This window comes from Pituophis catenifer, unplaced genomic scaffold (assembly GCF_029215685.1).
Source record: "Pituophis catenifer annectens isolate HBS135680 unplaced genomic scaffold, rPitCat1.0.hap2 SCAF_4, whole genome shotgun sequence".
Lineage (NCBI taxonomy): Eukaryota > Metazoa > Chordata > Lepidosauria > Squamata > Colubridae > Pituophis > Pituophis catenifer.
In genome coordinates this window covers 466,442-588,337 of record NW_027256884.1, presented here as the reverse complement: position 1 = coordinate 588,337, position 121,896 = coordinate 466,442, and the positions used below count along the sequence as shown (strand labels likewise).

Genomic DNA, 121,896 nt, shown 5'->3' with positions numbered 1-121,896 from the left:
GGATGAAAAGAATTGAATTAAATCTATTTTGTTATTTTCTTGGTCTTCTTCTTATCACTCTTTTAATCGCTACAATTATATTTAGCTTTTCTTTCCTTACTTTATAACCACTATTGATTGGATTTTGTGTATGTGTGTTGCGTTTTTTTGTATTTCCCTATTAAAAATTCACCCTTGGAAATGTTGCAGCAATAGATTCTTCCCTCTCAATGGACTCCAATTCTTTTGAAAATGTCTTTTGACTTTGAGTGTGAAGAACTGGGTTGCATAAAAAAAACCAAGTTGGTTAGCAGGTAGCTCTGAGGCTGAATGTGGGATGTAACGTTGTGTATATATATATATATAAGCAAAAATATGAACGAAGGCAGCATAGATGTTAACATTATGGATTAATAGCCATATAATCCATGCCCCCCCCCCATACTTCAAATCTTTCTTAATCCGTGTTGCCCTTTTTCCCACCGCTTTTGGCAGCTGAAGGATCCAGCCATGCTTTGGGTCCTTCAGCAATATGGAACCAGGGACCACCTGGTGAAGCCTTCCGTGCTGGAGAAGATCAGCAGAATCTTGACCAACGTGAAGAAGGTATTAAAGAACCTGGACTCTGACCCCTCAAAAGAAGCTGCGGACCTGCATCTTGTATCGAAGGTGTATGAAAGAATCCACCGAAGACAGAAGAAGAAGTAGCACAGAGAGAGAGAGGTTAAGATTGCGGGAAGCCAATCTCATATTTTGGGTAGTATGGAAACTACTAAGTTAGCTTCATATAGAAACCATTAAATCTTCCCTCCATCTATACCGTAGTTTCTCTTTTTAGGTCTCTTTATGTAACACACTTAGATTACACACCACATTTGAACTAAGAGGCTCTGCAGGTAATCCTCGACTTAAGGCCATTCATTTAATGACTGTTCAAAATGAAAAAAGTGACTTTAACCCCCAGTCTTTGCACTTATGACCGTTGCAGGGTCCCCATGATCAAAATGTTGGGTTCTTTGGAACTGCTACGTATTGGCAATCATTGCAGCATCCGGGGCCACACAAACGCCACTTACATGCTTCCCAGGAGCTTCCCTGCCTAGTTTCTGCGGTTGTAAAAGTGTTTTTTTGGGGGGGGTGGGGGAGCGGGGGGAGGAATGTCCTTTCAGGCTTGTAAGATATTTTGTTAATGTAACCTTACAGTAAAGCCAGAGCCGGTTCTTCTGGGAGTGCTGCTTGGCTGGCCTACCTCGCAGGGCTGACACCCAATGGGGCTTTTCCAGCAGCTGCTCCCTGGCCTGGGAAGTGCATGCTGTCCCTACCCCCACCCCTGCCACAAAGTATACAGAGATATCATATGACAAGCATCCCATAAGCTTCTTAAATATAGTTCAAGGTGTGTGTTTTGTAACACTGCTTGAATTTCTTCCTTTCACTCACCCCCCCAAACTTTAGATTCTATTTGTGGAGACTGTCCGGAGAAGCTCCTGCCATTTTCTTAGCATGGTTTCCCAGAAGTGCTTTGCCATTGCCTCCTTCCTAGGGCTGAGAGACAGTGACTGGCTCAGGGTCACTCAGCAGGCTTGGTTGGTGCCCAAAATGGGACTAGAACTCACTTTCTCCCAGTTTCTAGCCTGGTACTTTAATTACTCCCTCTGGGTTAGCCACCCTCGACTGCCATGAACCTCAGGGTAATATCTGGTGGGACGAGTGCTAGACATTCTTACTTCCCATAAAGTCAACATGGCAGAGTTTTGCAAAATTACTCTCAATATTAAGATAACTATTTAGCTTATTTTTATTCACAGATGGTTTGACAAAAACATAAAAGACTCAAGCTGATTTCTTACTGGTTGAGATTATTTTATTTGTGACATTTGTAAGCTATTGTTTTTAGGTGGAGGGCAAGTGTCAGATATTTTCAAAGTGAAAACAAAAAAAGTTGCTTAATATATTACAAAATACTCCCAATGTTGTTCATTAGAAATATACTATGAATAATTTCTGCAAGGATCACACAAAAGAGAACAATTCACAAGGTGTGTAATAAACTATATGGAGGCATGGGGCTCTCCGAGTTTGGTTATTTGCTTGAAGATGTTTCATTACCAAACTAGGTAACACCATCAGTGCTAGAAGATGGTGGGGTTTGCCCAACTAGGTAGCATCATAAGTGAATCACTGATGCTATTCCCTAACTGGGTAACGAAACGTCTGTTAAGAAAACAAACTCAGAGAGTGCCAAAGACTTCACAGTTCAACCCTGAGCTGCATATATTCTCTTCTATTAATATATACATAACAGATAATTTATTTTACATCTTTCGTGATTTCTGCCTTAACACGATGTGATCTTTTGAGGGGTATTTAATTAGAGTGCATTACAGATCCTGTGATGGGAGATGTTCTATCTGTGATGCTTTAGAGGGAAAAGCAGGGCCACTTTTCCAAAACCTCCAGAACTGGATAAAGATGCAAAATCTTCGATCTGGGTCCTTCTTTAATTAAAAGGAAAGAGGTATTTTAAGTTAAAAGGCCAATTTTTGCAAATACGGATGTGCAACATCAGACACTCTAATCCAGCCAACTCCAGTCGAGACTCTGCAAAAGAAAACAAGGCAATAACCTGAAGGGCTCCCTGTGTTGTTATGCAGTAATCGATATAAAATGGTCTGAAATTCAAACTAGTAATTGAGGAGCAATCTCTGTGTTTTCTTTACTGTTGAACAGTCCTCTTGCACAAAAGGGGACACCTAAAATACCTGCAGGCCAAATAAAGAGAATTGTGTTTTCCCCACTGCTGGCCATATTAAAAGGACCGGATAGTGTAAAATTCACTTTTATTATTCCCTTTTACTCACAGGATAGGACTGATCACCCTGTTCACTGCATCCCACCCAGCTGAAAAATTCCCTGGAGGAAACTCATGGAGAATTCTTCACATAAGATCAAGTGGAAGGAAGCATCAAATGTCTTCCTTACCAAAATGCTTATGCAAAGTTTTTGCTTGGATATCTTCATTTTCTTCTAAAGTAGACGAGTTTCTCTTGCTGAATTAGTGAATAACCTACTTTCCAAGCTGTCTTTTCTTCTTAATAAGTGAATTCTTTATTAAAAGTATGAGTGTCGAAGGGAGGCTTCAACTCACCATCATGCTGCTATTTTGGTCGTGTCTCGCTTCGTGTATAACGGCGCTAAAACTGTCAAGATAGCTTAGGTTTTCTTCTAACAAATGTGCAAAATTCAACCTGTCAAGAAAAGAACAAAGATGGCTGCTCTCTATTCCAGCTACTCCCAACAAGAAGGGAAACTATTTAAATACACGAATCAAAATCAGGAGAGTTTCCTTCTCTTCAGCAATCCTAATCCCAGGTGTATCCTTTTGGGAGGATGAAATTTTGCGATATGAATTACAATTATCCTCAGACTTACACCTGCAATTAAGCCCACAGTTATGGTCTTAAATGGTGACCTATTTTCAAGCATTCTTTTCTTTTTTCCTTTAAATTTCAATTTCATGTCATGCGGTAGATGTTCTTTATTCTATTAAGTGTGCATTTGGAGCATATGGCTCTTTGACGCTGTTAAAAATGAAAGCTCTTCTATTTGTATGTTGCTTTCTTCGCTAAATGGTTTGTTTAATGAAGTGCTGCATTTCCTGGCAGGAGTTCAACTGCCAGCTTTGAGGCAGGATTTCTAGCAGGCAGGAAGAGCCCCTCCCCTGTCTCTTACGTGTTTCTAGAGGCTTCCATGAAAGGCAACGCCTGCAGCACATTGGCCGGTGCAGTTTGGGAGAGCCAGGCGGGCACAGAAGATGGGACCGGACCATCCACGCTGGAGCTGGCCGATCGAGCAGAACTCTGAGTCTACAAGGAAAAGGAAAAATAGGTGGTGTTAGAATAGACATGCAGGCCTTTAGCAGAGTTACCTGCGTCCTGCATTTATTCCCAACTGGTCCAAGTGACCAAACTCTGGAGTTGTTTGGCATACATGAAACTCTGGACAGCAGCATCCAGAGCATTAAGTAACTTTCCCCCCATCAGCAGCATCAATGGTGCGCCGTTTCCTTCGGGACACCCGAAGATGAAAAACGTATAAGCTGCACTCGGCTGCTGTACTGCTGGCATTCAAAGGTTGAATGAACTGACTGGGATTAAAGCTTGCTGGGTAGCTCTGTCTTGCGACCACGGCCAAGAGGGTGGCCGATATGGTGAGGCTCTCAAGCCTTAAACAGCTGTGAGAAATGAGGGGGTCAGAACAGCGCAAATCCACTCACGGCTGACATTCAGCAGGTGATGTTGAGGTGACCAATCACAAGGATGGGGCTGGTTGGCATCTGAACATCATCAGAATCAGCCACACCCAAATTTTCAAACGTTTCTGTGCTCAAAACATTTTTGCCCTGCCTAATCTAGGGATATAAAATGGGATCTTAAGAGTGGCCCACCCTGCCATGCCCCGTGTTGTCCAAATCTGTACTCAGCTTTTCCGGGTGATGTACAACGAAACCCCTAAATTCTGGGGAGAAAATTGGCCAAATATTTCTGAGAGACACATTGTGAGACAGTCTCTCTCTCTCTCTCTCCTTAACCATCAGACACCAGTCTAGGCTAGTATTTGAACCAAATTCCTCTTATATGTTAGCAATGTCGCCCAACTGATAGACAAATGCAAGGCTTATTTATAATGTTAAGGTTGATGGGTGGCATTGGATATTCATCAACGTGGCCTGGTTGAGCCACATCCTTACGCAAGCTATTTTCAGCAAATGCCAGATTTCTCTCTGCCTTTTCCCCTGCATTTGCATGACTGAATTGTCGGCCTCCTTGATGCTGTTCAGAGCCACATCGATGCTGGGAAGCAAGTCAATGATCTTCTGTTTGCAGCCCAGCAATTTGCTGTGATTCGAAAAGAAAAGAGATGGTTAGAAGGCAGGCAACGATCCTTTCCCTCAACACTGGTACCAGGTCAGGGTGTCACACTCAAGGCCCGCAGGGTGCTTTGATCTGGCCTCAGGGCCCACCCTGGAAACAGGAAAGGACTGGCCCGCAGTGCCTCTGCCAGTGAAAACGGAGCTCTGGGACGCTGTGTGGGGCCCACCCGGGTTCCATTTTCGGCCATGCTGGCCTCCTGCAGCCCTCTGCCAGTGAAAACGGCCATGGCCAGGGGGGCCTTTTATCAGGTTCGCCTGATACGCCAGTTGCGCCCCTTTCTGAGTCGGGATTCCTTATCCAGTCACTCATGCCCTCGTCACTTTTCGCCTGGACTACTGCAACGCTCTCTACATGGGGCTCCCCTTGAGGAGCACCCGGAGGCTCCAACTGGTCCAGAATGCGGCCGCGCGGGTGATTACGGGAGCGACATGGCGCTCCCATGTAACACCTCTCCTGCGCGAGCTGCACTGGCTCCCGGTGGTCTTCCGGGTGCGCTTCAAGGTGTTGGTTCTCACCTTTAAAGCGCTCCATGGCTTAGGGCCAGGGTATTTACGAGACCGCCTTCTGCTACCAATAACCTCCCACCGGCCAATACACTCTCACAGAGAGGGCCTCCTCAGGGTGCCGTCAGTCAAGCAATGTTGGCTGGCGGCCCTCAGGGGGAGAGCCTTCTCTGTGGGGGCACCCGCCCTCTGGAACGAGCTACCTCCCGGAATACGGATGATCCTGGATCTCCGCACTTTCCGTAAGGCCCTGAATACATTTTTATTTCAGCAAGCCGGCCTGGCCTGAATAGGTTTTATGGGTTAGTTTTTTAATTGTATAGCTTGGGGTTTTAAATTGGGAGGCCGATTAATTTAATTTATTTTTAGTTATCTTAACTTTTATATTGTATGTTATTTTAATTTTCGGCTGTTCACCGCCCTGAGTCCCTTCGGGGAGAAGGGCGGGATATAAATTCAATAAATAAATAAATAAAATAAAATAAAAACAAAAACGGAGCTGGGGGGGGAGGGGGGTGGGCAGGTGCATGTAGCCCTCCTGAGCTCAGTTTTCACTGGCAGAGGGCTGGAGGAGGCTGGCGCAGTTGAAAACGGAGCCTCAATGAGTCATGTCGAGATGGTCATGCTCCCCCCCCCCTGGCCATGGCCACGCCCACCGAGGTGAAACACAACCCTGATGGGGCCCTCAATGAAATTGCGTTTGACACCCCTGTACTAGGTGATCCAGAGGAAATCGAGGGCAAATTCAGGAATATTTTTACGGATTCTGTGGCCTCCATAACAGCCAAGGAGTGGACAGAGTAATTTCTCTAGCTAATCTTCCTTCAATCCCCTTCTTTTTCCACTGTTTTCACACAAATGTTTTGGCTTTTCACCTTTTCAATAATAAAAGACTTTCTCAGACTCTGTTTCCCTCCCAGAAACAGTAACAATTACTGCCACTCTCTTGAAGAGAAATTAAGGTGTTTTGGAGCTTCACGACTAGAGTGGCCCGTTTCACTGCTTGTTGGCTTTCTTCCCTTATTGAACATTTTAAAGAAAATGCATGATGAACAAATACAAGAAAACACATGAAAAAAAGAATAAAAGACAGATATTTAAGGAAGCGTATTTTGAAACTATGAACAAGCTTTGATCTCAACTAGAAATACACTGGAAAGGATTAGTTCCACATTTTTAGTATTTTTTTAATGAAGAACCAAGGCAAAAGGTGAAGCAAACCTAAGTCCAAGTGAAGTTCCTTGGATCCTGGTCATCCCGCTACCTGGGCACTGAAGGGGACTGGAAAAGGAGAGTTGGGGTGGGTTGCAGGTGTGCCTGCCTGATTACCTGAGGTGCCTGAAGAGCTCCTTGAGGACCCAGTCTTGACTCTGGACTGTCTGGACGATGATCCTCACCATCTCTGTGCTGTCACTGTATACGTGGTCTGAAAGAGATATTCTCTCTCCAAATATGAAACTTCCTCCACATAAAAAAAGCATTTGGCCATCAGATTTTACCTCAAAGGAAAAGCCATGCACTTTAAACTAGCATTAATAACGAGAATAATATATTTTTAACTGTTTGGATACATCAGAAATCCTAGTATCCTAGTTTTACAGGACTGTAAAATTTTGTTGTCATCAAACAAGACTTCCAGTATTGTACCTTTTAATATTTCCTCAATCCAAAGTGCTCCAGAGACTGCTAAAGCTCCATTTAAGAGAATAACGAGGTATCTGACTAGATATAAGTCTATAGCATCATCAAAGGAACAGCCTGTATATTCTACATTTTTACCCTCGAAGCAGAAACAGCTAGAAATGACCATACAAGGTTAGAAAAGCATTAAAGAAAGATGTAACATGAAAAAGAGACTGAGGTGTAGCAAATCTTTTGCGTTCCCAAAAGATGCTGAGCCCATCTATTCAGGCTCCTTTGCAAAGTTTCTGCTTACGGCCACTCTCTCTTCCGGGCCTGTTGCATGTTCCCTGTGAGAACGACGTACCTGGAGGCCTTGATTTCAATTGCTTGTAGAGTTCAATGGCTCTCTGTTCCCTGTGGAGAGATGCGGCAGCTGTAAGCACGATTCCCTCTCCTTCCCCTTTGGGGCGAGGGTTCAGTAAAGGCCGGGGCCTCATAAGGTGTAGAAATGCAGACGTAACAAACGAGGACTAACTTCTGTTAGTAAGAGTGGGAGTTTAAAAGTGTTTACTCTCAATAAAATTGTGGGATATTTGATCTGCTAGATCTTAAAAGGAAGATCTTTAAAATCGTTATAGTTCTGTCCAGGAACAATTGTGCAATTAAGGAGAAGCAGCAGCACAACCATAAAAGTGATCCTCTTAAGGCTGGACGATGTTTTGTTTGTAAATGTTTAATACACTCAACTCAGCCAAACTTTCAGCTTTCCCTTCAGACCAAATCAGTGGGCCTCTTAATAGCACCATGGTGGGTTTCAACATTGCAACTCACCAAAAAAGGAACACACAGGCACAGAGTTCCACCTTTCATTCAAGAACTCTTAAAACTATAAATACTGGATCCTTTTTTAAACAGAGGTAGTCCTTGAGTTACAACTGTAACGGAGCCTGCCCATCTCGGTCATAACTCATGACAGTTGTAAATCAGGTCACCCAAGTCCAGGAGACTGACCTGATTTTATGACCTATTTTGCAGTGGTAGTGAAGTGACCACTGCATGGGCCAGTCATATATCATCCGTCCCCCCCACCCGGGAGGTCTGTGGTCACCTCCAACAATTGCCAAGCAACTGGTCATAAGATGATAACAAACATAGCTCTCTCTGCCTTTCCACTTTCCAATTCATGTCTGTTACACTGACGGCCATTCCTTCGTCTCTCGGTCGTCCATCAGATGACCTCAGCCTTTCTGCCACTGGATGTTGGCCTCTTGCTCCCAAGAGTCAAGCAGAGAAGGCTGGCAACATGGAACTGCCCCCGCACGAGAGGCAGGGGATTATGGGGGCAGTGTTTGTGGGTGACCCTAGTCAGAGAAGACTCGGAGTGGCCAAATCAAGAGATAAACATTTTCGGTCTCCAGCTGCCTGTTGGTCGGTACATTTACTTATAACATTTTGGGGCACATGCCAGGTTTATTAGCTAGGGTGCTATTAACGATGCTTAGTAGAGCTTAATTAACAATAGGAAGGCCTCCTCCTAAGTCAGTGGCATAATGAGAAAAGTTTGTTTTCTTACAGATTTTCCATTACATCGTTTTGACGTCGCACGTGGAGGCTTCTCTGCAGCTCCACAATTTCGGTGTGCAGCGCCATGATCTGCTCATCCAGGGAGCCGATATCTGCCACCTGCAAAGGAGAAATAAAATTCCCTGACAGATTGAAGATAACTTTGGGATGTTATTTTTCACGTTGAATAATCACCTAACTGGGTGTCTCTTCCCGTCAGACAGAATAAAAGGATTTGCCGCATGGCGTCTCCTTTGCTCGAGAGTTTCTAATTGAAGTTGGATGGTTATTTGCTGGAGATGCCCTGGAGCTGCCTTTCTCAACCTTGGCAACTTTAAGATGTATGGACTGCAACTCCCAGAATTCCTGCCTGGGGAATTCTGGGAGTTGAAGTCCAAGGTTCTTAATTATTGCTAAGGTAGAGAAACATCCACACCAAGTAGCAGGTAGGGCTAGATGGCCTAAATTTTGAATAATAAACAGTAAAAATGGGGAAAATGTGAATGTTCTCAATTTAAGAAACCTTGGAAAAACAGAACATTTTCCTCACAGACTCAAGGTTACGTCTGAGTTAACGGCAGAGAGACAATGGTGGGAGAATTTTCCTCTCCATCCAGAATGGCAATGGCTGAGCACACTAAATTAGGCGACTTTATTTGAGGATCGTCTCAATATTAGTGGTAATGAAAGGCAGAAGAAGGGGTGCTTAGTTCTTATTAGCTTCCTATTCTTTCCCTACACGTGAGGTGCTGTCTCAGAATTAAAAATATACATTTGGTATCAGTAACAATAAATGTGGGTTAAAAGCAATGCTCTTTGGATAATGGAAAGTTTTTCACCACTTTCCTATCTTCATTTTTAATTATTTATGTCTGATTAATTTCCTATTTTTTCTATACACGGATTAAGATACTATCTCAGAATTAAAAACTCTTAGGAAGGATGATGGGGACAAGAACAATGAAAGTCATAGGTCTAAAACAAGACACTCTGGTTTTGGCTTGTACCTTTTCGCACAGGGAAGCTTTTTCTTCCATGTCTTTCCAAGCTTTTAACATTTTCTCTGAGGCTTAAAGAAATAGACTGGAGTTAATTTACAGACACCATGTTCTCTGAAAATCAGCAACACCTGTTTAGAAACAAACAATGCTCCAAAACAGTAGTAGTTATACTGATGAATTTTGGAAATTTAACATATTTTGTACATTTCAGACAAGAAAGAGGTAGAAAACAGGAATTTGGAGTTCTGTATTTAGGAAACCTATAGGATGTAGATGTTAGGAAGATAAACTGGCTGATAAACAGTTTCAGTTATAAGATTTGGTTTGATCCCAATAACGTGAATGTCAGGCCCCCAGAGAAGCCGGGTGTGTGAGAGAGGAATGATCTTGAGCAGGCAGCCTCCCCAAAAGCTAATCAGCATGTTGGGGCCATCACTGGCCAAAGACTTACAGATTCCATAGGTCATTTGGTCGCTGTATCGTTCCAAGTCGAGGTGGATACTTTGCTGGAAGAAATTCAGCTTGGCTTTCAGTTGCTGTGATGCTGAGATCATGTTGTTTTTCCTGTTGGTTAAATTGGTGTTGTACCTCAGAAGACTCAACCTAGAGATTGGGATAAAGAGAAATTTGCATTAATCTCTGTCGTAACTACACATAAACATACATGGATAGAGAGCCCTGGTGGCGCAGCGGTTAGAATGCAGCATTGCAGGCTAAACTCTGCCCACAGCCAGGCAGTTTGATCCTGACCGGTTCAAGGTTGACTCAGCCGTCCATCCTCCTGAGGTTGGTAACATGAGGACCCAGATTGTTGGGGGCCAGATGCTGACTCTGTAAACCTCTTAAGAGGGGGCTGTAAAGCACTGTGAAGCGGTATATAAGTCTAAGTGCTATTGCTACAATGCTATTTGGGACTCCCCAATGTACACTCCTACCTACCACTGGGGGCCACAGGAAGGTGCGGAAGGGCTGCTAATCAGACCTCGCAGCCCTGCTTCGTCTGAGCCTTTCCCACCGCGGCACTTCTTCCTCAGGGGCACCTGGGACTTACATGGCAGCTCTCTGGCCCTGGAAGAGGCGGCTGTAGTCTTCCTTCAGGCCGATGACGTAGTGCACGGCTTCAGCCCAGATCTTCCGAAGCTGGAAAACAGGCAGCTGAATTTTGCTGTCCTTTACTGAGAGGGGAAAATTTGGCCATCCTTATTAGTATATTAAAAACTGGAAGTCATAAAAAGGGAAAGAGAGGAGGGAGGGAGACACTGAATTTAAGAATATTCATGATGGAACCAAAGCTGACACAACCCCTGCTTATCAGGGAGTTGAACATGACATATTTTTGCAACTTTGATTGCAATATTTACAATTTGCACATAATTGTTTACAAATTCAAAGAAAACGAAGAATGGGGCAGGAGGAAGCTTGTACATTCTTCTGACTGATTTAGTGCTAGTATTTTTTATACTTTGATATTTTAATAAGGACTCAAAGGTCCTTATTACAGAATGTTTTCCCCTGAAAAATCATGCAGCCAAATCTTAGAATAACTAATAATTATTACTAAACTGAGACAAACTTACCAATATAATTTACACAGTCAGAAAGCGTCCTAGAAGCAAAAGGGCCTTCATATGTAGTTTTGCTTTTATCAAATAAATATACCATGTAGCTATCCCAGCCTTTCTGGTAAAGAAGAGAAATTATTAAAACATTTCCTTGCAAACCTTGAGAAAGTACCAATAATCCAGATAAACAGTAATAACATGCAAGAATAAATGAATAAACTCATACATATATGAAATATATACACACTCACAGAGTGAAAAATTCTGTTAATGATTTAATTTATTTTACAAGTCTTAAAAAAGGAGCTGGAAGAAGCTAAGTTCTGATCTAAGCAATTTATTTAAATGATTAACAAACATTTCCAGTTCTTGCACTAAGGGGTGCAAAGATGCCTTCCTCTTTGCAAACACTAACTTATTCTTCCAAAACAAAGAAAGCTTGAGCCAACAAGGAGAGGAAATCTGTGAGATCCAGTCTGTTCTCTCTTACACCAGAAAAATAATACGTATCTGCTTTTTTGAAGAGTTTAGCTTGGATGATAAGTTCAGTCTATCGCTGAATCGCTAACCCTAACCCTAACTCTTAGTCATTTTTTGAGGAAAGAATAAATAAAGGAAACCACAAAGGGTTAGCAAAACAAACAAACAAAAGGATCTTTGGTAAAATGCCACAAGCCAGGACTTTTCTTCTTGGTTACCACCTTTAAAGCGCTCCATGGCATAGGACCCGGGTACCTTCGAGACCGTCTTCTGCCACCAATAGCCTCCCACCGACCAGTCCGCTCCCACAGAGAGGGTCTCCTCAGGGTGCCATCAGCCAAGTTATGTCGGCTGGCGACGCCCAGGGGGAGGGCCTTTTCTGTGGGAGCCCCAGCCCTGTGGAATGAACTGCCCCCGGAAATACGCAAGATCTCCGACCTCCGAGTGTTTCGTTGCGCACTGAAGACCCTGTTATTCCGCCAGGCAGGGCTATCAACTTAATAATTTTAATTGGGGTATTTTAAATGTTTGGGGTTTTAAATTGGCCAAATCTATGTAATTATTTTAATTTTTAATTATTGTTGTGTGTTGTGTTTTTAAATTGGCTGTACACCGCCCTGAGTCCTTCGGGAGAAGGGCGGTATAGAAATAAAATTATTTATTTATTTATTTATTTTATTTATTTCTGAAGCCACTGGGACAGGGCCCACACCAGTGGGGTCCTTGCAGTCCTGTTGCCTTAACAACTCTGGGAAGCTCCTGTTATCTGCCAGGCGGCACAAAGGACGACACAGGAGAGATCAGAGAGAAGGAAGGGGAAGACGAAGGCCAAGATTTAAAAAGGCCTTTTCTACCCATGAAAGAAGGTACAGCGAATAGAAAGATCTCTGACACCTTCTGATGAAATCTCCAGGTGCTTCTGGTTGGTTGTTCTTGGAGAAACATTGGGAGATGGGAGCAGAAGGTGAGAAGAGCCGCGGTGGCGCAGTGGTTAGAGTGCTGTACTGCAGGCTACTTCTGCTGATCACCGGCTGCCAGCAATTTGGCAGATAGAATCTCACCAGGCTCAAGGTTGACTCAGCCTTCCATCCTTCCCAGGTGGGTAAAATGAGGATCCAGATTGTTGGGGGAAATAGGCTGACTTTGTAAACCGCTTAGAGAGGGCTGTAAAAGCACTGTGAAGCGGTATATAAGTGCCATTGCTATGTACTTTCTCTGTGATCTTTCTGACTTCTTTAGGGACAATCTCTTGAGGTTTTTTATTATCCTTCACAGCTCTGGTCTGTGGCCAACTTCATTTTTTCCTTTCATTTTTTCCAACTATCAACTCTCTGGACTTCTACCTGCTGTTGATTCTTCCTTGGATGTTTTGGTTTCCTTCAATAGAAGTTCTGACTGCTTATTATTTCGTAAGAGGATGTGAGTCCTGAACATGTAATTGAGAAATGTCTCAAACCAGTAAGAAAATAAGTCCAGTGCCTTGACTCAACTTTCTGACAGTGTAATGTAAAACTCCTTCGTGTTATGCTGGTGCTTCTAAAGTATTAAACTTTGCAGCCTTTTATAGTCTACCAAAATGGAATTGAAGAGAAGGATGCATCTTACCAGAGCTGTTTATCAAAAGCCTTACAGAACATAAAACAGGTGGCAGCAAACCATTTCCATAAATCAGAATTTATGGAAATTTGTGTGACGTAAATTCTTAAGTTCTGCCTGACTGCTATGAACAATCATTATCAAAGATGTGCAAATAAAGAGGCCTCATTTGTCAGAATTCGAGAGGGAATCTTACTACGCCATCAATGACACACTGAGAGGCTGGTTTCCGGGGGTCTAAACAGCTTCCCATCTCCAGGAGCAGCTCCTGGTTTCCCGAGCTGATTCCGGTGTCGGATTCAATTCGAACTTGCAGGGAATGAAGGCTTTCCTCTGGGTTCAGAGAATACGACAGGATCTTGGCAGACGTCATATTTAAGATGTGGACAATCTGAAAACGCCGCAAAGAAACATCAAAGTACTCAATACTTTGAAAATGTTCATTTTTGAAGATTTTTTCACCAGCCCCCCGTGAATTTAGGAGAGACAGGCTTACGATGCTCAAAATAAAATTGGGGGAAAAAAAACCCCTATGATCAAAGTTATTTTTCTTTTTTCTTTTTGGTAACAACTAGAGTTTGCTGTCCCAATTTCCAATCACGTTACTGTTATTCGAAAAATAAAAATGTACTGGGAAAATGGTTTCAATTAATTTATTTTCTATGAGCAAGGGCAAATATTTTGTCTTAACGTTACAAAGTTTGAGCATTTTAAGACTCAATCAAAGAAGCAAATGGAAGCTTATTTATTGTAACCGTAATTAATCTTTTTAACCGAAATGTATCATCTGCCCACTTACCTTCAGACTCAACAACTGTTCCATTACTTGAAAACATCTGTAGCTGTTTGTGTTTGGGTCTATTCCGCCTCCCCTTTGCTGGGGGTCCCAGGTCAGCATCATCTGAAGCCAGTGCTCCATTGTGTCTACAATTGTACTAAGCCATAAAACAAAAGGAAAATGTAAGCCCACCAGGCGGGCTACCACCATCCTGCCCCACTCTGTGGCCTGGCTACTTGAAGAACCACCCATCTCTCGTAGCTTCTGCCTTGTGAATTTGATCCGGCAGGATCAGTGCACCCCAGGGCGCTTTGATTAAACAATGCCATCTGCTGGGACCCCCAAAGTCATTTTCTCTGCTGCTCGACCTTCTGGAATGAGGTTCCCCCTTTGAAATCGGAACAGCCACCCCCGCAACCTGTTGGAGATGCAAAGGACATGAGGACTTGGCTCTTCCCCCAGGGGAAGGAAGGAGAGAGGGAGGGAGGGATTCTACCAATGAAGGAGAAATGATAGAATGAATGTTACCTGCACAAGCTGTTTGGAGTTGGCAAATAAGAACTAAACCTAACTTCCCCAGTCATCTCTTCCCACGCAAAAATGCACTTGGGCTCTTTTCTCTTGATTTTCTCATGCCTACGGGAAAAGAGCAAGGAGGATGGAGATCAAAAGATTAAAAAACAGTTGGTAACTTGGAACCGATGGTGTCCGTAGCAGGAGCAGGATGGGTGACCTTCAGAAGATCCCTTTGGGACCTATCCAAATCCTTATGAATCCTTCCCCTGCTGCCAACTGCATGAAAATGTGTGTGTCTACAAAGGCCCTTCAGAGCAAGCCTACATTTGAATATGGGCTGCATGATACATCCAGCAGGTGCATCTGCTCCTAAGAGAAAAAAAGCTCATGGAAGCTTCTGGAAGGAGGTGTCCAGTGGACAGAGATGACCAGTGTTCTTTTTCATTTCATTCATGGCATGGATGAGGAACTGGAAGGACGATATATCAGGTTGGCAAATGACACACAATTGAACGGGATAGGAAATATTCCAGAAGCCAGAAATAAAATTTGAAATCATCTTGGGTCCAACTCCCTAATGCCAAATTGCAGGGACTAGTTCATGCAGTTATCAGCAGTCAAGATGAACCCAAAAGGCATCAACAATAACAACCAAAAAGCAGAGATGATGGACCTAAACAAGGCCAGGGCATCCATTGTGCAATTGTGGCTGTCGTATTGGTATTTTCATCCCTCCGTGTAGATATGTGCCTGGCACAGTGGCTCACTTAGGATTGGAGCACTGTGATGAATTCAAAGGAATTCCTCTCCAATAAGCAGAGGTCGTTGTGTGCCTAATACCTTTAATCCCCCTAAAATAGCTCTTCCTGGAGCTACAGCTGATGGAGAAAGAACATTTTGTAAGGGAACTCAATCTCTTTCCTTGCTGCGTCTTCCTGCTGGCTGTCCTATCTCCTGGGGCCTTTAAAGAGAGCGGGGCTGCCTTGATGTCCCTGTCTGCGCAGAGACACAAAACCGGCTCTTTGGCGAAGGTAAAACGCACCCCTTTGTCCCCTGAGTCAGAGAGACCTACCAGGTGAACGGCTGCTGGTTGTGCAGAAAGGGCCTGAACCCCGTAATGCACTCAAAGATGACCGTCCCGAGGCTCCAGAAGTCCACAGTCATGGAGTAAGGGTTATTATCAAAGAGTTCAGGGGCCTTAAATAAAAGAGCAGAAATTGGGATAAAAATCAACCTCCAGAGTTAAGAACACAACACACTGCAATTCGTGTCCAGCTCTTACCAAGTACTGTAAGGTCCCCACAAAAGACGTGCATAAACTTCCTTGATCCAAATCCTTGGCATATCCCAGATCTATGATCTTGTAGATTATCTGGCAAGTAAATCATATTCCAAGTCATGTTTTCACCTAAGCTTCTTCACTCTTTTTGGAACTGAGAAGTGAGGGGGGGAGTTTCCTCCATTTTTTCCTAACCCAGCCACTGAAATGGATGAGAAAGGCAGGGAGAGTCTCTCCTTTGATCAGATGGGAGGGAAGGAAGGAGCAGGACAGCTGAAATATCTTTTGAGATGCTGGAGAACCAGCTCTACAAGCCACCACCTATGGATATTTCTGTATATCCCACCTTTATTGACTGTATAACTAATTAAAGGTAGTGAACATACCTAATATTTATTCCTCCAGCTGTTTCCGCCACAACAACACCCTTGTGAGGTGGGCTTGGCTGAGAGAGAGAGGGGGACTGCCCAGTCACCCAGACCCCTTTTGTGCCTAAGGCGGAACTAGAACTCAGGGCCTCCTGGTGATTGTCCCAAAGCCCAGGGCACCTTGTGTTTCAAGAGAGCAGGTGGACTGGTGTCATGACAACAAAACTCCCTCCAAACCAATCCTTGAAAGTCTGTCCAGCAGATGTGGGGACTGGGCAGGGAGTCCCCTTTCTGTGGCACATTTCTTGGAACAATTGATGGAAAAACCGACCGCAGCCTTCTAAACACTTTGTTGCCGCAACACTTGGGAGCATTCACTGACCTTCCCGGCTTCATCCTGGAGGACAATATTTTCTGGTTTAAGATCTCTATGAATGATTCTGTTTTCATGTAAATACTGGATGCCAGACCCTAGAAATTATGAAAAAAAATGCACACATTTAGAAAAAAAAATTAGAGACATTTTCTGATTCGGCTTTCATCATTTTGACCACAGTGGTAAATCCAGAAGATGCCCCAACCTCTGTCCCAAGGCCCTTCTGTGGTCTAAACCAATACAGGCTAATTATTAATACGCATTCAGAACTGGTTGGCTTTTTGAGTGAGCTTCGAGGCACAATAAGAAGAACAATAAATAAAGAACACCTTTAAATCTCTTTATCATGGAAAAGAACAGCTGACATACCAATGTCACTCAGCACAGAAAGGATTTGGCTCTCCTTAAGACCGCAGCAATTCTCAGGTGCATTCAGCAGCTAAAACGGTAATGGTAGTAATAATACGAAGGTTAATAGGATTGTTCTATTTAACAACCAATACATATATAGCTCAAAAGACAAAAGGTGTTACTAGGAAGCACTGTGTTGGAGAACATATTTGGGCCAACAAAAGGAGTGTTGACTTTCAGTGAAGTGAAATAATGAACCACAATTACAGGCCGAAGCGTAAAAGAGGGGAGACTCCTGGTGCCATAGGAGTTTGGCTCTGTGGCTCAGCTTCTGGGTCCCAAAATTGGTAACCGGCATCAAAGGAGAGGTTGCCTTAAGCCTCAGAATGCCATCGAAGAGGAGAAGCACCACACAGAAGCTTTCTCTGCTTCTAAAGCCGAGAGACCGTTGGAGCTCTCCTCCGCCACGGACAAATCGGTCGGGATTTCATCCCAAGGTCCTCAGGGGGAAAGGGGACTGCAGCCGCCTCTAGAGCAGGACCAGGCGCCCTTCCTGGGGGAGCTCCAGCAGCCCAGCCCAGCCCAGCCCCAGGGTGGCTCCTACCTTCCTCAGGTCCCCCCTGGAGCAATACTCCATGGCCAAAAGGGGCACGTCGTTCACCAGGAAATCCAGGCCTTCTGGCAGGTCCTGGGCCTTCACCACATTCGGGTGGTTCAAGCTGAGGAAAGAGAGGGAAGCTTTTGCGGAGGAGCAGCCGGGGCTGCTGGGGAAAGCGCCAGAAGAGAAAGCGGGAGGTGCAGAGTTCTAGTCCTGCCTCAGTCAGAAGGTCTGGCTGGCTGGCTGGCTTTGGCCAGGTGCCCCCCCACCCCCTCCCCACGGGGGGGGTTGCTGTGGGGTGAGGAGGGAGGGGGGGCGCTGGGGGCGTTGACTGCCTGGGGAGGATCCTAAAGGGGCTGCAAAGCAACCTGAGTGTCAGCCCCCCCCTCCCAGGAGGGAAACGGCCCCCCCTCCCCTGAGTGGGTCCAGAGGGCGCCCCTCCCCCGGAGGGAGGGATCCCTGGGAAGGGAGGGAGGGGGAAGGGAGGGATGGGGCCCCCCAGTGAAGGGCCGGGGGGGAGGGGGAGGGGGGAGGGGGGAGGGGCCCCGGGCCCACCTGCGCAGGATCTGCAGCTCTTGGCGCCAGCGCTCCTGGTGTTTGGCGCTCAGCTCCAGCCGGCAAGCCTTCACCGCCAGCCGGGCGCCCGACTCCTGCGGCGGACAAGAGGGAGGGAGGGAGGGAGGCGTTAAGGCGGACCGGGGGGGGGGGGGAAGAAGGGTCTCCAGAGCGGCCCCAGCCCCCCTCCCCCCCGCAGCCCCTCCCCTCCCCCCCCTCACCCGGTGCTGGTAGAGGGAGACGTTGCCGAAGCCTCCGGCGCCCAGCCGCTCCCGCATCTCCCAGGGCCCGCAGCTGGTGGAGCCCGGACAGCCGCCCCGCAGCGCCACCGCCGCGCCCGCCGGCAGCCGCTCCATGCCCGCCCGAGCCCAGGCCCCGCCGCCGCCGCCTCTTCCGGGGCCGGATCGCCCAGCGCCTCCCCGGCCGCAAAGGCGGAAGAGGCGGAGGAAGGAGACGGAGGCGCCCGCTCCCCCCCCCCACTTCCCCAGCCCCTCTAGATGGCCTCTGGGGGCCCCGGGCCCGCTCCCTCCTGGCCCTCCGGCACCCCAAGGCCGCGACTTCACGGGCGAGGAATAAAGGGGCCCCCTCCCCTCCCCTCCCCCCTTCTGCTGCTCCTCCTCCTGAATGGAGGCAGCCCCTGCCCTCCCCCCCCCGCCCCCCCCCAAGCGCAGGTGTCTGAATCCCTCTCGCAGCCCCCTCGGAAGAGCTCCGGCGGAGCCATCGTGGTGGAAGAGCGCCACCTGGCGGCCTTTTGCATTCGCCGCTTTAGTCAATTTCTCCAGCGCTTCCATTCCACCCTTTTAGTCTGTGCCCAAGTTGCTTCCCCCAGGCATACATCCTCCGAATAAAAACGATCCATCCACCCATCCATCTATCGAGATAGATAGATATAGATTAGAATAGAATAGAATAACAGAGTTGGAAGGGACCAGACAGACAGACAGACAGACAGACAGATGATAGAGATAGATAGATACCAGTAAATGATATAGATCAGTGGTCACCAACTGGTGGTCCATGAGAAAATTTTGGTGGTCCCCAGAAAACTTATTGTATTGTGGTGAGAAAAACTGGATGCAGTTTCCAAGTGTGGCCTTCCCAAGGCCTGATAAAGTGGTGTTAACACTTCACCTCTTTATGCAACCAAGGATGGCATGAGCTTTTTTGGCTGCCGCGACACACTGCTGGCTCACGTTTAAGTGATCACTCTGGGAGACAATCTTGTTACCAACAGCCAAATGGACACGCTGCCCTCCTTACATGCAGCCATTTGTTTTGATTGACTTCTTGCATAATGTGTCCTTCATAAAGATGTTGGGACTGAGTTGAGCAGGTCTGGGGCGAGATGGGCAGGTTTCCACAGGTGAAAAGGGTGGTGGGAGGAACTGTTGGAAGAAACATCCTTCTAGGTTCTGCTCCAAGTGGGGAAAAAGACACTGGAGACATGGAGACTGCTTGGAAAGATGGTTTAATGGTGGACAGGATCACATGGCTTGAGTTCCTGAACAGAAAAGGGGCAGATACAGTGAGTTTTTCAGGTTTTATGCTCTCTCTGGCTTTGAACTTCCTGGGGCCCAGAAAGAGTACTCTGATTGGTTGTCAGACTCCCAGGGGGTGGGTGGGGTCTTAGCTAGCCGATGGTCACGTGTGCTTCCCAGGTCACATGTGGTGAGTTTCTGCTGATATTGTGTAGAGGGCTAATCCTATCTTTGGCAATTCCTGCTATGGCTCTGCCTGAAGGAGGCAGATCTTTGTTATGTAGAATAGACTGGCCCAGGCCTTAATGGCCCATTGACAAAGGGTGGGGGGCAGGAAGGTGGGAGCTGCTTTGTCTGTAAACTATGCTTCTCATATTTCTCATCCAGGGAAATATAATATTCTGCCTTTTTCACATTTCCTAAAATATTTCACTCTTCCAGGAAAGGGGTGGGTGCTAACTTCCTACAGAACCAAGGGAGAAATGACCTATGAATCTTTTCTTGTCATGTGGTGCTTCTTGTGGCGCTGCCCCTGAGCTGTTTTTCCTGCCTTCCTTCCCTGGAGGCTGAGATGATCCCCTTTGAAAGGCCCTGCATGGCTCCCTCTGAGGGACCACCCGCTCCCGGCTTCACAGGATCAGCTCAGGGGTGTCCATAGAAAGATCTGCCTTTGATTGCCCAAGGGTGGGTAGCCTCCATCCTAACCTTGGTTTTCTATCCTCTGCAGGGTCCCCTGAGCTGAATGCCCTCCAGGTGCCCTCCATCTGAGAGTGCCATGTGCAGGGGGGGGGACGGATTCTGGAAGGGGGCAGTCCCTGCTCCCCCCTTTGCAGCTCCCTCCCCCTGGAGAGCCACTGCGCCTCCTCCCGTCCAGCCCAGGATGGAGGCTTGCTGGAAATGTTGGGGTGCACTGCCGACAAAAGGGGTTGCTTTCCTTTGGCCCTTCCGGGTGGGTTTATCGGGCATTTACTTCGGAGGGCTTTTTTTAAAATTTATGCTGGGCGGCTGGCAGGCTTCCGGAGGTGCCAACCCATTACCCGAAGTAAGTGCCCATTTTAACATGCTGACAAATGGCTTCCAGTTGAAAGGACGGAGGCTCTCCCGCCTTCCCCTAAGCCACCCCAGAGGGAGAAGGATCCTGTCCCCCTAATTTTTGAGAGCTGCCCCGATTCCCTCCCACCCGGCAGCCTTTCCAGGGATTCATTTCTCAGGGTCTCCCCCCACCCCGGAGGGTTCCGACGCCTGGAGGGCAGCCCCGACCTCTCCGATGCCCAGGGGAGGGTCGCGGCCAAGACGAGCCTCCGCCTCTCGGGAGACCCCCATCCTTGCAGCGCTGCCTCCCGGGGGTCCGGCCGTGTCCCCCCCCCCCACCGGCGGGGGCGTCGGCGCGAGGGAGGCGCGCAGTGACGAAGAGCCGGAGCCGCGCAGGAGGGCCGAGCGCGGGGCTGTCGGGGCGGCTGCGGCTTCTGGAGCCCCGGGCGGCTGGACGGGCGCGGCGCAGCGGCAGGCAAAGCCCGGAGCGACCGAGAGCGAGTGCGGGACCCGTCGGGTAGACCCCCCCCCCACGGCGCGGCTCAGGGAGGGGGGAGCCTCCTCCTGCGCTAGGGAGGGACGGGGGGGGTCGCCTGCGGGGCGATGGAAGGAAACGCCGGTTCCGGGCGGGGGGGGGGCCACGCTGGGCTCCATCTCCTCCGCCTAGCAGAGCCCGAGGGGGGTGGGGGGGGGGCTGATTTCGGAGCCGCGGGTGCTTCAGGGAAAGCGCCGGGGAGGCGATCCCTAGAATAAATGGGCATCTGCGCCGGGGGAGGATTGTTCTAAAAGCCCAGCGCAGAAGCTGAGCGTCCGTGCCTGCTAAGCTCACTAGGTTAACCCTGCATGGAAGCCACCATATTTAGGCTGCATGACCAAAAAGCCAGCCCATCTCAGAGCTCGGCAGACCGGCAGAGCTCCGGGCAATCCGAGGGCAGCCAGTTGGTTGGCAAGATCCGCGAAGGGAGGGCGAGTGGTCAGGAGCTCCGGGATTCCGCATCCAGTTCTGGTCCCCAGGATAGGGGGAAAAGCTGCAGGGATCCTAGAAGGGCAGAGCAGCACAGGCGATTTAGGGGGCTGGAGGCTGAACACGTTGGGGGTGCCTAAAGTCTAGTGAAGAGAAGGACAGGAGAGCAGCCTTCCCCTATCTGAGGGGCTGCCCCAAAGGAGGGGGGGGGGCCGCCTGTTCTCCAAAGCCCCTGAAGCCAGGACAAGCAGCAACGGAGGGATCCGCTTGGAATCAAGGAGTTTCCTGACAGGGGGGACAATAAAGCAGGGAACAGCTTGCCTAGAGGAGTTGTGGGCGCTCCGTCCCTGGAGGTTTGCCTGGGAGGGACTGAGGACTCCTGCTTGAGCAGGGGGTGGGGCTAGAAGGCCTCAAAGGCCCCTTTCCGTATATCCCTGCCTGGCGAGACACTGGGTAGCTCCAGTCTAGATCATTTCTGGAGGCAAACCGAGGTAGCCTAGTCTCCAAGCAACAGCAGCCCTCGTGGTTTATGCCAGAGGAACTCTGGGCTTTCTAGGGTTAACTCTAAAAGCAGAGCAATCCAGGCAGCCACGGCTGACCCCCCTTTCCCCCCTTGGTTTTGCAGGTTGGGCCCACTTCCTGGAGACCATGAGGGTGAAGTGCAGCCCCGCCGTGTGTTGGACTCTCCTCTTCCTGCTGGCCATTTTCATGGAGGGCATTGTCTGCAAAGGGGGCCGGGGTGGAGCTCGTGGGTCAGCCCGGGGGAGTGCTCGGGGCACCTCCCGGCGGTCCAAGTCTGCCCCTCGGTACCGCTCCTCCGGGACAGCCCTGCGTGTGGCGGCCGCTGCTGCTGCAGGAGGAGCCGCGGCAGCAGCTGCAGCGGCCGGGATGAGGATGGGGGGCCCAGACAGCCCCCAGTACGGAGAGATGCAGCCGAGCAACAACACTGCAGGGAGCACTCACCACCCCGGTCCCTGGCCCCTCCTCTACGTCTCCGCCTCCCTCTGGTGTGTGGCCCTGGTGCCTCGGGCCTTCTGACGCTCAGAGCCTCTCCAGAGCAGCCTCTTCCCCTAAGCCTCCCCACAAGCGATCTGGGGGGGGGGGGGGCAAGTGTCCCTGCGACGACTTACTCAATGGTGCCAAAATACATTACAAGCCACTCCTATCCCCGGCTGGTTTCCCCGGTTTTTAGTTATTTATTGAGACTGCCATCCTAAGGTCAATCCAAAGGGGGAGGGAAATGGTTAACGAACGAACGGTCAGTGTCTGCTGGTGGACAGTCTGAGATGCGGTGTAGCTGCCCACTCCACGTGGGCCATTATTTGTCTGCCAAATTCTTTATGCAGCTCTTTTGTAATGATTAAGACATAAAGACCTTCTGCCAACAATTTATTGCTACTTTTATACGGTGGATCTCTAGGGAAGAATTCCTCCCTCTGGTGCCTTGTCCAACCAAGGAGCTTTTAACTTCGGAGTCATTCCGCACTAGGTCCACCCAGGTGGGAGCTCGGAGGTCAGCGTGGAGAACGTGCTAGACATGGAAGAGACAAGTCGGACTCAACCACGGACAGTTTTTGGCTACTCATTTCTCGAGGCCAAATTATAGATCACAAGCTAGTTGTGAGGTTCAAGTGAGGGGACAATACCTCGTCTGCTATCCTGAGCAACTAAGAAAAGCAAAATATTATCGGCTCTTATCATGTTCAAGGCTACTATGGAAAAAAAATCAGTTATAATTCAACCCCGTTTCCTTGTCCGTCTTGAACTGAGAGAGTTCGGCCCGTAGCAGGTGGCTTTTCTTTTGGGCAAAATGGGGGGAAGCCTTCTCGCTTTGTTCTGAACTGGCTGAAGGGGGCAGCTGCCATGTTGGTGCGAACGGCTGAATCATTCAGAGGCAGCCGTGTTCTCCAAGGAGGCAGAAGGCGGCGAGGGTCGAGGACAGAAAGGGCTGGGCGCTGAGCTGGACAGGCTGCCATTGTTGTTGTTGTTATGGTTATGAATGTGATTTTATTTCCTGTGGAAAAGCTTCTCAAATGCCCTTGCAACAGCTGGGGGATGCTGAAAATGTCTCATTCACCTCTTTTTGGCTTGGAGATTTCTGCCCTCAAAGGCCGCTAAAAATTCATTTTGGGGAAAGAGCTAATTGGGTCAGCCATCTCCTTTCAATCTGACCACCACGGTTTTGAAAATCTGCCAGAGTTTTCAGAAATTCAGTAGGGAGATTCAGGTCCAATAAACAGCTTTGCGCGGTTAATACGACATTTGCTGCCCTCAGTTATTATGACGGCTCTTGAGAAGATTATAAAATGGATTAGACAAATTTGTAGAGCTATTAGATTTGATGGCCATGAATTTTGCATTACATACAAGAGACACATCTTCAGTGCCAGCGATGAGAAGACACAGCAGCTTTCCCTGGCTATGAACTTTTCCCCCATGCAGCTGAATGGATTCCGTGTCACACGCAATGCTGCTCCAAATGGACCTTTGCCCTGATTTATTAATTTATCCACTCCGAGACGTTTTAAGAAAAACATTTTCATACATTCCTACCTATGATGTCTGGGTGCAAACAGAACTAGGAACGGTTCCTGATATTCCTTTACCTGCTGGTGATCAGCTCATTTAATAAAAGTCATTACAATCGCCTGGTGTGCGTGTGGCATTTTGGACTGTAAGGCTCTGGGGGGAAATGAGCAGGTTTTGTTTCCCAATGATGAGCAGGTGAAGGAAGGGACATTACGGCAAATGCACCGGAGGGTGTGTCCTTGTGTGAGGTTTTGACTCCTGGCGGCTGCCTGGATTCATCCCTGCAGTTACAGAAGCTGCTGGCCACTGCGATGGGGCAGCCTTTCTGCACTGTGGACTTGTATTCCGCTTCTGATCAGGGACGATGGCAAAATTCTCTTCACGATCCGTATCTTCAGCCAGGGACGCCTCCTTCCACCACGGCCTTTGATGTCTGTGGAGACTCTCAGACATGCAGGTCATGGTTGTCCCAAAGCGGCTTTTTTCCCCCAAAAGGCAACGGGACTTCCTTGGGTTTTCTCCTTTTTCTTGAAGGCGTTTCACTTCACATCCAAGAAACTTCTTCAGTTTAGAACTCCAGAATAGAATAAGAGAGTTGGAAGGGACCTTGGAGGTCTTCCAGTCCAACCCCCTGCTCAGCAGGAGACCGTGTGCCGTTTCAGACCGGTGGCTGTCCATTCTCTTCTTAAAAACCTCCAGTGTTGGAGCACCCACCACCTCTGAAGGCAACTTCTGTTCCACTGGCTGATTGTTCCCCTTAGTTCTTGGTTGCTTCTCTCCTTCGTAAGTCAGTTCACATCTTCCTTTTAGTCTTGCTTTTATCCTCTGTGTCTTCTGCATCCTTGATGGAGTTAGACTGTTCTTTCTTTCTTCCTTGGCAGGAGGGAAGTTGGTGCAACACCAATGGAAAAGCAATCTTAAAATTATTTATTCATAATATCCAAAAAGGGAAGCTATGGGATACAGCTCTGGTACAAAACATGGGAAAGCAAGTTTAACTTGCAACAATGTTATCGGATTATGTGGTTTGAACAGATCACAAAGTAATGCAATCGGCCTCCAAAGTTCTTTTTAAATAAGAGGTAAACAATAGATCTCTCCAGCTATTGCTTTGTCATCCAAGACAAGCCGGTGTCCATCCCCTGAAGATACAGCACGGAGGACTGGAAAATAGATATGAAATGATCCAGGATTAGTCATTGAAAAAGCCCAAGGGGAGGTTCTTCCAAGGGAGTTTGCATAAACCCAAAAGGACCGGCTGTAATAGCCACGTGGACGTTGCAAGGCCCAACCCAGCTGAGCTTCTGAAGAAAGCAAAGGCCTCCACAAAGCAGTGCAGGGAGTTATCCGTCACTATATATCTACCGTGTTTCCCCCCAAATAAGACCCTGTCTTATATTTTTTTGAACTCTGAAATAAGCGCTTGGCCTTATTGCCATGCACTCAAAAGCCCAATTGGGCTTATTATCAGGGGACGTCTTATTTTGGGGAAAACAGGGTATATGTGTCTATCCCAGAGGTATTGGCAAAGTCACACTGGCCTAGCTTTTCTTCAGCACACGGTGTTGCTCCTACCTCCTGCTCCTGGTAGATCCTGGGAACTTTCCAGAAGAAAACTCCAGGGGAAGGTCAGTCAAGGATCTCACTCCCTTGATCCAGCATTACCTTCCCCAGAAGCCCTTTACGGAAGGTGTAGATGAATTCACAGGCTGCTGCGTTGTAATTGGGGACCGATACATTCACATTCCCTGCCGAAAGGAGGAGAAGCCTCAGTGCTCAGCCCCGGTGGTCTTTCCTCCCCAAAAGGGGAAAAAAACCCTCCAGACTTGTAGAGTCAGAACAACCTGGTCTACTAACGCTTGGCCCTCCGTTAAGCCTCCATCCCTGGGCTCTGCCATTACCCACTCGTGGACTCAGAAGCACCTCCCCCCCCACCCCCCCAGTGACCTGTAGCCAGAGAGCTTCCCAGTGACAAGAGGACAAGGACTCACCTGTGCCAGTCAGGACCTGGACTTTTTGCACTTTGCCCAGGTGCCGTGCTATGCTTCTGAGTACACTCTCCACCTTATCGCAGGGGCCACTCAGCCCGTAACGCTCCACGTAACTGCGGAACAGGAGTGGGGGGGGGGAAAGATGCCTGAGGCTTATGGAGGGTCCCCCTGTGGCCCACACACAAGCTCAGGGCCACCTCACCTGAATTGCTGCTGCTGGTTCAGCACATACAGAAGGTAGTCAGCAATGACCTCCACTCCCACCAGGTGATCAAGAATTGCCCCTGAGTAAAGGAAGAAGAGGAGGAAAATGTAGAGGTAGTCCTGCTGGCGAAGTAGGGCAGGCAGCGACACGATGGCTGCAACCCAAAAAACTCCAGACACGGAGCGACAGAGCTGTAAAATCAGATTTAAGGGTGGATGCCAATTTGGAGAGGGGGCAACACATCTGGACTCTATGGACATTAAACAAACACTGCAGGAATTAGACTCTCAAGGCTGTGGAAACAGCAAATGTCACCCTCCACTAGTAAGTTTCACACAAGGAAATGTTAGGTTACACAAAGGAGCAGACGATGAGTTACAGGGAAAAAGAAGCCCAAGTCAAAACCGCTGGACAAAGTGATTGCTGACTGGCCTCCTTCCTTGGCAAAGCAAACCGATTCCAGGGCCCTCCTGTGCTCATCCAGCAGGACCCAAAGGCTCCCTCGCCCACCAACCCTATCATTCACATTTTCATGTTCGGTTGCCTGGCCTGCCTTTTCTTCAAGGGCTCAGGACAGCTTCCATGGGGATCTTCCTTCATTGGATCTTTGCTACAATCTGGCAAAGGGGGATGGATAGTGGGAAGGAGGGACCCAACATCAGCCAATGAGGGCTCGTGGTTGAGGGTGAACTTGAATCTAGTTCTCTCGATTCTGGTCCAAGTCCTTAATCTCATTTATTTATTAAATGTGTACGCTTCCCAACCCTCTGCCAAACAACTCTGTGTGGCTTACAATACTCTAAATAACGAAGAAAACAATGATAGGATTAAAACCTTAAAACGTCAGGCATTAAAAGCTAAAACCTTAACATTGATGTTAAAATGGTTAAAAAACAATGTGTAGATGGGGTGGAGGTGAGATCTTGTACTAGTCTACTAGCCGCCTCCAAAACGGGGTGCCCCATTGGTGTATAACCACGTGTCCCATATTGTAACACTGCTCAGAGTCCTCTCACCACATAGTGCCAGCTTCAGACCCGTCTCAACGGACTCAATTTGGGGAGACAGCACCCCAGGAGTATCCAGCAAGTACATGAGGGGCTTTTCAGACACCTGGAATAGGAAGGTATCGGATTCAGTTTTACAGTCGCAAAAACTGCCACAGAGAATGATAGGACACGATGATTTCTGACATGCCGAAGAGCTGATTGAAGACATCAACTTGTTTTACATTTTCTTTAGAGTTACCCACCATGACTAACAAAATCAAGGTTGCTCAACCAACTTTTATACCCAAAACAGGATTATACTCCCAGCATCTAGAATCTTTAACCACTATATCAAAGTGGTTCTCGGGACATAAGGCACAATTGTTTGAGACATATTGCTTTAAAAACTGTTATAATGCATACAATTGGTTACTAGATTTGGTTGCAATTCTTTATTTCATGAAGACCTGAAATGTTACATGGACATGCACCTCTAAGTCGACAGGTGTTGGACTATGCCACGTTATTAATCCCCATTATCCCACCCAGATTGTCCTCTCTAATGAGAATGAAACAGGAAGCCGTTCAGTTAAGATCAACCCTACTATCAGTCGGTCACAAGGGAGAAGAGGGGAGGAGAAAGAGGGTGCATCTACCAAGCTTTGCTGACAATGATCGGCTCTCTCGGGCACCCACTGCCTAGGGCTGTATTCAGGTGTTCTCTACTTAAGAATCACCATTTCGAATAAGAACCCAAGTCTGTGCACTTGTCCCCATTTGGCGCAGAAACTCTTGGATTACCTGGATCCTGGTCAGAACCGCTTTGGTTATACCTGGCGCCCCACCAACCGCCGCGGCTTTTCCTTGTCGCAGGGCAAGGAAGAAAAGAAAAACACAATTATGTGCAATTGAAGACGGCAACGCTTAGCTTGTCGTGTTGTCAGTGGCTGAGGACCTAATTGTCCCTTTTGCTTTAGGCCAGTAATCAACCATAACCAAAAGGAGATCTTGGCTCCTCCTTGGCTCACCAGTCCTTTTCTGGCAACCAAGCAGGGATGTCTCATCCCCACGTAACTGTGTCAACCCAGTTCCCACTATTGCTGGACAGATTTCTGAAAAACTCACACTCTCCAACAACTCTTTTCTTGGCCTCCAAGAACTTACTTGGCTGGGTTTTTAAAATTTTAAATTTCAAAAGAATTTATCACTAATCACTAATTCACTAATGTGAAACATTCAGCAAAGTTGAACCAGACCACCATGTTTTCAGGATTATATCATGCTCACGACTTTCCTCCTTGTATATCGATTCTATTGAATGCTCTATTCAAATGTATCGGTTTGCTTGAGCAGAAGCAACAGGAAATACCTTTCTTGAGGTGTAGCTTTCTCAGTGAATTGATGATTGAGGATTTTCCCACATTCGGCACACCGATCACCATGATGTTGTTATCCACATTCTGGAACCAATCAGAAACAGTTGAAAGTAACTTTGACAACACACTTGGCTCAAGCAAGAAAGAAAAGAAAGATTTTGGCAGATTTCTGGAGGGTGACATATATGGAAACATCCATTTCAATATCCAGGTTCCCATTAACTTCAGGCCAATGATGGTTGAAACCTGGGTCTGTGCCAAGCCCTAGGAAACATTTCTTTTCTCTTTTGAGATGCTTATAAGGCTGGAAAGGAGCAACCTACAAAAGCCAACTCCGTGCGTCCTGGAGCCTTTGCTCTGAACATCTGCTGGCATGAACAGATGATGTTCTTAATGAAATCTGCATTTTAAAAAGAAGCATTCCCGGGGGCTGAAAAAGATGGAAGCCACAGGGGCTCATCTTTTAAAGCATAATGCAGGAAAATGCTCAATTATTTGTTAACCTTGTAAAATTTAGAATTTCTCTGAGGAACTTAATAGGAACACACAGAGGATGGGCCGTCTAAAGAAAGTCTGCTCTGATTCATGATTGCCTTTGTCGAGGCAATTATTTGCCATTTTATTTAATTTTAGGGAGGAAAGTAAAAGAGGACCATCCAGACCTTCTGACAAGTGCCATCCTGAATAGAGCTCATGATCTTCAGGTTAGGGTCCCCTAAAGTTATAGGCGGTAAGAGAGAACCAGTTTGGCAGAGTGGTTAAGGCATCAGGCTAGAAACCTGAAGACTGTGAGTTCTAATCCCACTTTAGGCCCAAAGCTAGCTGGGAGAACCTGGCCTAGCCACATTCTCCCAGCCCTAGGAAGGAGGCAAACCTCTTCTGAAAAACCTTGAAGCCAAGAAAGCAGCAGGGACTAGTCCAGGGTGGTCATCAAGACCCACATGAAGGTGTACAAGTATGTGCACGCATGCACGCACGCACACACACTCACTCACGTATGTACCGGGGGCAGATCTAATGGAGTGCTAATCAAGCCCACCAGAAATGAATCCGTTCCACACATCAGGAACATTGCCACAGAAAAGGCCGGGATGGTCCTTTTTGTTCTTAACCAAGTGGTTATTTAAATAAAAGGAAAAGCACAGCAATGTTTTTGTTCTCCAAAATGTCCAGTTTAACTCACCTCCGCCCTCTGATAACGCTGGCTGTTTTTGATCAGTCCTGTGAGAATGGGAACAAGCTACAAGGAAAGAAAAGACAGATCCAGTGGAACTGCAGGCCTTTTTTGTCCTTAGACGGAGGGAACTAAGGTTCCATGCCTCCTTATCCGTCTCTCTTTCCCCCTCCCCCGCAGCTAATTAGAGACAAGGTCAATTATTCATTCATTCAAGAAAGGTAAAAGGCTGCCAACTCCTTTGTACCAACTGCTTTGCTTTATCTTTCAACGAATAGGAAGATTGGTTCTAGAATAAACAGCTCTCGTCATCCAGGCTTATCGTACTAGAATATAATTTTGTACATTGGAATTTTACCTTCTCGATATTTTCGTCTGTTAAGCAATCGGTGAAGACAACGTGCTGCAAACCTTGTTGTTCCAAAAGTTCCAGAATTCTCTAAGAGCGCATCAAAGAGATTCATAGGAAGTATTAATGCTGTTGTTATTATAATTTAGATTCATTATAGCCACCCAGCTTACTAAATATATTAGTAAGGCAAGAGGCTTTATTGATTACTTAATCAATAAAGTAATCAATAAGGCAAGAGTCTGATGAAGAAGCCAGATGTTATCAAACAGGCCAAAGCAGATCTGAAATCAGACACAAAATAACAACAGCGAAAGTTCAAATTCCCTACTGTAAAGTTAGCATGAATTGTTTGACAGGGCCAACATTCTAACAAGCAATCCAAGCTGAAAGAACTATTTCCCATCCTTATTTGGACACTTAAGGGTGTTTCCCAAACTCTGGTTCAGCCTGCAGTCTATGAAAGAGGAAAAACCGACAAGACTCTACTCACCGACTTGTGGGTCAGATCTGCCAAATCCATTTTATTCAACACCAGCAAATGTGGACGGATCCCCAGGACTTCCTTCAAGACAGGATTCCGCCCGGAAAGTGGAATGTGCATGTGCTAAGGAAATAAAGACCCACAATCCAGATGCACAAAGGGGAGCACAGATTTACTACCTGCACCATGAAGACTGGTAGGTGAAGACAGCATGGGAGCCCAACTTCTATCATTCTCAAATTCAAAACTTAGGAAGGACAGAGGAAATTATAGGCTGGCCACCTTAATTAGTCTGTTCTAAATAAAGTGGTGGAACTGAGAGTCAACGGAAGAAAGCAACTACTGCAATACTATTGAAGAACACCATTTCTTCAAAGAAAATCAGCATGGATCCCACAAAGGTAAATCCTGCCTCAACAACATAAAAAGCTGTGGAAACCGTGAAAAAGGGCAACCAGTCTCTCTAAAACAAAATGCTGGAGGTCAGAACTAAACAAAATGCTGGACTTTTGACCCCACATGCACAGTTTCCTTTCCCAGCAAAAAGATGGGCTACTTATTGTTTACCAAGAACATTCTCTCATGACCATGAGCTACCTCACGGTCACCCTCTACTAAGGCAGCCTAGCAGTTCTGGAAGAGGAGAGATGTTTTGGTGTCCAAAATATTCCATGTGGACAATCCAGGGTATCTGGGAGAGGCAGACTGAGATGCTGCAGGTAGGGAATATAATCCAACTTGCCCCTCCTGCCTCCTTGCCGGGTTTTGTGGCTGTTCTTCAGCCGAGAGACAGTACACTCCACCCTGGTGCTGGTCTCTCTTGCAGACAGAGCAATGGGGAGCAGAGAGGAAGCCCCCAGAGGGTCTGTCCCATAGCACAGCCTGGCTGGAGCTGGGGTTCAAGAGCGGGAAAGGTCTGTATTCAGGATCCACCTGTTGGGTGCAAACCAGCCCCAACCCCTCAATCACCGCAGTGATCTCTTAGATGGATGGACCAAGGTTTCCCTTAGAGAAGGAAGAGTCCAAAGCTATGCAGAAACAGCCTTGTGGTCTCCAGCACAGCCAGGCCAGAAGGTGGGGGGGAGGTTGGGGGGGCAGAACCGGCCACTGGATGGAAGGAGGCCGGTCGGTCATTTGCAGATCCCTGATCTCGACTGCATCACCTCAGCCAGACACTTCCATGCACCCCATATTGCCTGCACAGATAGCCTTAGGATCCTAGGGCTGGAAGGGCCCCGGGAGGTCCTCTAGTCCAGCCCCAAAGGCAGGAGTCCTTATACCAGCCCGGACGAACGGCTGCCTTGTGCCGGCTCCACACCAGAACACCTGCTCCGTTCTCTGGGATGCCCGAGGCAGAGGCGAAGGCTCGGGTAGAGGGTGCTGGGCCAAGGAGGCTCCACGGAGGCGGTGCAAGCGGGGCTCTCTCTTTCCCCCCCCCCGCCCCGCCCCGCCCCAGCCTCTCCTGAGCAAAGCGAGCGCCGCGGGGCCCGGCCGAAGGATATGCGGGCGTCGTGCACCTCCAGCAGGCCGTCCACGGAGCGCAGGCTCTTCCTCATGTCCTTCAGCCCTGCGGGGGGAAAGAGGCACCGTTGCAACCTCCGACCCGCCCACCCGCCCGCCCGACGGAGGCCCCTCGCCCGCCCGCCCGCCCGCCCGCTGCCCCGGCCGTGCCTCGAGCCATGTGCCCGGGGAACCAGCGCGCCACGTCGCGGCCGCCGCACTCGAAGCGCTCCCGCCAGCCGCCCCCGCCGCCAGCCGCCCGCAGCAGCGCCCCCGCCAGCCGCATCCTGCGCCGCCCGGGGACCCAGGAGGCTGCTCCGGCCGAGGCGGCGCGCCCGGATGACGACGGCGAGGCCCCGCCGACGCGCCCGGATGACGTCTGAGAAGCCCCTCCCACCGAAGGGGGCGCTTGTGACGCCATGACTGGGAGGGCGTGGCCGGCGTTCAGTCGCCCGTCTGGAGGGCCGAGGAAGAGGAAGGAGGGAGGAGGAGGAGGAGGAAGAGGCGGCGTCCCGGGCGCTCGGCAGCCCTGGAGCCCGAAGGCGCGGAGAAGGAGCCCTCCGGGGGGGAGGAGGAGGCGGAGGCGGAGGAGCAGGTGAGGAGGGGGCGGCTGAGCTCAGCGGACCCCCAACTGCCCTCCAGGGACCCCCAGGAAGCGTCGCCAGGCAGGACCGGCGGGATCAGGAGCGCGGAAGCGTCTCTCGGCCCAGCTCCTCCCCCCTTGAGCTGTCTGTCTATCCCATCTCCCTCTCTCCCCACCCACCCATCCATCCAAGGCCCCTCTCCTTCCTTCCTTCCTTCCTTCCTTCCTTCCTCACCTGGGCCTCACCTGTCAAAGGCGGGGCAAACCCCCCATCAGTGTCAGGGCTGCCTTTGGGGCTGGAAGCCACCCTTGGCGGTCCAGGTGGGGGTTCTGCCCTGAGTCCCATCCTCCTTTCTCTCTCCCTCTCCCTCCTCCCAGCCCCTCGCCATGAGCTCCTCCGACCACGGAGACCCCTTGGCAGCAGCTGAGCTGGACCCCAGCCAGGCCCACCAGGAGGAGGAGCCCATCCAGGAAGATGCCGACCGCAGCCCCGGGCAGCTGCCCCCCGAGGAGGCCGGTCACCCCAAGAGCTACTGCCAGGCCTGGCTCCTGGCCCCGCTGGAGGACGCCAGGTTCCTCATCTGCTGCACCAACTGGTATTAGCTGCTCTTGGACCGGGCGGCGCACCAGACGGCCACTGGAAGGCCCGGCACCCATCTTGAGGCTCCAAGACGCATCTCCCGACAGGCTCTGGATGTGCGGCTGCTATTAAATCACGGGGGGCATGACTGGCTTTACTCACCACGGGCTGAGTTTGTAGTATTTGCTTGGTTAACTTAATCACACTTTCCTAATTCCCAGCCACGTTCTGACAGTGGATGGGGTTGGTACTGTATCCAACCTGTTTTTGTTTTTTTGACATGTAAAAGGGGTTGTGATCCTCCGGTGCTTTCTGAAATCACCAGGTAGAGATTCTTGCTTCTGCTTTAATTCTGACTACATTTCACACTGTGCTCTTAAGCCTGATTAGCTTAGCTGAATAACAGAAAACCCAACTTCCTGGATTCACACATTGTGCTACGTGAGCTATAAACTCCGGGGCTGGGTTTGCACAAAACAAACAAAAATGCGACTTAACGTGTCTTGTGAATACAGCTATGGTTAGGCTGAGAAATGTAAGAAAGCGACAGGGCAAATAGTTAAGGCACATCTCCTCCCACACTGGAGTTGTAGACCTATCCAAAGACTTTTTGCCCTGCAAAAGGACCGATAGAGAATAACAGCCAGAGGATTCTCATTTTTCTCTATATGAGAAGAACGTGCTCTATAAATATGCCCTAAGCTTTATTCAGGACACTTTAAAGAATTTGAGCCTTGCATAAAAAGATTTTTCTCCCTGCATATTTATAAGTCTGAGTGGACAATGACTTTGTTATCACTGTTGTAAGATTAACTCAGCAATGACGGTGTCATAAAACATTAAAAAAGTGATTAATGAACATGCGTCACCATCTTACTCCCTACACCACAAGTGGTTTTTGAAGCACCTGGGTCATTGGAATTATGGCCCCCCACCACTGAGTTTCTGATAAGCAGAATTTCTAACGAAAGGTTTGGTTTATAAAATACAAATCATGTGACAGTTTTGGGAAAAGCAATGAAAGCATATTACAGATATTAACATTTTATAGTATTTTGATCACATTTTCTTTCAATCAACTTTGCTAGAAGAGGTTACATTGAATGAGAAGAATGGAGCTCTGTGGACAATTAATACCCTGGATGTCTTTTGTTGACCAAGGCAGCACATGTGTCTATGCAGAGGGTGTAAGAAACACATCAAGAAGGCCGACTTAATACTTGGATATGAGAGCAGCAGGAAATTTCAATACCAGGAGAAGAAGAGCCCCCAAAAGCATCCTGGAAGACAGCCGTCAGTCACTGGGTTCATGCGGTTGCTAAGAATACAAGGATCCCTCCATGAAGTCATCAGAAGTTGAGAGGGGAATGAGCATAGAGAGGCTCACAGATGAGCCAGCCACACTGCATTCTAGTAAGGTTGCGTAAACTTCACCAGTGTTTACCAGTGTGGTTCATTTAATGTTCAGGAGGCGACATGAAATCAGATAATTGGTTTGAAGAACCACTGTTTGGCAGTGGATAAGTGTGCCATGTAAATGCAAAGAGATTTCCAGGCTTTTTGTTACTGTGCAGCGGGTGTGCACTGGATCCAGCCCACGGGGTGCTTAAATCCGGCCCCTGGGACCAGCCTGGAAATATCAAAGGACCGGCCCACGGTGCTTCTGCCAGCTAAAACGGGCCATGTGTGAGCCCCCTGCTGCCCGTTTTTGGCTTCCCCGACCTCCAGCAGCACTCTGCCGGCCAAAAACGGGCCGTGCAGCCTTGCGGCCCACTTTTGGCTGGCACAGTGTTGCTGGAGGCCGAAAACTGGTTGTGTGGGAGCCTTGGGAGGCCTCTATGGGCCCTGTTTTTGGCTGGCAGAGTGCTGGAGGCATCCGTCCCGGCTCCCCCCCCCCCCCACCAGCCCACAGAGAACTACAATGGTGATCCTTGAAGAAATCCAGTTTGACACCCCTGCTATACAGTAATAAGGACATAGAACACCTGCTGTTAATAACCCACAGTTTGCATTTGTGAATAAGTATGGCTAACGTTGAGTAGAGCTTCTCTCAAACAAATCAACTTTATAATCCATGAAGATGTTTCAAACAGATCATAGTTAAAATGACTGGATTCATACAGCGGATTAAGCAACACAGACACATACATTGCTCAGCACAGTGTGAGAAGACAATTTGCGGAGAAGCCTCGGCAGCATTGAGGGAGTATTATAAAAAGTATGTTTAAGACGGTGGGTTTGTGCAGAATGCAAATTCATAGCTTATCACATCATCACATTGGTATAACAGACCAAGCTATAAACTAGGCTTACAAACAGACTAGGTTTTTTCGTGTAATAAGTCAAAGCCAAATAATTCCCAAAATGGCTTAAAATGCTTGTATCAGTGACTCAGTAAGCCAAAATACGGTTCCTAATTTGTGGCTTAATGCTTTGTATAAATTTAGCCATTGCAATTAAAGGTGTCAGCTCGTTTTCCATGGTAGGTGACTTCAGGAGCATTTTAGGAAGAGATGAGGTAGAAACAGCAACATAAGCAGAAGGTTATTTAAACGGGATAATGCACATGGTTCGGATATTAGTGTTGTCATATCTTTGGACAAAAATACTCCCAGTAATTAACTCTGGGAACAAAGATTCCTGGAACCTTATCAGACTAATTAAAAGAATTCCCCACCGTTTCCTGATCTTTGGTGGGAAAAGTAGCACAGGAAAAGGCGCCGCCGTGTCACTTGCCAGCTTCCAGCCTCGCAGGCGGAGCCTCCAGGAGCGAGTCGTAGAGTTGGATGAGGCGGTTTGCTTCTCTCCAGCCAGACAACAAGGCCCCGTGGGTGGTGGAAAAGAAGGAGCGATGGGTGGCCTCCCCCGCAAAGAGAAGCTGGGGCAGGACCTGTCAGGAGAAGGGGCAAAAGTTATTCCTGGGTCTAACCCAGTGGTTCCCAACCTTTTTTGGCCATGCCCCACCTAAGCACCTCTAAAATCCTTACTATTCAAGAAGCGAACTCCTACTCACGCGGAGGAAGCCTAAAAGGCCATTAATTTGGTTTAAACAAGGTTCCGAACTGCCCCCATTAAAAATCAAATTGCCCGCCTGTGGGGCGCAGGCCCCTCGTTGGGAACCACTGGTCTAACCCAACCCAGCCATGGCGGAAGGTGGAACAGTTCTCGGGATGTGGCAGCTATCAATCAATCCAATTGCTAGGAACCAGGAGACTGGGAGTTCCAATCCCACCTGAAGCATCAAAGTCAGCTGGGTGACTTTGGGGCAGACATTCTTTCTCAGCCCAACCCACCTCACAGGAATGTTGTCGTGGGGAAAAGAGGAGGAGGAAGGAGTATTAGATATGTCCACCATACCGGAGTTATTTAAATAAAGGTGGTGTAAAATCTTAACCAATCCTTTATCCATCAAAACCCTTTTCAGGTAGCAAAGTAACATTTGAAGTCCACAGACCTTCCAAGGCCCAGGGCTGAGAAAGGCTGCTCTAGGCCCACCAGGGTTACCTTGGAGTCAGAGGTGTCCTCAGGGAGGGGCTGAGCAAGCCGATCAATGTCATCCCCAGAACTTCCTACAGCTATATAACTGTAGGATCCCTTGGTGTAAGGTTCACTATGCCATCTAGATCTCAGTATATTCTTCGGAGGAGCCAGTTGTGGATTTCCTGATCAAAACAAACACAGCACAAATTAGCTTTTTAATTTCTACTCCGGAGTTCATTCGAATTACACCCATGCCTTTTTTAGCAATTTGAAAATACAGAGTCCACCAGGAAATCGCCATGTTCAGGGAAGGCAGGATGGGTGGAGCTCCCTTCAATCCTCCCTCCCTCCCTCCCAAACTGGGTAGAAAATTTAGGCCCACCTTTCTAGCAGAATCCTGAGGTAGCTGCTCAGTTGCCTCAAAACGTGAAATGGCTGGCATATAATTTAATAGATGGTTACACATCATCCGGCACTTGCCCAGAAAGACCAAATACCTGTTATTTTACGAAATATTTGAGTCAAAGTTGTAAGAACTTCAGAATCTGACAGGGTCTCTATAAATTCAGATTCTCTTCCAGCGATGAAGCCGCAAAGGATATGGCCGTGCCTGTAAATTCAAAAACAGGAGGAAAAACAAGACAAAGCTAGTCCCAAAGGTGCTTTTTCCAAAAGGAAACTGGATTTTGGGGTTTTTTTTCTTTGAAAACATTTCACTTCTCATCCAAGAAGCTTCTTTAGTTCCACCTGACTGGCAGGCAGCAAATAAACTTCAGAATAAATAATAAATAAATTCTATTTTATTTACTTGTAAGATCTATCGTAAAATAACATAGCATCAGCCAATGGATAGCAATTCTGCAAAGCTTGCAAACATCATTATGGGTTACAGAGTACTGTAACTTGTTTGCTGTTCCTGCTTCAAGCCCAGCCGCTCCCTCTGCTTTGAGATCCTTGACATGATCAAAGCTTTGCTCCCACGAGAGCTTCCCTTCCCGAGAAGCCCATTTCAATCCCCCCTTCTCCCCCTCACCTCTCAGGGGGCTGGAGAACAACATAGCCAGCAATCTTCTGGAACCAGTTATTTCTCAAATCAGCAGGACGCTCCTCCAGTGGGGACTTGTTTTCCCACACCACCTCAATTATTTCAGCATCCGGCTTCCAGAATGGTTCTTCAAATTCCAAAATAATTTTATTGGAAGTCCCAAAACCCAAACGTCGTATTGCTTCCAGCTTCTGGGATGGGAGAGGAGGGCAAAAAAAGGACTCCTGGTGTTCTTTGAGGAAACCTACAAAGAGGGAAATGATAGAGCACAGATTAGAGCCAACCAGAATTTGAGGGAAATTCCTCCAAACCTTTTTGAATAAGTTTATTGAGGAAACATTCAAGAACACCGCGGGAGCTGAAGTCCAGGAAACATGATGATCTCCTGTTTGTCCGATGGTGTTTTATGGTTCATTGGTTATGAAGGCCAGAGAAATACTTCAGATATCAAAAATAAGAGTGGCTTAACACTCTTTGGTGTGGAAAAATAAGTATTTTGATTGGCCTGCCTTCTTTTTCTCAGTCTTCTAATTAAAACAAGAGAGAGGAAGAGAGGGAATGAGGAACTCATTTGATAAAAGGGAGGACAAAGTTCCATTCCCAGGGCTAATGGTGGCTTCTGCTTCAACATTAACTTCTTGGTTGCCTGATTTCACAGAGAAAACATAACTTTAGAGATCAGCAGCTCAGAGCCTGAGACACGCACCCAAACATATGCGTACACGCAGCCATTCTAAAGGAAATCCAACGAATACATTTATAATTATTGTTTCTATAGAAATGTTCCAGTGTTATACACTGAACATGCTTTTATAAGCAACCACTTATAGACATTTTTAAAAAAACTAAAGCAACAAAGTGACATTAAATAAACTGTGAATCCTTTAAAGAAAATTTACATGTCAGGGACTAATTTGGCACCGATTCCACTTTGTGTGGTCCACTGAATCTTTCTCAGTTTTAATACGGATGGCATTGGTCCCTGCCATTTTGAGGCAAGATACACAAAAAACTGTAAAAACATAATCCTACAATTCGACTCTCTCAGATTTGAGAGCTAAAGTAACAAGTGTTTCCTATTCAGGGGGCTTCTCCCTGGCCTTCTCCAGGTGACTGCTTGCTAACCAGGCAGCCACACATTGACCAGGCGGCCAAAGTAAAGCTCTTGTGTCGTACTGGCCACAAGCCCACGTGCAGACAGCCACTGAGATTTACCTAAAGGCACCGTGACGATGACGTGGTCTGCCAAGAACTTTTCTCCGTCTTCACATTCCACCTGCACGCCAAAGAGTCGGCCTGTGGAGCCCTCCTCCAAGTTGGACCTTCCCCAATGGATTGTCTTCACCGGCTTGTCAAACAGCACAAGGCCTTTGGGTAGAGATGCCATGATGTGGTCTGTGAGACCTTGAAAACCGCTAGGAGGAACACACACAAAAGTGGGCAGCCTGAAGTGTACTCCGGGGCCGATCTGCTCTTATTAAACCGGAGGTTCAGAATCCAAAATGCCCTCTATAAAAAAGGAGAAGCACCAGAACAGGGGATGGAAATAAACCTTGACATTCCATCCAGAGGAGAGATGATGGAAGGCGTGAGGAATTGCTGAAGCGCATCTACTTAACAGAAACTCCCACATGCAAAAGCGCACACACACACATGCCTAATCTCTTGGGTGGGACCCATTTTGTCCTTCCAAAGCTAACACCCGACAGCTACCTCTGAGCAAGGGAGTCTCCAGGACAACCAGAGAAAATTTGGGGTTGAAAGAAGAACAGAAGCTCATTCAATTCTTTTTTAAAAGGGGAGTTGGGGGGGGGGACTCACTTGGGAAAGGTGCAGTCCAGGCCAGGAAGCATGGTGTACTCCCCAAAGGGCCCCAGGGCCAACTCCTCCAGGCTGTCCGTCGCATTCACACAACACTCCATGTTGAAGTAGGCGTGCAGGACGGCCAACTTGAGGCGCCTGGTCTCTTCCCCGTCGGGCGATTCCTCCAGCTTCCGGGCTATGGCCCGTTTCAGGTACTCCCCCACGCTGGGCACCGGCGGGTGATCCAGGTGCATGAAGGCGCGGGCTTCTTCCAGGAGCCCCGAAAAGAAGGTGCCCACGGAATCCACCAGCTCGGGGCTCAGCTCCCGGCCCTGGCTGGAGTACCAGGCGAAGGGCCCCGCCGGATGCCCCTGCACTTCCACCTGCTGGTTTTCTTCCCACAGCGCCTCTTCGTCGAGCAGGCCGGCCTCCGAGGCCAGCTGGAAGACGGGGTTTCCCTTGGAAGGGCCGTGGATCCACTGCGCCCCCACCTCCACCACGCCCTTTCCTGGGGGGAAAAGGAGCCCCTCTTTCAGCCACGCGTCCGCCGCTCCGCTCCCCGACAGCCCCGGCTTGCAGGGGCCCTGGGGGCGATGGCAGGATCTGGCCCCTCTCCTCTCCTCCCGCCCGGCCCTGCAAGCGAGGCCCCCGAAGCTCGTGGGAAGCCTGGACGGCAGCCACGGGACCCGGCGCTCCTCCGGCTCTTGGGAGGTGCCAGCCGCCCCGCCGGCCTTCGCCGTCTCTGCCCGGGCCGCCTTCCTCCTGGCTCGCCCTCCGCCCTCCGTCCCCACTCACCGAAGCGGGCGCTGCGGATGCGGCCCCCGACGCGCCCCGAGGCTTCCAGCAGGCGCAGGTGGGCGGAGAAGCGGCGGGAGCCCCGGAGGAGCCGCTGCGCCGCGCCCAGCCCCGCCGCCCCCGCGCCCACCACCACCACCCGCGGCCCGCCCGCAGCTCCGGCTCCCGCCATGCAGCCCCGACGCTTGGCTAGGCGCTCCAGGGCCGCTCGGCCGCCGCGCAAAAGCCGGGGCGGAGCGAGAGGCGGACGGGAGGCGGCCAGAAGAGCCCAGGGGACCAAAGTTTGCACCGCGGGCTTCCCAGCCGGCAGCCGGGAGAGAATCGGACTCGAGGCCCGCAGCCCGGGGTCCCTCCTGCTGCGAGATGGGCGGGTGGCTGTAACGAATGGGAAAAGAAAAGAAAAGCATGTAAGATAATAAAGTGAAATACAAAGAATAAAAAGAGCTTCTCCTGGCCCTGCCTCCGGATGGGTTTTGCAAGGAAGCAAAGCAGCCTTTTCCTGGCTGGCTCTCAGGTGGCTTGAAGGAGTTCAGCCTGCCAGGGATGCCAGGGATGCGGAGTCTCTTTTGGGGAACTTTTATGCTGCTCACCTCTGGCCTGTCTTTGGATCCCTCTGCTTTGATTTTCTTTATTGCCAGCCTCTTTTCCTGACCTTGGCTGGTTAATGATTCTGCCGGCTGGACTTCCAACCCCACTTTTTCTTCCACAGGGACCCTTTGCACCTTGAACCAGCCCAGCCTGTAGGCAAACTGGACCTTGTCTTCTTCTTCTTCTTCTTCAAGCACAGCCTTAGAACTAAGGTCCTTCTGCTTTCCAAGATGCATAAATAAATAAAAACGTGTGGTGGTGGCGGCTTATAAATGGCCTGCTTTTGCTGGCACTTAAACTTTGGTAGTCTAGTAGTTTACCTGAGGTACAAAGGAGCCCCGAGAGAAAAGAGCATTTCACACACATGCAATTATTAGGGTGTTGGAGGGAAGGAAAGGGGGGGTGAATGGGGTGAGGAGAGAGGTCGCAGAGGGAGAATAGAATAGAATAACAGAGGGAGAGACAGGAGTCCTTTAAATGCCGGCCATAAATAATTTCCAAGGGAGTTGCCGTGTTTATCTTTGCAGTAAAAATAATCCTGCCTTATCTCAAAGAATAATAAATCTATTAGTACGTGGCATTATTGTCTGGGGAGAGAAGTTTTTAAAAAGGGAGAGGAAAACGGTGGAAGGGCATAAAACGGGGGTCAGGTGTGAGGCGGGTGGGAATGAGCTAACCATATAAGCTGGCAAAGCCTGACTAGATATTTATGGCTGCAGAAAGAGCGTTTGAGAGCAGAGGTTGTGAATTCTCTATGATGAATTGCTGGCAGGAGAAAAATGGCCGTTCTTGAAAAGCTGCTTGGCTGGAGGTTGGCCAGCCGAATTAGGAGGGCCTGGAACGGAGTCCTGCCAGCCAGGGTGGAGATCAAAAGCCTGAGCGAGGGGGGCAGATAAAGGCTTGGGAGCTTTAGAAGAAAGATGGGCAATTGCTTTCAAGGGGTCTAATAAAAAAAAAAAATCAGGAAGATGCATGTAAAGTCCATGTTCTAGTGCACAGGGTACAGGAAGTAAGCAGGAAGACCTTTGGTGTTTAGCAAAAGTAAAGCTTCCTTCAAGTCAAGCTTGACTTTGAGTGACTTCATGGATATCCAATTATCCTTATTTATGTAGGATTACAGCCCACTTCAATGCAATTGGTTCTAAGTGACCCACGCTCCTGGTTTACAGTAAAAAGGATTAAAGCAGTAAAGCCGGCAAACATAACAATAACATTCTCTCTCATCACAGCATGCCAAAGAACTGCAAATCCCCAAATCGATGCAATCATGTTAGCTCAAGGCAGGAGAGACTCCAACCACACCAGGGGCTCTTCTGGAAGAACCAGGCCTTTAGGAGTTTGCTAAACCTCAAGAGAGGTAGCGCTAGTCTGATTTTGGGGGATGCAGGCTCAGAAGGAGCCGGCCAGCAATGGAGAAATCCTGTTTTTGTGGCTGGGGAAGAGGACACTCCTTTGGAGCTGGGCCAGTGGTGGGATTCAAATTTTTTTACTGCCGGTTCTGTGGGCGTGGCTTGGTGGGTGTGGCATGGTTTGGTGGGTGTGGCTTGGGCGTGGCAGGGGAAGGATACTGCAAAATCCCCATTTCCTCACGATCTGCTGGGACTCCGGAGGCAGAGAATAGATGGGGTGGGGCCAGCCAGAGGTGGCATTTACTGGTTCTCCAAACTACTCAAAGTTTCCGCTACCGGTTCTCCAGAACTGGTCAGAACCTGCTGAAACCCACCTCTGAGCTGGGCCCTGAAGGGAATCCCTTCCAGAACCCACTGGATAGGCAGGTATTACCTATGCAAGTCCTGAGCTCTGTTAAGCCTTTCAAACCACAAACAGCAGCTGGAATTGCATCTAGAACCCAGCTAGGAACCTGTGCAACGGTCGCAATTGGTCACCCAGGCAAAACGACCACCTTCCGGTACAGAACTTGCCATGTCTAGCCAAGGAAGAGAAGGACTGGGCTGGGGTGACATGAAAGCAATGCTCTGATATTTGAGGGGCTGCCGCAAGAAGGCTGGGACAACTTATTTCCCAAAGCATCTGAGGGAGGACAAGAAATAATGGACGGAAGATCATTAGAGACAGATCCAGCCTGGAAATAAGGAGAAATGTCCTCACTGTGAGAACAATTAATCAGCGGAATGGCCTGCTAAAAACACAGTAGCCTTTTCAGCTATTGAGCAACGTATTGGGCCAGAGGGGGAGAAGCCTTCCTTAAGCCTCTGATTTCCTCCCATAGCAATTAATCTGCCTGGTTCTGGGCTCCACAGCCACCGGGCGCTGGCATGCATTTGGCAGATTTGCCCTGCGCTGCAATGCCACCCAAAGAGCCTTAGGCATTAATTGATGTGTTTGTTCTGCTCGGTAATCATTAATTGCCCTCTGAAATAAAGCGGAATAAATGGCAGGCGGAAGAGGTCACCAGGAGCCCCTCAGATGCAGTTCTAGCCGGTCCGAGGAGGTTGGAGGGGGTGTCGCTTGGTTGTGGATCTTTGGAATGAATATGGCTTCAGTTCGCTTTAAAGAGGAAGCTCGGCCCAAGCCCAGCTCTTCCTGAGATCCCCCTAAACAGAGGGATCCCCTCAGAATCTCAGGCAGCCTTCCTAGCATGAAACAAACCGTGGTTTGGAATGTGCTGGAATATCTTTGCCGACTGCTGGGCATCTCGACCGGAGCAGGTGAGAACCGTTGCTGGGGGCGGCTTCCCTTCTTTTCTTTCTCCTGCGGAAGGGCTGCTCCTGGCCACTTCTGCAGCTCGAGAGCTTTCTCTTAGGTTTCATGGGCACGATGAGAGCTTGGCTCTCGGGAAGGAACAAAACAGCAGCAATTCCCTTTGCCCTTTGAAGTTTTTGTGCTTTTTACCAGTTTTTGTTAAGAAATTCGGATCAAATTTGGAAGTGGATAAAAAACTGTAAGAAGGAAAACATTGGAAGAAGGAAAGTAGATTGTGACTCTCACCTCCCTCATCCTGAAAGAGAGAGTTTACAGGCAACCTCTAGTCAACTGAGATAAAAACTCAGTGCCCCAAATACTGCAGATTGTGTTGCTTGGAGAGGGAGTTATGGCACTGTGGGGTTGCCATGTATTAATGATGATGGTTCTCAATGAACACCTTTAAACATGGCTTAAAACATGGCAAACAAAATAACATAGAGAAATAAACCATCATGAACAGTCATCTACATTAGTTGCAACAGGTGTCTTATGAGAGAAGGCCCAAGGCGCGGTCGCTGTCCTGTCTGAGGCCCACATTCATGCACGAGAAACCTTCAGGGTTAGGGCTAGGGTTAGGGGCATGGGCTAGGGCCACTTCAGTAAAGGCTGAGGTGGGCTCCACCAGTTCCCCGGCTAAAGTTGGCCACCATGTCAACAAAGACCCCGGCTGGCTTCTAGGCCACCGAGCACCAAGCCAGGTCTCTGTTGGTTCAGAAGGGAGGCAGGTGGAAGCCATGAGATTGGACCTCTGAGGATAAAAAAAAAGAAAGGATCCCTGGCAAGCATTGGTTTAGTACTGCTTTGTTTTTCCAGTGCAATAACAATTTTTATCCTTCTATGCCATGTCTGTGAAACGTCTGCCAAGCCAAGCAAGTGAAGATAAAGTTATAGTTGTGAGGCGATTTGTAATCTAGTGCTGAACCCACATCTGGAAGGCTAGGATTAAAATCATTTTCTCAGACACATTCCACTATTGCCACTGTTTAATTTCTATTGTTTCTCTTCCATTTCTTCCTTTCCCTCTTCTTCCCTCTTAGGACCCACCATTTCCCCTATTATTAGACTTTCTTCATTAATAAATAGGTCCTATTTTCTAGGTGTTTTTTCATAGACAGCCTTCTCCAGATGTCATGTCCTTCTGGGTAGTCCTCGATTTACAACCACAACTGAGGCCAAAATTGCCATTCAGTTGCTAAGTGAGTGGCACTCCATTTTATGACCTTTTTGCCACAGTTGTTAAGCAGAACACTGCAACTGTTAAGCAAATCTGGCTTCCCCCCATTGACTTTGCTTATCAGAAGCCGGCTGGGAAAGTGACCAATTGGTAATGCCATGGCCCCAGGATAGGGCCACCACTGTAAATATGTGTCAGCACCCGTCCAGCACCTGCTCCTTTCGACAGGGGTGCTGCTGCAGGACACCCCCCCCCCCCCCTTTGGGATATCATTTGAAGCATGCTGGCCCCAAATTTATTTCACCTTAACCAAAGGCAGCTGGAGGAGAATACAATACAGATCACATTTCAAATACTTGAAAGACACCTCCCAAAAGAAAATCAGGAGCCTTTATTGATAACTCAGGGTGCAAACTTCAAAAACAATTTAATGGGAAGGCAGGTTCTCACTGAACGTTTAGGAATAAGCTGCTTAATAAAAAAAGCAGTTTGGTGCTTGCAGCCAAAGAGGCGATGCTCTTCCCTTCACAAAATGGGTTCAAGCAGAGACTGGAAAAAAATCATCTTTCAGATAGGTTTTAATTTGGATTTGACAGACAGATCGCTTCCGGGTTTAGGATTGTATGATTCACTTATGTTATGGCTGCTCTTTGTGAAGGTCTTCATTCCATTTCACAAACCTTTTGTAACTACAAAAATGTGTGGATATTAAAAAAAGATTAAAGAGACCCCAAGAAGACTTAAAAAAAAACCCTTTCTAGCTGTAATTGGAGAACGGTGTCACGTACCTTATTTGGAAGTTGGTTTGTTCTATGTGCTATGGGATTTCCTATTAATTAATTAATAGGAATTAATTAATTAATTCCTTTTGTCCTTTCATACTCAGAAATGAAGAGGGAAAAATACCAATCATGAATAAGAAAGAAAGAAAGAAAGAAAGAAAGAAAGAAAGAAAGAAAGAAAGAAAGAAAGAAAGAAAGGTCACTGAATGTAAAAGTATACAGAACCATATCTTTAGACATGAAGAATTACTATGGCAGGGAGTGACCTCAGCCATTTCTCTTCTGTTAAATTAGTGATTTGTGTACCCTCCGTGGCAGCCTTTTTATGGGAACGTCCATGAACCGTGAGCACCAAGAGTGCAAAAAGGAATGCGAATGGAAGGTCAAGGACTTGACTCTCAGATCTGATGGGTTAATTCATTGCATATTTGCAGGTGTTGAGTGAAGAAGAATGTGGCTGCATAATGAGATTTGTTGTAAAATTTGATCCTTCCTGGACTTGTTCAGTTATTGAAATGTGCTGATTTCACCCTGACCACCAGGATGTGTCTCTGCAAACTGGGGATGATTCTACCAGACGTCCAACCAAGTTCAGGAATTCAGGATTGACAGGGCAGTGGGTGGAGTTGCCCCCTTCTGTTCACTGGTGCTTCACAAAGGAACTTTTGGGGCTGAAGTAAGAAAGAGAGATAAGCATTCAGGAAAGGAAAGGAAAGGAAAGGAAAGGAAAGGAAAGGAAAGGAAAGGAAAGGAAAGGAAAGGGAAACATTTTGGCTGTTCAGCAATCAGCCTGCATTTACAGCTGTTTGCAGCATAATTTATGGCTTTTTTTTTTTTTTTTTTTTTGCTGGAAACCAGTGTTTATTTTTAGTTTCTGGCAAAAAAAAACCCTTCCGGATGATGGGTTTGCTTAATGATTGTGGCATTTGCTGGGTGGCCTTGGGCCAGTCAATTTCTCTCAGCCCTGGGAAAGAGGCAATGGCAAATCACCTCTGAAAAACACTGCAGGGACTTGTCCCGGAAGTCTCTGAATCAGACACAATTAAGTGGGTGACAGTGTGACATCACACAAACGTTCCTTTCTCTGGAAATGCTTCTCCAGGGAGTTTAAAGGCTAATATTGCTGCAGCTGAAATGTGATGTGCAAAGTTTGGTGTGAGGTGCAATAACATTATGTGTGCTGTGACATATCATAAAAGCAATCCAGATTATGCAGTTTGTGTTATTTGCACCATGGTGTCCTGCCACATGTGACTCCCCTCGTTCTCCACGGAAGCGTGGATGACACCTCTCCATGGTTAAGGTGACGCCTTTCACAGGCTGCTCCCACCTGCTGTGTTTCTTTTGCGTTCCAGTGCTCCTTGGTGTGGGCATCGACACGCTTCTGCAGGGGCAGTTCAAGAGCCTGGCTCTTTATCTCCTGTGAGTATGGCTGCCGGATCGGAGGGAAGAACAGCGGATCTGAGCCCCTCTTGAATCCCATCCTGGCCTCAGTGATTATGGAAGGGGAGTCCACAGGGTTGCTAAACAACCTCTAGCTGGACTACGGCTCCCTCCCATCCCTTGGCTTGGATGCATCTCGTGGGAATTGTAGCCCAATTACGCCTGGGGTGCCTTTGCTATTCTAAATTATGATGGTGGGGGGGAGGCATTCTGAATCCCCTATTGCATGAAGAATAAAAGGCTGAATTAGTTCAGTGTTTATCTTCTGGATGTTTATGAACAGCAAAGCTGACCAGAAGGTGACAAGGCCAATCTTCTTCTGGCCTTCTGGAAGGGAATGTGGAGGTTCTGAATGCAGAGGTTCCATCTAGCTATTGGGATGGGCATTGATGGGTTTAACACCATAAATCTACCTGGCTTCCCTTAATAGCATCTGGGCTTTCTTTGGTTTTATGTCAGTGAATAATAATAATTGCCTTCCCAAGGTTCCTTACAACCAAGGGGGCAGAACTTACTTGCAAGGATTTTACATGAGTTCTGCAAAGCATTTGGGGCCTCACCAGTGGCTTCTGGGTACCTTTCTTTCCTTCAAAAACTTCTCTCTGTGTTTCTAACACATGAGGGATTTTCCCCCTCCTTCCTGCCTTTTTTCTCCATCATCTCTTCCTTGTTAGACAGCTCACCAACCACACAACTCTATGAAGCAGAACTACAACTCACTTTGCCTGGTTTTGAGGCCAGCCCTTTAATCACTAGGCCGGACTGGCTCTGTTTCCCCATTCCTCCTTCTGGAAACACCCCCCCCCCCCCAATATCTTTCCAACTACTCTGTGCTTTATTATTTTTTAATCAAATATAAGCCGATTGCTACATAAGAACACAGAGTTTTGCTTTAAAGCTTTCAGCCATGATCGTTCCACATTCTTGGTCTCTTTTTTAAAAAAAAATAAATACTAACAAAAAAGAAAAGTAAAACCAAAACAATATAACTAAACATCAAAATCAAGGGACGCAAAGAAAAAAAATAAGATCACTAACAAATCACCTCCGAATGCCCTCTTCATGTTGTCCAAAGCAAAAGCTCTGATGTAAATATTGACAAGTAAAATATCCGTTGCTGTGAATGTGATACAGATTTATCCTCCCAATGCTAAACGTTATTGATTGTTCCTCCAGGCATGAAAAGTATTTGACATCTTGAAAGTTTGAAAACATTGGGGGTGTAGCCAAGAGGAACATATACATCTCACATGAATTCATATTAAATTAATATTCTTGTGGATTTGAGCCCAAAATGTAGCAATTAAGACAAGCAAAATAAAAATTATGTTGCATTAACCTCATTGTGAGCTCAAATCTCACATTACTTAAAGAAACTCGTATGGATTTACATGAACATGTCATTTTTCATAAGATTATGTAAATAACATCCATTTCAGCCAGCTCCTTTAATCCTGGAGCATCCAGAGATTGGACCAAATATATTTTATTTTCATTTTATTGGTGAAGCTTATGTGCTGCTCCACTCCCAGAGCCCAGGAGGCCCTTTTTGGTTCACACAGTCTCTGATCCGTGGAAAAGGAATGGCTGACTTTGCAATGCGTCTTTTTTCCAAAACTTCTCACAGATGCCGTACCTCAGAAGCAGCCTGGCTGCTAAACTTGTGTAGATCTGTTTATTTATTTAAAAGGTTTGTGTGGCTGCCCATCTTAAACAACTCTAGGTGGCTCACAATAGCAGTAGAACCATAACTACGGTATAATACATAAACATAAAACAATCAAACAAAAGCAAAATTTTTGTAATCTTCCCCTTAGGATGTCCCACAGCAAACTCAAATACCCTCATTCCGTTCATCCTACCCTACCCTACCCTATCCGAGGGCCTTTGTAAAAAGCCAGCTCTTGATGGCTGTGCTGAAAGACTAAAAGGGGGGTGGGGGTTGGGGGCTGGCCAAATCACCGGGGGGTGGGGGAGGGTGATCCAGTGTGACTTCCAAGATTGATTAAATGTGGAAATATACATGTTGGACACAACGCATTAACTCCCCCTCCCCATTAGTCATATTAATGGTGCTACATTAGACCCCCATCTCAAAATGGCTGTGGGAATCCATTTGTGGATTTAATGTGAAAGCATATTTTAAAATTTTGTGTTCTGATGTTATCCAGACCTTAAAAGCAGCCTTAGATTAATGGGAAGAAGTAAAGGCCTCCCTCTCTCTTTCTGTCTACTTTAGATCTGTCCTCAGAAGGAGCAGCAATGGTTCAGGTTGTGTAACACAGGAACAGGAATAAAGCTTAATGATCCTCCTCCCTGTGGATAAAGGCAACGGGTAGTCCTCACTTAGTGACCATAGAACATAGAATAATAAGGTTGGAAGGGACCTCGGAGGTCTTCTAGCCCAACCTGTGCTCAAGGCAGGAGATCCTAGGCCATGGCAGATGAATGGCTGTCCCGTCTCTTCTTAAAAGCCTCCAGTGATGGAGCAGCCACAACTTCTGAAGGGAAGCCGTCCTTCTGGTTGATTTTTCTGTTGGGAAATTCCTCCTTGGTTCTAGGTTGCTTCTCTCTTTAAAGAGGTCATTCAGCAACCATTTGAACTTACAACCACTCAAAGTTATGAAGCAGAAGTAGGGGTACCCACTTTATGACTGTCATGCTTGTGCAGATTCCATTATGGTCATAAGTTGAGGACTACTGTACTTAATTCTGACACTTGATGTTAACTTTTCTCCCTAGGAGGCTAGCAGAGGTGGGCAGCACGAAGCCTCCTGTCCTGACATCCGGCCTTTGCCTTTGCAGAGCCCAAAGCGGCCAGCAGAATGGCTGATGTTCTGCAGAAGCCGAGGCTCTTTTGGGAGGCTGGCTTTCGCTTGCCCACAGGTTGCCTCCCTTAACGGATCTCCATGCTTTAGTATTTCAGGGATGGCTGTTTCTCTCTGGGAAGTGGCGTTCTTTGCCAGCCTCCTTTTGATCTCCTGCTTCGTGTGAGTTTCGTTCCTGTCCTTCCAATTAGGCGCAGGGCCTCAGGTGGGGGAGGGGCACGCAAAGGGTCATTCAGTATCCGAAGTGACCAGACGGATCCATATGAGGCATTGGAGGCAGTTCGGTATAAAGACAGGAGCTGTCTTCCAGAATTGCCATGGGGCATCGGGGATGAGAACAGTGGAGAAAAGGCTAAGGAAAGAATGAGTGGGGCCGGGGAGTGGGCGGGAGAGAGAAGCCCCCCTGATGCACCTTCTCTGAGTGGGCCCCCCACCCTTGAAAATGCCCAATATTGTTTGCTGAGGGAGGCAAACCTGTCCAGCTTCAGCCCCTCTCCCTCTTGGCAGCCCCCGGAGGGGATCCACGGTGGACGCTTGCTGGCTCCGAGCCAAACGCCGGGGAGCTTTCCAGAAGTTCCTGGCTTATGCCCTGCTCTCCATCGCCTGCTTCCTCAGCCCCGTCCACATCTGGCAGGTCATATTCCCAGGTAAGTGGGGAGGAAGGTGCAGAATCCAGGAAGGGCTGCTGCAACTGGGAGAGGATTCAAAGGCCTCCCGTCTAAAAGGAGGGTGCCCCACTTCACCCTTTGCAGGGGGCGGAGGGACAGCAAGGAGGCCTAGAGGGCAGTGGCCAGAGAGGAGGGGCTTGAGCCCAGGCTGAGAAATTAATTCTTGGCAGTTGAAGTTCACACATCTCCAAACTGCCACGGTAGAGAAACCCTGAGTGTAACTTTCTCTCCACGTGTCCTGCAAACAGATGGAAGGAATTAGTTGATTAAACATCAGGAAGTCTTGATTTTTTAAAAAAAAGAATATGTGAAAATTATTGGAGGGAATCCAAGATCAAAATGATTGTCTGGAGAAGCAAGTAGTTTCAACTGCTAGATGGGACAATGGATCTCCCTCTATATTTTGCTATGTATTTTATCCTAATCAGGATAGCTTCACCTTCCTTCCTTCCTTCCTTCCTTCCTTCCTTCCTTCCTTCCTTCCTTCCTTCCTTCCTTCCTTCCTTCCTCCCTCCCTCCCTCCCTCCCTCCCTCCCTCCCTCCCCCTACTTTTCCAGGCACCCTGCTGATCCTCACCAGTCTAGCCTATTTCCTGCTGAGTAAGCAACGGAAAGAAGATACAGGAAATGGAGCACCAGAAGAGAGGGGTGACCGTCGTGATGAAGTTATAGATGAAATGCCTGGAGACAGGAGTAGGCAAACATCCTCTTTCCACCCTCCACTCAGCTCCCTTGCCGGCTCCCTGAGGAGCTTCTTCCAAGCTTGCCAAAGGCCGATCGCCTTCATGCGTTCCTCATCCAGCGTTGTGTCTCTGAGGAAGCCCGTTGACTTTGAGGAACCGGTAGAGGAGATGGCGCTGCCCCTCAGAGGAGAGCCGGAGGGCTTGGCCAAGGAAAGCACCTCTGAAACGGCCTCCATCCTTTCTGCCCAGATGTGATGCCCCAGGTGACTCAAGAATAAGCTCTTCTCTTGCAGCAGCAGTCTAAGGCAGAGACCTCTCTGGCCATGGCCAACAGCCAAGAATCCCGGCTGGTGTTCTCTTCACCACGTGTCCCCATCACTACCAAAAGCCTGTGTATGGGGGGGTGTCTGTTTTTCTTTTGTGGTGTTTCATTATTTGGTCATAGCAATGCAGGTAATAGCTCTGAAAGCCACGGGAAGAGAGAAATTGTGCAGTCCGAGCAATGGATAACATTGCTGAAGAGACTTCTACTTGGATAGAGGAATACACAGAGGGCAGGGGGATATTTCTAGAAACAATTCCTGTTATATATCTTTGCTATATCAAACGCTATCAAACAGTGTGGCTTTCTAGGAGAAAATAAGTGTACAGAATTATCCTTTGTCTAAGTTTGTTTGGGAACTTCCAGACTTTGGAAAGAGGAGGAGAAATAAACAATCATATCCATTGACTGTCCTCCCCCCCCCCAGTTTCCTCCAAAATCAGGAGCTCCGGTGTTTCATGGTCACCTACCCAAGCTTCCTTCTTTTTCAATTTCCTCTGCTGAGCCTTTCCCATTGCTGAGCCTCGTGTCCAGGCCAGCAGTTGCTCTCCCGTCTCCCTTCACCCCTGAAGGAGAAATTTGCTAAGCAAATAAATCTGGAATTTCCTAGAAGGATCAGGCAGGTTAAGCAAATAATTTGGGGATTACCTAGCGGGACCACCTCACCACTGGCATTCAGATGGTCAAAATCTCTCATCACTCTTAGTTCGTAGCTCTTGGAAAGACCCGCAGGTTGCTTTTGGAGGATGGGAGGGGGCTCTGATCCCCCCCCGTTGCTTCTGAGAGTTCCCCCTGGAATCTCATGCTTCCCACAGCATTGCCCGCCTCATTCATTTGTATATCTGAGCAGGAGTTTATATTTGCACTCACAGGGCGACTCTTCCTTGCTTTCCAGTAAAAAGGAGGGGGTTGATTTATTCTCCAAAGCACCCGAGGGCAGGAAAAGAAGAAATGGGTGGAAAAAGAGAGATGCAGCCTGGAACTATGGGGAAATTTCCTCAGAGTGAGGGCAATGACTCAGTGGAACAGCTTGCCTCCTGGAGTTGGGGGTGCTTCATTGCTGGACACTTTCAAGAAAAGCTTGGACTGCCATTTGTCAGAAATGGTATAGGGTCTCCTGCTTGAGCGGGGGGTTGGACTAGATGACCTATAAGGTCCCTTCCAACTCTGTTAATCTGTTAAATCTGTTAGCCCTCAAAAGCTATGCTAACATTGAGAGCTGCCACAGACCCAGAGCAATGACACTGAGAAAAATCAACGGGCTCTGAGATTTGTATCAATCAAGATCAATGTTTGCTTCTTAACCATACAAAGAATAATGAAAGAATGAAGATGTGTATAAAAATGTCGACATTTATAAAGACCTGCATCCCAACTCCTGCCAGGCCAAGTTCATTTGCAAAGCTGCTCCACAAGTCTGGGAACCAATATTACTTGAGCCAATAATTTGGGTCATTAATAAGGTGCTAATTAACAGGTGGCAGAGGCTGTTTTACAATAAAAGAGAACGACACCCATTCTCAGGAAGAGTATTTAAGCTTTCAGTGTCCAAAGAAGGCAAGGGAAAACCACACGGCTAATGTAGCCAAGATAACCAAATGTACTTATCTATTTGGTCTTCAGATATTAAGCTGGACTTGGAAATGGCTTTATTTTTTGTTTGACATCCCTTCAAAATTCTTGCAATATTCAGTAAGGTTGGACTAAAAGAAACAGCACTAGAATTAGGCACTAGGGGGCAGCAATGGCACTTGGTGTGCATAAGAATTGCAAAATTCAGGACTTTTCCTTGGATTTTGGCATTCCTAGAAATCTCAGCGTGGGGTTCATTGTTCTGAGGAAGCTCAGAGACAAACACACCGCCTGGAGTCCTCAGCCATTGGGCTGCTGGCCCATTTCACCCCCATCTCCTTTTCCAGGGACTTTCAGAGTTTCAAGTCAAGGCCATCATCACTTCCCAAAGACAACATGGCAGAACTTTTAACTTGCTCCCAGTCAAAATGACTCAGACAGAAATCTCAAAGGCAGCCCAGTCACTAAAAAGAATAATAATCTGATGTTTATAGAATGTTGGGCTGAAATTAAGAACAGGACATGAGAGCAGTCTTCCAATATCTGAGGGGGTCAACCTATTCTCTCAAACACCTGGAGGCAGGACAAGAAGCCACGGGTGGAAACTCATCAAGTGGGGGAAATACCCTGGAACTAAGGGGGAATTTCCTGATAGTGAGAACAATTAATCAGAGGACCACCTTGCCCCCAGAAGTTGTGGGTGCTCCATCACGGGAGGCTTTGTTAAGGAGAGATTGGACAGCCATTTGTCTAAAAGGATATAGGGCAGTGACAGGCAAGACCGAGTGCCCAAACTTCAACCCAAAACCCACTTATTTATCGCAAAGTGCCAACACAGCAATTTAACCTGAATACTGATGTTTTACTACCTAAAATAATGATAAACAAGGCAGAGTTCAGCTAATTGTTCTAAGAAAAACATGATAAATGCACTTTTTTGCCCCTTCATTTTTTTCCTGCTTTTGAAATATTACATTTAGCAACAATGAAAAAGATAAACTTTTGCATTTTTCTTTCCCTCCCTCTCTCTTCCTCTCTCTCTCTCTCCTCCTCTCTCTCTCCCCCCCCTTTCTCTTTCCCAGGAGAAACCCGATGGAGCTGGGCTGGAGTGATGGTGCATGTGCCCACAGACAGGGCTCTGTGTGCCACCTCTGGCACGCCATCTGGGATCTAGGGTCTTCTGTTTCAGCAGTGGGTTTGACTAGAAGACCTCCAGGGTCCCACCCAACTTTGTTATTCTGTGTTTTCAGGTGTTACTATTCTTAGATTGGTCTCATCACAGTAGGAAGGATTCGCTTTCCATTAATTGGGGAACATCCTCACAGCAATGCCTGTTTTCTGTGGCAGCTGCCCAATCTGCCCACCACAGAAATGAAGCAGGAGAGAAAGGAAGGAGGCACGTGGGTCGAGTTCGCTGCATGACCTCTGTACCTTCAGATTGACTTTCCTCAGCTAGCCGGAGCTGTTTCTATGGTTGTCCTTGAAGATACGTCTGTAGCTGATCTGAAGGGTGCCTGGCTTTCCAGATGTTCCACGGGATTCCACATCTGGCCCTCCGTAGCTCAGCAGGAGGGAATCTGGAAGCCGTACTTCAGAACATCTGAAAACCGACTCCCAGTTACGGATTCTTTTACTTGGTGCCAAAGCAGCCCTTTCTTGGCTGGCTGGCATTACAAACAGGCAGGCTGATCTCTCTGGGTGTCTGAACGGGCCACACGGGTCAAGGGCAGGTAGGCCTTCAATTCGACTGCGGCCATAGTGCACTCACAACGGTAGGCTTGTTCCTGGTGTGATGCAGAGGATCAGGTTGTCAACATGCAAATGCTGCCAGAGAACAAAAGCAGATCAAGGCAGGATGTTATGTTTCCACCGCCTGGATAATAGCAGTCTCAGAAAAGAGAAATCGGATCAGGCACCCGTTCTCCTGTTGCTGCTGCTGAGCATCCAGTCCCAGATGAATAATGGCCTGTCTCTTTTTTCAGGAGAGGAGAACTCTTCCGAGGCAGGGCAATCAGTCCTCAAAGCATTAAAAATGCAAACCTTGCTGCTTTCTTGTGGCTCCTCTTCCTCTCATCTCAGGTTATCCATCCCAAGCAGAGCAGCACAGGTAAATTCCTTGGAGCGAAGCCCCCCTGGCAGGAGCATATCTCGCATCTAGGCAAATCTGCAAGTGAAGACAAAGAGCTCCATCTTTTATTGTGGCTTAAACAAAAGCCATGGCTACCTACCTGGATCTCAGCCGCAGGCCAAACCACCTGGTTCATCTCACCTGAATCAAAGGAGCCCCTTTTTAACTGCCTCTTGTTACGAGGCCTTTGACAACATGCCCAGGACATCCTAGAGATATAAACCAGAAAGATAATATTCCCTTGGGACAATCCGAGCTGTAAATTACCTAAATTAAGATCTTCCTGTGGCATTTATAGCAGGAGAAGCTTCCTTCACGGGTGCGGAATAGGTCAGGGCAAGCACATCCTTGCAGCTGGAGAAAGCTTGATGGTGAGGCCATGTGGTCAAAAATGGCCAGCAGGATCAAAAGATCTTCCGAGGTCTGAGACAGCTGCACCACCTCCCCAATATCTCCTTGTTTAGGAAAAGGTTATGGAGATATCTGGATGCTGCTGCTGAGTATTTGGCTTACAAAAAATAGGTTGCAGAGTTGAGAATAGAATAGAATAGAAGAATAGAATAGAATAGAATAGAATAGAATAGAATAGAATAGAATAGAATAGAATAGAAGAGAAGAGAAGAGAAGAGAAGAGAAGAGAAGAGAAGAGAAGAGAAGAGAAGAGAACTCTTTATTGGCCAAGTATGATTGGACACACAAGGAATTTATCTTGGTGCATACGCTCTCAGTGTACATAAAAGAAAAGATGCAGGTTTTTTTAGAGATATATAGAGTTAAAGGCAGTGGTGGGATTTGTTGGAAGAAATCATTAAGGCAGACAACTGGTTGTTAAATTATTTGAATCCCACCACTGGATAGAGGTAGTAGATAATGATTAATAATGAATCTGTAATGCATTTCAACAATGATCTTTAAGAACATTCTCAAATAATTAAAGAAAATAATTAAGAACATCCACATTTGGGGGATTCTTCAGTTTTTGGGTGCCCAGGTTTCATGATCTTCTGTCAAAGCTACAGGCAGAAGAAATGTGGGTAATAGAACATATTCCGTTGGTTCTCCATCTTCCCCTGGATTTGGATAATGCCGTAAGTTTGGCCAGGGGAAAAAAATTTACTTGTCGTCTCAGTAAAAAAACAAAACCAGGATCCCTTGCGCTAATTTATCATTTCAGTATTCTGGATTTTTAACCTCTGCAGGTGCCTAGAGCCCAAGACCAAACTTACTTTAAGTAGGTAGAGATACAATTATGGCTGTAAATAATTTATCCTGAGAATGCCCATTGTATATTAAATTTCACAACCCTATTTTATCAAAGACATTCTGTGTGTTCGGGTTTCTAATCCCTTTTAATTTGCATTCTAAATTGTATCATACCAATTTCTCATCAATGGAGGATGAGATTGATCTATTTTTTTTTTTTTTACAGATTTTGTGATTCTCATAGCTGCTCCAGGATTTACTTACTATTGTCCTCCCTTTTCAAGGAGTCATAAGTACGCTTCCACCTACGAAATGTATAAAATTGGGGAGACTTTATCTCCAATGAATTTTCACTGAGATAAAATATATGTTAGATTTCTTATCTCCTATCTTACTGGTAGTGTAGACTGATGCTTTAAAAAAAACCTCTTACCTTCTAGTATCAAGAAGGGTTACTTGTATATTACAGTTTTTTTTCCAAGCCATGAGATTATCCGTATTTATGTTCCAGTTGTAGACCTGCTGTCTTGATAAATGCAGATACTAAGATTTTAACAGTAACCATAGACTGCCTTTTAGATCATTCTTTAATCCATTTTGCATCTTATGAAACAAATTTTGAACACGCTACCAGTTCATAGGGATGAAGCAGAGATTCTTGAATTACAGAGAATCAAGACTCAGCCTGAAGTAGGAAACTGATGGGAAACCGGAATAAAACGCAGCGACTGGGTCTCTGTAGGAGCTTGTATTATGCTCTGTTTCAAGGCAGATAATGATCTTATTACAGGTTCCAATTACCTGCCTTTAACCTTAATAATTATAAATGATAATACTTTTCTTGGTATCCGTTCAGCTCAGGCTAGATTTACAGCAATGTCAAGATTCTGATAATATTAATAGGAGACTAAATGTAATTTTTAAAAATATACTTTTATTATTTTAACAAACAATATCAGGTAACTACATTAATCCCAGATACATATATAGAGGAAAAAAAAACCCTAAAGAAATAAAAATACAAAAGGTACATGCTCTAAAGGGAATGGCAGGGAAAATCGTTTCATGGTTCATTTGAACCAGGTTGAAACTTGGGGTCAATTCTTATGTAAAATGTAGAGGTAGATTTTTCCCATTGATATTCAAATCTCTAATTCATTCTTTAACTAATTAATCAAAGTATCCAGCTATTTAAAGCATGGAAGATGTTAAATATTAGGAGCCAGTATTTATCTCCATCCTTTCTGAACTTCCAAGATACAGTAAGTTGTAAATACAAATTTGTGATAACGGAAACTGACTTCTTCATCTCAGGGGTGTGTAGGCCAAACATGCTGCAAAGCCTGATGTTCATACAGTTGTGTCTTTCAGTTTCAGACAATGTTTTAATAGGTTTAAGTAAGATCGAATTAATTGTTTTAGTTAAAAACTATGAAAATATTTTTTCAGCTTTGGTATCTCCATTGGCACCTCTATGTACTTTTAATTATGATACCCTTAATCCTAGACTTTTTATAATTATGTACAAATATAGAAATAAATATTTAATACGTACAGAATCAAATGATGGATAATGAAATTGGCAATTTTAAGGAAGAATAACCACAACTAATTTTCCCACTAATGAGAAAGAACGACCCAAAGAGTTTTGATCGGCCATAGACGAGGGTCACAATTACATTGCCAATTTCTAATTCTAACTTTTATCATTATTATTCCCAAGTGTCTAAATCTACTTGGGCTGTTATTAATCTATCTGATTTCAGGAAAGGTTTTTGCTTTCACCAAGAACTACCCTCTTCTTCCTCTGTCCAGAGACGCTAACAAGCCTACGGAAGACAACAGCCCTGGGGTCAGAAAGTCAAGATGTATGAAAAAATGGCTTTATTTGTGGCTGCCATCTTGACTTTTCTGAAACCCCCACCCCCCGCCTTTCTTGTAATCTTGGGCTGAGCCAAGATTTTGTTTTCTGAACATTTTGGGTGGTGGGGAAGGGGATCAGAAAGGAGTGACTGCCGAAGGCTGAGCTTCAACTCTTTCCTCAGCTAAAGAAGAGGAGGGGAAAAAGGAAAGAAACAGCTCTGACATGTGTCATGCTTGTGGGGAGGCCCCATTTACCTCTAACTAGTGAGATATAAAACCCCCCAATCGACGCTTAGGCGGCTTTTCCCAGCTGCTGGCTTGCCCTGAGTCTGAGCTGGGTTGAGACACCGTCTCTCCATCTCCTCCAGTCAGCAGAAAACAATACTGGCGTAAAACTGGCACTCTGCTCCGTTGCCAGTCCTGCCCGGTTTTCCTTGCGTCTGCTTGAAAACACCGATGAGTTGGGGCAGTGGGGGATAAACAAAAGCCACCCCCGCTTATCCTTCCATTGTTTCACTACTCCAGCCTTGAGCTGACGGTCAGGACGATTAGCCACCGGAAGGGCTTTCCTCCCGGACTGGTGGTGGCTCCATCGCTGGAGGTTTCCAAGAAGAGACTGGCAGCCGCTTGTCTGGCATGGTAGAGGGTCTCCTGCCATGGGCTGGGGGTGGGACTGGGAGACCTCCAAGGACCCTTCCAGCCTTATGATTCTATGCAATTCTGTTCAACCTGTAGGGGACACAGCTCTTCTGGCCACAGAGCTCCTCTTTATTCGGCTCTTTAAGGGCAGAAGAGCAGAACTGAGCCAGCTCATCAAGGATAGGAAGGGCCAAGTCGTCTGAAACGGCCAATAAACCCCAACTCTGATCCTCTCCATAACTGGTCAGTGGCTTCATCTCCAGCATAAGGGATGGCAGAGACTCCCAGATGTTATACACCTTGAGGCAGCTGTTGAATAGTCTTGGCTTAAGGCGGAAGCGCTGGTTGTCACCTGGCGCAGGGAAGGCTCACTTAAAGCTGCCTCGGTCAAAGGCTGGGGCTGGCATGAAGGCGATGCCCACGGGACACGGAGAGGGACGATGGGGCAGGTCTTCTGCTGGCCCAGTAGAAACCTGAACAAATCTGGTGAACTGTTACAGGTGGTCCTTCACTTATAACCATTCGTTTAGTGAAAATTACAGTGACTTATGACTGTTTTTCACGCTTACTACCATTGCAACATCCCCATGGTCAACTTGATCAAAATTTGGATGCTTGGCAAACTGACTCATATTTATGACGGCCGCATAGTCCCAGGGTCATGTGATCCCCTTTTGCGACCTTCTGACAAGCAAAGTCAATGGGGAACCAGATTCACTTAACAACCGTGTTATTAACCGAACAACTGATGTGATTTACCGGTACTTAACAACTGTGGGAAGGAAGGTTGTAACATAGGGCAAAACTCACTTAACAACTGTCTCGCTTAGAAACTTAGAAAGTTTGCGCTCCATTGTGGTCTTTAGTCAAGGAACACCTGGATATGGTCATTGACTAAATCAGACTAGCGGAGTGATTAAATTAATGCCAAGCCATGCCTTTTCTGCTTCCTTCCCTTATCTCCAAGTTCTTTGAAACCATTTTCCTGCTCCCTCCGCTTCAGTCAACCTCAGGCGGGATCTGGACTCTACGCTCTGAGTCCGTTTCCCCTGCTGACCCTCATGGATGACTTTAATTCTCCAGGGTAAGATCCTGGTCTGAACAGGCTGCGCTAACATTTTGCTTTCAGGGTTTCCTATGATTTAGGGCTGCAAATTAGAAGAAACTTCTTCAAGTGACTTAGAAACGCAAGGCTTGGGAATAAATATACAGCAGCTAACAGCTATTCCCTCATTAATCATTAAACTGGAATTCTAATAGCTCCGAGGGCCAGAATATATTTCTCTCCACGAGAAGGATCGGATAAACAGCTTAACCATTTAAAAAGTAAAAATCAAAGCTGGATTCCACACAGCTTAACAAAAGTTAATGAGAACCAACCCAAAGACAAGCTTGGAAAAATCAAACAGCAAAAAAGTTAATCCTCTTGGAATTTAACTTTTATTTCTCTCGCTGTTTGTATACTGCTGAAGATTGTTATTTAATTATTTTTTGTCTGACGGCCAAGTTTTTTTCCTGAAGAGAATTTATATCTGTATTTCCCAGATTAGCAGATATTTTTATATTGCTTACGACGGAGCATTATTCAACCCAGACCATAATGCTATCATGGTTTATTGGACGGCTCCCAATAGAGAATGTTTAGCAGGCATATTTTTGGAACCCATTACTTACTTTTCATGCTTGTTGGATATACAAAGAGCAATTTTCACAATTGTAGAACTGCTGGGGATCAGAAAGGTGAGATAAATTTGGGAATTGCTGGTGTTTTAAAATCCCCTGTTAGAAGTGAGAGGCACCATTAAAACGTGATATACAGTATGTGTATAAACTCATGTAAAAGAAAACACTAAATCTCCTATAAAGTCCATTTACATATTTCCCAAGATGTCTACATGCCATAACATGAGGATAATGATGACCTTGGATGCCTATGTAAATCAAAGGGAAATTCCTACTTACCCGAGGAACCATCTCACCCCAAGGGAATTCTGGGAGTTGAAGTTCACCCACCTGAAAGTGGCTGAGGCTGGGAAACACTGCTGTAGAGCAAGGAGGAATTTCCCCGCTTGCTGTTGGGAAGGGGCCTGCTGAGGACCCCATTGGCCAAGGCAGGTCCAGGAGCTGTGGCTCCCGTCCTCTAGATTAACATCATGTCCCTCAAGGTGAGATCTACCCCCGCTCTCCTGGACTTCCGAAAGGGTCTTAAAACCTGGCCCTGTAAATTGGCCTGGGGTCCCGCTGGGGGCATTCCATGTTGGAGGTAGTTAGTGGATTAAGAAGACCCCACCCCCTCCCAGTTGTATTTTGCTTTTTAACTTATTTAATCTTTGTCTGTCATGTTTTTATGTCTGCCTTTATGATGTTGGGAGCCTCCCAGAGTCATTTGACAATGAGATGGGCGGTAGATAAATTTATTAAATAAACACGAATGAAGGAGAATATACCTGTCCCAGGATAATGTTGCAGAATCCAATCTGGGTCAGTCACCAGTAGAGAGAATCTCCCTGAAGATGGGCTCTGGCATGAGTCCAAAAGCTCAGAAGGCAAAACCTTTGGTCCCGGTGACCGACCCAGATTGGATCCTGATGCCTGCAATGAGTTTGTTTCACTCTGTTTTGCTCCTGGCAGCCATGAGGCATGGCTTCCGAGGCTCCCTATTTTTGTACTTTTGGGAAAAAATGGCTTGTAGCTGATGGACAGCAGCTGATTCAATCCCAGCAATGTCGTGCAGCCCATTTGCAGCACAAGGATCTCTGGGGGACAAGCCTTGTGGAGCTGTGGGGTTGTGGCTGATGGACCAGAGAAGGGGGAAAGTCCTCCCACCTCCTCAATCCTGCTCTGTTTCCAAGAACGAGGAGACTTTCCTGCACAAGGGAGGTCTGGTCCTGAGAAGGGCAAGGAAATACAGTCCCCACACCCCCCAACCCCTACCGCCAGCCAGCCACCCCTCAGGAAATGGGCTGGTGGCAGGGAAACCTAATCTGGCCTCTGCAAGCCAGCATCAGCGGTCTGTTGGGAGGCAGGAGACGGGAGATCTGCAAGCCATCTTGCAATCTGCAAGATCGGATAAGGAAAAGAAGGATGTGCATTTCTTCTGCCTCTTCGCCAGACGCCCCACTCAGGATTGTTGGGTGGCTCCCCCAGTTTCACAAGACCTTCACCAGACCGCCAGGTTTCCACCAAAGGGAAACCAGAGAGCTGTAAACAGCCGCTGGGGGGGGGGGGGAGAGAGAGAGAGGGAGAGGGAGAGGGGGGGGAGGAAGGCATGTTGGGTGCGGAGAGAACTGGATGGGAGAAAGGAGGGCTGCCCATAAATTGAGGAATCTGAGAAACAGCCGGGATGCTGATGGGAGCAGATGGGGGTGAAAGGCTGGGAGGCTCCGTTCTCTAAGCAGAAATCCTTCGCAGGACAAGGTTTCAAAACATGCCTCTCCCAGGGGCTCAGTGGGATCGGTCTAGAAGGTGGAATGGTGACCTCTTCATCGCAAAGGGCTGGGATCCCATTTCCTGCCTTCTCTTGGCAGGGGCCTTCTTGCTGTAAGGTCTCCACCTCCCCATTTTATCCTAACAGCCTTCTTATAGCCCCAGGTTATCCTTGCAACAGAAATACCTATGGCTCAAAAGCAGTTCCTCCTTGCTCTGCGGCAGTGAGTGGACTTCAACTCCCAGAGTTCCCCAGCCAGCATGAATAGCTGGGGAATTCTGGGAGTTGAGGTGGACTCATCTTAAAGTGGCTGACGTTGAGAAATACAGTTTTAGAAGACAAAATCACAAACCCCTTGGGAAGGTTGAGCAGATTGCTGTGCCGAGCAGAGAGTTGGATCAAATAACATCTGAGGTTCCTTCCAACTTGTATATACTTTCTATGACTTTACGATTCCTGTTACCTCCAGGTTTTTAAACAATGCACAGTTTCAATTTAAACTCTGCTCTTTCAGGGTTTTTTTTTTTTTGGGGGGGGGAAGAATTACATTTTCATTAAAAACAGATTCTAAAGATGAAGCTCTTTAAGTGTCTCCTGACTTTTGAGATTCCTTCAGAATGACTTTTCTGCTTTCAATTGCCTTTCTCCAGAAAGTTACTTTAAAATTAATATGGCAGATGCTGGTATTAGTTGTGGGATAAGTGTTTGTATACAAAAGTGGTTTTGTGAGCTAATAAGTAAGAATCTGGGGAGATGTAGAGAATATGTATGAATGCAAGTGTCTAGGAAAAATGTGTGGTATGTACAGTACTTATGCGTTAGGGTGACTATGGGTGACATGAATGGAGCGTGAGGGTTTATCCTTATGTGGTATTGGATTTTTGACATATGACTATATTGTATATGTGGATTTATTCATGTAAGAGAATAACAGAGTTGGAAGGACCTTGGACGTCTTCTAGCCCAACTCCATGCTCAAGCAGGAGACCTTATACAATTTGAGACAGGTGGCTGTCCAGTCTCTCCTTGGAAACCTCCAGTGATGGGGCACCCACAACTTCTGAAAGGCGAACCATTCCACTGGTTAATTGTCCTCACTGTTAGGAGGCTTCTCCTTAATTCCAGGTTGGCTCTCTCCTTGATTAGTTTCCATCCATTGTTTCTTGCCTCTGGTGCTTTGGAAAATAAGTTGACCCACTCTTCCTTGTGGCAGCCCTTCAAGCATTGGAAGTCTGCTTTCAAGTCACCCCGGTCCTTCTTTTCACTAGACGAGGTATATCCAGTTCCTGCAATCGTTCTTCATATGCTTTAGTTTCTAGGCCCCTAACCAGCTTTGTTGCTCTTCTCTGCAATCTTTCTAGACTCTCAACCTCTTTTTTACATTGTGGCGACCAAAACTAGATGTAGTTATTCCGAATGTGGCCTTACCAAGGCATTATAACACTTCACGTGACCTTGATTCTATCCCTCTGTTAATGCAACCTAGGATTGTGTTGGATTTGATACATTTGTTATGTGCTGTAATGTGCCCTTAATGACTACATTAGACTTGGGCATTTTACAGCCCCGGGGTCACATCTGGCCCTTTGGCTGTCTGTCTGGCCTGCATGAGGTCAATCAGAAATTAGAAATCAAATGTAAATAGGTGTATGCATGGACACAATAAAACTGCATTGCTTTTATTTTCAAGGCGACTGCTATTTCCACACACCCCCCTCGAGTTTTCATGTGTGTGTGAAGGCATGCTGCACATCTTCTCAACCCTCTTGGTTCGGCTCTCCAGTTACTCATGTAGCCTCTTGGGAAAATTAATTGTCCACCCCTGGACTCCATGGATAGGTTTTCTCCATGATGATCTGTTCTTAACTGGCTCCTTCAAGTCTTCCAAGGCTGCATTTATATCCCCTCTAACTGAGTCCATCTTTCTTGCTGCTAAGTCTGCTTTCCTTTCCTTTCTCTTTCCTATTAATAGCATAATTTGTTCTTAAACTCTGTGCACGATGCATTGCCACAGCTCTTCAGGTACCATAACCTCCATATTTCCTTTCCTTTCTCGTTACAATATTCTCTAGTCTATCTGCAACCAACACGTGTCAAGTTTTATAAACAGAGGAACAGAAATTAGACCGTCACTTCCAGCTGATGGTGGCTTGCTCAAAATTGAACATGTTTTTCCCAATTAAAAATGATCCCTATTATATACCACTGCTGGGATTATTCCTGACTGCAATTGATAAATCAACTCAGTTCCACTTCCATCCGTATTTCCAGGCCTAATTCTGGAAGCGGCACAGCTGTAGTTAAGTACAATGGTAGCAGCAGGAAATTTTTATTGTCTTTATTTTACTTATCAAATGTATAGAGCCACCCATCTCACGAGCAAGTGGCTCTGGTGGCGTACAAGAAAATTAAAATAATAAATATCTAAAGTTATGATCATTTACAAATACTAAAGAGAATTTTTCCCCTTCTTGCCCACACATTCTTTAACAGAAAACAGTCAAGGCGAATCTATCTGTCTGCCTAATATTTGGAGGAATCAGCGTATTAGGATCCTGCAGTATGTTCGGTCTAAACAATATTTTTAAAAATCAGTCTTTTTCTTCCAGCTCAATTAAAATTAATAATGCTGACTACTGAACAAAACCAGTTAGCATCATTCTCCATATTTCAACATATGCATTATTTTTATACTCAGCCGTACTTATCCGCTGCCTAGAAGAAAAGCGAGACATTCAAAAGCAGGAAGCATTAAAAAAATATTGTCTATTGTTACATCTTAGTGTTGAAAGCAATGATTTCACCGTTTTTATCTGGATTTTATTCATAAGACCCATTGTGAAAACAATGAGTAGCTCATACAAAAATGCAAGTACAATTTTAATAACCATAAACTGCAACCCCATTTATAGCTGGTATAGTCTATAGCCTTTTTTGTACAAATAAAATCAATTAATCGTAAATCTACAGGTGGTGTTTTACTAACCTAAATTTACATTAAGCCTCAGGGGCTCTATTAGCTAAAGAAATCATTTTAATAATTTTACAACCTATTGTTGTGGACATACCTTATTATTTTATTAAATATATTTTAAAACCCTGTGGACAGAATACAAGATTTTGAAATAAATAGAACTGACTACATCTATGACGTAGAAGTACCCAATCAAACCATGTTCGGTCTTGGTTAAAAAAAGTCAAGATGGCAGCTGAGATGGCCTGGTTGAAATTCCACAGGCTGGCATCTTGCCTTGTGTGACCATACCTTGTGGGCAGCCCTGGCCTTGACGCTGCTGTCAATCAAAAGAAACGTCCCTGCTTTTCAAAATAGCTAGGATTCTACAAATGGACCAAAGCAGACATATATCACTATAATCAACATTTCAGCCATTCTTGAAGAGTGAATTAAATCCTATTTACTGGCCATGTCCGTTATCTCTGCTGTGCCACTACTTAAATGTTTGGCGATCACCATGAAATAACCCACAATGGCTTCTATTACAAAAATTAAGTTAGTGACAACAACAACAAAACCCTTAGATGTAATATCAGATGAAAATACCACCAAAATCACTGAATAAGTAAACAGAAATTAAACACAAAATGGTGCCATCAGATCCAGACAACCTTCACATGCCTTCCTTATATAAATACCACATTGCAAAAAAAACCAAAACAAAACCCCACAACCCCAACCCTGCACCACAGTCCAATAAAGTATAATCCAAAAGTCGAATCCTCCCCAAAGTTGGGGAAAAGCCAAGAAAAGATAACAAGCAAAACCATCAAGATCCCTCCCAGATTAAAAAGAAGAAGAAGAAGAAAGAAAATGAAAGAAGCGTTTGATTTTTGTGGGAGAAACACTGCATGTGTGTCCGTCCGTCTGTCTGTGTGTGTGTGTGTGAGTGAGTATGTGTGGGTGTAGAAGAAGAAAATGAGTGGTGTGTGAGAAAACATGAATCTGTGTGTGTGTGTGAGGGTGTGTGTATGTGTCTGAAAGAGAGAAAGATCTGAATGTTTGAGTCTGGAGTGTGAGTTTGTCTCTGAATGACGTGTGTCGAATTGTCTGTGTGCAAAAGAGAGAAAGTGTGAGGAGGAGAGGGGGAGCAGGGGTGCTTTGGGGGAGAAAAATCCAGAGGGAAAGGGGGAAGAGGGGAAGATCAAAGTTTGTTGGCTAACGTCTCCTTTTAGGCTCACCGGGTGTCTGAACAGGGAAAGAAGAGCATGGACAAGGCAGGGAAAGGTGGGAGTTGTTCACCTTTTTTGGCACCTATCACAAAAATTACAGGGGAAAAAAACCTGGGAAAAAAGGTACCCAGGTTTACTTGTATATGAAATTACTTTTTCCACCCTGAGAAAGATGTATTTTTCAGTCGGGAGATTTTTTTTCCAGTGAATCTCTGTTTTGAGGAACACATGCTAGTGATCATATGGACTGGATGGCTGCTTCATGAGAAGAAGAAGGGCCTTTCTGAAACTTCATCAAAGTGGAGCGACCCTTTGAAACTTCCCACAGTCTCACAATGTATGGAAATGTTCAAGTCGACCAAGTAAATACCCATGGACATGATTAACGGAATCAGGGAAACAATACCAGGAATCCTTAAATTGCTTTTATAATATGGCGTTCCCTCCATTCCAATGATTGCATTAGAAGAACCTATCAACCCCACAGCCCGGCTGCATATGCCCTGGCTTTGACCAAATTAAGATTCCACAATCATTATAATGATCATCATTTACTGATGTGAAAGAATGCATATACAAATTCATAATAGTTTAATGGATTTTATTTTACATTCAATTCATGTTGACGCTTCATATTGTAATGGAAATCCAACCGTTAAATCTGGAAAATTAGAAGAAACTGAAAGATCTGCAGAAATTGATTACAATAAATTTGAGATATTTATTTATTGTTAAATTTCTACACTGCCCGTTTCACCTATGGAAGGTTTGCACCAACGTCATAAAACCATATAAATACATGAATAAAAACATACCTTAAAAACCACGTTAAAAGCAAGTTAAAACTTACGTTCATTTGAAGTACTTTGGTTCATAAATGGACCAGTTCACCTAACTGAAGGTTACAAACAGACAAACAGAAACAAGAGTTTTAGTAATATATTATTAATAGATTGAGCTTTGTATGTTGTATGCTCACAGCTGCTGTGTCTTTAACTCACCTGGTTAAGCAAGCTGTGGGAATACAAACATTGTATAATAAGTTGGCCAGACACCAGGAAATGTCTTCAGTGTCCCAAGATAAATAGCATTTTTCTGACCCTCAAGATGAACTCTTCTCCCGTTATCCTGGTCTTCAGAATCACCTTCCTTTTATTTTTGAGCAACTCTAAAGACTTTGTTGTTGTTGTTGTTGTTGTTGTTGCTGACGATTGCGACATCCTTGCCAAATCCTAGCTCATTCCAAACACAAGTCTTCCTTGACATCCCCTTTCCAGACTTTCCTCTGTTTACCTCCTACATCGGGGGTGGGGAACTATGGCTCCTGGATGACATGTGGACTTCAACTCCCAGAATTCCCGAGCCAGCAATTGAAGTCCACAGGTCATCAAGGGGCCATAGTTCCCCACCCCTATCCTACATGGATAGGATCAGAATGTTCTTTGGCTTTTTCTCACTCATACTGGCTCTTCTGGTGTCTTTCATTTTATCCTTATGAGAAATATTTCCCATTAGTTTCTCTGCCATTTCCTATTAGTTCTTCTGCCATGGACTCTCAACTCTCACCAGCCTGAAATTTGCTTTTTGGACTTCCAAAGTCTGACCACAAATTCTCAGTCCCAGGAAATTCCTGCATTGGATGGTTGCTTTCCCTCAACCTTCCTTCCTGCACTTCTCAGTGGTCTCTATGTCCATCCTTTGGTCCCTTCCTCCATCTTCTTCAGCCAGCATCAGAAAAGAGAGAGGGGATTTTTGGAGAGCCTGTGTGTGTTGGCAGAATTTATCTCCCAGCAATTTGCATGGTAATTTAAGACCCCCGTCATGATTATTTCATGCTTCCTGGAAAGGCCTGCAATTTATAAATTTGTGGTCAAGCGCTCCAGTGTTTTTATCCCTTCCCTTGCAAGAGTTGGAGCCGGGGAGGTGAGAATCAAGGAGCCTCGGATCAGAATGAATCACTCAGGAAACACAGACCAGCTGGAAGGTCCAAGGAATGGCCTGCAAAAGGAGAGAAAGGAAACTCAGAGTCTGAATCTAAATACTCCTATCAGGTTCCTGGCTTGTTAAAACATTTCTTCATATTTTGCAGTTACTTGATTCTGTAATAAAGCATCTTATAGGAAACGGGTGAAACTGTCGACTTCCAGAAAGAGAGGTTATTGCGAGGGGCAATTAGTGATACCTCCGCATTTTAATTCCACCTATTCAGCAGTGCCATATGGGTTGCAATCCTGAGTAGGTTTTTCAAAATTTATGGTGTCCTAGGAGGATTTTACGCAGCTGTCATAGCAGTCAACTCCAAGCTAAATCTGTCTCGGAGTCAAGCCCCAGCTGCAGGCCTTGGACTAATATATCCAATATGTCTGCCTCCATCCAAAGTTTAACAAGCTTTGTTTCAACAAAAATTATAGTCTGACTATCAAAATATACATTACATAGAGAGGAAAGCAAACATTTCTAAATGCACAAACCAAAAGCAGAAATTGCACACCATTGGTTCAATAGTAGAAGCAAATCACTTTCAGTAGATCAAACCAAACTCTGCACAACAGCCGGCTGCTAGTATACACAAATTATTCTACTGTGTCAATAATCATTTAATCTCTCGTGATCTCCTTCTTTGGATTACTGCATGGGACATTCTGACATGATTTTTCCCCTCTCGCTTCTACCTCTGCTAAGGTCCAGCTTGGTCAGTTCTGTGGGTTCTTGGCTGGAGAGTTAGTCTGCTCTGATGGTGAACGGGGAACCTTTGAATCAGAATCCGCTAACAAGGATGTTCAGAGAAGCCGAGTTTATGCAACCCAAGAGAATTGAATACAATAATACTGCATTTATTTCAGAAAAAGGTACCTCAATATGTTGTCTTTCTTGATTTTTTTTCCCCTAACAGACTAAACCTTCAGATTCGGTATGATGCAATTACTTTCTCTTATTCCTAAATTACTCAAGTCTTCCCAGCCATTTTTTCTTCCAGAATGAGCGTTCTTATAATGCTAAGGGGGATAAACTCCTTTTTATGTCTTGATGCTGCTATCTGGAAGGAGGGATAATTTAAAGCCCTCTTGGTGGGCCCCTTCTGTGTAAGAAACGGTTAGGACAGGCAGCCACCGAGGCAGCCTGAACCTCCCTTCACCCCAGCCCTGGCAAAACAGGAAGAGGCTTTGAAAGAGAGAAATAGGCAGCTTCGTGGACCTCCCTTGCCTCAATCCGGATAGCTGTGCAGCAGGCAGACTTCGTCTGGAGGCATTCAGGGGAGGGATTCCAAGGGAAGGCCAAATTCCTAAGGATGTTTTCCAGAAAAAAAGAAAGTCGTATGTGTTAAAATATAAGAAAGCAACAATTGTACACACAGAATTCTAAATAAATTGTCAGTCTAGCTCAGTGTTTCTGAATCTTGGCTGCTTTAAGGTGTGTGGACGTCTACCCCACAATTCCCCAGGCAGCAGTGCTGGCTGGGCAACTCTGGGGGTTGATATCCACATGACTTAAAATGGCCAAGGCTGAGAAATAGGGACTAGCTAAGCAAACTCCTTTTTGAATCAGCTTTTGGGTTTCTGCATGAGTTCATACAGCTTGGAAGAATGCCCTGACCTGAGCCAGAAAATTAAAAAATATTCCAGTGGCTACTTTCCTCGTGACTTTTAGTGAAAAGATAAAGGTGCAGACTACTTTTTCTCATTTGTAGTTTGCTAGACTTGGGATGGTTTGAGCACATTTCCCCCTTTTCCCTTTGGAGAAACTCAATTCCATGTATTCAGGCCTTTCAGTTAGATGCTGTAGGGGGCGCTGTTGTGCCATTCCAGGAATTGGCTCTGAATCTTTCCGAAGTTGTTCAAGTGCCCAGACTTGGGCAAGATCTCTCCTTAGGCTGCCCGCTCTCCCCGAGGAAGGAGACTTGGTTTCCCCTCTCTACTCAGAGGCCCTTCCGGCTCCCTTTCCCCCCCAAACGATTTCCTTCAAATGAAGTCTTCAGCTGGCTGTCAATCAACAGGCCTCCAGTGTCACCAACTACTTCCACCCCTGTGATAGTCCAATCCCCGGCTATTATTCCGATTCTCTCTTCATTTTGCCCCCCCACCCCCACCTTCCCTTTGTGCTTATCCTGGCCATTCATTTATTTCTGCATGTGGCTCCTGAGCAAATATGTATCTTTTATTATTTGAATGTTTTATTGAGTTGGGCTCGACTTTTAATCAATTCTATATATAATAAAGGAGAATATTTGTAGCCCAGGGTTGAAATGAGGAGTCCTTGGTGCTCTCTGAGCTTGGTGATTTTCTTGCAGACATTGCATTACTCTTAACTAAGTAACATCATCAGTGGCTAGTGTCATCAACAAGACTAGCACTGATGATATTACCTAGTTTGGTAATGAAACGTCTGCAAGAAAAGCTCAGAGAGCACCAAGGACCCTCAATTCTTGACAAGGCATCTCATCAACCTTGGGATTGTCTACCTGAAAAGGGAAAGCCTGAAGGGTCACCTTTGCAGCTAGATATTGGTACTCTGCATATTCTGAGAATCAGGGTCCACTCCAAAGCCCTTATATGAACCAAGGGGAAGCATTATTTAGCAGACCCCAACATCTCAAGTGGGATGGGAGATGCATCTGCTTGGAGTATGGAAGCTAGAGAACATCTGAAGGTGAATCTGGTGAGATTCAGGCAGAAGACATCAGGCATAAGGTAAAGGGCTCAGGAGAGGACTTTAAACCTTTGAATTCAGCCCAAAGCTGCTTTTTCAAGAGGCAACTTGGACTTTCTGTTTTTTCTTTGAAGATGTTTCGCTTCGCATCCAAGATGCTTCTTCAGGTTTAAATTCAACATTTTAAAAAATCCTATCTTCAGATGCATGTCAGCCAAACCCCATTTCCTTTCTCTGAGCTCAGTCTAAAAGGGAGGATTATTTTTGTTACTGAAGAAGCATTTAAACTTATGAATTGCAGGTAAAATCCTCTCTTTCTTTTCTTTGGTAAGATTCTTCAGGCACGATATCTGCTCCAGCCACATTTCTTACACATTTATTTATTTTAAATGTTGGCATGCTGCCCATTTCCTTAACAGGTCAGGACGGCTTGCAGAAATGCAATTAAAGCCACAGAAATATCATTACAGTAAAAACAACCTTAAAACTTTATTAAAGCAATAAAACAATGCACTTTAAATAATTAAATTTTAAACAGTTTAAATGGTTAAAAGGCCTGAGTAAGCAAAGTAATATATTCTAAGCCCACTGGAGCTGGGCGGCCAACACATTTAATTAATTAAATAAATAAATAACGAAGAGAGGGCTTCCTTCAGTTCCAGTGGCATCTTTCCTAACACGTGGCCATAGAAAAATCAGAATTAACCACCAGTACTAAAAGTACCCCTAGCAGATGCCATACCAAGTGTCCACTGATGACCAAAGGGTGTCAGGAAGGCAGTGAACCAGCTGCTCCTCCTGCAACTGGGTGTAAAGCATTTTGCAAACCTCCTGAGTGCCTGGAGTTGGGTTCAGAAGAGAACCATCGATTGTTTTCATGTGGGATTATGGTGGCATCTTGAGAAGGAACCATCTACCTCCTGTGGCTGCCCTCTAGGCCGGAAAAATGTCCAGGCGTGGCAGTTGAAGTCCTCAGATCTTAAAGTTGCCACGGTTGAGAAATATGGCGTTAGACCTTGATCAGGTCTCTGCTCCAGCTACGAGGCAGCTGGTTGGTGCTGGTTGAGTGGTGCTAGTCAAATGTCCTCCTTGCTATAGTCCCATAGCTGACCAGCCTGGAGACTGGACCCAGGAGTGCCCCCAAACCCAATTCTTAAGGGGGAGAATGACCTGGAGGTCCCGTCTGTGGAAGCACAAACGTCTCGTCTGTCTTTGGTTTCTTCTACCACATCCAGTTCTTTGCAATCTGGAGTTATTCAGAGATGTCCTTCCCGAACCTTACAGGAAAGGGAAGCTATAGCTGACATTTATATGGATGGGTGTCCTATTATGTCGATATACTCCTGCTCATGAAGGCCAGGCCCACAGGAGCCTAGGGCCTTTGTGGCAGCTTACAGGATCATTCCAAGGGGGATCAGCAAAAGTTCTCCTCACCTGGCAGAGAAAATTAGGAGCAGAACCTCTGCAAAGGGGCACCTCCAACCTCACTCCCTCAACCACTCCAGGGTGCAACAGCTGTGACGAGAGCTCCAGGAGGGTCACAAAAGTCACACATCCCCATCTCCCCCTCCCTATTTTTCCTAGTGCATCCTACTATTGAGAGCAGGACTAAAGCGCATTTACATAGGTATGCTCCTCCAATTTATTCTGCCCAATGTAAGCTCCTTCCCGTGAGGCATTTAATTTGTCTGACTTTAATGAAGACCATAGCTCAGTCTCCCGGTTCAAATTCTATCAGCCCTTCTGACATTCCACATTTTGAGGCAGGCATTTAAAGCAGAGCCATTTACCATTTGGGCTCCTAAGTCATTTGTTTTCCATTCAATTTTGCATCCTCCAGCTCTTCCTAAATGGCAGCAAATCAGTCCAAGGTTTGAGGTTCTACCAGCTTTGCTTCTTTTCCAGCAGGAACCCAGGTGGGTCTTCTTTGGCCCCTCCTGAACGTTCACGCAAAAGGAAGCAAAGTCTGTAAATGTTTGTGGAATAGCCCAGTGTGCAAACAGACAATGGGATGATGTTTCCATCTGATCTCTCTGAATTCCTCTTGCCTAAATTTTAATCCCCGTTTTCAGAACCCAATTCACTCCTCCTGCAAGGCCGTCCAGCGGAGAGCGCATGGGGCACTTGGAAGTCCATCTCCTGTCCAGCGTTTTCCCAGCCTCCACCAGGAAGATAATGGTCTCTCTTGGCAAAGGCCCCTCCCTGCCACCTCTAATCAGTTGTGGGATGATCTGCAACAGAGAAATGTGTCTCCTTCTGTGCTACAAAGAAGGAAAGCTCGGCTCCTGTTAGGTGCGCTTTGACTCTGTGGCCATGTTTTCCCAAAATTCTTCACCAGTGAGAGGTGCTCATGTTTCAAGCCTTGTTAAACCAGTAATGACTCAACCTTTTTCTGGCACTTTGGATACTATGGTGAACAAAGGTGCTTCATGTGTGATCTCCATCATTGTGATTCTGGGGGTTGGGGGGGGCTACCAAATAGGTGGACCATTTCCCAGACCAATTCTGTTTCTAAGACCCCCAAATCCTATATAAACAAGATCTCTCTCTCTCTCTCTCCCCCCCTTTAATTGGTTCCCTTTTGTTTACTGCCACCTCCGTCTCCGCCTGCCAAATCCTTCAGATTGCTTAAAGTTGGATCATTGAAGGCCTATTGTTCGGACTCCCTGGACTCTCTGGTTTCAGTTCCTGGCTTCGAGGCCTGGACTCTGATTAGATTCATCTGTATTTAAGCCACTTCCATGGACTTCCTTCCCATGGCTGGGAGACCCGGCCTCTCTCTCTGCACTGGGAGAAGTGGAAGGTTCGCTCCTTCTGCTCTCTTCCAAAGGACGCGTTTGGCTTGCTGCGCAGATGCTCTTCTGGCTCCTGGCAGGTGTGCCACACCTGGCTCCCTCCTAGGCAAAGTCATGGCCGAGAGCCCATCCAGAGGGCCTCTTCTCCTTCTTCTCCTTTGCCTGGAATCAGGCCCCTCGACCCCCTGCTTAGAACACTTTCCTGGTCCATCTTAGCAAGGGGGCTTAATAGGAAAACCATCCCTCTTTTAGATCAATGGGTCTACCCAATTTCTGCCGTGCTCGGTGAAGTTCCAGGTACTCTAACAAGACAGAAGGTTCCCATTTGTGGATAAAATTAGTCCAAACCAATTAATTCTGCTATTTTTTTCCCCTAAGAGATCAATTTTTGCATCTCCTCCCTAGAGACCAGTAGCTAGCCAAGCTTGGCTCTCTCAGAAAGGCTAAGCAGGAGTGAGGCTCCCTCTTTTTCTGCTGATGCTCTTGGGCTTCTTCCTGAAGCTTTAGCCTTTCTAGTTTCTCTCCCCCTCCCCATTGTTTTGTCCTTGGATTCTATTCAGAGGTCATTGTAGGACATCTCAGAGGTGGCCAGCCTTGGCAAACCACTTCCGTTCTGCTGCCCAGAGGTCTCCAGGTAGATACCAGCTTCAACTTCAAGGAGACCTCACAGATTCCCACAGAATAACATTCCTCTTTACCTGCAAACTTACTCTGGTTGCTGGGTTTGCAGACTTCTAATGGGTCCATTCAGATCCCTGGGACTTTGGTTGTGTCAAAGGTCTCTAAACTCTTGTACAGGGAGCAGGAATCCTCTCCTGGCCACAGGGATGCAGGTACCCTCACAAAAGCCCCCCAAATTAAAGCCGCCAGAGCGCAGCACGCATGACCTTTCCCCCCTGAAGGCTGCAATTCTGGGCTGGTTTTCCAAAAGTGTTCAGGATTTCCTCACCGAACAATTACAGTGAAATTCTTAGGAATCCCTGATCTGCTAGGATGATTCAGGATCTGGGTCATTTCCTTTTGCCCTTTCTCTTTCTCTTCTGCAGCCTGGCTGTGCTTGGGGAGGGGGGTGTTGGCTGCAGCTCCCTTCTGAAGGGCCCGTCCTTCACTCAGCAAGGCTTCTCTTCCCAAGATCTTTCACTCTCTTCCAAAGAGTGTTTCACCTGGAGGGGCCTTTGGGTCAGATTTCCTCCTCTGCCCAAAGAAGCCATCATCCTTTCAACCTTGGCGGCTTTAAGATGGGTGGGCTCCCAGAATTCCCCAACCACAGAGCTGCTGGGGCATGCTGGGAGTTGAAGTCCCCCCACAAAGTGGCCGGAGGTGGGAAACGCTGCCAATCCAATCCCTCCCTAGGGATGGAGCCAGGCAGGGCCAGAAACTCGGGGGTGGGGAAGGGAGCTCTGGAGAGAATTTCCTTCCTGGCTCTAAATAGAAAGGCGTCCCCCCCCCCAGCAGCGCCGGGCACAGCCAGCGGCTCTTCCAGCAGCCGGGGGCTGGGGGGGCCCTTTGCGGGGCCCAGGGCAGAGCGGGGCTTCCGAGGCTCCCTCCAGCCGCCCCGTCGCTCGCTCGCCCTCCCAGGCCGGGCACCCCAAGCGAGCCCCGCGCCCCGTTACGCGGCTGAGGGTCCGGACTGCAACCCCCCGGCCGCGACCCAAATTTGCCAGCCGCCCCGGCTTCCCTTCCCAAGAGGAGCTGTGCCGGGAGCCCGGGCGGCAGGGAGGGAGGGAGGGAGGGGGCGGCTGCGGCAAAGGCAGGCAAGAAGCCCCCGAAGTTAAGCGCCGTCCGGGACCGCCGCGGCAGCAGCAGCCGAGGGGGGCTGGGGGGGGGAGCGAGGGGCTGGGCTGCCCCGCCCCCCGAGCCCCCGCCCCCGGCTCCCCCGCAGCCTCTATAGAGGCCGGCCGGGCGGAGGCCGGGCAGAGTGGTCGCCCAGCTCAGCCATGGACCGCCGCCCGCTCGCCCTCCTCCTGCTGCTCCTGCTCGCCGCCCTGCCCGGCACCCGCGGTGAGTGCCACCCGCCGGCCGGCTGCTTCGGGGACCCCGGGCGGGCGCCGAGCTCTCGGGCACCGGGCTCCCCCGGGCAGGTGCTGGGCTGGCGCCTGGGGCTCCGGGCTCCCCGCCTGGAAAGGGGCGGCGGCGGCGGCGGCGCGGGTGGACGGGAGACGGGAGGGGGCGGCAGGCAGGGAGCCGCGCGAAGGGGCCCGAGAAGCGGCCGGGCGCCTTTCCGCTGCGGCGACCCCCGAAGGGGCAGCGAGCGAGGGGAGAGACTCGGACTGGTTGGCCCGAAGCGAAAGGGGGGCGTTGAGTCTCTTGGCAAGTGGCGGGGAGTCCCTCTGGAAATCCGGCGCTCCCCCCAGAGGGAGAGCTGGGGCGGGGGGCGGGGGTGGGCTCTCTCTGGAGGGAAGACCCTCTCCCAGCCTTCGGGGGCTTTGAAGAGGCTCCCCTCGCCTCTAGGTGGGCCCTGGTGGAGAGAGCCGGTTGGCAGTCCGGTGCTTTGGCTTCCCGACTGCCCCCTTGTTCTGCCCAGAAAGCTCCGCCGCAGCCCCTCGTCCTCTCCGCTCACTTCTGAAGGGCAGGCTGGCATCAGGCAGAGATCCCGAGTGCCCTGGGAAGAGGTGGCATCTTTGCTCCTGAAGCCTCCAGCGCTTCTGCTGTGCAGAGGGTCCCTGCTGCGTGTGCGTGTGTGTGTGTGTGTGTGTGTGTGTGTGTGTGTGGATGGGTGGGTGGGCTCCTCTGTTTCAGAAAGTGTGGGAGCTTTCTGCCTGCCTGCCCCCTCCCCTCCAGGGAATTTTCTTCTGGGTCTCTGCTAGGATGGGAGGCAGGGAAGCCAAGTGCAAACGACACACCTCTTTTGGGTGGGGATGGGGGATCTTCTGGGAGGACCAGCCTTCTGGTCAGGACTGTTAGGGACCAGATCTGGCCCTTGAGAGTCACCTTCTTCCTTCAAGGAGGCCCCTTGGATGCTTCTAAGGGAGGTTTCTATTCAGGGAATGTTTTCTCCCTTTTTACTCTTTCCCTCTCACTCTAGAGGGTACCTGCTTCCAGGGGAGGGTCTTCCAGGGTTCCCAGTCAAAGGTGGTTTAGCTTTCCAGCTGAGATTCATGTTCATTTCTGAAACACTGAGACCTTTTTCACTCAGGAGGCTCTCCGGAGGAATTGCAATTCACATCTGCACGCAAGTTACACAACTTTTCTTTGCATTTCTTGTTCTAAACGGCAGTCTGGGTTAAAATCAGGATTAAGTTCTTTCAAAGCTGCCCGTGTTCCTTCCCAAATCCTCCTCCTCCTCTATTATTTCCCAGGGATTTTGCAGCGGTGCCCTCAGGAAAGGGGCACAGCTTGAGAGCCACAGCTACAAAAAGTGGAGGGACGTTTTTAGGGGTTTAAGAGAAAATATTTTTAGCAGGACAAATCAAATTTGGTTGATGTTAATGTGGAATATCAATCAGTTCTGGATTTTAGATCTACCCTTTGTAGAAGGTAGCTAAGAAATCTCCTTTGGGAGCTTGCTGTGCCCAACACTCTCTCCTCTGGACCTTCCTTCAGAGAGGCTCCCTTGTGCCAGAGGTCGCTTGTGCCTCACCTAACAAAGTTGGGGGGGAAAGCCGCAAAATTGAAAAACGGAGGCATAATATTCTCAGGGGCAGCATAAACCACTTCAGTCTGCAGATGGTTTACATCATAAAACAACCTTTCAAAATGATCCCACTTTCAATGTTATGTTATATGTGACATATATGTGTGTGTGTGTGTGTGTGTGTTTGTGTGTGTGTAAATATCCTTTTTTGCTGAGCGCAACTGCAGAACCACAACTTGTTACACCAGAGAGGAATCTAATAACTTTTCATCCTGTTCCCTGAATTATTCTGCACCTCCAGCTTCTACTAGCTACGGAGAGAGAAAGCTACACACCAGCGTTGTGCGGTGCTTCAGATAAGATTCACAAGAAGGTGTTTCTGAATGTGCAGAAGAGCATATACCACAATTGTGTGTAATCCTGCAAATAAACAGACCTGCTTTAATAGGTTGCACACAGATGCAGCATTTTACACACTCTTTCTCTCTCCTGCCTTTTTCCCTTCCCTCTTTCCCTTTCCTCTTGTGAAGATCTGATTAACCCTAATCTGCAAAATTAGGAATCCTGATTGCACAGGATTTCCAACCCAGCGGAGGCTATAATTAGGATTAAGTTGCATGTGCTTACATCCTTAAGTTTAGACTTTCCCTGACAATGGACGAGCCTTTTTTCCAAAGGAGATTTTCCTTTTCATTAGGCATTAGGAAAAATAGCCGAATAATAATCTATCAGTAAGAAAAAAGGACTAAATATGGCCACTTTTTATTACAAATTAATTAATTAATCCAATTTTTTTTCTGAAGAACTCAGCTTGTCCTTGAACATGGTGCTTGTGGAAAACGTGACATGAATTTTTGAATCCCTTGGAGCGCTTTTGAGGAAAGGTGCAAGTAAGATTTGCATAAATTTTGGCACTCCAGAGTTGTGCTTCTCTCAACCTTGGCAACTTTTAAGATCTTTGGACTTCTGCTCCCAGAATTCTGAGGTCCACAGATTTTGATGTTGCGAAGGTTGAGAGAAGCAGGCTCTAGGATGTCCCATTATTTTCTATCTGCAGTCCACTTCATGTATGAAAGATTAAATTCTTCCAATTTTTGAAAATTGTTTGCATGTCTCAAAGTTGCATTAGAGAACAAACTGAGAGAATACATTTTTTTCAACCGGGACGGACAATCAATGCTTCTCTATGGTTTTAAGAATAATTCAGTTTGGAGATCATTGTGCTGAGTCCAGTGCACCCCGTTCCTTTTGCTTCTTGGTGCTGCTCCTCTCAAGCCCAGGGGCGCAGATGGCTCAGAGAGGTATGCATGCCTTGGGGGGGGGAGGGCAGCGGAGGGGGAAAGAGCATCAGGTAAAACCAGCCCTCCGTGCCTGCTCCGTGACTTTTCGCACCCAGGCCACCGGTCCCTTGCATTAGCCAATTCATGTCTTTATAAGACGGAACGTTTAATGTAAAATGTTAGGTCGGATACTTTCAGTTTTTGACTTTTAAATTTTTCAACTCCTTGTGCTATTAACATATTCAAATAGATTAATCGTAAAGGGGAAATAGAGGCAAGGACTAATGACTGGAAGGGGTTGAACCCATAGCAGGCTGGCGAGGTTGGGGTCCAAAAAAGCTAAAGCTCAGAACGAGGTAAGGATTTTTATTTTTTTATGTTTTTTGCTGTAAGAAGGATTTGGAGTGGAGTCTGAAATAAAAGACAAGAGGGTGGTGGGTGTAGAAGGGGAGGGGAAATAAAAATGGGGAAAGGCAGAATTGCTTTAACACTTTGTTGGCATTGCCTGACATTTTTTCCCTTGGAAGAGGAACCATTCCTGGCATGGTTGAACGAGGGCAAAACGCAGCTCCAGATCCCTCAAGGCACTGCAAGAATCCACATTTAGCAAATCCAACTCTCCAAACCAAGGAAGATTATTTATTTGCAGCCCAAGGCAGCATATTTATCACCAGAGTGGCTTTTGCAAACCCACTTCACGGCCTGTGTTTCCCTTTTAAAGAGCCAGGCACGATATTCCCAGGGCCATTTACCATGGAATGGCTCTCTTCTCTTCCCCTGATTTAGGCTAGCACTTCTGCTCATATAGTCCAACGTTGCATTGGCCTTTTCAACTCCCATCATGCCACTTGTTCACGGGAGAGTTTAGAGGAAAGTTATGAGGATGTTAAAAAAGTTTTTTGAAGCCAAGGCCAAGGCAGCTTGTTTTGGTCTCTGGTTTGGTCTCCTCCTCCCCCCCCCTTGGAAAACCGATTAGGTCAGAAAATGTCCTTTGTGACAAAATGTATTGTGCATTTTATAAGGTATCTCTCTAATAAACGTACTGGGCCCTTCTTAATAACTATTCCAGGGCACCCCTGCACATTCCTTCATAGGTGTCCAGTGCAGCCCATAATGAAGTGACCTGTTTTAAGACAACCTGATCTGAACAATCCAATTTGTGTTATTTGTGCAATGCCATTATGTCGCACGCTTCTCCATCCAACGCCTGTGGCTTTTGTGGTGGGTCGCAGCCAGCTACTTCTCACATTGTAGCAACTTCTTTTACGTAGCAACAGGCTGCCTGCGCCGTAGATAACGCTTGCAAACTCAGTAATCTCTCTCGCTTGCTGGGTTGCCATATACTATCTATTGCTTCTGTGTTTCTCTTTTATTATATATTGCATTATTGCCAAGACATTCTGTTCACTTGGGCTCTTTTGTGCTGCTGCTGGTAGCTTTGGGCTATCATAAAGAATTCCTTCCTTCTTTGACCTTAAAATGAGCAAGCTTTTCTGGCTGATAAGGGTGGAGTGGGAGTGTGTGTCTGTGTGTGTGTGTGGGGGGGAACCAGTTATCTCCTGGTGCTGCCACGAGGCAGCTGGGAGGAAAACACTTCCAATGCTTGTAGGAGTGAAGGAGCAGCTCATGGGGATTCCTTGTTCAAAGAAGCCGTCTTGTCAGAGGATCCATCCTATCTTGGATGGTGAGGATTTCTGAAGCAGGAGCTGGGGAGGGGGCGGGGGGGGGGGAAGGAAGGGGGTGAGAACTTCAAACATTCACAGCTGCTGCCCCTAAGACTTAATTGGCAGCCAGACTGACCCGCTCTGTACCTGCAGCCGATGCCGCCCTCCCTTGGCCCTTCCTCCCTGCCCAGGATGGCTCTGCCTGCATAGGTGGGGAGGGGTGTGTGTGTGTGTGTGTGTGTGTGTGTGTGTGTGTTGCATTGAGATTTCTTTCTTCTCTTGCCTGCCTTCTCATGTGGCCCCGGGGTCAAATTATTTAGCAGGAATAACACTGGGGAGGCCAAGTGCCTTTCAGCTGCCCCCTTTATCTTGGGTAATTGCCGCCAGTCACTCGGGACAATTAGCTGGCTCCTTTTAAAAAACCCGCTAATGCCTGTTCCAGTTTCTCACCCCACTTTTGTCTCCTAAAAACCACAACCAAGAAGGAAGGGCTGGGATGGTTTGTGCAGGGTATCTGAGGCCTCTCCTTTGTTCTGCCCTGCAGGGAAACCCATCAGCCTGACTTACCGCTGCCCTTGCAGGTATTTTGAGAGCCACGTGGCCAAGTCCCAGCTCAAGCACCTGAAGATCTTGACCGTCCCCGGATGCCCCCTTCAGGTCATGTAAGTGTCTTCTTCGCACCTTGGATGCCGGTGGGAAGCTCTGGAGCCCCATCCGTCAGAACTGCAGCTCTCTCTCCCTCCCTCCCTCCCTATATTTTGAGATAAAGATTCAACGGTGGCGTTTAATTAGTCTGCAATAAAAGATATAAACTAGAATCTGAGTGGAAAAGTAGGTCAGTTTTCATTCTAGATCTGATTCTCCTCTTCCCCAGCTATTGTGAAATTTGAGGTCATTCTGTTTATTTTCAGTGGTGTTTATGTTTTAAAAATGTTACTATTGCTATGATTTTTATTTTGCGTTGCAGTGTTTTTAGGAAACGTGATTGTAATCTAGCTGGAAAAGAGAATGGTGTTAAGTTTAGAAAAATTGTCTTTGTATTTGAAATGGCGGAAGCAGAGACGGAGATTTGGAGTGAGTTCAGCCATCCTCTTTTTTAAAAACACCCTAATCCTCCTGCTTTTTATGAAACTCAGATGAGATGTTCCTGACTGTAAACAGACAAAATGATCAGAAAAGGGACAGGAGAAGTTTTTCTGCCCTCTTGTGGCTCCTTAGCATAAATGGTTTATGTCGTCTGGAAATTTAGGTTTAATTCATCAAGATGATTAAATTAACTGCATGGGAAATGGTCTTGATAATGGCCAATAATTGCTCAATTGCTGTCACTGTACCAGTGAAAATTTTGTATTTTATTGTGCATGCGTTTTTCCCTCACGATGAACAACGATGAGGGTTTGTGGTTAACATCTGTAATATTTCCTCTCTTTTGCTCTTTTTTTGCTTTTGCCAATGTAAAAACAGAGTAAACGATGCTTCTCTGATCTAGCTAGTTTACATGTTAAAGGTAAAGGTTCCCCTAGCACAAATGTGCTAGTCGTTCCCGACTCTAGGGGGCGGTGCTCATCTCCGTTTCAAAGCCGAAGAGCCAGCAAAGACTGTCCAAAGACGTCTCCGTGGTCATGTGGCCAGCATGACTCAAAGCCAAAGGCGCATGGAACACTGTTACCTTCCCACCAAAGGTGGTCCCTATTTTACTACTTGCATTTTTTTCGTGCTTTTGAACTGCTAGGTTGGCAGAAGCTGGGAAAAGTAACAGGAGCTCACCCTGTTACGCGGCACTAGGGATTCGAACAGCTGAACTGCCGACCTTCTGATCGACAGCACCTTAACATTGAGCCACAGGGTCCCTACTTACATGTTAATCCTTGGTAATATCAGTTGAATGCTTCATTTATGCTTCAACGTGTATTTTATATGAAACTGATTCTTTTTAAGGGAAAAAAAGGAACAAGAAATAAACTTGATTAAGGCATATTGGAATGCAGCCTTCAGAATCTGATTTCATGAAGTTGATCGTGACTGGCAGCCCCATTTTTCTCACAACCACTGCCTCCCTCCCATGTTTCCCCGGTGGGCAAATCTTTCTATTTTTAGAGGCCTCCAGGAAGACTCTTAAGACTTGTTTTCTATTAGCTTTTATCTTGTGGGTTCTTGATTCAGTTGTATTTGCTGCTATTTTCTATCTTATTGTATTTTGCTGTTTATATTTTGATTTTGTTTTATTTTTCATTTATAATTCTCCGTTTGTAAACCATCCTGGGTCTTCTGGGAAATAAAAATGATGTAGCTATAAAAACAAATCCATAAATACTTGCATCTGTTGGGTGAAGAGTTTTATGCCTCAGCAGCAAGTTATAATTTATGGATGGTTTAGGCTGGGGGTTTCTCAACCTTGGTGACCTTTAGATGGGTGGACTTCAACTCCCAAAATTCCCCAGCCAGCACACTACAGCTGGCTGGGGAATTCTGGGAGTTGAAGTCCACCCATGTTAAAGGTGCCGTGGTTGAGAAATCCTGGTTTAGGCCATGAGATACAGCAGCCTTTCTCAACTTTGGCAACTTTGAGATGTGTGGACTCCCAGAATTCCCCAGCCGGCACCTTAAAGTTACCAAAGACTGAGTTACAAACTCAGAAAATGACTTTTTCTACCTCAGATTAGTCTCTCGATTCAATTTAGTCTCTAATTGTGATTTTGAAATCCGAGTCCCTGCCTCCCATTGACTCTTAATTGGAAATAAGGCATTACTTACGTTTTGTTTACTGGTCTGACAGAACTGAATCACGTTGTCAGGAGTAGCAATTTTTTTCCGAGCAGATTAATTCTTCCAAGATGCTAAGTTCTGGTTTTGTTCTTCTTTTACGAAGGAAATTGTAAATTTTGTTTGGCAGATTTAATGGCAGAGTGGATCAAAATTTGCAAACATGTTTGAGTGAGCTTTCTGAAAGAATAAGGTCTTCTAAGTTTCACCTGAGGAGTTTCAGAAGGTTTCCTGTTTTCAGGATTTAAAAAAAGCGATGCTTGTGTGGAAGAGGCAGGAGCCTAAAAAATGGCACCATTTGTGGTGTCTAGAGGGATGTTAGAAGTCGCAGAGGTTGGAACAGGATACGGCTTGTTGAGTGATACAGTGCAAAGGGTAGCAAGCAAAGAAGGGCAGAGATTCTGGCACTGAGGGATTGCAAATACTGATCTAAGATGGTCTTAAAGCAGGGGTGAAATTGCCTGATCCGGTAGCAATGGAGGCGGGTGGTTCGGAGAACCGGTAGCAAAAATCCCTGCCCCCCCCCCCCCCCCCCATGCCCAGCTGAGCTACACAATCATCAGAGGCTTTTTTTTACTTTTAAAAGCATTTTTTCTACAACCTCTTCGGCCGAAAAAATGCTTTTAAATTTTTTTAAAAAAAGCCTCTGATGATCGTGCGGCTCAGCTGGGATCGTCAGAGCCTTTTGAAAGCATTTTTTTCTGCAACCTGAGGTTGTAGAAAAAATGGTTTTAAAAGTAAAAAAAAAAAAATTGGCCATGCCCACCCAGTCACATTACCCCCACCCCCACCAAGCCACGCCCACAGAACCGGTAGTAACACATTTTAGACTTCACCCCTGTCTTAAAGATTATTTGTTCCCATGGATCAAAAGAGGCAAAGTGTTTAGTTCACCAGTGCAACAAAAAAGGGCTGCTTTTAATCTATTGGGTTCCTAGCTTGGTACCTGCAGGGCCACCAACTTCAGGTACCAGTCGCCCGTCCAGTTTGCTTGGCTGATAAGGGCACCTTGAAGGCGTTTCTCTCCATGAGATCTTTTATCTCCTGGCTGCTTTATCCATCCAGAGACCCAGATGGTGCCCCCTCCCCCTTGACAATCTGCCAGAGGCATTCAAGGCTGAGCTCTGGCAGATCAGTTTTGATTGTTGAAAAGTGAAAAAGTTGTTCTCAGTGCTGGATTTGTCTCTGAGGCAGGACTGGTTTTGTGGTCTTATGCCCTTTGTACTATAGACCTTGCTTACCAACCGCTCATTTAGCGATTGTTCATCCTCCGCCGTCCGTATGCTCATGATTTGGCCACGGGGCACTTTGATGCTGGTCTCCTTTCTTTCCACCCTTCCCAGCACTGGGGAGCTTCCCCAGAGACCTCCATCTTCACGTGAGGTGACCAAAGTAGGACCACTTGAGCCCGGTCATCCGTGTCTCAAGTGAGAACTCTTTGAGCTGATTTGTTCAATAACCCATTTGTTTACTTTGGTGGCTGCCTGTGGCATTACCAGGAATTTTCTCCAGGACCAAAGTTGAAAAGTGTTAGCTTTCTTTTTATCCTGCTTCTATCCCGGGTCTTCAAAATCCAGAAGAACTCATCCTGCAATTATCCTTTCCCCTTAAAACATCCCTCTAATATAAACAAGATAAACGTTAAAGCCACACAGGAAGAGGGGGCAAAACCTTACATGCCTCCCTCATGCTAAACAGAGCCACAGTTTATTTATAAGTATAGTTGTGTATTTGAAGAAAAATTAAAATTAGTCATAAGTACTTCAACTTCCGTGATTTTATAGAGAAGCTTTATAATTAACTTCTTTCTATTTTACTATTAAATGTGGTTGAAATGAAGCAAAAGTACATTTTCTTGAAAAAGAGTAAAATATGTGAACATGAAATGTTTCATCTTTTCATTTTCAACTGATGAGTTTTAGAAATTGATTTATATTCTGCTTCTATTGTTTATAAATAGAATTCTGTCTGAGAATGTGGATTGCTAAGTAGAAAAGATTAAGGAAGACAGATTAATAACGTGTCCCATGGAAACATTTTCCTGCAGCATAATGAAGCGCTCATTGTAGAGTGTAGGACTAACACAAAAAGAAGTTTCAAACTTTCCTTATCAGTTTACTGGTGAGACACAGTCTGTAGCTTGAACAACCTACTTTCAGAATTTGGGGGTATTTCATGTAATGAGGAAACCCGCAGATTCTGGGTGAAATGTTCATAAAAAATAGCCTTTTCCAGGGAAGGGGTTCAGCAAATATCAGAAAAGCTCTTTCGTTCTACAATTGAGGTTTATTTATCTAGACATGCTTATATGTTAAAGATGGTTTGGCACAGATGAAGTAGTTCAGACAAGCAGTAATAAGAATTCCATTGCTCTATCGATTGCTGACTCTCAGACTGTTCTCCCATCGCAGAGTTGCTGAATATTGTTGCTGTCAGAGAGTACAAAATGGTGTTGAGTTTGTTCTTTCAGTTCACCTCCAAAAAGTATGATAATTTGAGATCCCTCCTCTGGCCTTTTCTGCTTAGCAACTAGAAGCTAGAAAACTATGCCCTATTGTTCTTCACTCTGTGTAGAGGTTCTTTTTTCATAGAGAGGTTGGAAGAGGTTCAGAATTTCCCAAATTGGCCAAATGAAAATAAAAACCTTCAGAAGCACACCTTCTGAAGGTAACTCAAAAGCGTTGGATGCATTTAACTTCAGACCACCGGTGACCTCGGTTTGAAGGTGGCCCAGCTATCGCTCAAGTAGACTGCTTTGTGTCAATTTGTGGTAATAGCCACAAATGTTTTTAATGGTTTTAATTTCACCATAATAATAAAAAACTTTCTTTCATTGTGTAATGTTATAAGGAGCAGATGTCTTTATTGTCCCTTGTCACAAAAGTTGAACTAGCATATTCGGGTTTGGTTTATGTACGTGAGTTTATTTTCTATTCTATCTTTTTTTTTCTCTCCTTTCTTTTTCTCGGCAGTGCAAGACTGAAAAACAGCAGTAAACAGATCTGCATCGACTCCAAGTTAAAGTGGATTCAAGAGTACCTGGAGAAATACTTTCAAAAGTAAGCCGCAACCCCAAAGAGGCCTCAGTTTCAGCTGAGTTTTTGGAGGCTGCTTCACATCTGTCGCCAAGAGTGATTCTCAGTTTTGGGGCCTAAAGAGATAAGACTCATGTGGACCAGGTGACAAAGTGGCCGTCAGTTACCCCACAGTAGTTCTCACAAGTAACACAAGCGGAGGACTTGTGAGTTTCACGCACTAGATTTCTGGAACCTTTTGCACATTCTTCTGAAGTTGCCCCAGAGCCAATTTTGGAAGCTCTTGGGTCTGTTCAGATGGTCTCTGCTTAAATATATTTTCTTCCAGGCTTTTTATTTTGAGCAGTTCAAGGAAGAGGTTGACCCCAAGCATGTCAGACACAGTGAGGAGGGTAGTCTCTTGGCAGCAATCTTATATATGAATGTTTTTACTGGAAATACTAGGGTCTTTGTAGACGCTCGACTTCAAAAGAGTTGGCCTCATAGCTGTCCTTGCCAAACTGAGCCCTTTGAATTTTCCTCCATGCACCCCGGAGATCTATTTTTCCTCTCTGCTTAAGGCCACATTTCAAGCCAATCGCAAATAAGATTATCTCCTCTCTGTCAAATGTTACATGTCTGCACTGCAGCCATTTAACTCTCGGCTGCTTAAAGGGAGCCTTGCCCACAGGTGGCCAGATGTCATACGAATATCTAAAACTATATTAATGTAGCCTATCTACTTTTCACTTGTTCTAACAGTGTACTGCATATATTATGTACTGTACATTCAAACAAAAGTTGCTAGTTTAATATTATAAAAGCCCAACTGTATATGGGCATTTCTTAAAAAATGCTTTTTAAATAATAAAAACTATGCTTTTTTAGATGGGCTGTTGTCAGTTGTTTCATCTTCTCAGCTTTCTTCTTGTATTAACCAGGCTGTTGCAAGGATGCAGTTTTGGGAAGTTCAAGACTTATTTTGAAGTCTTGAAAGCGCCTGCTAAAATATCAGCTCATTGCTCACTAATCTCTTTTGCCTTTTCTCTTACGCAACTTTCAAGCAACAGTTGTGGGTGCAGGGTAGGTGAAAGTGCCAAAGTCAGTTCTCGGTCAAACTAGTTAAGTTGTGTTATGAAATAGCTGTTGGCATAATGGAGAAAGGCTGTTTTGGGGCTGACCGGTTTCCATTTTAATTCGTCATCACATGGATCCCTGGGGAGCCTCCTAATCTATGCCCTTCGCACCACCCCAAATCCAGTTAACCCAGAGCAGTATCACTGTTACCCCAAATAATGCAGATGGCACACATGAACTACACCCGATTGCACACACTGTGTGCCCCATACAGTGGCTGAGAGGCACCTCCCCTGCCCCAGAGTCCCAGCTCCTGTTGTCCTGCTGCTAAGAGCCACAGGAGATGGTCAGCCTTTTCTACCTCTGCCTCCCAGTTGGCCTCGTAGCTGTGGCTACTGGCGTCGTTCAGTTGGAGCTGCCAATAAACCTCTGTGAATCCAGAAAATGTTGGGACTGGCACCTTTCCAAGAAGACTTTGTGCTCAGTGCCAGGAGCCCTTTGTGAAGCTGTAACCCCAACAGGGTCACAGCAGGACTCTGGTGGGTGTTAGCCCCCCAAGCCCTTTTGTGCTCCAAAAAGTCCCTTTAGAAACAGCCACAGGGAATGGCAGCGGACATAAGACAGAGGCGGTGGCAGAAGGAAAGGGGCAGCTGGGCAAACCTTTGGCGGGCTCCAATGTGAGGCTTGGCTTCTGAACATTTTAGGACTGAATTAGAATCCCAGATAAGAATTATCACTGCACCTGCTGACTCGATGCTTTTTTTCCGATCTCTGCTTCCAAATTACCCTTGTGATCCAGTTGGCCGTCTCTGGGGCCGCGCTGGCTTTAACACCCCCAGCTGCCCAAGAGGACTGGCGTGCCTGTTTTGCCTCCATTATTACATGTCCCTGAGTTCAGAATAAAGGTCAGAGGAGAGCTGTGCCTGAAAAAATCCAAAGAAGTCAGCTGCTGCGTATTTTAAAGTAAAGTTAATAGCGATAATAGTGAAGGAAGCCCCCGACCTAGCAAACCCCAGGGAGGTTAATGAGATGGCACCCAGAGTAGCAGGTTTTGGCTAGTTAATGTAAAAGGGACTTTGCTGCTTAGGGCAGTTTGCTTTCTTCTCGGACAGTTGTGGGTTAAAGATCCAAGTAAATCCCAGACATGCTTTTTGCCCCTGAACGGAGAGAGAGGAGGGAGAGTTGTGCCTTTTGGGTGTATTATGTTAAGCTTCTTTGGCTGCCATTAAATTAGCTTTCCATGGTTCATGTACTGTTATTCTGTATATTGTGAAGAGCCCTGGTGGTGCAGTGGTTGGCATGCAGGGTGGCAGGCTGACTCTGCATTCCACTGCCAGCAGTTCGATCCTGACCGGCTCAAGGTTGACTCAGCCTTCTGTCCTTCCCAGGTGGGTAAAATGAGGAGCCAGATTGTTGGGGGAAATAGGCTGACTCTGTAAATCGCTTAGTGAGGGCTGTAAAGCTCTGTGGAGCGGTATGTAAGTCTAAGGGTTGTTGCTATTGCTGTCGTTGTTCTTCTTTGTATACATTGCACCACAAACCCTCCTTGTTAAGTGAAAAAGCAGCACCAGCAATAAAAGAGAATCCAAGCCCTCCTGAGGTCGTTCTGCTTGAGCTTGGCAGACCTTTCCCTGGCACAGGAATCGGGAGGCTCAGGCAAGCGGCACAGCCCTGTTGTGTTACTCATGGGAGGAAGATCCCAGGCGAGCAGTGTCGATAGGATGGCTTCTAGAAAGTGGCTAGGAAGGTGGAGAGGGTGCCGGGCCCAGAAACTGGCCTCTTCTCTCATCTCTGAAGTTTCTTCCTCCCCTCTGGAACTTTATTGTCTTCCACATTGTACTCCCCATTGTTTGTTTGTGTGTGTGTGTGTGTGTGTGTAGGGGGGGCATTAGGCACACAGGGGGTACTCTTTAAATAACTCAGGGATACCACAAAGTCCAAATCCCACCAAAGGAAAAGCTTTGCTTTCTTCACTTATTTTTTTTTTTTAAAAAGTATACTTTTACACTTCAGAACTTAAAATTAGCAAGCAGTATAAAGAAATTTTTGGCCATGATTAGAATTCAGTTTTATGCTACCTTCTCAGAAATGCCCCTGATTTTGTGCTGGTTTGTTGTAATTAGATGCCCTGTTACGCTAGAAGTCCTTCCAAGTTTCATTTACAGTTGAAATCACCTGTCCTCCCAAAACGTAGAAACTTTTTTGAGTTGAGCACATCTTCTGGTTGGCTTGAAGGACATATCTAGATGGCTTTCTAGATATGGAAGTAGTTTTCTTTTTTTTGACTTTTGGGGTGCTACTTTGAGTCCGGTCTACAGTCTGGAACATGCAAGAGGTTGGCCTCTGCTTCTCTTTGTGTTTTGCATCAGCCAAGATCAGCCAAGGCCCTTCACTTGACCAGATGGGAAGGTGTGAAAGACCTCTTTGCTTTGATATCGTGCATCTCGTTGCCCTCCTGGCCTGCACTGGCAATATTTGCTCAGAAGGGATCTTCATATCGAGATGTAGAAGGCTCCGTAAAGGAGCCCTCCAGTTTGGAAAGGCAGCAGAAAACAATTTAAAATAAATAAAAGGCAGGCAAAGGCCTTTTCTGTAGAAGTTCCCAACATAAATATAAAACCAGGTGGAAAAATTTCTTGAAACCTATAGTTTTAAAACACAGCTGCTAACAGGCTAGGTTCATTCAACGGTTCAACCTGGTTTAAGTGTTGAACGAACTGGTTTCTGAGATCACACCATGTCTTGAAAAATAAACTAACTAATCCAAATATTCACTGAATGGACTGGCTTTGTGCTGAGGCCTGCACCTAATCAAACTTAGCATGCTGCATGTATATATATACCTGCTAGCTCTTTAATTAGCTTATTTAAGGCTCTGGTGTGACCGCCCCCCCCCCCCCCCCCCGTATCCTTCTCTGGAGTGGCCTAAATTATTCCCGAGCAGAATTCTGATTTTGTACTATGAACACAACTGGAATCGACCTTAGCCAGCAACGGCTTCCTATTTTGTAAGTGGGGATGGCAAGCTGGTTTCCTGCGTGCCTGGAGTTGGCATGTTTGTTTTGATATCTCCATCCTCGTCCCACGGAGACATTGCTTGATTGACTCTCCCTCTGTTCTTTGCCCACAGGAGAGTCAAGATGTAAGCGAGGAGCAGCGCTGGCTGCCTGCGGGATGCTTCTCCGTAGGAGCCGGAGACCTCCGTCCCCCTCACTCTCTTCCAGCCACCCACCCCCACCCACCCCCGATCCTGGGCAGAGGAGAGCCTCTCTGGCTCAGGGCTCCATGATGAAGTTCTCGGCGCCCTCCGAGGCTCCACGGTTGCCCGAATTCCTTATTTGCACAGAAACATCTTGTCTTTGCCAATATTGTCCGATGTAGCAGGAACTGCTTGGTTTTTCTATTTTATTTTTTGTATCACTAACTTCAAGAGCAACAACTTGTATGAAACAGAGCATTAATCCCTTCTGCTGTGCAGAATCCGGGCAGTGACCCCTTGATACGTTTGCGTGGGGGAGAAGGAGGGAGGGAGAGGGGAGACTTTGGGGAGAATTATTCAAAGGGTATGTGTGTGAGAGAGATGGCCAGCACTGTGTTATGCGAATGGCTCTTCTTTGCATGTGCAAGAGTCGCAGCTGAGGTTTCAGGCATCCAGACGGCAAAATCATAATTTTTAGAGTGTGAGAGACATACCTGTAGAAAGGATTTCTGGTCTCCACATTCAGAATCGAGAGAAGGAGTGAGTGCATGTTGAATATTTTAATTTCTTCTCAGGGAACTCGATCTGTGCCATAAGCGACCAAATTTTATGAATCGCAAGCTTAAAAGATTTTTATTGTAGCCATTACTAAGATACTATGAATTATTATAAACACTTTTACAAGTGAGTCCTGTGGAGTTTGCTCCTGGTCCAAATAGTAGAGCTTTTTTTTTTAGTTGTGGTAAAAAGTAGCTTTTGAAAATCAGACTTTATTACGTTAAATGTAAACCAAGCTGCCTTCAGAGCCCTTTTCCTTTACTTAAAAGAGAAACAAACGGTGCGCCTCCTAACGCAATCCGTACCACAGCGGACAGAGAGGTTCTCCTAATCTTTTCTCCCATTTTTAATCACCCAAATAGCAATAACAAATTGCCGTCCAGGATACAAGAGTGGAATTCTTTCTCTGGGAGCAGAGAGTCAGGACTCCGGTGGCCTTTAAATGCAGCTAGAATGCAAAAATATTGTTCAAATTGAAATGCCAAAGATAAACTCCAGTTAGTACTAGGTTGCCTGTCTTAATCAACTTCTTCAAATATATTTCCCCAGTATTTTCCCATCTACAAATTCAATGTACCAAAGACAAGACACATCAGTTTGTTACTATTGGGAGAATTGTAAGATGTTTTGCTAGTATGGTTTAGTTTTGTGCGTTCCCCTCCTCAAAATACACTATGCAATGAGTGTTCAGTAGCTATAATGGGGCGGAGGGTGGGGGGAGAGAACCAGGACTGCAATCGAGGCAGCTCCAGATTGCCCAGCAATGACTTAAATCAGTGTTTCTTCAGCTTGCAACTTTAAGATCTCTGCACTTCATCTCCCAGAATTCCCCAGCCAACATGACTGGCTGGAGAATTCTGAGAATCAAAGTCCAAAGAGTTTAAAGTTGACAAGGTGGAGAAACAGTAACTTAGGTAATGGGACTTTCGGAGGGGGTGTATCATTGTGGACTGGTGGGGGTTCAATTATATCTAACACTGCAGGCACCCATGCATCACATACACACTCACAACCTTCTAGTCATATCCATTCCACGCACAATTACATGCTTCTGGCCCTACTGGATATAATAAGATTATTCTGCATATTATGCTATGTTCCTAAATACCCTTGGCAAAGTTAAGCACTATATAAATCTAATAAAACAAACAAACAAACATAAAACAAACTCTTCAACTCAAAGTAGTCAACCTTGCTTTGGATCTTGTAAGATTCTATTAATAACAGGAACTTGCTGGGCAGGTGTTACCTTTGGAGGCTATGCTACATATTGGGAGTGCTAATTAATACTTCCTATTTTTAATATACGCTTTTACTAAAGAGAAAATGAATTTAACGTTCAAAAACCATCGAGGGACACATAAGAGTTAGGGTTCAAATTCCAGATGCTCCGAAGGTATCTTTGTTTCTCAGTAACCCTATTTTAAAAAAGGCATGGAAACTGCAAGAGACCAGAGGTTTCAGCAGACCCTTAGAGAAGGTGGAAAAACTGGCTCATTGCTGGATTGCCGAATTCACGCTGATTCCACCGGGAGTGTCCAGCCATGCGTGATGCTTACGAGAGGTTCCTGGTGATCCCCCTCGGCTACGTCCATGCAGCAGTTCCAAAACCCCTCAGTAAGAAACTAGTTAGCCTGCCTGCCCTGCTGTTGCTTAGGAGGGAGAAAAAGGAGCCATGAGAGAGAGAGAGTGGGGGTGGGGGGGGGAAGAGAGGCTCAGGTGAAGCCCTGTGGCCCATCTCGGCCCCATCTTGAGGCACACGAGCAAGGGTTCCCTAAGAGAAATGCAGCTCTCACAGCCTGGAGGAAGATCAGATCAGGGTTTGACAGCGTGGATTGTTTTCAGGGCAAGCAGTGATTCATGCTATTGTTCTATGGATGGTCTAGTTAGCAGGCCCACAGGTTTTCCCAAAATAATGTGAAAAAGACTTTTCATCATGAAAAGAAAAATGTATAACTACTTCATGCTATTTGTTTTGTAAATATATATTTTTGCAAAGTATGTAAGCACTTGTTCATTTTCTTAATAAAGTTTGTATTCAGTGTTCGATGTTCTTGCCCTTTATGTCTCTGTGTCAAATCTCTACAGACAAACCTTAGTGTAAAGGATAACGTTACTCTGTTTTTGCTACAATGGCCTATCCCTGAGGGCATTTTTAAGGACCACAATTTCCCTGAGTTGCACTGATGTAGTAGATCTAGACCAGATTTTTCTCAACTTAGCAACTTTAAAATATGTGGGCTTCATCTCCCACAATTGATGGAAGCCAAGGGTAGATGAGAAATTCTGGGAGCTGAAGTCCACACATCTTAAATTTGCCAAGTTTAAAAACAAAAACACTGGTCTACATTATAGCCACACGACTTGTTTAGTCCCCATCCTGAAGCTGTCAAAACTCCTGCTGCCCTAAATCCTGCTGCTCTCAGAGTGGGTTGTTATTACACATCAAGGATGGTGTAAGTTATGCTGCTATTTGTAGAGTTTTAATGTGACATTGAGGCCCATAATTGGTGGGTCACTTAACCAAAACCCTTGGGGGCTCTTCCTTCTCTTGTCTGATTGTTTCTTGGGCAGCACCTCTTTCCCTTCTCCCTTAAGGTCATCCACACATCGCATCGCAATAAAGGTTGAATGGTTGGAGTTTGAGAAAAGACGGTTTGCTGGGGAAATTGGTGTAGGACCTGTGAAGTGCCCTGAATACAAAATTTGGGGCGTGAGATCAAAGAAGCCAGGTCTTCTCTAAGAGCAGCAGACGCAGAAGACGGTGGAAAAGGAACTCGCCACCACACAAGCTGCAGAGATAGAAGAGCCTAGTTCTCCCAAGGACGCCAGGGAAACATCTAGTCAGGCCTGAGGTTCTGGTCTCCACAGCCATCCCAGGATTGTAGAAGAAGTGCCAAAGAAGGTTGCAGCCCTTGGCTGACCTTAAGGCTCTTCAAAAGCTGAACCAACCATTACACGTGGATGGTTCCTCAGGGTGAAGTCTTCAGTAACTGGCCTCTTCTTGCATTTGCTTCTTTTTACCTCAGAACAGCAAAGCTACTCAATTCCTAGTTCAAAGTTTTCTAACGTGAACATTTTTATATACACATTTTTATCTACATATACACAGTATTATATATTTATCGTTTTTAGTTTAGTTTTTGCTTTTTTGCTTTTCCCCTTTCCCTTTTTAATTAGACTATTGTTTTAATTATTTTTCATCTTACTTTATTTTATTAAATTGCTTATTTAATAAGCTGTGTATTTAATTATTGATCAAGGCAACAGGCAAAAAAGGCCAAACCCACAAATTCCATCCAATCCCTGTGAAGGGGAGAATGAAAGAGGAGGCATGGAGACAGGAAATGCTTCATATTATATCTCCAAGACCAGATTAACTCCATCTCAGAATTCATAAGCAACAGCAGACGGTCTGGCCAAACCATGAATATCAGTGAGAGATGATAAAACTTCTCTGAGGTATAATCACTGAGTGATCCTAGAGAGCCGAGGAGTTCCAGTTGTTCCAGTTTTTAAAAAGAAGGGGGAAAAAAAGAATCTTAACTACAGACCAGTCAGCTGAAAAAACACTGCTGTTGTCTTTGGCCCATAAGCCCTCCAGAGTCGTTTGGGGCAACCTTAAAATTGAATTAAATAAGCAAAATAAATCAGTATCCTGATCTAGCAAGGGGGCCGGTTATGAAGCGATCCCTCGAGAAGAGCCAGACCAGCACAAGTGAAACGGGGTCTTAGCGCTTATCAGAACCCTGGAGAGTTCAGGGCAGGAGCTGGGAGGGTTGTTGGTGGAAGAGCTGTTCCTCCAGCACCTGCTTCCCATCGGCCGAACCTGGAAGAAGAGTCTTTGCTCTCGGCTTGCTGCTAAATCTGGATTTGTCTCTTTCTGAAATGATGGTGGAGAACTCAGAAATGCTAGAAGAAACAATCCCTGCTTCTCACAAGAGGCAAATCCTTAGCCAGGGCCAGCATAAGCAGGAGACCTGGGTTAGGTGGCTTAATAGGCCGTTGTAGGTTGTTGTACTCCAAATGCTTTTTTAAAGGCCTTTTCTATCCGAGTCGCTCCTATGTACCCATTTCTCTCATTCCATTCCTTGTCTACAATTCATCTCTGCTGAGGCTTTTCTGGTTTCAGTGAGGAGGGGGAGGGAGAGGATGTATTTCATTCTTTAAAAAAAAAGAGAGAAGATCGAAGACTTCCCTGTGTACTGCAGAGGGTGAAGACTTAGCTGGATTTTGCTGGCTGCTAGTGCATTAGGAGGCACTGAAGAAACACGGCCCAAATTCCTCATCCAGAATTCTCCCATATCCTTAGGTTCCAGGACAAAGGTGCAACCCCAGCAAAGTTTCATGTGTTTTGTCCCCAGACTCCACGGGGTTTCTGCAACCAGCTTCTCTGCCAACCATACACAATTCATTTTTGCCTTTCTTGTACAGCTTCATGGCTCTACTAATATCCAATTCTGGCTTGGACTCAATAGACATTCCTCCTCCTCCTCCCCCCTCCCCCCCCAGGTAAAGCAACACACTGAGAGGGGAGACCTCTCTTCCCTTTGAAAGTTTGGGGAAAGAGAGGCGTCCTTTCAGAAGCAGAGAGGGGACATATGTGTCCAAACTTTCAAACTTGCTAGCCTGTAATTCAGCAGCATCCATTCCACCCTCAACCTAATTCTCATCCAAAGCAAAAGCTTGGACTGCCATTTATCAGAAATGGTATAGGGTCTCCTGCTTGAGCGGGAGGTTGGACTAGATGACCTATACGGTCCCTTCCAACTCTGTTAATCTGTTAAATCTGTTTCTTGCTGGGCTCCCCTTGCAATGTTGAGAAGACCACCATCTTCGTAGATGGGCGACAGCCGGATCCTCTCCAGGAGGGCCTCCTTCCTTCCTTAAATTCCGGGCTCCGATCAGCTTCATAACAGGAAGTGGACTCCCTCCCTCAGGTAGTAGAGCTACACGACCAATTTGCTCCTGTTTGCACAGCTGAGAAGAAAAGGACAAAAGAAGGAATTACACCTCCGATTGTTTCTGAAATCCATCGGAGGGAGCTGGTGGTTTGTTTTGTTTTTGATGCTTTTGGCTTGCAGATGTTTGGACAGCAAAATGCTGACAGCAACATCTCAGGAACAAATAGAGACAGGCTTCAACTGAACCTGATCTATGTGCAGAAGAGGGCTGGCGGGTGAAGGAGCAGCAGAGGTAACCCACAGTAATCTGGCAGATGCCTTTGCAGAGAACAAATAAACGTGGCCTGGTCCTTCTTTCATCCGCCTCCTTTCTCCCCAGAGTCCTTCCGAGAAGGCCGCACCTTTGAACATTATTGTGTCTTTTTCTGTGCATTGCAGTCGAGCTTTTTCTGTGGACGAGGAAAAAGAAATAGCAGTTGGTGTCCAAAGCAGGGCTGGATGAGGAGGGAAGGGAGGAGGAGAAGGAGGGAGAAAGCCATGGGGTGAAGGCAGAACGGGATGTTGTGACTTTGTCTCCCCTTTCAATTTAGGCTGTCCTAGATCTGTGCAAATAATGCTGTGGCTCGGATCCAAAGGAAGCTAATCTGATTCAGGGCAAGCAGGAAAGAAGCCTGTGATCCTTGGATCTCCTCATCTGTAGGTACATTCAGGTTCACTGCATGCGCTGAGGTCTTAAGAGGTTTGCACGCCTCCGTCACTGATTCCAAAGGGGTGGATGGACGTGTTTTTTTTTAGCCCCAAATGAATAAATGAACAATAAAGTTTCTTAGCACCAGCAAATCATAGAGCTGGAATGAGTCATCCTTCAGGGTCAGCCTTGATTGCCCAGGCTCCTTGTGAACACATCCGGTGAACGTGAATAGGTGCTCATATTGTATCCAGGAGTTCACAGTCTGTGTGAAGATAAATGAAATCCCTTTAATTAGAAAAACCTTCGCTTTTATGGCCAGGTCAGTCAGTGATAGCAGAGCCCAGAGGAAATTCAATTTGGGGCCTAGACTTCACCACTGTAGTGCTCCTCTCTTTTCCAGGGTTTCCTAGCATGCAAAGGATTCTGGATTGGAGATTTCAGGATGGACTTGGGGAAGGGATTTTCAGAACAGCTACTTTCGCCTTGATGTTGTTCTAGTCTCCAAAGATTTTAAAGACGGCATCAAGCCACCTTCTCAGCAGGTGATGATTAAAATCTTGATTTTAGTGACACAGCTGCCCTTGGATGATTTTATCTGTCTCCTAAATGGACCCGGCCTTATTCGCCTCTGTTTGCTTCCTGGAGATACCCAGATAGATCTTGAAATGGCAGCAGAGTGGATGACAGCTCTCTTCCATACACCAGGAACCCTCCTCCTGCGGGAGAGGACATGGCTGCTGGCTGAGAAGCTTGGGAATTATATCTTTCCTATCAAGCTAATCAGGGTTTTTCGGCAATTTTAAGATGTGTGGCCTCCAACTCTCTAAGCATCTTAAGGTTTTGAGACTGAGAAACACTGGCCTAACTAGTAGTTGGTCAGTGGGGAAAATCTTGGATTCAACTTAAGTTCATTTTCGTAGAGGAAAACTTTTCTCCTTGCACCAGAGATGAAATGTAAAGTTTGTTACTACCAGTTCTGTGGGCGTGGCTTGGTGTGTGTGGGTAATGTGACTGGGTGGGCGTGGCCAACTTTTTTTTTAAAAAAAGCATTTTTTCTACAACCTGAAGAGGTTGCAGAAAAAAATGCTTTTAGAAGCCTCTGACGATCAGGCAACTCAGCTGGGATCGCCAGAGGCTTTTAAAGGCATTTTTTTTTCTACAACCTCTTCGGCTGAAGAGGTTGCAGAAAAAAATGCTTTTAGAAGCCTCTGATGATTCCAGCTGAGCAGTGCAATCATCAGAGGCTTTTTTTTACTTTTAAAAGCATTTTTTCAGCCGAAGAGGTTTTAGAAAAAATGGTTTTAAAAGTAAAAAAAAAAGCCTCTGATGATTGCGCAGCTCAGCTGGGCATGGGGGGGGGGGCAGGGATTTTTGCTACCGGTTCTCCGAACCACCCGCCTCCATCGCTACCGGATCGGGCGATCTGGTCCAAACCGGGAGCATTTCACCCCTGCCTTGCACTGAGTAGCAACTCCACTGAGTCACCTTTTGTGTTTGAAGTTACAACGGCCCTGAACAAAGTGACTTATGGTTGCTCTCCTTGCCCTTACAACTGCTGCAGCTTCCACCCTGGCCACGGGATCAAAATTCGGAGGTATTTACAACGGTTGCAGCATCGGAGGGTCAGCGGTTGGCCTGACAAGCAAAGTCAACGGGGCAAGCCAGATTCACTCGACAACCATGGCAGAAAAGGTCACAACATCGGGTGTGATTCACTTAACAACCGTCATGCCTAGCAATGGAAATTCTGGTCCCAGCTTTGGCCATGAATTGAGGACTTCCTACATAACCAGAGAAGCAGGCCGCACCTGCGTGCTTGTTCAAGGCAGCATCCCTGGGTGGTAAAAACAGAGGGAAGCACAGCGACCGGCCCCAGGCTCTCTGCAAAGAGCTTATTTGTTTTATTTATGCTTTATTTTAGGGTTAGGGTTATCCCGCCTTTGCTGCTTTTACAAATGACTCATACTTTTAAGGTCTTTTACCTTGAACAGCGGATTCATTTAAATTTTTTTAACCCTGCTAATTACATCTGCAATTAATTAGTTGTTGGTAACTAATGCTGCTGTTATGATCCCTGAGTTGGTTTTCCAAGGGCAAAATCCAAAGGCTTTTCTTTTTAAAACAATGCTTATTTTCACAGTTTCCTCCTGGAGCCTCCAATGCAAATGGCTGAACGATCAACCGTCACGTATTTCATCACCCTGTGCCAGTTTGGCCACAACATAATAAACATTGTGAAATGTTCATTTCTGAAAAGGAGAATGTGGTGTCCAGTTAAAGGTCTCCTGTGTCTCGATCAGAACCACATAATTATCGTTGACATACACGAAGGACCTCCCACTCACAGCTCACAAGAGTTTGGCAATTCCAGCTCAATGTTTGGGTCAGCAGAAACCAAATGTTTCCCCCACTGGAATGTCCTTGGGGAGAACGTAGAGGTAGAGGTGTTGGACGAGGCCTGATCGCATATGGAGCAACGGTTCCTGCGTAAGACGATGGAGACCTTTGGAGCCTGGAATCCATTGCAGCCACTTTCTTGCACTTGCGCTGAGTTTTCCATCTTCTGATGCCCCTCTTAAGATTTTCCCCTGAAATCATGGGGGGTGTGGTGGAATGTGATTTGGATTCATAAGACTTTAAACAGTACAATTCAGTTCACCCAATTTTGGACCTGAAAATATATGAATTTGCTTTTTCTCTTTAAAATAGAATTGTTGGTTATGAATTGGACATGCAGTGAAGTTCTGTCTGTCCTATATTTGGGTCAGAGACCGAGGGGCCATGGCTGTCAGAAGGAATTCAACAAATGCCTGGTCAGAAATATTTACGTTTAGGTCAATACTAAGGAGGGCCCAGGAGGTCCCCAACCTCCCCCCCAATCTCAAATGGCAATGTATTTTTTTTAATCCCCCCCCAAATTTGCAAGACTTGCACATTCATGAGAATTGGAGAATATTGACATTTCATAACATTTGGGTTATACGATATAAGACTATTGGCCTTTTTTTAATGCTCTAATTTTTTTAAAAAATTAATGTTGGGAAAAACTCTTACTAGATAAACAAATTAACAGTACACAGAGCAAAATCCATGGAAGAGAATTCAAACACAAACAGATATTGTTATTTATCTCTTCCTCTAACTAAGATATTGATGCAGATTCAGGAAGTACAAATTCCTATCTAAAATCTCTCCTATTCCCACAAGACGTGGGAAATCCTTCAGAGAGCAGAGGAGGACCCGAAGGGATCAACTATTCTTAACTTGATCTTAACCAATACAGAGGGCACAGTCAACACATGAAGAGAAAATAACATTGAACATAGTCAAATTTTATTTATTTATTTATTTATTTATTTATTTATTTATTTATTTATTTATTTATTTATTTATTTGCTTACTTAAGTTTCTATGTGGCTTCAATCAAAAAGAATTCCAACTAAAAGCCACTTGGACCTCAAGGAAACAGATTTTAATAAACCCATAGCAATAATTATTAGGATTCTCTGGAAGAAACAAATGGAGAAAACAGTTCAAGCTAAGTAATAGTTTAAAAAAAGAGAGAGAGAAGATATTAAGAGAACAATTGGAAACAATTACAGTAAGGAAAATAATGGAGATCAGCAGAAGAAGCCAACATGGCTACACTTAGAGCTTCATGGAGGCCAGAAAACATAGCAAACAAGGGCATACATGGAGGATGGAAAGGGGGCCAGGACACAAGGAAGAGAGAAAAGTGATGGTGTTACGGTAAAGTTGAAGGTGATTCAAGGTTGATAAAGGTTACAAAGAACCAAAAAGGTCTTCAGATACATTCAAAATAAGAGGGAAAGAATCTACCACTCAGGAAAACTGGCTAAAGCATCATAGACAGTGAAGAGAAGGCGAAAGGACCCCGTTCCTTTTTTGACTTTTGTCTTCTGAGAAGGTCACAGCAGGTGGCAGCACCTAATCAAAGGCTGTGGCAAAGCAACCCACACTCTACTCTGCTAAGGAAGGTATTTGTGAAGTCGACAAAAGTGGAGCTCAAACTGAGGAAAGCTTCTGAGAAGGACCCAACAGGTCAACCAGGAAAGCTGGAAGAAGGAGGAGGATTCTGCCTCAGGGTTGAGAGAAACAGAACCTGGGGATGCTCTGGGAGATCAGCAGAATTTGCTGGACGTTGAGGCAAATTTCACAGATGGGGCTCCCCAATGAGAAAGAGTTCAGAGTCCTGTCTCCACCCAGTTTAGCTAAGGATGAGAGGGAGCATAAAGGGAAGAGACTTTTACAGCTGCCCCTTAGTGGTCTCTGTGAGCCCACCTGTACCCCATGACCCCACTTCACCAGGAGGGACTCACAACTGGCAATCTGAGGAACAGTGGCCTCCCTCAGACCAAGACCTTCTTTTATAACCCCCCCCCCCCGCCCCTACCCTGTGACCTCAGTTGATGAAATGCGTGGAAACCAGGAGGGCACATTTCAAGAAGGGCCTCCCCCCCTCTTGGCCCAACAAGGTCTCCGTAATTCCTGCCAGATCCGCTCCCCCCTCCTGAACTAGATCACAAATGAGAGGGGCTTTATTTACCATGGACCTGGCATTGCATAGCATCAGCCAATTGCCCAGGGCCTGAGGGTCTGTGCAACCTGGGGAACGAGAGGAGCATTGGAGGCCGGAGCGCACCACCGCTCGAAGACAGCGAGTGCACGCTCCCATAATATGATATGGCCCCCTGCTCCCACCATATCTGTCCCTCCCACCCACAGTACTGATATAATATGCATCAACAGCACAAGCTCTAACCCCCTCCTTGACCCTGAGTCCCGCACCTCCCGTACCACGCTCTTCAGACGGACCAGGCCTCCTCCCCCGCAGGTACTCCCCCAAACCCACACAACCCACCCCCCTCCCAGAGCCCTTTAAAATCCTATCTAAAAACTTCCCCAAAAAACCCCACAACCCCCTCTTCGCACCATGCCACCTCTCGGGATTCCAAAATCCGTCATCAAGGTAGGCCCTCGATAGTGAAGAGGGCCAAACCTGCGAGAGGGGGGAGTCTCGCAGTGCAAGAAGGTCAGCAGCTGTAAACATCACAAAAAACAGAGGTGGAAAGTAAACTGGTCAGGGCTTCACCAGATAGTCCAATAGTACTGGATCAAGAGTAGATCTTCGTACCAGGAGCTGGGCTTCACTGCCCTCTCACGGCAATGGAAGAGGCCAGTGTCATCCCACTGCGTTCGGAGGATAATTATCCCACTCACCCTCTCACAGTGACTGGGCCAGATGACACGACAATAAAGTCAGAATAGTCCATCCTTTTGTTCGGTGGACAGGGATTGTAGGCATGCTGGTGCACTTATGCACGCCCCTTACAGACCTCTTAGGAATGGGGTGAGGTCAACAGTAAACAGTCTAAGGTTAAAGTTTTGGGGGTTTGGGGAAGATACCACAGTCAGGTAGTGCATTCCAGGCATTGACCACTCTGTTGCTGAAGTTGTATTTTCTGCAATCGAGTTTAGAGCGGTTTACCTTGAGTTTATATCTATTGTGTGCTCATGTATTGTTGTGGTTAAAGCTGAAGTAGCCACTGACAGGTAGGACATTGTAGCAGATAATTTTGTGTACTACGCTTAGGTCAGACCGAACTTCTCGCCTTGTAGACTTGGACCTATTAAGGACTACTCGTTGAGAACGGTTTGCAAATCCATCTGGGGGTGAAGTTATCTATCCCACTTTTTTCTAGCTTACAAAGAAGTAGGTCGTGGTCTACTTTGTCGAATGCCTTGCTGAAGTCTAAGTATATTATGACCACAGTATTTCGCTGGTCTACTAATTTAGTCACTGTGTTGAAGAATGAAACAAGATGGCATGAAATAAGGTTTGGCATGATCTGTTTTTAACAAACCTATGCTGGCTGCTAGTTATTACTTTACTCGTTTCTAGGTGTTGGTAGATCTGTTTTTGTATTATCTTTTCCAGTATCTTCCCAGGTATTGATGTTAGGATGATTGGTCTGTAGTTTCCTGGGTCTATTTTTTTTCCTTTTTTGAAGATGGGAAGCACATCAGCTCTTTTCCAGTCCTCTGGTAGTTCCCCGGTGTTCCAGGATTTTTGAAAGATGTGGTGCAGTGGTTCTGAGATGACATCTGAGATGACATCTGACACCTCACTACCAACTTGCCTTCCATTGAGGACCTGTATCCTGCACGAGTCAAAAAGAGGGCTGTGAAAATATTTATAGACCCCTCCATCCTGGACATAGAGAACTGCACACCAGAACAACTAGACACAAGAACAGTTTTTCCCCGAATGCCATCACTCTGCTAAACAAATAATTCCCTCAACACTGTCAAACTATTCACTAAGTCTGCATTACTATTACTATTAATCTTCTCATCGTTCCCATCACCCATCTCCTCCCACTTATGACTGTATGACTGTAACCTTGTTGCTGGTATCCTTATGATTTATATTGACTGTTTCCTAATATGATTTGATTGCTTATTTGTTCCCTATGACTATCATTAAGTGTTGTACGATTCTTGACGAATGTATCTTTTCTTTTATGTATACTGAGTATGTATGCACCAAGACAAATTCCTTGTGTGTCCAATCACACTTGGCCAATAAAGAATTCTATTCTATTCTATTCTATTCTTTAGAACTCTGGGATGTAATCTATCAGGTCCTGGTGATTTGAATTCATCAAGATCAGACAGGTGTTCTCTTACTGTTTTTTTTTTTTGGCTTATTTTAACTTTTATTTCCAGTCTGTTTTTTACAGTTATGTTTGTGGTAGGTTGGGCTATAGTTTCTTTTTGCGTGAAGACCGATGCAAAGAATGAGTTGAGCAGCTCTGCTTTCTCTCTGTTGCCTGTTACTTCCTTGCCATCATCTCTCTTTAGTGGACCGACTGTTTTCTTGATTTTTTTTTCTTGTTATTTATATGTTGAAAGAAACTTTTTTTGCTATCTTTGACTTCGTTGCAAGTTTTTGTTCATTGTGAGCCTTTGCTTTCCCGACTTTGTCTTTGCAGATTCTGGCTATCTGTTGATATCCTGCCTTAGTTATGTGTCCCTCTTTCCATTTTTTGTACTTGTTCATTTTGTCTTTCAATTTGTCAGAGAGATCTTTGTGCAGCCATGCTGGTTTCTTCTTGGATTTCTTGTTTTTCTTTCTCAGCAGTATTGTGCTGGTCTGGGCTTTTATGATAATATTTTTCAGAGTTTCCCAAGATTCTTGAGTTGTTTTCCCCTTTAGGATATTCATCCAAGGAATTTTTCCCAAGTTCTCTCTGAGTTTATTAAAATCAGCTCTTTTAAAATCTAAGACTCTGGTATCATTGTGTACTATTCCTTGTGTTTGCATTACGTTGAATTCTAGTATGACATGGTCACTCTCGCCCAAGGTTCCTGCAGTTTCAGCTCCCTCTCATCGCAGATAACACTGAGTGAGGCAGCCAACCATAATTAAAATACATATAAATCAGTTAAAACGTAACACAACATGGTTACCACAGCAATTGCTTAAGTAAATAAAAAGCTAATTGCAAAAGCTTTTGATGGAAAACATTTCTCTGTTTTGCAGCCTGGGTTGATGTCCTCTGACCTCCCCTGTAACTCTTCACCTTTCCTGCTCAATCATTAGAAGAGACGGAGGAATCACTGTTCTCCCATTCACACAGCTGCACATGCACCCTGTCTCATCCGAAACTCTTTCGAGCATCCAATATTTGGGTTGAAAAACTCCAGCCATGCATTCGATGGCAGCAAAGAAATACAGAACCCCGAAACTGCTTGCTGCCATCTAGTGGTGCTTTATGGTAGATTGTTCTCTCTTCCCTTGTTCCTTCCCAATGAGGAAGAGGAAGAGATTCCCAGGGAAAGTGCCAGGGCTTCTGAAGCAGCAGCCGACTCAGACAGGGCGGCCCAGAGGAGGCCCAGTACAGCGCGCACACACACACACACACACACACACACACACACACACACACAGAGAGAGAGAGAGAGAGAGAGAGAGAGAGAGAGAGAGAGAGAGAGAGAGAGAGAGAGCCTGCATCGTTCTTGCATGGTGTCTCCAACTGGAGCCGGCACTGCCATGTCAATCAGCCACGATGTTTATTGTTTCAACCTGAGGTCATCGCAGATAACACTGAGTGAGGCAGGATGGCAGCCAACCATAATTAAAATACATATAAATCAGTTAAAACGTAACACAACATGGTTAACACAGCAATTGCTTAAGTAAATAAAAAGCTAATTGCAAAAGCTTTTGATGGAAAACATTTCTCTGTTTTGCAGCCACTCAAGTGAAGCTTACCGGCCTCCACAATAGTGTCTCCTTAAAAAAAACCCCTTTTAGATGTTTCATTCTAAGAGAATTAGGCCGGGAGCGTTTCCCCTTCCAAAGGGGCTCCAAATTCTGTCCCCCCCACCAGGGGATGGAACAGGACAGCAATGCCAGTCCTGTGGGAGGTCTTCCAAATTCCTCAGGCACCCCGGGCAAAAGCCCTTGTCATATGATACCTTAAGAAAACAGCCCTCCTGAACGGCCTTCGTTAAGGCAAAGGCTGCCCCATCAGGGCAGGAGAATCCAGATGTGATCACTAGATAGCAGGTTAGCAAATTGCCTCTCTTGACTGGCTTAATGGTGGCCTGGATTTTCCCCGCCTGTTCTGGGCATGATGTGAGGCAGGGACACACAGAAGCATCCGGTGGGGCTTTGGGTACCTGTCAAGGTGCTTAATTCATTCCTCTTGACTGTGTTGGGAACACTCGCTGGCCTTGAATGATTCAGGAACACATGCACCTGGTGCTAAAGGAGCGAAGGCAACTGCTAGGAGACCAGATCAATGCTCCTCAACCTGAGCCACCTGTGTAGTTGAGCCATTTGTAAGGTGCTTGGTCTAGGGCAAAGGCAGCAGTCTAGAAACCGGGAGGTGGTGAGTTCTAGTCCCACTTTAGACATGAAAGCCAGCTGGGTGACTTTGGGCCAATCACCAGGAAACAGTGAGTTCTAGTCCCACCTTCAGCATGAAAAACTAGGTGGCCTTGGCCCAATCACTCTCTCTCAGTCCCACTCACTCATAGGGTTGTTGTTCTGGAGAAAATAGGAGGAGAAGCAGGGGTGAAATGGTCCCGGTTCGGACTGGATCGCCTGATCTGGTAGCGATGGCGGCGGGTGGTTCGGAGAACCAGTAGCAAAAATCTCTGCGGCTCAGCTGGGATCATCAGAGGCTTTTCAAAGCATTTTTTCCTGCAACCTCTTGGCTGAAGAGGTGGTTAAAAAAAATGCTTTGAAAAGTCTCTGATGATCCCAGCTGAGTTGCCTGATCGGCAGAGGTTTTTCAAAGCAATAGAAAAAATGCTTTGAAAAGTTTAAAAAAAAAAAGTTGGCCATGCCACCCATTCACATTACCCCCCATCACCACCCCCAAGCCACGCCCACAGAACTGGTAGTAACAAATTTTACATTTCACCCCTGAGGAGAAGTCTTGAGTTATTAATAAAGGCGGCATTAAAATGTCCATTATTGTCGTTTTTTTCTGTCCTTGTAGAAAGATACCGGTAGTTTGTGAAAACTGGGATCCATCTTGAGTTTTCAGAAGCCCAAATTGGAAATACAGCAAGGTAATAAAGTCCAGATTTCCCTCTAAATATATAATGAATGGTGACAGAAGGCAACAATTTGAGAAAAGATTTCTAATTGTTATATGGGTTACGTGACTGACTTCAGGCTTGAGGTAAAATTAGGCCAGACTTATTATATTTTTAAAATAAGAGAGAGGAAGCGTTTTTTTCTGATGGGGAGCAAGTAGCAGAGTCATTCATTATAATTCATACACCCACAGCTATAATTCAGAGTCTCGGCCCTTCTGTTAAGATTCTTATGCATTATATAAAAAGGGAGGGAGGCATTATTTACATGAAGGCATTGTCCTCGTTTTTTCCCTTCTAAGGGCATCGTGTATATTTATTTCCTTTTCAGAGGAAGCCCGAGTAGGAGCCTTCCTGAAATTTCTAATTTGGAAATTAATTTGTTGAATGTAGAGTGTAAATATAGTTTCTTACTGCAGAAGTCTTTGCCACTGAAGTCACTCTAAAAATACAATGATAATTGTATCCTGTAAAAGAGAGGAGTAAGCGGTGAGGAGACAGGGCAGCCGTCAAGGTGTTCCCTCAGCCCGAGTCCGGTTGGCTCCTGGGTGTAAAGTTCTCGCTCTCCCCAGAGTGGACCAGATGTAAGTCTTTTGTAAGAGGTTGGGAAGCTTCCACTCAGTCTGCCGCGAGCACCGCAGCACAATGCCAAACGGTCTTGCAAACAATCTGACATTGTTTCAGTGTTTCCTGAGTCCGAGATCTTGGCTTCTTTTATTGTCCTGATGGGATATTGAGGGCCTGGCAAGGATTTTCCCCAGGGCAGAAACCTTAAACTGACTCTGTTGTGGGTTGCTCTCCCTGAGGATGGTCCAAGATGTAGAAAGTTCAAGTGTGCTTCGCAAGGGATCTTTCCCCCCTGCGCCCTCCGTCTTCGTGGTTCAATTCAAAGAATTCTTCAGAACATTTTTCTCTGGCCACATCACGATCCATTCTGTTTCCTTCAGAAGTTCTGAAGGTCAATTGTGTCCCCAACAAGATGCTGCTGTTTTTTAAATAGGCGAGATCTGTCTCAAAGTCGCTTTTCTGTGATTCTACCGAGAACAGGGCAATATTGCAACTTTTAAGACAGAACTGTCTCTTGTTACTCTGTTTGAGAATAATATCTTCAGAACAAAGATAACCAGGGTCTCAACCTGTCCTAGGTCATCCAAACATTCAAGTTGGGGTTCTAGGTACTGCTAATTGTCAAGTGTCACACTCATTACAACATGAACACATCTGAGCAAGTGTATTTTAGATCTGCCAGATTCAATCTTCTCAATATGATAAGACATGTAAAATTAGATGGGTTTCTATTCTATGTTGTGATGTAACTACAGCCACAAAGATCAGAATCATGCAAGCCATGATATTCTTGGTGGAAAAGTTGGACTTTCAGAAGCAGGAAAGGAAGAGTCGTGATGCTTTTCAACTTTGGTGTTGGGGTAGACACTAGAGAATGTTGTGGGTAGCCAAGAAGACAAACCAATGGCTCATCAAATAAAGCAACACAAAATTCTTATTAGAGGCACAAATGCCCAGGCTCAAATGATCCTATTTTAGGCATATTATGTGGAGATCCAGCTCTCTGGAGAAGCTCTAATGCTGGGAAAAGTAGAAGAAAAGAGAAGGAGGAGGAGGAGGAAGAAGAAGGAAGAGAAGGAGGAGAGGAGGAGGAGGAGGAGATGGAGGAGGAGAAGGAGGAGGAGGAGGAGGAAGAAGGAAGAGAAGGAGGAGAGGAGGAGGAGGAGGAGGAGAAGGAGAAGGAGAAGGAGAAGAAGAAGAAGAAGAAGAAGAAGAAGAAGAAGAAGAAGAAGAAGAAGAAGAAGAAGAAGAAGAAGAAGAAGAAGAAGAGGAGGAGGAGGAGGAGGAGGAAGAAGAAGACAACCAATAGTAAGGTGGATGGTCTAAGTTACAGTGGTGATGGGTGCAGTGTTGGAAAGACCAGGTTAAGATTTGGTTGTCTAGTTGGGATCAACTAGACACACACTTGATATATTTTTTGTATTATGTAAAACACAGATCTTAGGTGTGAGGTGGAAAGTCTGGTCCTTTATTAGGCTCCTAAATGAAACCTCATCAACAAAGTAATATTATTTCTACTGTCATTAAGATGCAGGAGAAGTCTATAATGGACCCTCATCTAATATATCACATACATGACACACACTGTCAACTTTATGATCCTGAATCAAATTTTACTGAATATTTTTAAAAATAATGCACTTCTTTCAAACATTACAGATAATTGAGCTGTTGCTGCACTGTTATCTCTTCAGGAAATAACAGATATTATTAAACCTATGTAAACAGGAAGAGCTGCTGCCCCAGTGGCCATCCAGTTGAATGGTACGAGATATATATAGGGTTATTTTCTTAGCTCCCACGTTATTGGGCATCTATAATAATGGGTTTTGGAATAACTTTTTTCCAACTTCCTTTAATGAGATTTCATCATTCTGATTTGAAAGGCTGGTAAATATTCCCCTGATCGTGGAAGGTGTCATCTAATGTCTTTGTTCCAGTATTGATGCTTTAAATGGATGATCTAAAATCCGACTAAGTTTATGAGGGAAGGTAAATTTATAAAATGAAAAATTACTTCTGCTTTGATAAGAGTACTTGGAGGTACTCTTCGTGTTAATCCTTTTAAGTTATTTCACCAGACCATGAAATTATTTTTATGCAGGGAGGATGAATCCTAAGATTGTCCAGATTTCAGCTAGCATATAATAGTGGGAGTTATAGCTTTCCATACTTCTAGTTTTATTCTTAAACTTTGTATACTTTGACTTCTGTTTCTTTATAGAATGCAAGTAACCAGGTCTAGAAACTACTATGGCACAATTAGAAGGACACCACAACTTGGCCACTTTTAAATTCTTTCGTCTGAGGACCAAGTGCCCTTCACCTACGGTGGCATCAGGAGTTTTCCTTTCCAGGGACCAAAAGTTGGGTGCAGAACGTCCTGTAAGCAAAAAAATTCTGCTCTGACTGTCATCCCAGCCCTCTTGAGGCCCCCCCCCCCCTACACACACCATGTGCCTGCGGTGGGCATCAGGAATTTTCTTTAGGAACCAAAAATTCATGTCTTTCTGAAACTGGAGTCCAAAATCCTCTCTAAGCATCTTTATACCCACACCATATAGCAAGAAAAAAACCCCTAATCGCTTTAGCTTTGAATAGCTTAATTGTTGCAAGGATGTAATTCCAAGTTGAGGTTCAGGCTGTAGAGTGGAAACTGATTTGCAAGTTGCTGTGATACATGATCTGAGCAATTCTCTAATGATCTCTTCTCAAGTTGAATGAGTGCCTCTTAATAATTAAAGCATTTTTTTTTAAATAGCAAGGTTTTATTTTGTTTAACTTTTGTGAGATTGAATTATCTTCCAAGAGGAGTAGGGCTAACTCCTCCAATCCCCACATTTCTTCACTATGCAGGCAGGGGGTGCCACTGTTGCAATTATCTCATCTCGCCTTTGGACCTTTTCATTACCAGAAAAGTTGGTTCTTTCTTTCTGTCTGTCTTTCTTTCTGACAGGCTGAGGTTTGGGGATGAATTTGAGGTGAGGCAGCAGGAACTACCCAACCTTCTCCAAAGCAGGAGGTGAGAGCAGGGTAGATCAGCCCACTGGTGGGCCTTTGCATTTGAAGGCAGTGCCACGTAGGAGCAGGGCCAGTTTTTTTCTCTTCCATTGTAGGACACTAAATCATGATTTTAAGCTACATGAATGCAGATGCCACTTAAATTGTAGGAAAATCTTCCTAGCAGTAAGAGCACTTTGGCAGTGGAATTAATTACAGAAAACGGTGGTGGGCTTCTCATATTGCACTGGACCATCCTCCTGTCAGGGATGCTTTAATTTAGATTTTTTTTCCCTGAGCAGGGAGGGGGGGATGTCAATGGTCCAAATGCCCCTTATGACTTTATGTTTCTATGATTTCATGTCGTTTTGCAACCAGCTGTATACACATTCTACTCTCTGTGTTTTGTGCTTGGGGGAAAAAATAGCCATGCATTATTATTTCTGCCCAGATTTTGTGTATGTCCCGTGTTTGAGAACTGTGAAATTAAATCCCCGAGGACATTATGTGGGTGGGGAAGGCAGAATAAGCCCCTTTCTGGGGCCTCATCTTTTACCATGCCCCATAAAATGGATCGGATCTGGCCGAAGGTTGTCTGATGCAGGTTTATCCAAGAGGGCCTCACTTCCACCGTATATCGGTAAGAAAATGAAATTGGACGGTGGAACCACAGGAAGTGCCCTCAGCGCAAGGGCCAGTTAAACTAAAAATACAGACTCAACACTAAAAGATTCTCAGGGGTCCTCAGGACACAGCAAAGGAATTTAATTTAAGTGGGTGTGTGAGAGAAGGAGATAGTTTTGGAGGACCTTTATAAAGAGTGCCTTTCTATTTCAATAACATATACATTAGTACTTTGCAACTGAAATTCAGGCTCTTCAACCTAAGGAAGAAATGTCCCACTCTGTGCACATGCATCAATGGCTCCTTGTGTGTGTGGTTTTTTTTTTTCCCCCACTACAAGGAATTGCAAAACTGTTGGAAATTTAACAATTCTGTGGCAAAATCTCTGGCTTCTCGGTAGAAGTGCAACTCAAGTTCATTGAAGGAATTTCAGTGGTAAAAAGTAAGAAGGCTGAGAGTCCAGCCAAGAGCAGGAACATGTCAGGACTTTCCACCGAGGGAGGGACATGCTGTGGTGAAATCAGTATTGAATTACAAGGGAAAAACTAAGACCGCAAAGGAAGATCAAACTATACCCAAATGGATTTGGTCTCAATTATTGTTTCAATGGCAGATCCTCTCCTCGCTTCATATCTTTCCTTCTTTTTAACTCGGTCTTCTGAACGGCTCAACTAATTGTTGGTATAAATGGAAACAGAATCATTTTCTCTTGTTCTGGCCATCCGTCACAAGAAAATCTTAAAATAAAAGTTGAAATAGGTCAACAAAAGGTGGACCGATAGAATTACTCAGAAGAAAATAAACCCTTATTTTAATCACTAGGAATGTTTTCCCAACCGAACCCTTGGATAGTAGAAGGCGTAATTTGATCTGTTGCTTCAGATTTGTAATTCTGCTTTAAGAGAAGGGCCGTTCTACATACGGGACACCCCGGGTGAGATTGCCTATTTGCCAGGCAAATTATTTTTCTCTTCCTCGCAGATGTTTTGTTTGCTTTTTTCCCAGACATCCTAAGACGAGGGTCTCTGGAACAAAGAGCAGTGTAGATCTCAGGAGCTTAAGGTCTTCTCTGGCACTTCCAGCTGCATTCTCCTCTCCAGCATTCCAAGCAAGGAATTAACTGGTTCAATTTTTTTTAATTAGGAATAGCTGTCTAATCCCGACCCATAAAGGATTCAAGCAAGTTACAATCCTCAGAGGTCCAGGTCAGAAGGACTAAGATAATCTCCTTCAGATCAGAAGTTATTGCACGTCTGCGGACTATTTTTGATGGTCTTCTGTATGCTTGGAGGAAAGCTGGACAACCTCAAGCCATATGTGACCTCCCAGTTTCAGCCCCAAACTGAAGGGTCAGACTTTGCTGGCAAGGCTTTTGGTCTTTTATTTTTTAATTAAGAAAACCACACTGAAAATTCATAAAATCTTTGCTGGTCTTAAGGCAACCATTTTCCTTTAAATTCGCGCAGGGGAAGAAGCCTGGGTGCACCCTTTCTGATAGGCACCACTGCGTCAGTAATGTGCCCAAGTCTTCAGGAGCCTTTTAAATACGGCTGTCTTTGCATGGTGCTTTTGGCTTCCCAGAAACAGCCTGATCAGAGAAGAAACTTCGTTGTACACCGGACCGCCAATCACTTCCAACAATCCCGCGTCTTCTGATAGCCAAGACCTCAACCCATATCTTAGACCCCCTTGAATTTAAGCGTGGTATGCCCCTCCTCCCCCCTCCCTTCCCATGGCTTAACATTAAACCTGCTTTATGCCTCTCGTGTTCCTCTCTGTAGCAAATGGAAGGTAAGTCATTGGCACGTTCAGCATTCCTGCCCTGGGAAACTCCAGCTCAAAACAATTTCTGACTCTTAGCCAAAAGAAAAACCTGCCCATCCTCCCTCATCATCCTGCTCCATATTTTTCATCTGCCATGATATGGCCAGATTCACATATTTTGATCTTAAGAAAAAATAAAGCAAGTGATTGCTTCAATATGTCATGAAAAGAAGCAAGTGTAGCACAGGCTAAGCTTCATTTAATTCCCAGTTCATCACCATCATTTTAAAAAGCATGGCCCGCTCCGATATTCAACTAGCCTAAACAGAGGGGTGTTTTTTCTCCACACAAGGCATTAACCAAACCCCCTATTGTTCCATCGGACCATTTCTTCCAGATGGTTTAGAAAAGTTTAGGGTTAGTCCATTTATTTTAGTTTCATCCCACAGGGAAGAAGTGAGCCACACTTACGCTGCACGTGATCCTGGATGCCTCTGAGAATCCAAGGCTGAGATTCAGTAGCAAACTGCAGAAATTCAGCCCTGGGATTTTGGATAGGAAATAAGAGAGCTAAAACTTAAGCTTCCAGATAACGGTTGCCATGTTTAAAGTGCTTTAAAAACTCTTCATTTCGCATCAAACAAGCATTTCCCCCACACTGTATGGCAGCATGACATCATCACTCCAATATAATAGCAGCATCAGAAAACACCCTGGGTGTAACAATCAGTAAGAAAGACAAAAAAAGAAAAAAAAAGAAAAAAGAAAAGAAAAGAAAAAGTCTGGATAGCAGACATTGCAACATCTGGAGACCGCAAAAGAGAAGAAAAAGAATTGGAGAAGACATAAAATATAAAAAGCCTGCAAATAAGAGTAGAATGACAGTGGCGAAAGATAACAAAAGTACAGGTAATCCTTGAGTTACGACCATTTGCTCAGTGACCGCTCAAAGTTACAATGGGCTTAATGCCGATCCGATGACAAGGAAGCCAATGTATTGGAAAGACGAGCCAGGTCAAGGAGAAGATGGACACAGGCAACTGAGGACAGGAGGAATGATGCCAGGAAAGGTAAGGCTGAAAATGAATCAAGGTGGGTGAAAAATGCAAAGAACGACGTAAAGGGCTTCCACAGAGACATTCAAAGTAAAAGGGAAGCATCAGTAGATCAACTGATCAATGAAGCAAAAATAATAATAAAGCAAAATTTAATTGATTGTAATATTATTGTATAATATTGTAATATTATTATTGCAATGAAGCAATAATAAACGGCAGCTAGGAAGTGTGACTTAAGTTCTATATTCAGTCCAACTTCTTTAATACCAAAGTACAATCTCCTCAAAGAAACCTTGAAAGCCAGAATGAAAGGGTAGGACTCCAGGTTGAGGAACTGGGTACAAAGAGGAATTGGCAGGGAATCCTTCTCAGTGAGTTTAAGTCTCCAGAAAAGCAACATCTATGGGAAAATGAGGGTCCAAATAGCCAGGATGGGGGGTGTGGCTTCCTAGTACAGATTCCACCTTCCTCCTTCTGCCATCAACAACCTCCCACCAGCCAATACGCTCCCACAGAGAGGGGCTCCCCAGGGTGCCGTCGGCCAAACAATGCCGACTGGCGACACCCAGGGCGAGAGCCTTCTCTGTGGGGGCACCAGCCCTTTGGAATGAGCTGCCCCTAGAGCTTCGTCTTAGCCCCGACCTGCGTACTTTTCGCCGCACCCTTAAGACCCTTCTGTTTCAGCAAGCTGGCCTGGCCTAATATGAATTTTAAATGGGCGTATGTGTGTTTTAATTTGATTTTAATTGGTTTTAAATTTTATAAATTTATGTGCTTTAATATGGCTGTACACCGCCCTGAGTCCCCTGGGAGAAGGGCGGTATAGAAATCTAATAAACTTTCAAACTTTATAGGTAGAATCGTCCATTGACAAGCAGGACAGTTGTCAGCTGCCACTCAGGCTTCCACTTTGCAAGCATTCCATCTCAGCTGCCATGGACTCTCTTGACAAGCAGGGTGGAGTTTCATTGAGATGCCACAACCTCCATCTTGCCTGTTTTGACCTCCCCGCCTCTTCCCAACAGCAGCTGCTGCTCTGAAGTCAGATGAATTGCATTCTGGTCATTAAGCAGGTCCTGAAGAACAAGCCCCAATGTGTTGATAGCCAGTCTAAACTTTTTTTTTTTTTTTTAATCTGGTAATTGTCTTAAAGAGGTTGAAGAGGCTTCTTTTTACTACTCTACTCTAGGTTTGATGCAAAGTCTAGGCTGGGTATTTTTGAGAATGTTTTAATTTGGCTGCTGGCCTAAATAAACCTTTCCAAGGTTAACTCCGTATCTTCTGCCTGTAATATTTATGGGATAATGTAAAGCGATTATATGTCTTATTCTGTACTGTAGCTATAATTCTTCATGATCAGCTGAGGGGTTTTTTTTCCTAAGGTTACTTTCAAGGACATCAGAGGGGTTTTCCTGACAACCACAATTTATTCCTCTTTCTTCAAGAAGTGTGGACATGAGTCTACTGATCTGATGGACGTTCAGTTGATTGATATAAAAAGTGTATAATTTACCTGCTTGAGCAGTACCTGATGTTATCCCAAAAGTGCTTTTCAAAGGGCAGCTGGACTTCCCCCCCCCCAAGAAGCTTCTTCAGTTCTTCAGAATGGAAGAAGCTTCTTGGGTGAGAAACAAAACCTCTTCAAGGGAAAAGGAAGAAAAGTCCGGTTGCCTTTTGAGGGGCACCTCCCATGAGATGGATGGACTGAGAATCTCAATAGACATTTACACAACTTTATGTTTTTAAAACATAACCTTTCTTTATATATCACTACTGCACATTTCTCAAGTTCGAAATGATGGTCTTCCTTATGTTTCAGTGATTTGCACAAACATTTGGAGTCTGAATCATTTCAAAATTGAAACTACCCCATTCTGAGTTTGCAAGTTGTTTCAGATCTGATCATTGCCTTGATGATTTTGGGGGTGTTTCAAACACAAAATAACTCTGTTCTGAACTCAAAACATACATTTTCAAGCATGAAACCCCTTCAAACCCATCAAAATGGCCTATTCTGAATACAAAATGGTGTTTCAAATTAGAAACACTCCCGGTATTAAATGCTTGCTAGGATTCTGATAGCTACATTTGCTCAAGGGCTTTAGCTGGTGCTTTCAATTATGTCCAGATAATTCTTCTGTTCAAGCGGGATTTCATAGGCTCTTATATTTGAAAGGCCAATTATGGCCACCAAATCCAGGGTAGGAATCCAAATTAAAATATCCCCAACTGAAGGATAGCTAGGCTTCCCTTGAATACGTTCGGCAAAGGTGGCCTCTCCTCCCTTGTCTGTAATTGGTTCCAGATAAGAACAGGTTCAGGGCAGAAAGAAGTGGAACTCTTTGTATAGCAAGGATTTCTTGGGGTTGATGCAACAACTCTGGATTAATTTGGGGTTTCCCAGCACTTGAATAGACTGTAGCCCTCTTCCAAGCATTAAATAAAATTGTTGATTTCTTTTACTTGCACTCAGTGAGAAGTGCAATATTCTAGGAATAAGTGGGTGGTCAAAGTGCCTGATTTTTCAGAGTTGTTACTTGGGTGGAGAACAAATAAAATGATCTTTCTTCTCTTCAAGTGTGAAAATAGTCTCAGCACTTTTTGTAAGGTCAAAGGGCAATGTCTTATTTCACTCCTAGCTAGACTTTTGTCATAATACGTATCAATAAGCTTTTTGTCTTATTTTTAGTTTGAATTTAGAAGCTCTTAAGTTTTGCAATTAATGTTCTGAAAATTTTTGAGCCATTGTAGCAAGTGCTCTAAAGAACTCATTTCTTATTTTTCCCTTTTATTTTCATTAGTTACACATCCATACAATGTAGTAAGCAGTAATTTAAACCATACATTGGATAATATTTGAAATGTATCTGATATATTTGTTTTGTTGTATTGCTTTTTTATTTTAATAAAGCAAAACAAATTCATTAGTTGCAATGCATTTCTTATGCTGCTTAGTACAATCCAACTTATTTAGTTTAGGAACATTCAGATCTGTAGTTATCCCACAAGTGCAAACTGACCATTGAATAGCCAGCATTTGAAACAATGGATCCTGAGCCCTTAGAGCAGTTCTTGAACCGGTTTAAATCCACACCTGGCTAATCTCAACACTTCTTAACAAGAGATCTCTTCCGATAAGCATTACCTGTTCCTCTGCTGTATTTTGAGCGAGCAGAAGTGCCTGAGAAACGAACAAGGAGATGTTCTTAAGCTATTGATTGATTGATTGTGTGCCATCAAGCCAATGTCAACTCTTATTGACCACATAGGTAGTTTCTTTTCCATGATGACCTCTGCCCAACATGATCCTTCAGGTCTTCCAACACTGCATTGATCGCTATTGTAACTGACTCCATCCACTTTGGTAGTCTAGATGTGGAGAGACCTGGCCCATAGAATCACCAAGAGTCCGAATGGACATCATCATCATCATCATCATCATCATCATCATCATCATCACCACCACCATCTATTTCTGTTTGGAGAGCAGAACAACGGCTGAATAGGCACTCAGGACAAAAATCAGAAGAAAGGCTGATCTCGGACTTTGGAGGCCATGCCGAGTACCCAGGGGCCGTTTTCAGGGGAGGGTTCTACTACCGGTTCACCTTTTGTTGTTTGTCATTCTTCTTCCTGAAATGGTGAATTAGGGGGTGGCAGATTTGGTCTGCTAGATGATCACAAAGGATGGAAACTTCTTTGTATCTTTTGTGGCCAGCTAAGGGGCATCTGGATTTTGCAGGCCAGGTCTGCTACCTCTATGATTTCTGAAAAGGGCCGGCTCAACAGATTCAATCTGTGTTGTGATTATTGCGTGGATCTGGGCTAGATGTGACAGGAGCATTTGTCCGTTATCCTGACGTGCACTATTTTGACACTGAGAGAATAGATTTTGGTTTGACATCTTTAACTAAAAGATGATGGGGGAGAACTGGAGGGTACTTGCAGACAAAGCACCAAAACCGAAACATTGCAATTAATTAAAATACAGGGTATTAGGTAGCACTCCTAGGTTAACAACCAGCCTAAGGAGGAGGAAGATTGGCAAATGGGAACTGGTATAGCATCGTGTATACTCCGGGATTATAAATTATATTGTCAAAATTACAGAATTGTTGGTTCCAAAATGTGTTTCTTATTAGAGGACTTTTCTGACCCCAAGAGGAATAATGATACATTTTTCTTACCCAAATGCTGAACAGAGAGTCCACGGTCATTTGGTTGATTTCGAAAATTGGTCCTGGCAGCAGTAACAGCAGTTATAAATGTTCTCCTTGTTTATTACACCACACAGGTTGCCAGATTCTTTGGGCCTGAAAAATAAGACATTGTATGGAAGACAAAAATAGATCTGCGCTATCATTTTATACCCATAGCAGAGAACAGCAATAAAGTGATTCCCCCCCCCCCACACACATCGTCCTGAGGATTGGCAACCAGAAAAAGCCCTCTGAGCTTTTGTTTGTCTGTCCTAAGGGCTTCCGCTTCCCTTGTGCAACATGTCGGTCTGGGGTTTCATTCCTGCTGCTGAAATTTGTAAATTTATTTTTTATTTGCCCAAAGAAAAACATGCCCTTTGCAAGAGACAAATGATGGCTTCTCTTGGGCCACGTGGAAGGTTTTTTAAAAGCCAGTCTAACATCTGAAGCAGTCTAGCAATGTGGTGTTCCTTATCGCTCTGCATCGGACGGGGTCAGAGATAGCAGCCGATCCTCTTGGATGGCTGAAGGAAAGAGCTGTCAGCAAGGCAAGGCTCAGGAATTTCCTTGGCTGGCTTTCTCTTCCCAGAGAGCTTGGGGGAAATTAAGTCCTCCAACTCTATAACTTCATGCCATTTTGACAGCATTACAGTTTTGGAATACATCTTTGCCTAAACACCAACTGCACCCTGTTTTTAATTTGTTTAACCACTTGTTTTAATTCAGTTAAAACGTATTTGCATTTTTGAACAAGAATGGAGATTTTCAATGTGTGGTTTTCTGAGTCTCCCCCCCCCCAATGCTTCTGTTCATTTTGATTGATTGGCTCCTTAAATTCCAGTTATGGGAGTTGGCAATGAAATCATAATTATCCTTCCCATAATAAGAGCTCACACTAATCTCATTTATCCCCCATAATCTGAGCATTAGTGTAACTGGCAATGAGGCTATTATTACAGCCAGTTAGTGTGCATCCTTGAACCTTATGAGCCTCGTTTCTTTTGATATTTCCCAGATAGGATTTACCAATCCAGCTGCCTGACCCGCGTTGATCGTTTAATCAATCCCTAAGAACTAGCTGCTCTTCCCAAGGGACTGCTTAGCCCTCTTCTTCAGAAGACCTTCAAGGTAATCGGGGGGGGGGGGGGCTTGCCCCTGCATCAGAAGGTCCTGCCTTCCTTGTTCCCAGAGACAGAGGGGGGGGGGGGGCTTTATCTGTGAACATCCTGAAGCCTCCGAAGGACTCTGGCGAACATGTTATGACAGGAAGAATTTTGGGGATTTCCATGTGCTTCGGACTGGGGTTATCTGTTGCTAAACAAAGGCCAAGTCTAATATTGTGAAATATGAATGGGTTTTTTTTAGTTGCAAGGAACATTTTATTAGAGTGGGATAAAATAATTGTAGAAATAAAGAGAATTTGCTTTATACAATTCAGATCATTTCGGTCTGTGTAGGCGCATGTTTCTTCCATGCTGGTTCTTCCCAGAAGAGACTCCCCCCCCCCATGTGAATAATCCCTGCAGACTCTTAAGGTTTAATGATTGGCAGAAATCATAGTGTGAACAGGCCTCCTTTAGGCAGACTTTTCTCACACTTATTTAAGTGGCCGGTATAAAATTAGAGATGCTTCTTGCTTCCGTTCAGTTGTAGGGTTTCAGTAAGAGTCAGGATAGAGTCAGTCTTCAGCCCAATTCAGGAGCTCAGGAGAGTGAGGGAAAATCATACCCGGATATCATGCATCGCAAAGGGCCACAGATAGGAACATGACAATGCTATGATACAGACAGGCATGATGCTTCCCACTGGTAACGCAAACCCAAAATATTTCTAAACATGGAAACCTTCTCCCTCCCTCCCTCCCTCTCATTTTAGCCCCTCTTTTCCCCCATGGAGTCAGGAAAGTAGACCGCTTTCTGTCCAGCTACAACTCTTGAGGAAGGGCTCCGATGGGTGAGTAGAAGCTCTCTTGGGTCGATGGTGTGCCAGTTTCCCCAGTTCTCGTGGCTGAGCTGTATCCTCATGAGAGAAATAGTTACCTCAACCTTGAATTTGTAGAAAGGCCTGTCAACATAAACTAGGTTGACCCTTGGCCAAGTTTCACAGAGTTCTGGCCACAAGGCCAGGAAGAGTAGCCATCCTTGCAGCTTTAAGGTGGTTTCAGCCTAAGTATTGGGTATTTTCCCAGCTTTCATCCCCCTCCCACTTACCCACTGCTGGGGAAAACCTCCCCACAATAGTTCCATCAGGGCACAACTTCTTCCAGGGCTGCCACTCAGGCTTTGTTCTTGGTTTGCCCTCAGATTATCGGTCAACAATCACATCTCACCTCACTTGTGGGGCAAACGCAGCCATCAAGTTCAACATTCTCTCAATTTTACCTCTTTGGAGGGTTGCGTTCATGGAATCCAGGTTCATAAAATGTCCTATAAGCTGAAGCACCCAAAAATGCACATTTATGCTTGGTCTCATTTATTTTAAATGCCAACCAACCAAACAGGATATTTTTAAAAATAGCACCATTGATGTGCTCCTGTGGGGAAATGGGTTGGGGGCTTTGTGAGACATGGAAGGGAACTCTGTCAGTTTTCGTCATCAAACAATTTTTAATACTTCCACCTCTCACAATATTAGACAACACAGTATCAACAGTAGAGACCTTCAAATTTCTAGGTTCTACCATATCGCAAGATCTAAAATGGGGAGCTAATATCAAAAATGTCATCGAAAAAGCACAACAAACAATGTTTTTTCTGCACCAACTCAGAAAGCTCAAACTGCCCAAGGGGCTCCTGATCCAGTTCTACAGAGGAATTATTGAGTCTGTCATCTGCACCTCCATAACTGCCTGGTTTGGCTCTGCAACCCAACAAGACAGACACGGACTTCAGAGGATCATTAGAACGGCAGAAAAAACAATGGCTACCAACCTGCCTTCCATTGAGGACCTGTATGTTGCACGAGTCAAAAAGAGGGCTATGAAAATATTTACAGACTCCTCACATCCTGGACATAAACTGTTTCAACTCCTACCCTCAAAATGATGCTATAGAGCACTGCACACCAGAACAACTGGACACAAGAACAGTTTTTTCCCGAACGCCATCATTCTGCTAAACACATAATTCCCTCAGCGCTGTCAAACTATTTACTAAGTCTGCACTACTATTAATCATCTCATCTTCTTATCGTTCCCATCACCCATCTCCTCCCATTTATGACTGTATGACTGTAACCTTCTTGCTGATATCCTTACGATTTATATTGATATTGTTTCCTGATTGCTTATTTATAACCTATGATTATCGTTAAGTGTTGTACCTTATGATTCTTAATGAACATATCTTTTCTTTTATGTACACTGAGAGCATATGCACCAAGACAAATTCCTTGTGTGTCCAATCACACTTGGCCAATAAAAATTCTATTCTATTCTATTCTATTCTATTCTATTCTATTCTATTCTATTCTATTCTATTCTATTCTATTCTATTCTATTCTATTCTATTCTATTCTATTCTAATAGGGTCCTCGGATAATGCAGTTCTTAGCCCTTCCCTCAAAAGTCTATCCTACTGTCTTTAATAGGGCTAATTTCCAGATAAGCCTGCATAGATTTATTGCCTTTATTTTAAAAGGATTGGATTTGCACAACACACAGCCATCATTTTCTAAAGAAACCCAATTGCTTGAGTTTAGCCAACATACTGAAGCACTAAGCATCCAAGCAGACTTTAATCTCAGCGGGAGATTAAAATAAGATTGGGTAGTTTGTGTTCTGCTACCAGATTCAAACGATTAACTGTTGTTAAGTAGAGGAAAGCTTATCTCACGAAATTAAAATATATAGTGAAAAATTATAAAGCTCTTTCTAAAGAGAACATAAATCATTTTAGCATCCTCATATATCAGTTTAAATTCATGAGATAACTGGACTAGAATATGACTAGAGAAGAGAATTTAAAATGTATTTTTAACCTCTATTGTTAAAAACATTATATATATATATATGTGTATATATATATATATAAACAATATATATATATATATATATATATATATATATATATATATATATATATATATATATATATATACTTTTTCATATATATATATATATTTATATGAAAAAGTAAGCATGCCTTGTTTAGGCAGACATTTCCAATACTGGAACTGGAACAAAAGCAAGAGGCCACAATTAAGTTGAATTTGTGAAACAATGCCCCCCCCCACTCCCTCCCAAACCGAGA

At 45.6% G+C, this 121,896-nt stretch overlaps 5 protein-coding genes and 1 long non-coding RNA gene across 9 annotated transcripts; 3 read left to right on the top strand and 3 right to left on the bottom strand.

Annotated features, from left to right (window-relative positions):
* Positions 1 to 1,821: 1,821 nt before the first annotated feature.
* Positions 1,822 to 18,428, bottom strand: CHUK (component of inhibitor of nuclear factor kappa B kinase complex). Of its 2 annotated transcripts, none has more exons than XM_070943160.1 (21): positions 18,284 to 18,428; positions 18,063 to 18,157; positions 17,514 to 17,628; positions 16,928 to 16,997; positions 16,565 to 16,653; positions 15,818 to 15,907; positions 15,608 to 15,732; positions 14,548 to 14,655; positions 14,041 to 14,176; positions 13,438 to 13,632; positions 11,181 to 11,283; positions 10,655 to 10,778; positions 10,055 to 10,206; positions 9,610 to 9,671; positions 8,613 to 8,722; positions 7,353 to 7,453; positions 6,746 to 6,842; positions 4,730 to 4,877; positions 3,712 to 3,845; positions 3,128 to 3,227; positions 1,822 to 2,580 (listed from the first exon to the last, which is right to left on the bottom strand). In XM_070943160.1, exons 1-21 carry the CDS (start codon positions 18,416 to 18,418, stop codon positions 2,554 to 2,556), a joined length of 2,316 nt encoding a protein of 771 aa, XP_070799261.1. In that variant the 5' UTR covers positions 18,419 to 18,428; the 3' UTR covers positions 1,822 to 2,553. The 2 variants fall into 2 exon arrangements, with proteins under 2 accessions (XP_070799261.1, XP_070799262.1); XM_070943161.1 differs by having other exon boundaries at positions 7,404 to 7,453.
* Positions 18,429 to 24,971: 6,543 nt separating this feature from the next.
* Positions 24,972 to 32,554, bottom strand: MTG1 (mitochondrial ribosome associated GTPase 1). Its single transcript, XM_070943164.1, is given in 15 exon segments — positions 24,972 to 25,228; positions 25,641 to 25,813; positions 26,057 to 26,169; positions 26,259 to 26,340; positions 27,278 to 27,374; positions 28,052 to 28,113; positions 28,620 to 28,710; positions 29,810 to 29,866; positions 30,159 to 30,239; positions 30,643 to 30,756; positions 32,151 to 32,200; positions 32,305 to 32,452; positions 32,454 to 32,498; positions 32,500 to 32,530; positions 32,532 to 32,554. Coding segments are annotated over 14 exon segments (1,113 nt in total). The 3' UTR covers positions 24,972 to 25,228; positions 25,641 to 25,694.
* Positions 32,555 to 32,557: 3 nt separating this feature from the next.
* Positions 32,558 to 34,155, top strand: LOC139316441 (uncharacterized). Its single transcript, XR_011600367.1, has 2 exons — positions 32,558 to 32,728; positions 33,095 to 34,155. It is a non-coding gene; the product is annotated as an uncharacterized lncRNA (long non-coding RNA).
* Positions 34,156 to 34,299: 144 nt separating this feature from the next.
* On the bottom strand, positions 34,300 to 40,826 carry PAOX (polyamine oxidase). Its single transcript, XM_070943163.1, is given in 8 exon segments — positions 34,300 to 36,186; positions 36,801 to 36,958; positions 37,274 to 37,386; positions 37,810 to 38,065; positions 39,037 to 39,236; positions 39,643 to 40,132; positions 40,420 to 40,684; positions 40,686 to 40,826. Coding segments are annotated over 8 exon segments (1,785 nt in total). The 3' UTR covers positions 34,300 to 36,024.
* Positions 40,827 to 43,606: 2,780 nt separating this feature from the next.
* On the top strand, positions 43,607 to 51,545 carry TMEM72 (transmembrane protein 72). The gene is made up of 5 exons (XM_070944175.1): positions 43,607 to 43,676; positions 47,025 to 47,091; positions 50,031 to 50,102; positions 50,448 to 50,587; positions 51,166 to 51,545. The coding sequence occupies exons 1-5, from the start codon at positions 43,607 to 43,609 to the stop codon at positions 51,543 to 51,545; spliced, it is 729 nt and encodes a 242-aa protein (XP_070800276.1).
* Positions 51,546 to 76,005: 24,460 nt separating this feature from the next.
* CXCL12 (C-X-C motif chemokine ligand 12) lies at positions 76,006 to 93,247 on the top strand. Of its 3 annotated transcripts, none has more exons than XM_070943214.1 (4): positions 76,006 to 76,075; positions 81,137 to 81,254; positions 86,328 to 86,414; positions 90,577 to 93,247. In XM_070943214.1, exons 1-4 carry the CDS (start codon positions 76,012 to 76,014, stop codon positions 90,590 to 90,592), a joined length of 285 nt encoding a protein of 94 aa, XP_070799315.1. In that variant the 5' UTR covers positions 76,006 to 76,011; the 3' UTR covers positions 90,593 to 93,247. The 3 variants fall into 3 exon arrangements, with proteins under 3 accessions (XP_070799315.1, XP_070799313.1, XP_070799314.1); XM_070943212.1 differs by lacking the exon at positions 76,006 to 76,075 and adding an exon at positions 80,426 to 80,612; XM_070943213.1 differs by lacking the exons at positions 76,006 to 76,075; positions 90,577 to 93,247 and adding an exon at positions 80,429 to 80,612 and having other exon boundaries at positions 86,328 to 87,230.
* The last annotated feature ends 28,649 nt before the right edge of the window (positions 93,248 to 121,896 follow it).

Excerpts from the sequence above, each read along its gene's own strand:
- CHUK (XM_070943160.1), bottom strand. The coding sequence starts at position 18,418 with ATGGAGCGGCTGCCGGCGGGCGCGGCGGTGGCGCTGCGGGGCGGCTGT. Across the intron at positions 15,733-15,817 it reads TGGGGACCTTACAGTACTTG|GCCCCTGAACTCTTTGATAA; the intron begins GTAAGAGCTGGA and ends CTTTTATTTAAG. Across the intron at positions 13,633-14,040 it reads AACAGTTGTTGAGTCTGAAG|ATTGTCCACATCTTAAATAT; the intron begins GTAAGTGGGCAG and ends CGGCGTTTTCAG.
- TMEM72 (XM_070944175.1), top strand. The coding sequence starts at position 43,607 with ATGAAACAAACCGTGGTTTGGAATGTGCTGGAATATCTTTGCCGACTG. Across the intron at positions 43,677-47,024 it reads GGGCATCTCGACCGGAGCAG|TGCTCCTTGGTGTGGGCATC; the intron begins GTGAGAACCGTT and ends TTTGCGTTCCAG. Across the intron at positions 50,103-50,447 it reads CTTTTGATCTCCTGCTTCGT|CCCCCGGAGGGGATCCACGG; the intron begins GTGAGTTTCGTT and ends CCCTCTTGGCAG.
- CXCL12 (XM_070943212.1), top strand. The coding sequence starts at position 80,528 with ATGCTTGTAGGAGTGAAGGAGCAGCTCATGGGGATTCCTTGTTCAAAG. Across the intron at positions 80,613-81,136 it reads GATCCATCCTATCTTGGATG|GGAAACCCATCAGCCTGACT; the intron begins GTGAGGATTTCT and ends TCTGCCCTGCAG. Across the intron at positions 81,255-86,327 it reads GGATGCCCCCTTCAGGTCAT|TGCAAGACTGAAAAACAGCA; the intron begins GTAAGTGTCTTC and ends TTTTCTCGGCAG.